At 47.5% G+C, this 127,137-nt stretch overlaps 1 protein-coding gene across 1 annotated transcript; it reads left to right on the top strand.

Moving 5' to 3' along the window:
• The first annotated feature begins 15,319 nt into the window (after positions 1–15,319).
• Positions 15,320–116,771, top strand: TET3 (tet methylcytosine dioxygenase 3). Its single transcript, XM_052649277.1, has 11 exons — positions 15,320–15,622; positions 30,496–30,552; positions 64,820–66,941; positions 90,304–90,394; positions 97,365–97,458; positions 104,797–105,005; positions 106,464–106,614; positions 109,123–109,212; positions 109,719–109,856; positions 114,099–114,435; positions 114,985–116,771. Exons 1-11 carry the CDS (start codon positions 15,320–15,322, stop codon positions 116,769–116,771), a joined length of 5,379 nt encoding a protein of 1,792 aa, XP_052505237.1.
• Positions 116,772–127,137: the final 10,366 nt, after the last annotated feature.

Genomic DNA, 127,137 nt, shown 5'->3' with positions numbered 1-127,137 from the left:
TACCAGAGATAAACTTCTGGGCACTGAGTAGCCACTCAAAAAATGGAGCCAGCATGTCTGTGGGTGGAGAGATGGAGAGAGCTGGAAAGTCCTTCACAGTCTGTTTCTGAGCTGAGCCTCAAAGCGTGAGGTGAGGGGTGTGATGGTGGCAGGACCTCAAAGATGTATAGGCAGGTGGGCAGCACAGAGCTAGGAGGGAAGTCACATGATGCCATGGTGAGGAGTGGATACGATGCGATTCCAAACCTGGGCAAGAGAGACAACATGGCCCACCTGTGATGCAGAACAGACGGTAACAAGTGCTGCTTCCAGCTCTGGGGGCTTCATGGGTCACATGGCTTTCCAGCTGGGCATTAAATGATAGTAGGATTTTCAGAGCAAAAGTTGTGATGAGAATGACTTTGGGGTAAACACCAATGGCAAAGGCAGGGAGCTGAGAGAAAATCCTGTGTCTAGGGGAGGGGAGGCCGTGAGGCTGGAGGAGGACAGCAGTGGACGACGAACTCTCTAAGGCTTTCAGGAGAGCGCTGCAAGAGGCCAAGACTCGACCGGCCGGCACCGCGTGGGTGCTCGCGCCTGCTTCTCCCAGCCCTCAGCACGGGCTGTGTCCGCAAGGCCCAAGCCAGGTGGCCGGGGTCTAGAAGGAGGCTCCGAGGCTCCCGAGGCGCCCTGGCCAAGGGGCTGGCACGAGACTCCGTGTTCAGAAGGCGAAGGGCTGGGAGAGCAGGCGGGCACTCACTGCAGCTTCCTTCCCGCCTGGCGGCTGGCTGCGTTCCCTGAACTTGACCTCAGATGACCTGTGTATTCCCTTCTTGGAAACAGTTGCATTGCCAGGAGCAGTTGAGCTCTGTCTGGCTTGCTTTCTCCTCCAGAGCAGGGACTTGGTCTCAGCAGTCTGCTCTTCTGCTCGTTCGGCAGCACCCAGCTTTCCCTCCACTGCCCTGCCAGCAGGGTGCCTGCTGTTAGCAACCTGCCCTCCTTGCTTCCTGTCCTCCTCCATTGTTCTTAGGATTGATGGCTTTTAGAGTGTGAGATCACTGATGGATAAAGACCAAGGAGGGGAGGTGTGAAGCCCCCTCCGCTCCCCAGGCCACACAGCTAGTTACCCACTGAGCAAAACCAACTCAGGAGTTCTGACTCACAGGCAATGCTCTCAGTCCTGGCTGTGAGCTGCTTAATTCTGTACTTCTCAAATTCATTAGTGTGTCACGGTGTGGACCTCGGCTTATCTGCAAGTCTTAATCTGGATTCATGTCAGTGTCTTGAAATTCTTTTGTGACAAAGTATTTTGGGTATTGTCCTTATTGACAATACCACGTTTGTGTGTTTTGTGGATTGGGTTGGCACGAAAAATAATTCCAAAACTGCCTGGATTTGCCCAGTGTTGCTGATTAGTGTTGTCTTAGGAGACTAAATCCAGTATTAGCCCCAATAAGGGGAAGGAACTGCACCATTTTCTCCTTAATCAAATGCGTAAGGTATACCCACAGCATACTTATCAAAAGAAAGGGACAGATTTCTAATCAGCATACAATCTAGAAATTAATCCCAAACAGGCGGCTTTGTTCAAAACCTTTTTCAGACTTACCTATTGAGTCAGTTTCTGGGTCCCGGTAGAGAACCAGGCTCTATTCACCACTCAGAAGACTCTGCGCCGTAGAGGGTGCTGGGAATAACACTGGAGAGCAAGACAGACACACACTTACAAGTGACGGCTTCACTTAAAGAATAAACTGTCTTCACTCTTTCTTCAAAAGCTGAACCTCGTTTCTACAGTTGAGTGACCTCCAAGCTCCCAGTCACTCCCTCTCATTCACTGAAGTCTTGGCACTGCTCATCTTTCTCTTCAACCCTACTCATCATTTTTGTCCAAATCGTCTCCTATCTAACACCTCGGTTTCTCTAACCCACTGACCCCACTACTTTTTAAAAAATTCTCTATAATGTTTTTCTTGCCTTTATTCTCCCCTTGTCTACTTTTGATTCCTTGACCCATCATTATGAAAAGCAGCTCTGTGTGTGCCCAGTCACTCAGTCGTGTCTGACTCTTTGTAATCGTGTGGTATTTTTCAGGCAAGAAGACTGAAATGGGTTGCCATTTCCTCCTTCAGGGGATCTTCCTGATCCAGGGAGTGAACCCACATCTCCTGAGTCTCCTGCCTTGCAGGTGGATTCTTTATCACTGTACCACCCAGGAAAGCTATGAAAAGCAACTCTAGTTCTTTTGTGTTCACTTACCCTCCTGGGTATAACTCCAGACCCTCTCCAGGCCTACAGCCAACTAGCTGAACACGGAAACAGTGCCTTAAATTTATGACAACATAATACTCCTGGATACAAGCAGCCAAATCCAGAATGTAACATTCTATAGGGAGAATGAGTTGATTTCATTAACAAATAAATGGTGATTGCTGCTGCTGCTAAGTCACATCAGTTGTGTCCAGACTCTGTGTGACCTCATAGACGGTAGCCCACCAGGCTCCCCCATCCCTGGGATTCTCCAGGCAAGAACACTGGAGTGGGTTGCCATTTCCTTCTCCAATGCATGAAAGTGAAAAGTGAAAGCGAAGTAGCTCAGTCGTGTCTGACTCCTCCTGCAGCCTACCAAGCTCTTCCGTCCATGGGATTTTCCAGGCAAGAGTACTGGAGTGGGTCAACAGTGAACCTGCAAATTAAAAGAAATTTAAGAGTCATAAAAATAGTCTTACCTAGGCTTGAAAACCTTCTTACTTGTCAGGTTTGGTTCTGAACTATGTTTCTGGCTGCTTTCTCAAAAGAGGAATTACTAAGACATTTAAGCAATAGCCACATAATCTCCCAAGGAGATGGTTTAGATAAGAACATTTATTTTGAGGTGACAGTCTGGGGTGTTTGTGTAAAAGGTGCAGGCACATTTTCATGAGAACAAAATTTTAGCTTCCAGAGGCCAGCCACCTTTCAAAGCAAGATGACCAAATGGTCTGAACCAACTCAAATCTATTGGCTACTGTCCACAGCCCATGAGCCCTCAGGCTAGGACTGCCCCAGGCATCCACATTTGAAAACACCTCTCTATAGCATCTCTGAATCAAATCAAATTACAAGACTGATATAGCTTAGAAAAAAACCTGTCTATTTGCATGAGCTCCCGAGTTGCCAAGGATATTTCATTGATCAAAGATAATTGCTATCATCTGAGTTTCCAGGTTCTCACAAAGAGCACATTCTAACATGCTTTCTATTTCACACAGCACTTTCTCATTTATTCCTTCCTTGAAGCCAGACTTCAAATATTGCATTAAATATTCCCATTTTACAGACAGACTAAGATGCAGTTAAATGACTCAGCTAACGCACACAGCTAGCGAGGCTACATGGGTCTTCCTGAGGAGGACCGGCAGCTCCTCCTCCACCAGACCACAGTGGCCTAACTCTTGAGGAAACTTGTGATGACTTATGCAAGTGCATCCCAGCCTGGCTGCACATTATACGCCCACCCAAGAGTGACTAGATATTGCCAAGGGCATAAAGCCCAGACCTGGCTCAGCCCATCCCACTGGAATCTCTGGGAGTAGGGCCCAGGCAACGGCTTCCTTAAGATCTCTAGGGCAACTCCAGTGTGAAAGTCAAAACCATTCTGTTAATTGTCATTATTTGCATCCTGCTCTCTCAACAACCTGCTTTCAGGCAGCTTCACTTGTCCTTTTACAGAAATAGTTTTCTATCAATATTTCTCAATTACAGGATTAATATCCATTTGTTGTAGAAATTTTAGAAGTATGAACAAAAATCATCCAGAGACCCATTGTTAATATTTTTATGTATTCCCTTCCAATCTTTATGCATATTTACTTACAAATTCTTAATAGTTCAATATATACTGATTATTTTGTTTTGACTTCATATGGTAAATATTTTCCAATGTTCCCAAATATTTTTCAAAACACTATTTTAATATTAAGATATAAAAATTTTTTAAAGAGATAGTCCACATTGTTAATGGTGATTAATATTGGACTAATGCAGGTTCTTCTTAGATTTTTCTTTTTGCTCATTTGCGTATTCTTATTCTATAATTAACTTGTGTTTAATTTTAATTTTTAAGTTAATGAAATTATAATAGCTGCATCATGTTATACTGTGCTTATATCTTATGAATTAATCATTCTGTAATGTTGGTCATTTAGGTTGTTCTTAATTTTGTTGTTATAAATAAGCCTTCCATGAAGACTCTTGTATCTTGATTTTTCTGCCCCATTTTCCTAGAAGTGGGATTATTGAGAGGGTGTAAACATTTTGAAGATTATTGATAAGCATGCTAAATTGTTTCCCAAAGGGCATGTGAGTTTATGATCCCATCAGTGGCATATCTTGGGGATGAAACTGTTAACAATATTTGCAAAATTGAGTACAGTTGACCTTTGAATTACACGGGCTGGGGGGGAGGTTAGGGTACTGACACCCTGGTAAGAAGTCCAAAATCACAATATAGTGTAGTCAACCCTCTGTATCCTTGGTTCTGCATCCTCAGATTCAACCTACCACTGCTGCTGCTAAGTCGCTTCAGTCGTGTCCGACTCTGCAACCCCAGAGACGGCAGCCCACCAGGCTCCCCTGTCCCTGGGATTCTCCAGGCAAGAACACTGGAGTGGGTTGCCATTTCCTTCTCCAATGCATGCAAGTGAAAAGCGAAAGTGAAGTCGCTCAGTCGTGTCCAACTCTTAGCGACCCCATGGACTGCAGCCCACCAGGCTCCTCCGTCCATGGGATTTTCCAGGCAAGAGTACTGGAGTGGGTTGCCATTGCCTTCTCCGCAACCTACCACAGATGGCGCTATACTATAGTACTGCGTGTGTGTGTGTGTGTGTGTGTGTGTGTGTGTGTGTGTGTGTGTGTGTGTGTGTGTGTATGCGCTCAGTTGCTCAGTCGTGTCCAACTCTTTGTGCCCCCATGGACTGTAACCCGCCAGGCTCCTCTATCCATGGGATTCTCTTGGCAAGACTACTGGTGTGGGTTGGTATTTCCTCCTGCAGGGGGTCTTCCTGACCCAGGGATTGAACCTGGGTCTCCTGTATCTCCTGCATTGCAAGCAGATTCTTTACTGCTAAACCACTAGGGAAGCCCAAAACTATAGTACTTACTACTGAAAAAAATGTAGGTTAAGTAGACTTGCTTCATTCAAACCTCCTGTATTTTCAAGGGTCAAATGCATTTTCATTTTGTGATCTGTCAGTTTGCTATAATTAATGATGCTGGACTTTTTATATCTTTATTGGTCATTTGCATTTCTTCTTTTGTGAGTGTTGCCTTCTCCCCATCCTTGTGGGTGTCTTTTTTATTATATATCAACACTATAACACTTTTTCTTTTCATTTGTTTTGTAAGTATTTTCCCTGAGTTTATAATTTAACTTGGGTTGTTGACATGCAGAAGGAGTCACTGATTTTATGCTTAGAAATACTTTTTGATTGCTTGATCAGGTAAATAGTTCCATTTTTCTGCTACAGGTCTCAATGAATAAATGCCTGCTTAAGTAAGAGCAATTTTTCTGGTTAAGCAGGGTTTTATCGGTCTAGACTAAGAAGCAGCCCAGGATTCCTTGGTGGCTCAGACAGTAAAGAATCTGCCTCCAATTCAGGAGACCTGGGTTCGATCCCTGGGTGGAGAAGATCCCCTGGAGAAGAGAATGGCTACCTACTCAATATCCTTGCCTCGAGAATTCCATGGACAGAGGAGCCTGGTGGGCTACAGTTCACGGGGGTGACTCGCAACTAACACTTTCACACAAGAAACAGTCCCTCTCCTATAGGAACCAGACTTGGAAGTATCAAAACTACTTTAATGGTATACATTCCTTGAACCACCTCACCAATACATGTAAAAAAACATGTTGGTAGCTCCTACTTTGTAGGAAAAAACTTTTAAAAAGCAAACTAAGACTGCCCCACCCCAAAACTAACAAAAGCCCATTTCCACTCTGTATTAAAAAACAGGGTGGGTCTTAGGATAGAAACTGGGCCTCAGGTAGAAACTTTCTTTCAGGCCAACCCCTATACCTCTACCCTGCCCACTCCCCTGGCCCCATGCCTTGAGTACAGACTCTAATCCTGGGCAGAGTTGCTCGGGCATGTAATATGTGGGGCATACATACACTAATAACTTACTTGTTGTTTCTGACTTTTGAATTTAACTGGATGCTCTGTATTTTTATTTGCTAAATCTGGCAACCCTAATCCTGAGGTTTCCTTTTGGTGTTGATATTGGAGCCCAACTCCCAGGAGAGCCCACAGAAAACAGTAGATAAACCTGGCATCTCTGGCATACACATGAAGGAATTTACCTGCCTGTGTCCAAAGAGGGCTCTCACAGCCAAGAGGCACCAGAGATGTTCTCCAGAAACCCTGCTCATTGACTTTTCTACAGAGATCAGCATCTGCTTGTAAATCTGCACTCTAAGCCAGGCCTCTGGGGTGGGGATGGGGGGTGTGTCCACACTTCCCGTACTGAATTGTTCTTCCTCCTTTTCGCAGCAGCTCTGAGGCTCCTCTTGGGCCTGTGGTTCTGGGCAGGCCCTGTTGAGTGCCCACCACTGCCTCACTCAGGTGCCCTTCACCCGCTGCACATCCCTGTTTGAATGGGCAATCTGTTTGTTCCCTGTGGCTTCTTTTGCCTTAATGTTCGTTTTCTCTCTTATAGGCTTTTGAGTCACTATAAATAATTTGATTGCTTTCCAAAGGCTGGATATTCAAATTCAAGTTTTATTGTGGTTTGAGATGGCTGAATATCATCAGGTGGATGTAGGCGGTGACCTAGTCATGCCACCATTAAGACCATCCTAGAGATTGGCAAGAAGACTGAGACATAAGCTGATAACCCCCTGCCTGGTTTAGCAGATAAATAGTGCAATGTTGGGAACACAGAATAGCTCCCCAGGAACGAGGTTAGAGTGACCTGGAATGACTCGATCCATTAGCACAGGTGTTTCAAAGAATGCCTCGCCCAGCTTGAGGGACACCTTTGTCCTTTTTCTCTCTAACCTTCTTATCCCTAGTCCTTGCAGACTTCTATTAATAAGGTAGAGCTTCTCAATCTTTACCTATGAATCACAATGGCTGAGTGGGAAGAATGTGGTCTCTGGTAGGGGTTTGAGGATTTGTCCCCCTGCATTGCACAGTTCGAGCAAATGGGGCTTGACCTTCACCCATAAGAGGATTTGGGGAAGGGGTGTCTCAAGAACAAAAGGAGTTGATATCAAGTTCACGTCTCAAATGGGACAAGTAGGCCCCTGCTCAGCAGGAAGTGGGATGGGAGGAACATACAGAAATAGTTAATGAGACAAACTGGTGGAAGTTGAGCCAGCTCAGCTCCTTCTGTGAAACCTTTGCTCTTCTCTAACTAGATTCTCAGGATCTGTAGTTCAGGAATTTCATGATTTCTATACCACACATATATTCTGTGGCTTCCTCCCCTGTTCGAGGATTCGATGCTGACATTTAACCAAGAGGTAGATCTAGGAGCTGGGTGCAGCCACTCGCTACTCCTGAACCCTGGCCCCTGTGTGCACTGCTTCCAGGTCTCTCTGCAGACTAGTCCCACAGAGGCCCCAAATGCAACATGTCCTTGCTGACCTGATGTAGCAACCTACTCCTCCTCTGGGCCCCTTGATGCTACCGTCTACCCTGCTACTCTTCCAGAAACTTCCTTGCCACCTCTCCTCCAATCAGTCCCTTCCTGTTATTTGATTCCCTAAATGTCTCCTACACATAATTCTCTTTACCCCACTCCCACTAACCTAAGGGAGACCATTGTTTTTTTGTCACCTGGGATCCTGCAACAGCCTTCCAGCTCATTTCTCTGCCTCCGTTCCAAGACCCCAGGCTGCAGCTGGCACTGGGCAAGATATGGTCCCTGTCCAGTGCACTGCGGATGGGACTCATGATGTGATCGGTGGGCTCAATCTTGAAAGATCAAAGGCTTCCTGGAGTGCCACCTGAGTTTAGCCAGGGAGGATGAGGGGGAATGAATGGCAAGAAGCAGGGAATGCTTCTGCTGAAGCTATGCTGTCTTAGTAGTTTTATGAGGCAGATCTTTAATGACACATATATCATGAATCTCTTCCTTTCCTGGATTCTTTTTCTATTTATGCACTAATTTCTACTGAGTTTGCCCCACTGTCTCTTACCTCTCCCACCATGCTTCCCTCAACTCAGGTTTCTTTCACCCTAGCCTAAATCTCTGAACATGCATAGGGGGAGGAATGACAAACCATTAGAGTGGAAATCTCAAATATATGTTCCTAGGAGGCAGAAATGCTCTAGAAATGGGCAGCACTCATTGCATTAACACATACCTCAAAGGCACACACATCTAGCCCACACGTCGCACACATACTTTCCCCCATATATTAGCTATTAGTGTTATTAACCAAGTATTTCTGCTTCTCCTTCTAGGCACATGAAAGCATTGCACCTATGGCGTTCCCCTGCCCCCTTGTGACTTGCTTTGGCCAATGAAATCAGAGCAGAAGTGACCTATGTTCCTTCCAGGTAAGTGCTTTAAGAGCTCACGCTCAGTTTGCCCCACCCTCATTCCCTGCCTTCTGAGTTGAGGAGGCAGCGCGTCGAGCTGCAGCAGCCGGGGCCCCTCAGTGGCTATGGAAAACAGAGCTCCTGTTGATCTCCAGAAGACATGTTTCATGATGGAGACAGAAACCTGTGTCAGACCAGGGAGACCTGGGGATTGCTTGTTACCCTACCACAACCTAACTGATCCTGATTGATACACGCAGTCAAACCAAGGTTTGGGGGCACCAAGGCCTTTATTCCTGTTGGGTATTCAGCATCTTGAGTCTCTGAGTCAATCAAAGTTCCCATTCTCCTGCCCAGTTCCCTTAGGTTGGAATATTTTTAGGTTATTTAATCTCTTTTCCGTCATGAAGGGGACCCTTTCGTGTTCCTTGTAATAGTAGAACAAGGAGTCTCTTTGACTGAACCTAAATTCAAAATGAAGTCTCAGAAATAGCTGTAAAATACAAAAGCAGGGTTTCCCTGGTGACACAGTGGATAAGAGCTCGCCTGCCAATGCAGGGAACACGGGTTCGAGTCTTGGTCCAGGAAGATTCTACCTGTCGTGTGGCAGCTAAGCCCATGCACCACTGAGCCCACGCTCTAGAGCCTGAACTCTGCAACAAGAGACGCCATGCAATGAGGATCCCATGCACGGAAACCCAGAGTAGGCCCCGCAACTGGAGAAAGCATGCACAAAGCAGTGAAGACCCAGTGCGGCCATTAGTTAATTTAAAAAACACGAAGGCATTTGCTGTTATCCAAAAGCACAGTCTAGACACCCTGCGTATGTCACACTAACTAGTGCACATCTAAAAGCAACCCACTGACACATCTCCCTTTCACCAAGAGCAAAATGCCAGTTTCTTCCCCCGGAAGAGCCCTAGCACTAGTAGGCGAATTTCAAAGGTCCCAGACTGTAGGCCTAATTCTGCCATTTAGCAGTGGATGACCTTGGAAAAATTACCTCTTTGAGGCCTAGTTCCCTTATCTGAAAATGGTTATAGTAACAACCGGCTTCTCTGGTAGCTCAGATAGTAAACTATCTGCCTGCAGTTTAGGAGACTAGGGTTGGATCCCTGGGTCGGGAAGATCCTCTGGTGAAAGGAATGGCTGTCCACTCCAGTATTTTTGCCTGGAGAATTCCATGGACAGAGGAGCCTGGAGGGCTACAGTCTATAGGGTTGCAAAGGGTCAGATAAGACTGAGTGACTAAAACACACACATAACAATAATAACCATGTCATAGAAAGAGAAGGCAAGTTACATTTACACAGTTGGTATACTCTTCAAACAGACTGAGAAAGGGTATGGAAAGGGAAGCTCTATGCAAATGTAAGTTGATAACGTTTTTAACCAACACATGACCAAAGAAGAAACATAAAATGAACTCCCCAGTGCCTTCAGTTTTTAAAACCAAGCTAAAGTGTGGACATTGGAGTGTATTTACATTTCTGTAAAAGGGCCCATAATACAAAGCTCATTCTTCAAATAGGACAGATTGCTTATTACCTAAAAGGGAACGAGTGGTGTCAAATGCCTCAGAGGAGGTCAGTCACATTCAATCATTTGCTGGTTGGGCAAACACCCAGCGGTGGCGCTTCCACGCAGTGACTTCCGGAAGAACCGCGCGCGCACATCCAATTATACCTCTTGTGCCCTTTGCTCAGTGCTGAATTAAGTTCAGTTCATCAATGGAAGCCCTACTTTTTCCCCAGCCCCACCTCCATCCTTCTCCAGCGAAACGCCCCCTGCCAATTATGTAGTGCCAGAACCTTTAGGCTTTTCCCTCGCCAGACGGTATTTCCCTTTCTAGTCCTCGGGCCAGCGGCGCAACCAGGTCCTGACCATACCTGAGCGATTGCCTAAAAGGCGCAGCCCTCGGCCCCTAGGGGTAGGGCCCGCCAAGCCGGTTTATAAATGGAGCCTCCGTGGGTCCGCCTCCTCTAAGCGCCTCCGGCGTGATCTTGGCCGGCGCCTAGGTGCTGAAGTAGCTTCTCGTCCGCTTCGCAAAGTTGAGGGTGCAACACCTGAAGGGCTTGTTAAAACAGAGCGCTGCGCCCCACCCCCAGAGTTTCTGCCTGAGTAGGTTTAGGGTGGGGTCCAAGAGCCGGCATTTCTAACAAGTGCCCAACTGTTGGTGACGCTGCGCGTCAGGGACCGCACTTAGCTTCTAGGCTGCCTGGAGACGGAGAGGCTCGCCGGCCACCTCCACGCTGGTCCCAGCTGCGCTGCTGCCCTGAGCGCTGGTCTAGTAGGAATAACCCGGCAGCACAGGAGGCTGCAGCCCTGGGTAGGCAGGGCCTGAGGAATTTGGATTTTATCTTAGGGGCCCCTGAAGGGTTCCTGCAGGTAGGAAAGCAAGCAGGAATAAACCTCGGAAGCCTGTGGGTGTTCGGTGTTACCAGGATATTTCATTCATCAGGTTCTCCTGACCTCCTTTCTGCACGGAACACATATTGATTACCTAGGTTTAGGGTCACAACGGTGAAAAAGACAGGGTCCCAACCCGCCAAGGGCTCGTAGTAACTAGGAGGGAAACGTGCAAATGATTACAATACAGGTAAGATAACTGTTTCTAGGGAGGCAGCGTCAAACTTCTGGGGAGGGAGAGTGGGTTGGACTCAGAGTCTGAGGAGCCGGAAGAACTGGCATTTATGCAGAGACTTGCAGAATGAATGGGAATTTGGCAGGTAGAAGCAGAAACTGGGAATGGGTTAGAGTGGAAAGGGTTAGACAAGACTGCTCAAATAGAAGATTCCAGAGGGAGACTGGGAGCTTGTCTGGTGGGCCCGGTTTCCCTCCCACCTCTCTGGTTGCACTTCTGTCTCCTTTCTTTGCTGGCCTCTCGTCGGCTGCTGTCCCTCACGAGCTGGTGTTTGCCAGGGCTCTGGCCTGGCTGCCTTTCCCTCTCACTCTCCATGTCCACTCCTGCGAACGTGAAGCCTCCTGAGCTGCTCCCTGTTGGGGCCCACGTGTGTCTCCAGCCCAGGCCTAGCCTCCTCAGCACCACACAGATGTCCTCGGTGCCTTCTGTACTCTATCTTGGTGAGTGGGGCCCTCACCCACCTTGTTACCTAAGCCAGAGGATTTTGTGAAATGCCTCTTCCATATATAGCTGGTGAAGAGTGAACTGGCACAGTGAATTGCTGGTGCCATTCATCAAGACAGAAAACAAGAGGAAAGATGCCGGGCTCAAATTCTGTCTACAATTCACTAGCTGAGTGACCTTGGGCAAATTAATCTATTTCCTTACCTGTAAAGTGGGTTTCAAGATAGGACCTACCTCACAAGGTTGTTATACGGATTTAACAATAATTGCTATTTATTAAGCACTGTTAAGTATTTTATATGGATTCCTTCAGAGTTGATGAGTCCAAGGTCACTCTGCTATTACGTGCCACCTGAGTTTAGCCAGAGCCAGGTCTGGAACCCACAGTTTGCTCCCTTCTTCATTGTCACACTATCTGGAGATTGTCTATCAAATAGGGAAATACTTACAATATAATGTTAAGTAAAAAGTGGACCACAAATTGCATAACCAGTGTGAGTGCAGCCATTTTTTAAAAAAAGGAAATACTCTCAAAACTAGAAAATGCTAGAAGGAAATATAGCAAACGGTTAAATGTTGTATTGAGGTTATTTTTGTCTTCTAGTTTTCTATTTCCTGTGTTTTCTTCAATATATATAATTTTTACTAAAAATAAAATATTTAAAACATTAAACATTCATTACATTAAAAACAAGTACAAGTCCACAAACTGTTGACTGGAAATTACACTCCACTGGTATCTCTTCTCAGTTCCAGTCTTAACTTCCCTGAACAGAAATTTTTTCCTACTCTCAAAGGCCAGAGTAGGAAGTAGGTATTGCAGCCGTGTTCACCACCCTCCCCACAGCTGACAACCTGGCCCCTCCAGGAGGCTGTCAAAATCAGGTCTGTGGGGAGGGAAGTTCCAGACAGAACGCGGGCTTCTCCTACCGCCTAGGGCTTTCTGGACAGCGCTGCTTGAGATCAATTACTTTTTTCTTCTTCTAAATAAGCGGCCGAATGCTCTTTTTCCAGTTCTGGCTGAGTTGTTAGCTTCAGCCCAGTGGTGACGCCTGCCAGGTACCTGGCTCGGTGAACACCGCCCAGACTGGTCAGGCCAGTCCTCCCGTGGATGTTTCTGCCAGGACTTGCCTGTGTTTGTGTGTGTGTGTGTGTGTGTGTTGTGTTAGAGACCCACCCTTCTCCCCAGCAACCTAGGTAGGTGGAAGGTAGCTTCGGGGACCGGCCTGGCAGTGTGGCCAGATGGGTGGAGCTGAATTAATCTAACCTGGAATTTCAACTTGGCCTGCACAACAGGTGAGAGGAAAAAAGCAGCAGAGAGAACGGGCAGTTCGGCAACTTAGAAATACTCTTATGCCTTGCCCCTTGCCCCCTGGCTGGAAAACAGCCCGGGGTGACTTTTCAAAGTCTTTGCGATGCGTTAATCCCTCGGAGGCTGTCCGAGCCCCTCCTGAACGCTGTCCTCCTCGGTTACCCTCCGCGACGCGCCCGTTCCCCCTCCTCTGGGAGGCAGGGCGGGGGTATCGGATTAGTCTTTGTTTTCGACGCGAAAGAGCCGAGAGCGGCGCAGGGGAGGCTCGCGATGGCAGGGCCCCGGGGTCCGCCTGGGTAGGGCGCTGGGCTGCGATCCCGGCGAAGGTTCCTGCCGGCTGGCCCTTGGCCTCTGCTCGCGGGGTATCCCCTCCTTGCCCGCTAGGCTGACTCGGTACGCAAACGCGCGATGTCCCCCATTGTCCTGCCTCGGAATGAGCGAGCGGCGGCCAAGAGAGGGGGGTCAGTGGGGCCCGGAGTTCAGGACTCCCAGGGGCACCGGGGCCGTCCCAGGCCGCTCGGCCCGCAGGGAGTGGCAGGAAGTGGGGACACCGAGGCCGGCTCGGCCGAGGGCCTAGGCTGGGAGCTCCGCGTGCCCCACCCCGCGCCGCCCGCCGCGCCCGCTCGGCTGCAGAAGCGCCGGAGGGCGGGGGCGGCCAACCCGAGGAGGGCGGCCGGGTCCCGGGAGGACCGACCGCGGGGGAGGGGAGGTACTGCAGGTGCAAAGGCGCGGCGTCCGGGCCGGGCCCTGCCCCCATCCGCTTCAGGACCGCCCGCGCCGTCCCCTCCCCCTCCACGGAACGCCCCCCCTCGCGCAGCCCCGAGCCCGGCGGAGGGGGCGGCGGCGGGGCCGGCGGGGCTCGGCGGGGCCGCACGTGCGCGCCCTCCCGGGCGGGGGAGTCCCCGGGCGAGCACGTGCCGCGGCGCGCGGGGGGCGGGGAGTCCCGCGGACGCCTTCATTGCTGCTGCTGCTGCCGCCGCGGCCGCCGCTGCCTCTTCCTTCCTCCTGCGCCGTCCCCTCATCGGCCCGGGCGGGGGGCTCCGTGCGCCGAGCTCGGTCGGGCCAGGCGCTCCAGGAGGCGGGCGCCCCAGGCGGCGGCGGCGGCGGCCGCGACGGTGGTGGCGGCGGCGCGGGCCGGGAAACTTTGCCCCTTTGTGCGCTCCGCCCCGGAGGCGGCGGGCAGGTCGGTGCAGTCGGTGCCTTTCCGGCTCCGGGGTGGGGGAGGGGAGGCCTGGGGGGGGGGCCCCGCAGGGGAGGGGATGGTCCGGGGGGGGGCGCCCCGCTACTTTGTTGCGGGAGACGAGGCGGGGGTGCTGCGGGTCACGGTGTAGCTGAGCCGGGCGGGGGCGGCGGGGCGGGGCGGGGGCTGCGGAGCCGCCGAAGCCGAGCGGCCGAGGCCCCAGAACAAAGGAGCCCGAGCGGCTGCGCGCGCGCGGCCGGGCCTGAGCCGGAGCGCGCCCCCCTCCCCGCGCCCCCTCGTTGGAGCGGGCCGCCCTCCAGGGTCCGGCCCGCTGGCTAGGCGGCCGGCGCGGGCTACCCCGGGCGCGCCCCACTCCAGGCCGCCTCAGTGCCCGGGGCGCCCGGGCAGCCCCGCCGAGTGAAGCTCTCGGCAAACTTTATTTTGAAAGCTGTGCTCCCTTGGGGAAGGCCCAGCGACCTCCAGTGAGGGGCGTGTGGGAATTTAGGCAAAACTCTCCCAAGCCCGTGGGGGTGGGGAAAAGGACAACTTTCTTAGACATCTCACCGTGACCGCCCCCTTAAATTCGCCGTCCAGGTTTCCTTAACACCTCGGCAGGCCCTCGTCCTGCTCCATCAGGGAGCGGGTGCCAGTGTGTCCTGCCAGAGGTTCTGGACAGAATTTCATGAGAGCAAGCCCGTTCTCTTCCCCCAACTTCTCTTTTCCCAGAAGCAGGAAGAGGTAACAGAAAGAGTGAAAGTTGTCCCCCAGCCCCGAGTGATGCGCTTCCCCTTTCTGTCTCTTTTCCAGGCTGCGCGCTGCCTTCTCCATCATTCTGACCTGGGAAAGGAAAAGCCAGGAGGAGAACCACCTCACCCTACCCTGCCCCCGTCACACATCCACCTGCTCACCTCATGCCTGGGTCCAGGGTGGGTGAGGGTGAAGAGCCCACCCAGCCAAGATGATCCCTTCTCTGGGGACTGCCGCTGATGTCCTCCCCCAGATCCCGGGCCCCGGCAGGTGGGAGAGTGGCCCCCAACTGAGTCCTGTCAGACTGCTGCAGAGGAGGTGAAGAGGGGTTGAGAAGAGGTGCCCGACCCGCGGCCTGGAGCTACTTGCCTTCGCTCTGTAGATTTTGACTGCGTTAGGAAGAAGGACTTGTTGGTGGCCTTTGCAGGCAGGAAGCTGGACTGTGGCTCTGCCCCAGCACCTATGCCCCCACCTCTGGCAACGTCATGAGTCAGTTTCAGGTGCCCCTGGCAGTCCAGCCGGACCTGCCAGGCCTTTATGACTTCCCTCAGGGCCAGGTGATGGTAGCGGGCTACCCGGGGCCTGGGCTTCCAGTGGCCGGGAGTGAACCCCAACTCCGAGGGGGTGGAGATGGGCGGAAGAAGCGGAAACGGTGTGGTACTTGTGAGCCCTGCCGGCGGCTGGAAAACTGTGGGGCTTGCACCAGCTGTACCAACCGCCGCACACACCAAATCTGCAAACTGCGCAAGTGTGAGGTGCTGAAGAAGAAAGTGGGGCTTCTCAAGGAGGTAAGCTGGGTCTTGCTTGACAGCCCTGTTCCTTCCTTGAGGGTGCTGCATTCACAGGAGTCTTGCTGAAGACCGTTAAGCCCATTATCCCGTTTTGATCCTCCTGGTCCAACTTTGAGTGGGGCTGCAAATAGGAACATAGCTGTCTTTAGAAGCTGGTTCGAGCTAGTTTGCTGCGCTTACAATTGGTGGGAGGGTAACCAGGTTGCACAGGGCTTTGAGCTAGCCCTCTCATCCCGGATGTTTGCATTTGACATGGGACAATGGTATCCAGCTTTATCTTTAGAAGTTTTTTGTCTGCTTGAAGCCTCAGATATATTTCAAGGTCATGCTAATGCTTGGGTGATATGGGAGTGATGGTGTCAGGTAAGGGTTGGAGGCTGATGGGTTTGGAAGGAAAAATTTGGAGTGACAGGATGGTCTTATGCTGCCCTGATGGAGTGGGATGTTTCTTTCCCTAAATCTCTTTTTGAGCGCCATCCTTTTGGGGATGGTACCTAAACATGTTTGGGAATTTAATGAGAAACCCATGGTTTGAGTTCCCATGCTAGACAGTACTTGAGGTCAAGGACTTTTTATGCCTTGTGTTCTTAGGACCTGGCTCAGTTCTTTGGAGTGTAGGAAGCCCTCAGATGCTAATTGAATGAATGAATGAATGATGTGTGTTTGAGACGCTGTCAACCCCAGGAAGGAGTACTCCCTTAATTGGGAGTTGGGAGGGCAAGGGAGGGGAGGAGGAGTTGGAATGAGAACAGAGGGGGGAAAGGAGAGGCAGTGGCACTGCACCGGCCGTCTTTCCTTTGCATGCCGGTGGTGGGTTGCCGGCCGTGAGGCTGGTGGCAGCCGTCACAGCGGAGAGTTGGCAGAAGTAGGGACGAGTGAAGTGAAGCAGCTTGGGAGGAGCGCTGTAGCGGCCGAGGTCGCTTCAGGCAGCGGGACTCGCGCTGGACAGAGACCGAGGCCTGCGCTGTCCGTGGGGCTTCCCCGCTTTGCCCCTGATTTGTCCAAGGGCTCGGACGACTCGGGTCCTCTCTCTGAGTCTGTCTTCTCCCTGGGGATGTGGAGGGGCTGTGCTTCTTGGCCTTTGAAGCCCTTTCCAGCTGGGCTGGAAACCGCTGTGCTTCTGGGAGCCGGGGCACCTGTGGCTTCGATGGGCTGGCGCCTTGCACTTGGGATTTCCCTGACCGCTGAGTGTCGGAGCTGTGCCGCCAGTTTGGTGGGGCTGTGGTCTTGTGGCTGGGAAGACAGATCCAAGTGTTTTGGTCAGGAAAGTGGCCGTTGCTGGGACGTTTCTGCCCCTTCTCTCCTCTTGTCTGCTCCCTGCGGAATCTGCGTATCACGGGCCAGGGACAGCGATGGGTGCCCTGTTTCCCCAGTCTAAGGTTAAAGCGGACATCTGGATCACATCTGTAGCTCCCCACCCCAGCCTGGGAGGCTGTGTGCAGCCCCTTTATGTTGCTGCTGTTTACGGGGGAGTTGGTATCCTGCTGGCCCAGTGCCCTGTGTGTCGTTTCTGAAAGGGGGGTTGGACCAAGGGTAGGCTTCAGTCCGGGGCATGAGAGCTTTTGTTTCGGTATAAGGAGGACATGCCCCGTCTACTTTGGTTCCTTTGCTTGCTTCCTTCTAGGGTTTATCTCCTTCTTTGCTGCCTTCCTCTCACTTCATTCCTCTCAAACCCTGGGGGATGAGCTTTCTGGGCTGGATGTTCCTAGAGTGCGTGGCTCTTGTGAACCGTGTTTAAGTTCTTCTTTTGGCAGCAAGGAGGTGCACCTGAGTGAAAGGGGCTGGGAGTGTAGCCAGGGGCCTGTCATCCTTGTGTGTAAGCTGCTGCCCTGGGTTGCCAGTGGTCGCAGTTAAGAGAGGAGGAATCTGGCTTGGCTGAGGCTTAGAGTCAAGCCCCTGGATGTTTACATCCCTGTGGACCTTGCCATGGCCGGCTGGCTCTCAAGGCCTGCAGGATTGGGGAAAACGCAGCTGGTGTCCAGTGGTTCCCCCAGACAGAGGGTCCACATGCTGATCTGTGGACCAGTGCGGCCCCATGACAAGTTCTCTGGGTTTCTGCAGAAATGGGAAGGGGATAATGGAGTGAGCTTTGTCTTGAAGTTAGCTTTGTTTGACTTAAAGAGCAGAACTTTGTTTTAGGGATAGGTACTTTCTACTTTTTGATGATTGAAAATATACTTTCTTTTATGGAATGGAAATGTTGATAGAAAGTAGATCTATTTTTTTTTTTTCTAAAAAAGAGTCTTTACTTGGCAAAATACAGAATAGTAACTAGTGTCTCTCACCATAATTTTTTTTTTTTAATTGGTCTGTGAAGGCTAAGAGCGTGGGAACCACTGTCCAGGCAACACTGCATTAGACAAATGTATTGCTGGCAGAGCTGACAGGCCCTCTAGGCTGTTCCTGAGTGAGAGCCCAGGGAACCACCCGGCATTTACAGCCCCTAGGGGACTGCTGGGACCTTCACCACCAGGTCTGAGCAGCCATGTAAAAGAGGGGACATGTCCCAGTATTTGGGAGGTTGGGAAAGGAGGAGACCTGACTGTTGGAAACAGAACTTTAGATCTTAGTCCCTGCTCTTCAGGTGGGACAAGAAGAGCATCCCAGGAGCCTCCTGGGGATCAGGCCCTCTCCTTGCATCCGTGCTTCTCAGCGTCTCCTCTTTGGGCATCCTTTCTTCATGTCCAGCCTGTCTCCACCTCCTCCAGCTTCCTTTGGGATTTCTGCAGAGCTGTCTGCTGGCAGCTGCTTTGTGTCCTCCTGTAAGAGGGGGAACATTATCTTGATTTTCTTGTCTCCTTCCCTGCTCCTCACTTTTTTACCCAGTGTGGGTAGGTGGTGCTACAGAGCCCCCCTAGTCAGAGACATTCCATATTTTAATACTAGAGGCGACTCCCGGGCCTGTTCCTGTCCACCACAGAGGTAAGTGACTACTTACTCCTCTGGGCCCTAAAGAGAGGGAACACACCTGAAGGAGTTCGTTTCTGCGGCTGTGGTCTTCCTCCCTAGTTCCAGGAAGGATTTAGATCCTAGGCTGATGTCAGAGGCTGTTTGACTTCCACATCCTTTTTCACCTGCGTGGTGGCTTGCAGCACAGTGGAGATGGCTGACTAGAAAAGTAGGCTTTGGTGAGTGTGGAGATGCAGAGCCCAAAGGAAGTGCTTGCTGCTTATTTTTTGGAGCATTGGTTTTGTTTTGTTTTGTTTTCCCCCTCACATGTCAGATAGGGTAACCCTTCTTTGTGAGGATTAATTGAGATAAAATATGCAGAATCTCTAGGACATGGTAGGTAATCAGTGCATGGTGACAAAACGTTCCTAGAACATCTAGAAGAGAATTACTCTTTATGCATAAAAATTATATATGTTCGTCTCTGAGCTGTAACTGTTTATTAAATGTTTATTTCAAGACATCCCAGCTTACTCATAGAACTGTGGGGCAGGCAACAGGAGGGAGGAGTTTGCCAGCCTCTTTCCTTGGACATCCAGGAACAAGGAGCTGGTGTGGCCCAGGGCCTGACTGAAAAGTTGCCCATGGGTGAGGGAAATGAAGGTTTGATAAAGAGGGTAGGAGAGAAACTCCTTGTAAAAAAAACTTCCTGGAAGTATGTATACATGAGGTTAGAAGCATGAGTGAGAAATAGAAATATATATGGTGTGTCTAGCCCTCAGCCAGGTAGATTTCGTGGATGAAACAAAGCTCCATGCCTGTGTTGAGAAAAGATACTTTGGAATTTGGGATCTTTCAACAGTATCGGAACACCTGACCAATTCTTGCCTCACCTGCTCCTGGTTCTGTCTTCCTGAAGATGGGCTGTGGGTGGGGTGGGATGGCGTGGCGGATGCTATCAGGAGGGTAGCGGTTTCCACCAGCGAAGGGAGAATTGATTGGTAAAGTAGAAATGATGAGACTTTAGAGATAGGGAGCCCATCTCAGCATTTGTGAATCCAGGGAGACGCCTGGGCAAGGAGAGGTGTTGACCATAGACCTCAGAAGATTGTTTTTCAGATGTAAACAGTTTTAAACCCCATGGCTACAGACTCTAAAAGGGAAGTTAGCTGGAGGGATAGGATTGCTTTTTAAAAAGAAAATGCTGACTCAGCAGTTCTAAATGGGGCGGGGGGGGGGGGCCCTAAGGAGGAAGGTGGTGGGGGCTAAGAGCTGGACCATCTGTGTGGCTGCTTGGGCAGCTGTCTAGGGAGTGCAGATGGTGAAAGGTCATGCTTTTTACATGGAAAGGGGGTGCGAGTCAAGGGTAGTCTGACCCTTTAAGAAGAATATTAGAGAGTCCAGTGGCCAGAATCTGCTGAGGTGGTGGAAGATGCTCAAGACACTAATAGTGTTTTACATGTTCCCAGTAAGAACATAGAAGGAAAGGGTGGTCTTACAGCTTTGGAGCAGAACTGGTGACCGAGAGAAGCCTCTAGGTCCCTGTTTTGCCATGGAGTATAAACTGGGGAAAGGATAAACCATGGCGTGTGTGGTTAGGGAGGGAGAGCCAGCTACCCTACGTGAATCTGAGTTCCTACTACACACCTTCAGGTATGCCCATGGAATGGCGTCGTTGTGGAATTAGATGATGATTGGGAGAGAGCCAGAAGACCAGAGACAGGTAGAAGGTTCAATTTTTCAAAGATACGCTGGAAATTGTAAACCAGTGTCTGTTTTTGCCCATCCTAGAGCAGACTTCTAAATTAGTTATCTTTCATTTCTGCCTGTGCTGGGCCTTTGCTGCTGCACGCGGGCTGTTCTCCAGTGGTGGGCGGGGGCTGCCCTCCAGTCGCGATGCATGGATTTCTGACTGCAGTGGCTTGCTTTGTTGTGCAGCACGGGCTCCAGGGCCCGTGGGCTCAGTAGTTGTGTCGCATGGGCTTAGTTGCTCTGTGGAATACGGAATCTTCCCAGATCAGGGATCAAACCCCTGTCCCCTGCATTGGCAGGCAGACTCTTAACCACTGGACCACCAGGTCCTAGAGCAGATTTTTAAAAAGGTGGTTCATGAGATTTAGAAAGACAAACGGTGGGCTCGGGAATACCTGTGTTTCTCTACAAAGCAACTCAAGTCAAACCAGTGGGCCTGGATTTCTGCAAATAAATGATAGTGCTTCCTTCCAGCATCATAGATCAGAGGGCCAGTTTTTTTATTTAAAGTCATTCTGAAGAAGCGGAGAAGGCAACGGCACCCCACTCCAGTACTCTTGCCTGGAAAATCCCATGGACAGAGGAGCCTGGTGGGCTGCAGTCCATGGGGTCACAAAGAGTCGGACACAACTGAGTGACTTCACTTTCACTTTTCACGTTCATGCATTGGAGAAGGAAATGGCAACCCACTCCAGTGTTCTTGCCTGGAAAATCCCAGAGACGGCAGAGCCTGGTGGGCTGCCGTCTCTGGGGTCTCACAGAGTCGGACACGACTGAAGCAACTTAGCAGCAACAGCAGCATTCTGAAGAGGACACAGGTATAATTACCCTGTTCAGAACTTTTACCAGCCAATGTGGATCAGGGATTCCATGTTGGGATCACCTGGATCCCACTCCCAGGGATTCTGTCAGTAGTTTGATTGTTCTGGGGAGGACTCCAATTGGGCTGGCGCTCCCCAGGTATATCTAATGTGTAGTTAGAGTGGAACTCCTCTGATACAGATGAAAGCTGATTTGATGGGCACTCACTTGGACTGCACATTGCTCACCTGAATCTTAGGGGACCTGAATGGATTACAACCACATTTCCACCTTGCTGATCAGTGGACTGGCAAAATCAGCATCACCTGGGAGCTTGTTAGAAACACAGAATCTCAGACCTTACATCAGACTTACTGAATGAGAGCCTGCACTTGAACCACATTCCCAGGTGATTTGTATGTCCTTGAGAGTTTGAGAAGCCAGTCTGCGGCACTTCTGTGAGTGGAGAAGGGGGTGAGGCATGGAAAAGGGGACAGAAATAAGTCTTGATGAACACAGGTAAGGTATTCCCATTGCCAACAAGAGTAAGGAGGGTGACCCAACCTATTTTTTACCCTGTAGGCCAGGGAGACAAGAACATCTTGAGATTTACTCCATGTTTATTCTTGTTTTTCTGGAGTCCATTTCAGTCTAGTCTTACGAGCTATCAGTAACCCCTTTAAGAACGCGTGTGTGTGTGTGTGTATGAGTGTGTATATCTGTGTGTTCTGAGAACAGCTGGGAAAGGGCTCTCAGAAGATGTTGGCTGCTCAGCAGCCTGACTTGGGACGTGGGAGCCCTATGAGGGAGTGGTAGCTGGTGGTAGTTGTGAATAGCAGGAGCACATCCATAGAACTCTGGGTTTCATGGAAGGGCCTGGAGGGTTAGGAGCAGAAGAGATGTGTGCCCTCTCCCTCGGATGTAGGTGGGAGCAGGTATGATCCGTGGGTAGGTGTGTGGCAGTCGCAGGAGTAGTGGTGATGCGATATTGAAGTTGAATGGTGAAACATGGGTAAAGGAGATGGGGGCAGTCTGGAACAGTGGGATTCAGCAAAACTCAATGGAATTGAATCGGGGTAAATCCAAAGTCCTCCACATATTTTTAAAAAAGAAAGAAATGTACAAGTAAGGATTCCTGGCTTCCCAGCAGGTAGGAAGAGCTGAAACTCTAAAAGGTGTGTTGAAAGCCTGTCTCTAGGAGCTCTGTCAAAGTGGTCACATGGAAGGCAACTGAAAAAGATGGTTGTTCAGCTTGGAAACGAGTAAGTAGGGGAACTCAGGCTAAGATGAATCCTGTGTGGAAGAGGGAGTTAGTTCCTTCGTGTCGGGGAATGTGCAGGACTTTTATTCAGTTCAGTTTAGTCTCTCAGTCGTGTCCGACTCTTTGCGACCCCATGAATCGCAGCACCCCAAGCCTCCCTGTCCATCACCAACTCCCGGAGTTCACTCAGACTCACGTCCATCGAGTCAGTGATGCCATCCAGCCATCTCATCCTCGGTCGTCCCCTTCTCCTTCTGCCCCCAATCCCTCCCAGCATCAGTCTTTTCCAATGAGTCAACTCTTCGCATGAGGTGTCCGAAGTACTGGAGCTTCAGCTTTAGCATCATTCCTTCCAAAGAACACCCAGGACTGATCTTTAGAATGGACTGGTTGGATCTCCTTGCAGTCCAAGGGACTCTCAAGAGTCTTCTCCAACACCACAGTTCAGAAGCATCAATTCTTTGGCACTCAGCTTTCTTCACAGTCCAACTTTCACATCCATACATGACCATTGGAAAAACCATAGCCTTGACTAGACGGACCTTAGTCAGCAAAGTAATGTCTCTGCTTTTGAATATGCTGTCTAGGTTGGTCATAACTTTCCTTCCAAGGAGTAAGTGTCTTTATTTCATGGCTGTAATCACCATCTGCAGTGATTTTGGAGCCCAAAAAGATAAACTCTGACACTGTTTCCACTGTTTCCGCATCTATTTCCCATGAAGTGATGGGACCGGATGCCATGATCTTCGTTTTCTGAATGTTGAGCTTTAAGCCAACTTTTTCACTCTTCTCTTTCACTTTTATCAAGAGGCTTTTTAGCTCCTCTTCACTTTCTGCCATAAGGGTGGTGTCATCTGCATATCTGAGGTTATTGATATTTCTCCCGGCAGTCTTGATTGCATCTTGTGCTTCATCCAGCCCAGCGTTTCTCATGGTGTCCTCTGCATAGCAGTTAGATAAGCAGGTGACAGTATTAGAGCATAGCAATTATAAGCAGGCAGACTGAGTCCATGTGTGAGAAAAAGAGTTGTCTGACATTTATAGCTGTTCCAAGGCTGAAGACCCGGTCTTGCACCTGCATGGGTCTTTGTAGAGGCTGGGATGTTACGAAGACGTCCTCTATCAGGTGTTGTCCTCCATGGTCTCTAAACCCTCACTGAAGCCTGTTTCTGGGTTGGGGAAGTAGCTGTCCTGGTTGGCTATTCTTGGGAGGAATTTTTTGGGTTAGGGTCCTTGTTCCCCACCAAGGTAAGTGGTGAGAGGGATAGGGAAGTTGGGTTAGGGTCCCTGTTCCCAGGGGCAGCGCTTTTTTTGGGGGGAGGTTCTAATCCAAAGCAAAGCTTATTGCTTCTCATTGAAGGCTTGAGCCATGTTTAAATTATCTGCTGTGGGGAAAAACAGTAGGAATGAGAGGTGGCTTCCTATTCAAAGACACTTTCTGAAACTCCCTGGGGGGATGACTCTCCCACCCTCACTCGTGCCCAGCAGCCCTGGTGAACCTTGTCTGAGTGTTCTTGCCCTGGCGCGGACCCCACCCTGAGTCAGCCTCTCTGCTTTGGGCCTCTTGTACTGGAGGAGGCAGTGTGGGGACTGGGTGAGCTGAAAGACCACTCTGGGGGGCGGGGGTCTCAGGAGTTGTCACTGATTCCCCTCCCCCATCCCTTCTTTACAGCTCCCTTGTGGATTGAGGGCAGCATGCTCAGCAGGACAGAAGGTGTTGGAGGGAATAGGACTCCTTTATGTGCCTTGAGCTCTGCCACACTTTGGCTGGGAGAGTCCTTTAGGGTGGCTCTAGGCCTCAGCCTGAGTGTGTCCGTGCAGGGCCCCGCCTGCTGGCACACCTGGGGTGGACGCACCCCCCTGTGGCCTCGTCTCCTGTCATTTGCCTAAGAGACCTGATAACCTGGGTTTTTATTAGTCACTGAGGGAGGGGAAAGTAAAAGTTGGCACTCAGTGTGGGGTAACTGGCCAGGCCTCTGGTGACCACTGGGGGGTTGCTTGCTTGCTTCAGGGCGTGCGAGCTCTGTTCCTGAACTGCTGGTTCTGACCTGTACGCATTCCAACTCCATTGTGCCCACCTCTCCACAGCCGGCCAGGGCGTCTGTGGACAGAATGGTGCGCCTCCCACTACTGGTACAGAGCAAATCTTGATGCTCCACATGAAAAGAGAGTTGCATGAGGTAGACTCATTTGGGCCCGTTTGTCAGAGTGCATGTACCCCCTAGGCCCCCACCCCATTTAATTACTGCCAGAGGAATCCTCAGGAAGGGGTGTGGAGATGCTGGGTCAGGAATAAGTGACAGTGTACCAGACTAGAGTCTGTCCCCTTCTGAGTCTTTCTTGTGGGAAGGACACTGAGTGGCTTTCTCTGGTCTCATTTTGTTTTTTTTTTTATTGTTTTTATTTTATTTTATTCTTTTGGCTGTGCTGCATGGCATGTGGGATCTTAGTTCCCAGACCAGGGGTGGAACCCTGTACCCCTTTCATTGGAAGCACAGAGTCTTAATTGCTGGACTGCTGGGGGAGTCTCAATCTTTTGACTGACTGCTCTGCTTTTTAAGGGTAAGCTCTGGGTGTCCTGGTTCCCTGGTTGATGCTGGGAATGACCCTGGAGCCCTGGAGAAGAGATAGAATGGCATCTTCTCATGGGGAGGCTGGGTCCAGTCCGGATGGTTGACAGTGCAGGATGGGGTGGGGTGCTGAGAGCCAGTGAGAGGAGAGCTGCTGCTAGAGGGATATGGAGGAGAGGTGGCTTCCTGGACTGTCTCCTCGGTCCCTGGACCTCCTGTGTCCCCTGTGCCGGGGGAGGGCACTGGCGTCACTTCAGTTTCTGGAGGCAGGATGTCACCTGCTTTGACTGCTAGACCTGCAAGTTGCCTTCCCAGCCGCCTCCTGCACATCTCGCTTGGGACCGGCTGTGTTTGAGGCGCTGCGCTAAGCCCGAGTTGGCGGTAAAGGGGAGGCAGCATTTACTCTGTCCTTAATGAGCTCACAGTCTGGGCAGGGAGACAAGCGTGGCAACAAATAATTACAGAGCAGTCTGGTAGGGCTACAAGGGAGGGATGCCTTGAGGGCAGAGACCAGTCTTAGTCACTGTTAGGCCAAGAGAGCCCATCATGGAAGGAAAGGGACCTGTTTTGAGAGTTTCAGCAGAGTGATATGTGAAGGATGAGGTGGGGCTTCCGGGAGGAGGGAGGCATCTCCCCTGAAGCTGAGTTGTACAGATATGCTACTCAAATGCTCGAGACTGGTGGCAGGGGTGTGAAAGGACATAGACCGCAGGGCACCAGCTGAGGGTGTTCATGAATCTTCAAGGTGGAAGGTAAGACGCTTTGTGTTAATTACTCTTAGAAGGCTTCCCCTGGGGCTGTCCCCAGGTTTCTAAACCACTCAGTATTCCGGTCTCACCTTCTCAATAACCAATTAAGTTTCTGTTATTCTGTCATTCCAATTATTTGCTTGGATCCTGGGACATTTGATGGTCCAAAACTGTTGAATATGGATTGGGGAGACCCTGACGAAGTTCACAGAATGTAAGATCTTCTTAGAAGCATTTAGCGCAGCATGGGGGGTTGTGGGCAGAGGCACGGCTGCTGCCTGCCAGCCTGGGGGGGTCTGGGTGTGTCCTGTTTGTTGGCATGGAAGTGTGCAGGTGGAGTTGCTGGCTGGCTGTGCTTTCCCCTCTGACATCACCAGGTGCCCGAGTTCAGTCTGGTTCTCCTGCATCTCCAAGGAGGAACACCTTTTCTTCCCTTGCTGCTGTTCTTCCACCTCCTCGGCTTTCTCCTCCCCGCGATTGCCGTTGACACAGACTTCCGCTGCCAAAGCTAATTGTGAGGCCTGATCAGTGAATGAAGGCAAAGGCAGTTCCCATGACAACCGCAAAGAGTTTCAAATATAGGGGATGATGTGTGTGTGATGGGCTGCAATTACTTGGGTGGAAATTGATGCGTGGACACCAGTGACTTCAAACATAGGCTCCGAAGGTGGAGGGGGTGTTGGGTTTCTTTGGCAGGATCCTTTGTGCGGTGGAGAGGGAAGGGAAGGTCACAGACTTCCCCCACGTTGGATTCCAAGTGCCTTCAGTGTGTGGAATGCTGGGCAAAGAAAAAAAACCCCAGGGCTTTGAAGAGGCACAACTCTAGCCATTCTGGTTGGAGAAGCAGGATACACAGACAAATAGCAGTACCAAGTGTCAAATGAGAAACACTGGAAGTGTTGTCAGCTGGCAGAGGACTCGGGTAACCTGAGAAGGCTTCCTGGAGGAAGTGGGGCTTGAACTGAGCTTTGAAGTAAAGCCCTGTGGCGAGTGACCTTGTTCAGGACACAGCCATGGCAAGGGAAGAGAAGTCGCCCGTCTACCCCCTGCCAACTCTAGAAGAGGAGGTAGGTTGATAAAATCATAGAGCTACACAGAGCAGCACCACCTGTATTGCTGCCAGTGAGGGAGTGAAGAGGGCCCTACTCAGTCTCCCAATTTCTCTATCTGTAAAATGGGCATTAATAATTCCTATGTCATTGGTTTGTTCTGAGGGGTAAATAAGATACGGTACATCATGCTTCAGTTATGGGGCTTGGCATGGGGTTGCTGCTTGGTTGATCCTCCTTTAAAGCCCCCCAAATCTGTGTCTGGATGCATCCCCACTTCTTAGTCTTCATATATCTATGTGAGTTCTGGCCTGTGAGGATCTGTATTTCTGAGGTTCTCTGTGTTGGGGTATTTAGTGGGTTCTGCGAGTGAGTTAATCCATTCACCTCTTGCCTAGTGGAGAGGGCTGTGACCCCATTTCTCCTGCTGGGAGTGCAGTGGGGTCTAGGGGTCATGATGGAAAGTGCGGAGAGACCTTCAGCCCCTATGAGAGGGGTCCCAGTGACCTTTGGGTTGGTCACTGTGAAGCCCCAAATACAGAAAGAGGGCCTGATAGAGAGGAGAGGGGGTCAGGTGTGAAGTGTGGGGAGTGTCCCTGCTGGAGGCAGGGTGGTCCCGGTATGTGCCTCTGTGAGTCCTTGGAGCCCTAGCATTCCGGGTGCTTCAGAACAGGGCAGGAGGCCAGCGTGGGGTGGAGGTGGTTGCAGGTGCGCTGCCTTAGGGACCATGGGCTCTGCTAGTGTGTCTGCAGGCTGCCAGGGGGTGGGCTGGGACCTGCAGTTGGTGTGGGATTTAGTTAGCACTGGGAGAGGGATGGTTCAAGCAGAAAGTCAGGGTGGCTTGCAGCCTTGTGAGGAAAACACGTGCTGGCTGAACAAGGCTGGGTCTTGGCTATAGTTCAGGTGGCAGGTCCTCTCCCAGGAGAGCAAGTGTTCCTCTGATCTCTGGGGACCTCAGCGAACAGACCGACCTGGAGAGTGGCTTCTGCATCTCAGTGCCCAGCCCCCTGCCCTTCCACCCTCCTTGTATAGAAACTCAGCTCAGCACATTCCAGCTCTGTGCAGAGCCTAGTGAGTGGGGAAGATGGGGCCCCTGCCCACGTGGGAGAGACGGCCGTGTAAATAAATAACTGTACTTGGTGTGACTGCTCTAGAAGAGGCCCCGGGAGGAGTGGGGTGAAGCTCATGGGGGCTAGATGAGCTGGGAAGGCAGCAGTGGGAGGTGACGTTTGGATTAAGCCTTGTACTGTATTAGCTTGCCAGGTGGGGGAGAGGCAGGGGAACCTAGGCAAGGAGCAGCATTGCCAAGTCTCTGAGGCATGAAAATATTACTATTCTCAGACCCATAGCTTAAAGGGAAGTAGTGTGGTTCAAGTGACCCTATCCCTCTTTGCATTTCCCTGAGGTAGGCTGGGAGAGAGGGCTTAAAGAACTGGAATGAGACATGCCTGGCTTGGAATTCTAGCTAACCACTCACCAGCTGTGTGTTGACGGGCAAGTCACTTAACATCTCTAAGCCCATTTCCCCATAAGGTCGTGTGTGGAGTAAGTCAGATGAGATGCTCCCACAGTGTGCTGGCACAGGGCCTGGTACGTAGCAGGGGCTTGATAAACTGTGGCAGCCGGAGCAGCAACAGTATTGATCGTTATTATCCAAGCAGTGTTAGTTGCTCTTATCCAGCAGCAGACTGTGTTTGCGGTGGGTGGGTGGGGCAGGGGTTTTGGGGACCAGGATAAAGGAGGGGACCTCGCTTGGCCTGGCCAAGGTCAGAGCTAAGGGGAGCAGAAGCACACGGCTCAGGACAGTGCCCCTTGGCCTGCTTTGTCACCTGCCTCCCTCCCTGCCCTAGGGAGGAGCCCAGCAGGGCTGCCCTTTGTCCCCAGAGGTGAGGCAGGTGTGGTCCCTGGTGCCTCCTGGAGTCTCACCAGAGACCAGCTTTGCTGTCTCTCCTAGGACAGCTTGTCCCATTCCGAGTGCCCCCTTGGAGCTTCAGGGACGGGCGTAATTGGGCGACGCGGTGGAGTTGGTAGCAGAGCACAACGCTGAACGCTCTCACACGTCCTGGCTAGTCCCGCAAGCCACATCTGCGAGACAGAAGTAGCACACCACGAGCGCTGAGAAACAAAGCGTGGTAGTGGGGCACCTTCAGTGTGGCAGGGACTGTGAGGCATTTTTTCATTCTCCTCATAACTGTGTAATGAGGTAGCTGCTATTGCTCACGAGCAATACTAATCTATAAAATAGAACTACAAATAGGCTGAGAGAGAGAAGGTACCACCACCAAGGTCCTGCAGCTGGATAGCAGAGCCAGGAACTGACCCAGATGCATGAGTACCAGAGTCCATATGACGGTTCCCCTCCTAGAAGGTGGAAACTGTGGGGTGTTGGCTACAGGGAGGGCTTGGGGTGAAGCAGGATGTCTCTTGGGTTGCCTAGGAACTGCAGGGCTTTCCTGTCCCCATTCTGTTCTCCTTCAGTCTCCTGGGCGTTGCAGCCTTCAAAGGCTCAGAGTCTGGGCTGCCTCCTCTCCTCATGGGGAGTCCTGAAGTCTGGGTGTGCCACCTCCCATGGCCTTTCTGAAAGAGGAGGAAACATTGCGAATGGTGGTGGAGGCAATACTGCCTGGAGGGGGTGGCCTATGTTCAAGTTGCAGGGATGAGCGATAGTAGGGTGAGGTGTGGGTGTTTGTGAGCAAAGGAGGGCAAGTCTGACTTGGTGAGGCTTTGAGCCACAGGCAGTGTTGGCTTCAAGAGGAAATCTGTTGATGGGAGGTGGGGAGGAGACGACTGCATAATGGTTGAGAGTCTGGTCTTCGGTGCGGGACAACCTGGCTTGGAGTCCCAGAGCTGCTGTTTTCTAGCTGTGTCACCTTGGGTGAGTTACTTCACTTATCCGGCCTTATTTCCTCATCTGCAAAACGGGGTAAAAGGTTCATACTCCAAGGCTTTTCTTTTCCTTGGAGGATTTCAGGGGCTGTTGCTTTTATCATAGTGCCTGGCACTGTCCTAGCTGCTGCTAGGATGAGGCAGTTTGCTGGGCCAGAGAGCGGCCTGAAGGGGAATCCCGCCAGCGTCTGCTCGACCCCGAGCGCAGTCAGTCTTTGACCCTGGAGATGGCAGAGGATGCCTGTGGGTATTACCTTCGGATCCTCGACTCGGAAGGAGACGGGGGTGCCCCGGGATCCCCAGCCTGCCGGGGAGCGGCGGAGGGCCTGGGCCGCAGCCAGCCCGGCTCCGCGGCACCGTTGGCGGTGCCCCCGCCTCCCGGCCGGGCAGGTCCAGCCCCCGGCGGCCCTGCCCCCGCCCGGCCGGCCGCGGGGATTGGCTGGCGAGCGCGCCGCCCCCTCCACACCAGCCTCGCCGGCGGCGGGGAGGGGAGCCAGGCCGGCAGCTGGCCGCCGCCGCCTCTGCAGTGCCTCCCTCCGTGCGCTCCGGCGGGGATAATGGGAGGCCCGCCGGCCGATGCACCAGAGGAGGCCGGCCGAGGTAGAGCGGGCAGGGCGGGGAGGGACGAGGCCAGACCGGACACAGGAGGAGGGGCCGAGCCCTCCTGGATCTTGGGAGGGTGGATAGGGGAGAGATGAAAACAAAAACACTCTTGAAGGCGAGTGAGTCCATCCACCGCGCGTCTGGGTGGCAGCTGGAGGCAGGAAGATGGTCCCTGCTATCCTTTCTTTCAGAGGCCCCCCTGCCTTCCCTTCTCCCCCTTCCCCTGCAGCGTGCTGGGAGCGCAGCAGAAGGACTTTGCTGCTTTCCCGGTGGTGGCCTGGCTTATCCGTCTCTCCGGCTTCTTTTGCAGGTGGAAATAAAGGCTGGTGAAGGAGCCGGGCCGTGGGGACAAGGAGCTGCTGTCAAGGTACCTTGTGTGTGTGTGTGTGTGTGTGTGTGTGTGGTAGAGGTGAAGTGTTTGACTGGATTGGATAAAAATAAAGGGTCTCCTCTGGTGATCCCTTAATCTCCCACTGTGTGTGTAGCAGCAGCTGAGGGGGAGGGGCGGCGGGGGTGTAGGCGGCCAATGAATTCTCAGGCCTGTGTGGGTTTTGTTTGGATTCTTTTTGCTTTCTCAGCTGGATGGTTTGGGTGCAGTTGGGATTGGGTTGGTTGAACTGTTTTTTTTTTTTTTAAGACACACAACCCACTCCCCACCCTTGCCTCTGGAAATCTCTCGAGAATGTCCCTGGCACTGTTGGTTTGCATCCAATCTGCAGAAATCCCCGGGGTGGGGTGGGGGGGGTGCTGCGGAGGGCGGGGGGGAGTTGCGCTCCTGAGTCTGAAGCTGATAGGGTGTCATTAGTCATGCTGCTGTCACCATGGAGATGGCTGGAGAGGAGAGGAGGTGGTGGGGGTGAGGATATTTTGGGTAGGGTGGGGGCTGATGCAACATCATGACTGGGAATCCTGCAGGCGGTGGGCTGCTGTTACTCTGTGCAGATGGGTGTCTGGGGGACTCGGAAGGGAATGTTACCAGGTGCGTGGGAAGTGGAGAAGGGGACACTGAGCTTCTCCATGTGGTTGTCTTCAGGCCAGGGCTGGGGTATTTGGGGCAGGGCAGAGTCTGTGGAATATAAGCCATTATAAGGAAACACAGATGTTCTTCCCCGGTTGGCAAAGGCCAGGATCAGTAGGTTTCCTTGGGCTTTGCCCTGTTTTCAGGGCTGAGGATCTGCTGTGAGTTTGGGATTACTCAGCAGTATCTTCTGCTGGCCCAGAGTGAAGAAAACAGAGCAAGAGGCAGCTCAGAGTGGCTGCCTCTCAGGTCAAGAGCGGAGAGAGGCTGGGGAAAGAGAGTAGGCACAGGTGGGAGGCAGGACTGGATGGGACTTCTCCTAGGAGAGTGGGGCCCTTTCCTGCCCCTGCCTCAGCTCTGTCTTCCCCTTCAGCCCCTGGAGCCTGTGAGGAGCTGGCGGAGTCTGGTTGCTTGGGTAGCAGGTGGGCAAGCTGCTCATGTCCCCAGATGCTCTTAGATTTTCCTCCTGGGAAATCCTCCTCTGACTTCCTGGGAAAACTATGGGAAGCTCCCTGGAGGTGCTGAAAGTGCCGCCGTCACTGCCTGGCCGGGATGCTGGCCGGGAGGGCCTCCACTTTCCCAGGGGGTTTGGGGGTTCCTAGGTGAGGTCGTGGGGTGGATCAGGAACCAGGGTGGTTCCCTGGCCTCCTCCCAGAGGAACTTACAGCAGGAAGTGCCTGAGGGAGGGCAAGAAATTTACTTCTTGGGGAAGGAGAAGAGCCAGGTGGCATTGGCTGCCCTGGAGAGTTGGGCGAGCCTTGGTGGGGCTGCAAGTAGTGGGCGACTGCCTGGGACTAGACCGTGGCAGGCCCCTGAGGCAAGCAGAGGTGGCTGATACTGGCTTTGCTGTGGGTGGGGAGGAGAGAGGTGTGAGCTCACTCCATGCCCTTTATCCAGAGCAGAACCCCCAGGTTCCACCTCCACTTGTGCCCCTGACTGCCCACTGTTATAGACACCGGTGTGCTTTGAGGGCTGTGGACACAGAGATTGTGCGCCTGTTCTGCCCCCCACTCTAGAGAAAGCAGGACAAGGGGATGAGGACAGATGGGCCCAAGGAGCAGGCAGCTCCCTCCCTTCTCTGTGTCTTTGGCCTTGTCTGCCAGAGCTTCCCTTTCTGCTGAGAAGAGGGACTGCTGGCAGGTTTGTTTACTCCGGAAAGCACCCCCTCCTGCCTAGCGATGGCTTCTCTTCAGCTTTCTCCAAGTGTGTTCTCCATTCCTCCCTGCCTGCATTGTGCCGGCCCTGCCACCCTGCTGGGATCTCCCAGCCTAATATCTCCATCCTTAGTGTTGTGGGCATGGGGCAGGGCTGCCTGGGAAAGTAGAGAATGCCCTTCACCCGTGTCTTCCTCCTTCCCGCTTCTCAGCGTGGGGCCTGAACTGGTGGTGTTTTTAAAGCTCTGAGGTGTCTGTGCTTGTTTTTATTGTTGAGTTGTCTCTTGGAAAGTCCTAGGTTGCTCTTGGCCCAGCTTGGGCACTGCCAGCAAGCACTCGGATCTGAGCCCTCTGTTCCTGGTGCCACCTCCCCCCCCACCATGCAGTTCTCTCGCATAGTTCAGTGTGGAGTTTCACATATACCCTCGGAGAGCGGTTTTGTGAGATCCTCTTCTGTCAGAAGGTGGTGCTTTAGGAAGATGTGTGTGGTGTGTGGACTCGTTCAGAACAGTCAGAGACTCTGGGACACAGGGCAAAGGGGGTCTCCCGGGTTGGGGGTTCCCATGGGAGGGTCCCAGGGTGGGTAAGCTCGCCGGGTGAAGAATATCCAGCAGCCAGTGGGCTTGTGCACGTCTCGCAGGTGCCGAGTCCTGACGGGGTTTCAAGAATATCCGTGACACAGAGTGTGTGTCATGCCCAGCACAGGCATAAAGTTGAGCTTGATGAATGCAGCTGGTCACTGTGCTGTCTGGGCGTGTTGCGTGTCTACCTATGATATCCCAAGGAACATGCCGTAGCACAAGCTGTTGTCACCTCCTGCCTCTTGGCAGCCTGGACAAGAGTGAGTGCCCAGAGCCGCAAGCACCAGGCTCTTGGGCTTCCCACGCTGCTCCCACGCTCTGCCCCATGGGAACCCTCCATTGGCTGAGGATGTGTGGAAACTATTTTGGGACTGTGCCCAGGATCTCTGCCTTCTGTCTCTCCTTTGGACCACTGCTCCTTTTGTCAAGGATCTGTGATCCTCAACTTTCCACACACCGTGGGGAACTCCTCCTAGTTCTTTCTTGCCTGCTCTTCCCACTCTCCAGCCCTTTGTGAGGGTCCAGCGGGAACTCTTTTATCTCTGAGGTATTGTTTACAAGCGGTAGTGAAGTTGGGCAGATACGGAAGCAGGTGGGCATATCAAGCTAGGCTAGGAAAGGAACCAACCAAGGGGATTTCAGAGTTGAGTTTGAGGATGGAAAGAGAGGGCTTCCCCATGCATAATAAGTACAGTATTAGAGTCCCAGAGCTCAGATCCACCTCCTTTGTGACCCCAGCCATTTTTGAATGTTGTGGGAGATGGGGGAAACTTTGCAGTACAGATGGGTGAGTGAGTCCAAAGGAGAGCCTTCCTGCCCCTGAGCAGCCTGACGGCCACTGTGATGGCTCCTTAGGCCCCTGGCTGGGCTGGCTGAGGAGGGGCCTAGGTGCTGGGCTCCCTTCACCTGCAGATGGACATTTCTGCTAGAAATGGTTGTTGTGGTGTTGCCAAGTCCCCTCCCATGCCCCTGAGGCTGTAGCAAATGGTTTGGCTGGCTGGGGATGGGGGCAGGCAGTATAGGGAGGGGCCTTGTTTTGGCTTAGTTTTGGGGCCTCTTGTCTTTCCCATCCTGACCTCCTAGGTTTTAGGCCTCATTTTCTCTTGTCCTCAGGCATCTGGCAGTCAGCTGAGGACTCCCCTTGTTACAAGGCTGTCTGTAGCTTCTAAGGAGGAGGTAGCTTCCTTACAGATTAGTTGAGGAAGCCTTTGGGCAAATAGAGATGGGGGTGGCTGAGACAATTAAAATCTACAGATTATCATGCTATCCAGAACTGTGACCCTGTCCCCATTCACCTTACCTCTGTTTCTTTCTCCCTTTGTCTTTCTGCATTTACTGTTTGCCGTGTTCTGTGTATAACACTAGGTCCTGAAAAATAGGAGACATCATTATGATGTGATAGTCACAATATCACTGGAAGCAGGAGACATTGACTAAATTGCCTAAAACTGTAACACTGAATGGGAAAACCAGCTCTGGCAGTTTTTTTTTTTTTTTTTCCCTAATGCAGTGAATGCTTTTGATCTTTGTATTTGGGGTTGTGAACTTGCCCAAGAGAGAGGAAGCCTCTCGCCCCCCACCAGCCCTAGCTCTTTACATCTACTTTCACTACAAACTCAGTGGACCTCAGGGGACTTTGAAGGAACAATCAACATACCAACTGTGTTTTCAATAAGTTGGCGTTTCTGGGATCTGGCGATTACAGATTAGGGTGGTGGGGTCAAGAAATGGACCAGCTGGGACAATAGCTTAATTCTGAAAGGAAGATGTTGGCTTTAGCTGCGTTGGGTTTGAGATTCAAGAAAAGCTGGAAGGAAATTCTGTGCTGGGGCCATTTACCTTGAACCCCAAATTGTCTTCTACTCATCCGAAGCAGTAAGCAGCCCTCACTGGTTTGGGGGCTCCCGTGAGACCGCTGACCGGGAAGAGGAGGGTGAGACGTGCAGTCGTGCAGTGACTTTTCCTGGCTGATCCCACCTCTCCTGTTCTTGGGTTCTGTCTTTAGCCATTTGGCAGTCCCTGGACTTTAGTTTCCCTGTAAACTGAGGGGGTTGTTCTCAAACTAATGGGTTTGAGGGTCAGTTTTCCTAATTTCCAAAATATTGCGGACCAAAACAGCTCCTTCTGTATGTAGAGCTGGCAGCTCTCGCCATGCATAGCTCCCTTCAGGGGTTCAGCACCGTCCAGACCGATCTGTGAGCCATTGAACGAGGCGGTCTGGCAAATGCATTCCAGGATGGAGCAGGAAGTTCACCTCACTGTGCTAGTTTCTAAAGGCTTCCTCTTGGTTCCTGTGTTTATGTTGTGATGAACTGGTGAGAACGTTTATGGGTCATTCCTTGAACAGCATTACTTTAGAACTTTGCTTCTGGAAGAGCAGAGGGTCTTTGTTTTGACCCCTCTCTTCCGTACTGTCCATCTTGGGGACAGAGCCACTACTTGGAAGAGGAGAGATCTTGCTACCCCAGAATTCTCTTGGAGTACCTCAGAAGATTTTACTTGCATCATAGCCTCTGTAGATAAGGTTGCCTCCTGTCTGTCCTTTTATCTCTGTAAGTCTCAGTTCTGATGGTAGATTGGCGGGACTCTGTGTCTGTGTCTGAGTGTGTGTGTGAGCGCGTGTGCACGTACAGTTAAGGTTGAGGCCAGGCCCCTGTAGTTGCCAGAATAGACTTGGGCCCTGCCAGACTCTAAGGCTCTATTGCCCTGGCGGGGTTCCTTGACTTCTGAGCTTCTTCCATTTGGTAGCTCTTGATAACATAGGGAGGTTCAGCCCGTTTCCCCTGAGGGCTGATCACAACCTCTGCCCTGATTTCTCTAAGGATGAGTCTCCTAATATTTCTGATAGTTTTGAGTTCAGGAAGCTCCCTCCTACTTTATGTCACCCCCTTAGCCCCCCACACTCTGCAAAGTTTTTTTTTTTTTCTTCTGCTTAAGATCTTTGACCTTTTCATTTAAGATGCTGAAGATTACAGAAAAAAGTTAAAATATTAATTGCCTTCTATGCCAGCTGCCTCATCCTGGAGGAGGGTGGGCAGAGGGTCTAAGGTGTAATATTGTCATGCCGCAGAAATATTCCTTAGGAGGCAGACATTCCAAGGACAGTGAGATTAGGGTCTGAGCAAATCCTGGTTACCTCTATGACCTGAAACTCTTGTGCCCTTGGTGCTTAAGTAATTGGATTTCTCAGTCCCACCTCCAAGCATTTTCCATGTGTAATCCGAACCTCACGGACCTTGCAAGGGAAACAAAGACACTGAAAGGGTTTTCAGCTTGTCCCTGACAGTGAGCTGCTGAGCTCGCGGCCCACTTGACTGAGTTTTCCTGCTTTGCCTCTGCAGCCTCCACACCACTCCCAGGGTCCTCCTCCCCGGGAGTCTGCTCTTAGCTTGCGCGTCTTGGTTCCCAGCCCTGCCAAACAGATGGAGTTTCCAGCAGGAGCTGTTTCCTGCAGTCCACCTTCCCATGCATTAGGGGGAAGGTTCTACCTCTGATTACTGCTGGCCACTCTACAGAAGGCGGAAGAACCCGGGAGGCTAGTAACTGCGGACAGGCAGAAACCCTGGAAGGGATTCAGGCTGATGGCCTCATCTGAATCCCCAGACAGACTCCCTTTGCTGCACCTTCCCCCTGGAGCGCGACCCTGGGTTCACTCGTTTCTCTGTTGGCTTGAACAAGTTCAGGCTGGGTGAAGAGGATGCTGCCTGACTGTCCAGGCCCTGCTGGACCCAGAGAGGGGAGACTGTGCCTTCCCAGTTGGGATCATTGTTGCCGTGCCCCCGAACTCCAGTGGGGGAATACAGAAATGGATTTTCATTGGAGTGCTGGAGGCTGTGCCTGAGAGATCTGCACCCTGTTTGCTGGCACTGCCCATGCCTTTCTCTTCTCCCTCTGTGCTCTCCATCCTGGCATGCTCTTCATGGTCTCAGCCCATCCTCACTCTCACCCCTCGTCCTGTGAGCTTAGCCCTGTAGACTAACAGAGGGCCTCCGAGAATGCTGCTTTTCAGAATATGGGCAAAGGGCTCCTTGTGTTGAAATTATCTAGGCGCTTGTAAAAATGCTCTGGGACTGCCAGGCCAAGAGAGCCATCTGTTGGAGTCACACCTTAGGTTCCTGTCACATAATTAGGTGGAGTGGATGCAGGATGGGTGGGAGTGGGGCCCCTGGAGGTGCGTGTGTGAGCCTCGCAGCAGGTGTGTCTCGTAGCATCCTCTTTACTGCCCCTACCGCTTGTCCCTGAGCCGGGTCCTACCCGATGACTGGGCTGTGCCCTGACCTCTGCCCTGTGGCCCTTTTCCCCGCTGTTACCTCTCCTCGGTTTCCTGTTTTCCAGCTGTGGGTTCCCAGTGGTGTCATTTGGACCCTGGGTAGTAGTTAGGGCTTGGTTCTGGGGTTGTGTGGTTGGAGTGGTATATGTCTTGGGACGGTATTGACAAGTGGTCCGGAACAGTCTGAACACCCAGCAGGGAGCCAGAGCCCAGGATTCTGTGTCCAATCCCTGGGAAGCCCCTCCCTCTTACTTTCCAGAGGCTGCTTCCTTCATGTGGGGGGCATCCCTCCTCACTGGAGCTCTGCTGAGGTCTAGGGAAGCCGGATATGGAAGAAGACCTGGGTGGATCAGGGCACCTCAGCCCTATACACTTGCTCCCTCTCCCACAGCCTCCACCAGGATGGGCAGGGGCCAGGCTTCAACTTGCCTCAGTGGCTGGGCCCTCTGGTCCAGCTAGTTTATTGCATACTAGAACCTCTGTGGAGCGTTTAAAAAAGAAATTGTTGGTGTCTAGGCCTCAGCCCCTGAGAATCTGAAGTAACTGGTCTGGGGTGGAGCCCAGGCACCAGCGTTTTTCAGAGCTGTCCAGGTGATTTAGATGTGCGCTCAGGCTTGAGAGCTGCGGCCCTCATTTGATTTGGCTTTCCCTGTGTCTCCTATTTCCTTGGGTTGCCCTGGAATTTTTTTTTCTCATCTATTGATAATTTTAGTGAGACTATTTGCAGACTCTATTAAGACAGTGAGACATGTCAGACAAAATACTGGGTGGAATATTCCTTTCCATGAAACTGACCCATAAGTTCATATTAAAGCCAGAACTTTAGAAGGTAGTTCTGTAGCTGATAACAGAAACTAAGTGTTCTCCTCTCAACTTTAAATTTGAAAAAACTTTTTATTGAAGTATAGCATACGCAAAAGCACATACTGTGTAGAGCTGGTGAGTTTTTACAAAGTAAGTACAGCTGTGTGACCAGCGCCTGAACCGAGAAATGAGTACCCTCACCTCCCTGCCATTGTTCAGTATTTCTGTGGTATTTGAGCAAAGCAGGTGAGGCTGTGCTTAGTACGAGACTGTATACTGGCTTTGGACAGGCTTCAGCTTGTCCTCTGCCAGGAGCACCTTTCCACACCTGTGTGGGCGTTCCTGAATGGGAGCGGGTTTTGTGGCGATAGGGTGCAGGGCAGAGGAGTCCTGCAAGCTCCTCCCTGATGTTCCTTTTTACTCTGTCTCCCTTCTACTTCCTTTTCCACCTTGGCCTTTAGGCTTGCCAGTCCTCAATCTTGGCTAAATCCAATAGTCTATAACATTTTGGGGCTTTTATTCGCTTTTTTGCTTATACAGATGCTACATGTTCTTTGGAAACATTAGAAAATAGAAATAAATAGAAGGGAAGGAATTGTCCATAATTCACAACCTGGTTAATCACTGTAAACTGGAGTATCCCTCTACCCTTGACTGTATGCACACTAGACGCTTGTTCTGTGTCGTTTACAAAGAGTCATGCTGTATTAGAACCTATTTCCCCCCACATGATAACTAACTGCAGTTTACCTGTTGAGCAGTTACTGTGTGTGTGTCATGGGGTGAAGTTTTCATAGTTCTCTGTCTCTTGCAATTCTCATTACAGCTCCAAGGCACGTGGTAGCTCCACCTTTCAGATAAGAAAACTGCAGTTCGGAACAGTAGTATGACCAAGGGCCGATGTTTTATAATGGGGTGGAACTGGAATCAAGGTCAGGGATATTCCCCATCCCCCGCCTCCCCGCCCCAGGGATATATTTTCAACATGGTTTGAAGATAAAAGATATTTCTCCCTCACCTACTGATAAAGTGAATTTTGTTAATACAGTTCTTAATACTGAACTGTCTTTGCATTCCTTGAATATACCATAATTGGAAATGGGGAATTTTTAAAAACATGCTGTTTTGACTTGTTAATGTGGGAGTTTGGAATCTATATTTGTGAATGAGATCATCCTATAATTTTCATTTTGTGTTTTCATTGTCAGATATTGGTAGTAGAGTAATGATAACTTCATATAATACAGAGTGAAACTTTTATTCTTTCTTTATGCTCTGAAATAGTTGAAACAGTTAACTATTCCATCTGTTCCAAAAAAACAGATTTTTTTTTGGAAAAAAAATCTGATGAAACTGCCTGAGCCTGGTACCTTTTTGAAGGCTGGGTCTTTGCAGCTTCCAGAGTTCTTTCCCTTTGTGGCTGTTGGTACATTTACTTTGTCTTTCCATGAGGTCTATTTTTCAGGTTTATTCCTAAGATGCATATATAGTTATTGCTTTTCAGTTTCCTCAGTAGCTGTGACTTTTTTCATTTTCTTAATTTCTGATGTTGCGTATTCATCTTTTCTCTTTTCCTTCTCAGTTTTGCCAGTTTTCTGTATAAAAGAAGGTAGATTTGTCAGTTGTGCCTTCTGTTTTCTGAAGTGTTAATTTCTACTTTAGTCTTTATTAATTGTCTTTTTCTTAGGTTTATTTGGTATGTGCTTTTTCTAGATTCTCAGTTGGAGCCTTAGGACACTATTTTTTCTGTCTTTTTCTGCTTTTTTCTTCTTTGATCACAAACACATATAAAAATATGACCTTTTCTCTAAGTTGCACTGTGGCCTCATTCTCCTGGTTTTGCTGTTTTACGTCTGCTGGCGTTCTTGGGGAGGTGCTGATGGCTTACCCTGTGGGAAAATAGCAAGTCCCAATGTAGCCTGACTACCTTCCTCCTAACATGGGCCTAGCAAAGAATCCCTGTATGTGGAAAATGGCAAGACCAGACAATGCAGCGCTTGCTTACTTGTCTCCAAACCCCTGGGAAGGGAACGAGTAATAGTTTATCAGCTTATTAGACAGAACCTGTTGAAAACTTTGTTTTTAAACCTAATAAGCAGTACCGGTTTGAATTACTAGGACCAAAGCATATCCTAAACCCAAATGGAAGCTTCAGTAGTATTTAGAAAAGCCTCACACATTAGCACCAGAGAAAGTTAGAAGCTGAGAGGAGCAAGAGAGAAATGTTTGACCCAGAGCTCACAGCCTAGCTGAGCTGGCTTAGGCTGCAGCTTCAAGCCTTGCTCCTGCTTCTTTCATGCACCTTAAGAAACTATGGCCCAGCTGGTGTCCCTGAGGCTGTGAATATCGTCCTCAGATGGAGAGGACAGTGGAAGACAAGTGAAGCATCCACAGTGCTAGGAGAAACAGGGTGGGCATCTGTCTCCAGCGGTGGTCCACTGAAAATCCATCTGAAGGGTGCTGATGACAATGGTCCCCGCTGGGACAGTGGATCCTCCGCTCTCTGAGACCAGCAGGGTGTGAGGCAGGAAGGCCTCTGTACCCAGCCTAGACTTGTTCAAGCCAGCAGAGAAGGGCCGGGCCTGGGGCTTACGCTAAAGGGAGACAGTGCAGTACCTTGGTCCATAGAGTTTCTCACCCTTTATCTTCACTCCCTAGAGAACAGTCAAGGCCAGGGGGAGGGTTTGGGCAGGGGACAGAGAAGGGATGAACTTCAAGTTCAACCTAGAAACCAGTGGCAATATTACTACTTTTTGCTTTTTTTCCAAATGGAAAAGAAATTTTTGAACTTTAAATAAAACAATACATGCCCATTTAAAGAAATAAAATAATGTCAAAGTATGTAAATCAGAAAATGAAAATCCCTACATCTTTTCCATCCCAGTATAACCTCTATTTGCAACTGAAAATGAGTACATGACTCCAAAATGAGCACATGAACTTATTGCCTTTCCTGCAATAACGTGTTTGTACCATGCCTGTTTTGGGGGTTGTGTTTTCTTTTTTAAATGGAAAATGATTTAAAAATCAAATGTTTAAAACAAATGTTTTAAATAAAGTTTATAACAAACATTATGTTTTGTTTTAAAATTTTTATTAGAGTATGCTGCTGCTGCTGCTGCTGCTAAGTCGCTTCAGTTGTGTCCAACTCTGTGCGACCCCATAGATGGCAGCCCACCAGGCTCCCCTGTCCCTGGGATTCTCCAGGCAAGAACACTGGAGTGGGTTGCCAGTTCCTTCTCCAATGCACGAAAGTGAAAAGTGAAAGGGAAGTCGCTCAGTCGTGCCCGACTCTTAGCGACCCCATGGACTGCAGCCTACCAGGCTCCTCCTCCATGGGATTTTCCAGGCAGGAGTACTGGAGTGGGGTGCCATTGCCTTCTCCGTTATTAGAGTATAGTTGATTTAAAATGTGATGTTAATTTCTGATGTACAGCAAAGTGAATCAGTTATACATATGGGGTCATTTTTTATTTGCTCATAATATGCTGAGGCCATCTTTCCATGTTAGTACACTTATCTTAACCTTTTAAATGGCTGTGGAATCTTTGATTTTAATGGTATGAATTATTTCCTTTTGGTGGACATTTGTAGTTCCAATTTCTTGCAATTATAAATAATGTTAGTAGTTTACATATTTGTACATATATTTTGGGGTTATTTGTTCAAGTATTTCTATAGGACAGTATCATATAAATGAAGTTTTAAGTGACATCACCAAATTACCCTCCAACAGGTAATTTGATAATATCTATCAAATATACTCTCCTACTAACACTGAATAAAAAATGATCAGTTTTTAATTGTTAGCAAATTAGTAAGTGAAAAAAGGATCTAACATATTAGTTTATTAGTGAACTTGAAAATGTTCTATTTATTTATTTAGGCTGCAATGTATGGCTTATGGGATCTTAGTTCCCTGACTGGGATTTGAACCCAGGCCACCGCAATGAAAAGTACTGAGACCTAACCATTGGACTGCCAGGGAATTCCTGAGAATGTTTTAAATGTTAACCATTTTGTATTTATTCTGTGAATTACCTGTTATATACAGGTACCCGCTTTTACTTTAGAATTTTTTTTAAATTAACTCATTCATTTTTATTTATGTATTTACATGGCTGTGCTGGGTCTTAGTTGTGGCAGTGGGATCTAATTCCCTGTTGGGAGCCAGAGTCCTAGCCACTGGACCACCAGGAAAGTCCCTAGATTGTCTTTTTATTGATCCTTTATTCATATATTATCAGTATTAGCCTCTTATATTTTGAAAACAGTTTGGCCTCTGAGTTTTCTTTCACTGTGTCTGTCAAATGGAATTTGATTTTTGTACAGTCGGAATTCATCAGTATTTTGGCATCCAAGTTTGTATAGTTTTATTTTACATATTTAGATCTCTTTAAGCTGAGATTTATTTTTGTATATGATATAAGATAGAGATTGAATTTTCCCCAATAGAAAGTCTGTTATCTCCAATCTGTTTATTAAATATTTATAGTTTTCCAAATGATTTGTAATTCTACCACAAGCACTTTATAAATATGCATATATTCATGGGCAAACATTTTAGGGCCTCCCTTCCGATTCCATGTTGATATTTCATTGTTTTAATTATTGGAGTTTTTATACAACGATTTGGTTTAAACAAGAACAGAAATTCATTTTTTCCCCAAATGTTTCTTTGGCTTTTCTTTTGACAAATAATTTCCTTTTCCAAATAGGCTTATAAGCAATTTGTCAAGCTCCGTGGAAAACGTTGGGATTTTTCATTTGGGAATGCATGAACTTTATAGATTATTTGGGGGAGAACGGACAGCTTTATATTGAGCCTTCCCATCCAGGGAATAGGAAGTGTATCTATTTATTGTAGTCTTTTTGTGTGTCAGTCAAAGTTCTTTTTAACATTTTCTTCAGATAGGTCTTACATGTTTCTTATTAAGCTGCTTCTTTGGATACTGTAGCTTCTGCTGTTGTTGTTGCCATTACACTTTCTAGCCTGTTACCACAGGTTTACTAGAAATGCTCCGGTTTTTGTCAGCTGCTCTGTGATGGCCAAACATCCCCTTGTTTCCTCACTCCCTGTGTGCGCTGGCTGTACCAGGGCAGCGATGCTTCAGTGCCTGGTGTGAGTGGCTAGTGATGAGGTGCTCATCTCACTCAATTTTGTTCCCCAGTACCTGGCACAGAGCCTGGCACGCAGTAAATCCTTTTAGTAAATGCTGTGAAATCAAATTGATGACAGAGACAATGAGCTTCACCTCCTCAAAGTGTGACAACCTGGGCCAGCGTGAGGAGCAGAATCTAAAGCAGGCCTGCAAGCTGTGAGGTGGATAGCAAGAAATGGGGTACATGCTCTGTCCCCACATAAAAAGAAGGTCCTGGGCCATTTTCCCACAGGCTGATATCAGGGAGGAACCCTCTGAACCCACACCTCATAATTAACCGTTGACTGACAGCCCACTGCCCATTAATCCTCATTAGCACTAAAGAATAGAGAGAGCTGCCTTCGTGGTTCCCAGATACCTGAAGACAGCGTAGAACAAACTTAACTGCTTACTGGGGGTGAGGATTCATCAAGGCTGAACACAGAGCTTGTAAGACCACTCACTGGAGATACTGGCTCTGCATCTGTGTGGCTGGTCTCCTTTCTCAAATGTGGTGTCTGTCTGCTATTTCTCCAGAGTCTGTGACACTCTCCTCCCCGTCCACCCCCAGGATTTCTAGGTGAAGTTTATTCCCATCAGTGTGCTACTCCTCCTTACCATGTTTTCATTTTCAGCTTTTACTTATGATTGGGAAATGGAAGTCGCCTTTTCTTGGTGGAGCTGTCCAGTGCAAGCCACTCTGCCTCACTCCCTTGCCAGTCTTCCCATAACCATAGGTCCCTGATCGCTGCTGCCTGGGAAGGCTGGATCCACCAGGGCCCATGAATGAGGCACCCCCCCCCCGCCATCCCTGGGGTATGGTGCTACAGACCTAAAGACAGAGAGTCCCTGCTGCTTTTAAGCAGAAGTTGAGAGTTCTCCCTCTTAGCAGAAAAAAGAAACTGGGAGAGGGAATCAACTTGGCTCGTGCACGTAAAAGAAATGGCAATTAGAGGTGGGCTCTGAGCCGCTTCCCAACCACTCTGTGCTGGCACGCATCTGGTTCAGTGTGTCACGGAGTTGCATTGACTACAGCAGTGAATGGTTCTCATTCAGCCTGTGGTCTGTGCTCACCCTCCCCTTCGATGCCCAGGTCGCAGAGGAGATAGAAACCCTTTCTCTGGCTCTTCTTTCTGCTAATTCATTTAAATCCCCCAGAAACAGTGGACCCCAGGGTACACCCATGAGGTTGAGAAGAAGGCAGGAGCACTGCTCTGCACGCCTGCCCCAGCTGAGTCTTACTCCTGCTTCCAGTGTCCACCCAGGCAGGAGGAGGTTGCCATGGGCCCTACCTGGGCCATGCTGAGTCCTCAGGCTTCTTGGGGCAGCCACGGCTGCATTTCTCCCAGCTCTGAAGGAGCTGCCCTCTCTGGGTCCTGAGCAGGAACTCTTGACAGATGGGCCTCTGTGAACCCATGGAGTTGTTCCAAGTGCCTTCTCCCAGAGCAGAGTGCATTCTGGCAGTTCAGCTGCAAAGTGGGGCTGCTTAGGGCTTCAGCTCACCTGTTGGAGAAAGCCTTTTCCTAGCCCTGCCCCCATCTACTTGTCGCCCTCTTCCAGAAGTAGAGGCACAGACTGCCAATGGGTGGAGCTGGGTGTGCGCCTGGTGGGTGGAAAGAAACTGTTGTTCTCTGTCAACCAGTTAAAGACCCTCAGTTTACCCAGGTTCTGAACTAGCTAGGACTTCCCATTTTCTACACTCACCCTCACTCCCATAAGCTTATTGGAGGGTGATTCTCAAAGAGTAGTTTGAGGGTCACTGTGTGTGAATCCCCTCCATAGACACACAGGGTTGCTATCTGTGGGTGGGCCCTGGGAATCTGCATCAGAGGCCAGCTTCCTGCAGGCAATTCCTCTGCCCACAGGAGTTTGAGAAACTGCTGGTCTGTGGAGTAATGTAAAAGGGGCTCTGCTTTTTTGGGGCTCCCAGTGCTTGATGATAACTGAAAAGATATGCCTTTAAATGCTGTGATGGTTTGTGAAAAGGCCAAGTGTTATGCAAACACTTGTGAAAAACCAAGAAATACTTAAGTGTAAAAGCTATTAAATTTCAGACAGGATCAAACTCTAGGGAGTAGATAACTTTTTTGTTGTTGATTATAAAGAATGCAAATTCACTATAGAAAAATCAGAAAGTTCAGGTATGCAAATAGAGAAAACGTCTGTAATTTTACCACTCAGAACTCCTGTTAATGTTGTTATAGCTTTTAAAATTTTACAGTCTTTATAAGTCATATTTTAAAAAATTTAAATATCTTTAGTGATTTTTACCCTGATTATAAAAGTAGTATGTTTACTATAACTATTTTTAATTGGTATAAAAACTGGTATAAAATACTTTGATTTGCAAAATTTTTATTGCTGTATTTAGGTGTGATCTGCACTTCTTTGTGAATATATTTTGATTTGCTTTGCCTATTATTCTTGTGTGTGATTTTTCTTATGAGTTCATAAGAGAACTTTATATGTTAATGGTATTAATGCTTCATTGTACCTTGGCAAATACTACAGATGTCTTAATTTTTTAATGTTTTTATTTTAGTTTGCCATACCTTTTTTTTTTACATGTTTATATAACTAAATCTAATTCTAATAGTTTAACAGTTGGTTTTTTGTTTTGTTTTGTGTTTTTCCTAAGAGAACAAGCACTGCTTTTGCATATTTTAAGAGAAATTTAAGATCAAACTGATAGAGACCATTCCTGTGCTTCTCATTTTTTAATGTCCATTCAGATCACCTGGATGTTTCTGTACAATACATTCTCTAACTCAGCAGGTCTGGTGTGATGCCTGAGAGTCTGCATTTCTGACAAGCTCTCTGGAGATGCTACTGGACCATGCTTTATTTTGGCCCTGCTTTGAGTTTTACAGAATCTTAGTTCCTGACCAGGGATTGAACCTGAACCCTCGGCAGCGAAAGCACACAATCCTAACCACTGGATCACCAGGGAATTCCCTGGACCACACTTCAAGTGTGGTCAGAAGCAAGGGCCAGAACGTTCCAAGCCTGGCTTATCACAGAGGTACTTAAGGAACATTTTAAGACACTGGGTTTTCTGGGCCTTCTCCTGGAGATGTCAGGCTGTGAGCATGTCTGGCTGGGTTCCTTAGAGACAGCCCTTCTGAGCCCTTGGATTTCTTGTCTATAAAAATAGAGAGGTAGTGCTTACCTCACAGGGATCTGGGATAATTAATGAATAAGAAAGATCATCATTTTTTATGACCTAGGAAAATAATGTAATAAACAACTAGTGGGCCTGGTACCTTTTTTCAAGGGTAGCTCTCTGACAAATTTCTACTTGTTTCCTGATTGCTGTGCTGTGTTGCTCAGTCGTGTCCAGCTCTTTGCAACCCGATGGACCGTAGCCCGCCAGGCTCTTCTGTTCATGGGGATTCTCCAGGCAAGAATACTGGAGTGGGTTACCGTGCCCCCCTCCAGAGGATCTTCCCAACCCAGGGATCAAGCCCAGGTCTCCCGCATTGCAGGCAGATTCTTTACCATCTGAGCCACCAGGGCAGCCTGTTTCATGATTAGTATTTTCATATTTCCACATCTTGAAAATCATCCTTTCATCCCATGTTTTCCAAGTTTTTAGTAAAGCAATTCTTAATCACTGATTTTGGTTATATTCTTTTTACATTTCTAATGTACATTTTTATGTTTTCTGTTAAAAATGACCAAGCTTGCCAGAAGTTTGCTTATTTTATTGGCCTTTTGATTTCCCATCTCTTAGATTTATTTATAGATACCACTACTTTTTGTTTTCTGATCAACTGTTTTGGTCGTTATCTTTACCAATTTCTCTTTCTTGCCTTTTATTTAGTGTTTATTTTCTAGCTTCTTGGATTGAAATCTTTGTTTTCTTCTGACTTAACAAAGGTATTATAGAAGCATACTTTTTTTCTGTTAATATTATTGTTTTCATTGGTCTAATTCACCTTAAAAAAACAAAACAAAACTCTTGCCACTCTTTTTTTGTGCTGGGTCTTCATTGATGTGCAAGGGCTTTCTCTAGTTTGGCAAGCAGGGGGCTGCGATTCTGTACTCTGGGGGGGCCTGTGTATTCTGTTGGTGCTTGTGTGTGTTGTACGTGTTGCTGAAGCTTCAGGCTAGCCCTTTGGGGTATGCTTTGTATGTGGGCAAGGAGAGGGTCTAGATAGTGGGGAGGGCAGTGGTCTACATCCTGAGACTCTCTAAATCTCCTGACAGCCAGCCCGAAACTGCCCAAGAATCCTCTTCTTTACTGGACTTCTGCCCTGCCGTTCTCATCCAGTGCCCAGGGTGATGTCTGTCAGTGGCTGGGAGAGCTTGGGCTCTGGTGCGGAGCAAGGACTTGAGTCAGACACCCTGAGTTCTAAAGCCCCTCTTCTGCTACCAAGGAGCCTTACTTAACTGTTTCCTGTTCCTTGTCTGTGAAACGTGGGTAATGTTACCTTTTCACAGAAACTGGAAGAGTTTTAGAGATCTTCTAGTAATATAACTCTTTTAACAAGTAGTTTGATTTTGGCGCAATTTCAGTAAAGTTGCAAGAATAGTACAAAGAATTCTTCTCACTCAGATGCCCAAATGTTAACATTTTGCTACATTCGCCATATTCCTTTTCTGTCTCTTTATAATGTTTTGAAAGTAAGTAGCAAATGTGACACCCCTTTCTTCTAAATACTGAATGTGGATTTTCTAAAATCACATAAATAACCACAGTGCAATGATCAAAATCAGGAAATTAACAGACACAACACCAATACAGACTTAATCTACAGACCTCATGAGCACTAGTAACACTGATCTGTCCGACCTTATTCGAATTTTGCCAGTTGTCACAATTTATCTTGCAGGGGGTAGATAGCCCAGATCACGCATATTCATTGGTCAGGTCTTTTACGATTTGTCCAAAACTTAACAGCCAAACCATCTTAGGAGAGCTGGGGGCTGGGAGTCTGGTCCCTCTGCTCATGTGCTCACGCACGGTCCAGCTCAGGTGAACACTTAACTCCTTTCTCATTTGCCAAGTCCCCAGGCAGAGAGGTGGGGCAGGGCCCAGTTCTCCAGGGAACAGCCTTCTTCTGCATTTCCCTTTGCCCCTCTGTCTGCACTGCCTGCCCATAGCACCCCTCCCTCCCCTTCCCTAGATGGTTTGGTGTTGGCCAGGGATCACTGCCAGAGGTGGTGAAAGAGAGAGCCTTTAAAACTGGTCCAGCCAGCATTACCTCAGGGCAAGTTAGTTACTTAACTTCGTATGCTTCAGTTTTCTCTTGTGAGGATGAAAAATGTAAAACTCTTAGAACATACCTGGAAAGTACTGGTTGATCAAAAAGTTTGTTCGGGGTTTTTCCATAGTTATGGAGCAAATCCATAGAAAGTTATTTATATGTGTGTGTATATGTGTGTGTGTGTGTGTGTGTATATATGTGTATGTGTATTTCTCCAGCCTCCGAGTCAAGTAGGAAAAAATGAGTAATTCATACTAAAACATTCTGATAGCTGAAGCCAAATAAAAATATACTTCTAATTTTAAACAAACAGAAAAACTGGTTCGGCCACTGCCACTCCCTTTTGAGAACAGGGTTGAAGAGCAAGTATCTCAGCCTTGGGCAGGGTGTGGCCCTCTTCTGAGGAGTGAAGCCTCAGCTGGGAATGTGGGATTAACCCCCCGTGGCAATGTTGTGGTAGCACCCAGACAGTCAGAAGTGGGAGCCCCGGGTATGTCCCAAGGCTGGGGCAGAGCTAGCAGGCCACCTGCCCACCTGCCCCAGGTCCTTCTGTGGAGGTTCTGGAGTGGTCGTGTGTGTGGAACAGATAGTTGAGAGTAAGGTTATCTTGCAGTGGCAGCACCCTCTTGTATAATGGGCATTAAAAACATGATTCATTTTTTCAACAACGTGTAGCTTTTTAAGGCCATGCCTATTGCTTAATACATATTCTTTGTCTCACTTGTTAGAATTTTACTGAATCTCTTGCAAACTTCTCCCCTCCCCCCTTTAAATAATAGGGACCTTTTGAACCATCCTACATTTCATGTCTGTGACTATGTTCAACTGTTCAGCAGGATTTATGTCCATGATTCTTGGTTTTGGGGACCTTGGTGTACGTACTTTCAGAGTTCATGTCTTTCTTCCTCAACCCAGAACTCATGGCCACACAATCTTGCTCGCATCTCCTCTCAGAAGTTACAGCCCTGCTCTCCTCAGGGGTCCGTCCCTTCAATACTTGGCAGGGGGGTGGGAGATGGTCTCCCCATCTTGATCACCGCTTTCCCTGAGCTAAGTAAGGGACATGTTATTATCACTTTCACTCGCAGCCCAGTGAGGAACTAAGAGGCGTGATAAATGCTTCTGTGAAGGAGTTACTGAGAAGAGGTTTTAAATGATTCTCCTGTTGTTCCTCCATCCTTTCCTTCTGCCTTTGGGCCGGGCTCAGCAGCTCAGCCTGCCCCTCCTGGAGCAAGTGTTCTGCTTCTTTAAAACTTCTCGTCGTTGTCTAGTCACGAAGTCGTGTCTGACTCTCTTGCGACTGCACGGACTCTAGCCTGCCAGCTCCTCGGTCCATGGGATTTCCCAGGCAAGATTACTGCAGTGGGTTGCCGTTTCTTTCTCCAGCTTCTTAGGGAGATAGAAATGAGGATTTTCTCTAAAGGTTTTTTAAAATTAAATTTGAATTTATTGAGATGTAATTTGTATAACATATAATTTCTCCATTTAAAGTGTACAGTTCAGTGGCTTTAGTATATTCAGAGAGTTGTGCAACTATCAACGCTATCTAAGAACATTTCTACCATCCCAAGGGCTTCCCTGGCGGCTCAGACAGTAAGAATTTGGCTGCAGTGTAGGAGACCAGGTTTGATCCCTAGGTCAGGAAGATCCCCTGGATGAAGGGAATGGCTACCCACTCCAGTATTTTCCCTGGGAGAAACCCATGGACAGAGGAGCCTGGTGGGCTACGGTCCATGGGTTCACAAAGAGTCAGAGATGACTGAAGTGACTTAGCATGCATGCCTTTGATATTCTCAGTAATTACACAAAGGGCAGCTTCACTCAGAGATAAACTTATAGTTAATAGCAGTTCTTAATGGTTTCATCACATACTCAAAGTCACAGAGTACATCACAGGTTTCTGCTGCCACACACATTGTAGAGATAGTGGTACCTGTCTGCTCTCAAGGAACTTACCTTTGAATGGGGCCCAGGACAGATCCAACATCTATAACGTCTGTCCATGAGGCTGGGACTGCTCAGTCACTGCTGTATGCCCAGTGCCTGAAACTGACGCTCAGATAGTAAATGCTCTGTATATATTTGTTGAAGGGATAGGTAAATAAATACTTAATTATATATATTGATATATGAAAGGTATGATTGTTAAAATGTGTTGATAGTATCCACAGGTGAGATTTCATAATTCTTTGGGGCTACTACAGCTATTTTCACTTAAAAAACTCTTACTTTTCCTCTTTTATCACTTGCATGCATCGTTTTACATAGTTCATTCAGTATGGTATTCATTTCCCACTTTACCCAGTATATTTCCTTGGTGTTCATAATTTATGGGTTTTAATGACTCTGTAATATTCCACTGAGTTATATCATAATTTACTAAACTGTTATCCTTATCTTGAGTTTGCAGTTTTCACTAATATATATAATATATTTTTTGAAGTTCATATTTATAAAGCTAAGTTCCTTGAAGCAGCATGACAAGATGGAAAGTTCTTTATTGCCCTCAATACATTTATCTATCTATTTGCTTACGTATTCATTTATTTCTGTCATTTATGTCAAGAGAGAAGACTGAAGTAGTGAATTAGAGAGCACCCTAGCCTGGGAGTTGGGGGATGTGGGTTTGAGGCTTAGTGGATTGAACATAATTCTGAAGCTAGTGCGCTTGGGCAAAAGCAGAGGTGGGTTGTCTGGTCAAGGAGCCTCCTGCATTTGTCCCTGTGAGAGAGAAGTAAGGAGAGAATTGAAAGAAGGCAGATCTGGAATACTGTCAAGAGGAGCAGTTGACAGGACTATGGTCTGATTGCATATGGAAACATCAAGAGGAGGGACATCAAAGGTGACTGGACATCAAAGGTTTGAGCCAGGATCCCTAAGATAGTGACTCTTTACACGAATTGTAATAAAGGAATGTTCAGAGGAAGAGTTGCTGGAAAAAGGGAACAGGTGCTGAGTTAGGTTTTGAATGTGCTGGAGTTAAGTTGTACCGAGGTGGAAATATGTGCTGGTTGGAGAACAGGCCGGGAGCTTGAGGAACAACAGTCCAGGAGAAAGAATGCTTTTAGGTTATTGGTGCAGGCTGAGCAGTGCAGCCTTGGGTGTAGGTGAGGTTTCCAGGAGGGCAGGGAGCACCTCTGTGGAGGGAGTGAAGGAGGACCGGAATCCAGCAACGTCACGAAAATCTAGGGAGGGAGGTATGGGGGTGGGGGGTGGGGGTCTGCCACAGAGCGGTGGGAGGACTCCTGCTGACTTCCCTGTCACCCCTAACCTCATGGAGGAGAAAATGGATAACAGGGGGCTGAGGTTTCTATTGCCCTTTTTTCCAACAATGAAGACAGAACTTTGAGAGAAACGTGTACAGGACCCCAGATTACTGGCATCTTTCAGTTATCTGGGCTAACAGACCTGCAGTGACTGCAGAGAATGAGACTTTACACTGAGATGTGCTGTGTGATTCCTGGCCTCCCCCCACCCCCCCCGCCCCGCCCCCAACACCCAGGGCTTTAGAATAAATAAAACTTGTTTGTACTCCCCAGTTTCCCCCTTTTCCATTTCCTAACCCACTGTGTGAAGTCTGTCTTAGGACTGGCGTCCGCCAGGCTCCTCTGCCAAAAGTTACTTTTCCTATAGGTTTTTGAGTGGTGGCTTAAGAATTCTTTTTTTGAATTAAACAAACAAACAAACATGGAAATCCTCTCAAGTCTTTGAGAAAGGAATGGATGAGGGCAAACTCACTCAACAGGGGTTCAAGTAGGAGGCTGAAATCCATAGTTGTTAGACTCTTCTGCAAATGTGGGCATGCCTTCTCCAAAAGACTAGAACCCTGGTGGTTAGGAGGCCATGGGCATCCACTGTCATCCTGATGTTAGATTTGGGCTTTGCCACTCACCAATTTCGAGGCTTCGGAGCACGTGCCTCCATTGCTTATCCGCTAAAATGGGGGTTGGGTTGTTGGAAGACTTCAAAAGGTTGTGTTTAAACATGAAATAAGTAAGTGTTACTGAGTAACTGTTATTGCTCAGTTGTGTCTGACTCTTTGCAACCCCATAGACTTGTAGCCCACCAGGCTCCTCTGTTTATGGAATTCTCCAGGCAAGAATAATGGAGTGGGTAGCCATTCCATTTTCCAGAGGATCTTCCCAACCCGGGGTTGGAACCTGGGTCTCCCACATTGCAGGTGGATTCTTTACCATCTGAGACACCAGGGAAAGTGCTTTTTTAATCCAGAGGTTAGCACCTAGAACTCAGAACTATTATTAGCTGCTCTCTCGTCGTCATTGTCCCCTAGTGCTGGTCCTTTTGACACGCTGGAACTGTCATTATGTTTTGTGGGGTTTGGGACACTTTTAGGGAGAGTGCATGGGGCTACTAGTTAAGGATTGGCTCTCTGTCAATGGACTGTGATGTTGGCAAAGTTTCTCATTTCCTTCGCTTTTTAGACTTTGGGGGTAGGAGGTGGGTGGTGAGAACTGCTTATGAACAGCTGGGTGGGTGGAGCTGTGGCTTGCCTAGCCTGGCTGGGGACTCATGGGGGCTTTTCTGGCTGTGGGACGTGCACTGCGTGGCTTGGGCCATGGCCCCGGCGGCTGTGGCGCTGTGTGTGGGTTGTGCGAGGTGTGTGTGTGTGTGGTGTGTGTGTCAGCGAAGACGCGCTCTCTCGCTGTCTGGCTGAGGAGCCGCCTCTGCGTCCTGACCTGGTTCTTGTGTGCTGGCGGCCTCCGAGGCAGCTGTTGCTCCTTTCGCCAGGCCTCAGATGTGGTCGGCTCCATTTCCTCCCGCTGGCCTCGGCTGGCCGCCGCTTGAGGCAGGGGCTTCCGTCTGGAGAACCGGCGAAGCTGGCTCCATCCCGCCCCTGCCGCGGTCATCGTCATGGGGGAGGAGCGAGCTGCTGCAGGGTCAGCGTGGTAGGGCTGTACTGGGCACAGCGACTTACAGAGGATTTCTGATGGGTGGGGAATCTCAGGCTTGGCACCTTGCCTCAGCCAGACCCAGTCTCCCTCCCAGAGGGCCGCTTGTGTGTGTGTGAGTGTGTGCGTGTGTGTGGGTAGCAACAGAAATAGCAAGAAGAAAACGCACGCACGAATTCCTCTCCCTGAGACTCCCCTGTAGTGCTTGTTCAGAGGTCTGCATAGTTTATGCAGAGTTTCAGGTGTGTTGTAGCTACTCTATTCTTAAGCTTCCCCCCCCCCAATAAAAATATAACACCTATAATAAATTCTGGAGCCTGTGAACAAGAGAATGCACCCATTCTCTACTAGCCCGCGATGAGCACTGTTTGCGTTCCTGCAGATTTCCCTTTGCTGTTTTGTGTGTGCACAGATGTGCATTGTTAATAGAATTGGATTCTTAAATTGAGCAGTAATTCCAATCCTATTTTTTTCCACTTCAAATAGTGTAAACACATCCCCTGTCATTAAAAACCCTCAGAAAGCATCCATTTATAAGTACATTCTTCAGTTTCATTGAAGACATTTCCCAGTGGTTTTATTAATAATATGTTTTTATTCTTTATCACTTTAAGTAGGCATATCTGCTGATGGAATATTATATGTTAGTTTTTCTCATGTATTATTTGAAACGCACTTAGTGTTTTGTATATGTTAAACATATAAAGCATAATAACAAACGCATGTAAACTCCCTACCTGCATTAAGAGCTAGGATGTTGCTAACACCACTGAGACTACCTGGGTATTTTCCTGACCACCCCCCCTTCACCTCCAGAGGCAACCACTACCTTGACTTTTGTGTTGATCATTCCCTTGCTTTTTAAAAAAGTTCTGGTTACATATGTTTGTATTCTTACACAATACATTTACATATCCTTTTTTTCTTTAAGCTTTTTGGAGTTGATAGACTATATATAGTCTTTCGAGGCTTGCTTTTTTTTTTTTTACCTTACTCAGTGTAGTCTCTGAGAGTCATTCATGTTCCTGTGATTCATTCATTTGCACTGCTGTGTAATATTCCATTGTCCATTCTGTGATTTGCACTGCTGTGTAATATTCCATTGTCCATTCTGTGGTTGGTGAGCCCTTAGACTATTACCATAATTATGAGTAATGCTGCGGTGAACATTTGTGTACACATTTCCTGAGGCACGTGTGCAGTGTTTCTCTAGGAGTATAGAATCATAGGGTACATGCATGTTTATTTAACATTAATAGATGGTACCACAGACCTTTCCAAAATGGTTGTTTTGCCCTCTAACAGTGGATCATAAGAAAAAAGTTTCTGCTAAATCTCACCAGCACTTGGTATCAAACTAAAATACCCTTTGCTAGTGTTTACTTGGAGAAGGCAATGGCACCCCACTCCAGTACTCTTGCCTGGAAAATCCCATGGACAGAGGAGCCTGGTGGGCTGCAGTCCATGGGGTCGCTAAGAGTCGGACGTGACTGAGCGACTTCACTTTCACTTTTCACTTTCATGCATTGGAGAAGGAAATGGCAGCCCACTCCAGTGTTCTTGCCTGGAGAATCCCAGGGACGGGGGAGCCTGGTGGGCCTCTATTTGTGGGGTTGCAGAGTCGGACACGACTGAAACGACTCAGTAGCAGCAGTGCTTACTATGTACCTGGTGCTGTTGTAAGTGTTCTTCATATGTTAGTTTCAGGTGACCACCCTGTGAAGTTAGGTACTGTTATTAATCCAGGCATAGGGAGGTCAACTTTTAACCTCAGGTAGACAGAGTGAAGTGAAGTGAAGTGAAAGTGGCTCAGTCGTATCTGACTCTTTGTGACCCCATGGACTGTTGAGTCCATGGAATTCTCCAGGCCAGAATACTGGAGTGGATAGCCTTTCTCTTTTCCAGGGAATCTTCCCAACCCAGGGATCGAACCCAAGTCTCCCGCATTGCAGGCAGATTCTTTACCAGCTGAGCCACCAGGGAAGCCCAGGAATACTGGAGTCGGTAGCCTATCCCTTCTCCATTGGATCTTCCCGACTTAGGAATCGAACTGGGGTCTCTTGCATCACAGGTGAACTGAGCTATCAGGGAAGCCCAGATTAAAAAATGAGAAACAGAGAGGTTAATTAATGTATTCAGGACCACACAACTAGTAAGCAGTGGGGGTAAGATTTTAACTGAACATTCTTGCTCTTAAATTCTTCAACATGGTTATAAAATAGACTCTCACAGCAGTCTTATATTTTTGTTTACTATTGAAGTTGGATGTTTTTTACTTATGTTCATTCCCCATTTGCTTCATAAAAAGAAACATTTAAAAATCATCCCCTTATTGTTGGGGCACTTACGTTATTTGTAACTTTTTACTATTAATGCTTCCGGGAAAATCTTTGTAATTTTAAAATTTAAAACGTAATTTAAGCATTTCTTCTGCTGTTTTATTCATTTTGTTTGCATTTCCTTAATATGAGTTTGCTAGTGCTCATGCTGAGTCACTCAGTCCTGTCCGACTCTGCGACCTCGTGGACTGTGGCCCACCAGGCTCCTCTGTCCATGGGATTCTCCAGGCAAGAATACTGGAGTGGGTTGCTATTTCCTCCTCCAGGGGATCTTCCTGACCTAGGGATTGAAGCCGAGTCTCCGGCATTTACAGGTAGATTCTTTACCATGGAACCACCTGGGAAACCCTTAAGTGAGTTTGTTGTTGTTGTTCAGCCACTAAATTGTGTCTGATTCTTTGTGACCCCACGATCTGCAGCACACCAGGCCTCCCGATCCCTCACTATTTCCCAAGTCTGCGCAAACTCTTGTCCATTGAATCAGTGATGCCGTCCACCCATTTTGCCCTCTGTTGCCCCGTTCTCTTTCTTCCCTCAGTCTTTACCAGCATCAGGGTCTTTTCCAGTGAGTCAGTTCTTCGCATCAGGTGGCCAAAAAGTATTGGAGCTTCAGCTTTTTCATCAGTCCTTCTAATGCATATTCAGGGTTGATTTCCTTAAGGATTAACTGGTTAGATCTTGCTAAGAGACTCTCAAGAGTCTTCTCCAACACCACAGTTCGAAAACATCAGTTCTTCAGCACTCTGCCTTCTTTATGGTCCATCTCTCGTATCCGTACGTGACTACCGGAAAGACCGTAGCCTTGACTACACGGACCTTTGTCAGCCAAGTGATTTCTTTGCTTTTTAATACACTGTCTAGGTTTGTCATAGCTTTCCTTTTAAAAAGCAATCGTCTTTTCATTTCATGGCTGCAGTCACCATCTGCAGTGGTTTTAGAGCCTGAGAAGAGAAAATCTGTCACTGCTTCTGCCCTTTCCTCTTCTGTATTAGAGTTTAAGAGTTGTTTAAAATGTCTGTGCTCTTTTGGGTTGCTGTGTGGTACCGTGCCCTCATCTGTGCAGGCAAGCCTCTACCTTCTAGGAGTTTATGATGATTGGAGGAGGCTAATGAGTGTGCAGTGATGAGCATGGTACTCGGCCTGTCGTAAGAATATTCCATCATTATTACGTAGAGACTTCTCCTAGTCACTCTTCTTTTTCTTTCTTCCCCCAAACCACAGTAATTACTGTTCGATCAGGAGGCATGAACAATCAAGGTCCCGTGCTTCTGCCAGATACGATGACCTCAAGGGATTAGGCCTTGTTTCAGCTTCTTCTCTGAGCATCACCCCAACCATTGAGAGATTTGCTGTTCATTTCATAGTAGGAAAAAAGTTAGACTTTAAACTATATTATTGGTATGTACATAGTGACCACAAGAAACAGTACCTCCCAGCGCCTCACACAGGGACACTCATTTTTACACTGTCCAGTGAGTTTCTGGAAGTTAGGTATAACCCTCTGAGATTTGCTGTCTACAAAGAGAACTTGGATGTGGAGCGTGAAGTCAAGGGACTGGGTTAGCCAGTGTACCCACATACACACACCATTCACTCCTACAAAAAGAGGCAAATGTGTACGTCCTCTGAAAGGGTTTCCCTGAAAGTCTCTTTCCCTACTTATAAATTTGTGTCATCAATAGATCCCCGGAGGGGAGAATTCTCTAGAGAGGTGACCAGCCGATCAACTCTAGACGGAACATGCCATGAATGCGACCCCTGTGGTACCAGAGGCAGTGGGGCCGTCCATATGGGGGAGGGAAGGAGAGAATTGGTTTTGCTTGGAGGTGGCTGCTGAACCCTAGGACTGGGGAAAAGGATGCAGCTAGAAAGCCGCTGTCGAATAGCTGCTGGAAGAGTAGAGGAGCTGAGTTGGTAGTGTAGGCAGCTGGGAAAGTGCGGGGTTAGGACTTGCTGGCCTTTGTGGAACCTGCCTACAGGCTTATCCATCCTGGCTTGAAACACCTTCTTGGACATGTTTCTTCCGACATGGTGTATAACTGCTGGGCAACACGACAGCCCCCGGGACTCTTGGCTCTTCTAATGTCTCCTTTCCCAGAGGCCCTGAGAAAGATAGCCAGTGAGGACTTCGATCTCTCACAGTAACAGTTTTTATCTTCCAGCCTTCCTTCCATTTCCTTTTAATGGAGGATTGCTGATCTGCTTTCACGTGTTAATATTCTGAGTGTCAGGAAAGCCTTGGAAAACCTGATGCCATTTCCACGCCTTTCATTGTGTTATGGATAAAAAGAGATGTCTGGGGGTGGCGTTGCATGTTTCTGCAGCCTTGCCTGGTATCCGGGGGGCTCTGGAGCCGCTGTGGTGGGGTTGGGGGTCAGGCTGTTGTTGGATGCCTGACGTCTGAGGGACGTCTGAGGGAGGGAGAAAGGCGAAGGCTGTAGGGGAGGAGGGGCGTTGGGCCTCGGGAGTCCTGAGCAAGCAGGGCACAGGGCCGAATTCTGACCGGGCTTCCTGGGCCCCTGGAGTCTTCTGCAGATGAGCGTGGCAACTGCAGGAGACGATGCTATACATACATACCAGCCCTTCCTGAAGTAGGTGGCGGGTTAGGTCTCTCTGCTCTGAGAAGGGCACTTACTCTGCCTGTCTTTCAGTAACAGCGCCCTGCTGCCCACCGCCTGGTGAGGGGAGCACGTACCCCTGGCCTATCCAGGCCAAGTGGGATGGGCCAGAGTTTTTCTAGTGAAAGCAGGAAGGAGACCTGGTTAGACTAGGTGTGTGGGTCCCCGTGAGGGCAGGGCTGTGTTCCATGCTTGGAAGGTGGCTCTGGGAAGGGCAGCACCAAGACCTTCGGGGGCCCCCCCGTGGAAGCAGATGGAGGGGCGCGCCAGGCTGTTCAGGAGCCGATGGCTTTGGCGGCTTTGCGGACCTCTGTGTGCGTGCACTGTGACAGGTGTCGTAACAGAGGAGGGTCCCAGAGTGCCCAGAGACCCCGCAGGCCGCCTGCAAGTCGAGGCTGAAGAGGCTTGCACCAGCCAGGTCCTGGGAGGAAGGAGGAAGCAGCTGACTATTTGAACACATACTGAGCACTCTGTCAGATCCTGAAGCTGTCGTGGAAGCTGTGTCCCCTTGGAGTTTTTATGGGGTAATCGGTCCCCGTCTCTTAGAAAAAGGTCTGCAGTAGCAGGTGGCCGTGTGTACGATCTGGCTCCGACCTGTGGCGGGCAGGACTGGTCCAGGAAGACTATCACGAGGGGCTGATTCTGTTCCTTGTCTCCGCCTTTATCTAATCACTTGCTTCCATAATCACACTTCATTCCCATCTCTCTGCTGTTGCCTTAGTTCAGGCCCTCATCATCCCTGATCTGGACAGCAGCGTGTCTCCTAACTGGCCTTCGGGTCACCAGCCTTCAGCTCCGTCTGCAGTCAGTGCTCTGTGGGATCGTCTGAATGCCCCTCCCAGAATGTAAACCTGCTCCTGTGTGTCCATGATGTGTGCCCTCCCTATGCCTCACGCTCAGGATGTGCCCAGCTGCTCACCTGCCAGGCCTTCTCATGGTTCTGTGCCTTTGCACAGAGAGTCCCTCCATCTTCCTCCTTCCCCTCCTTGAAAATACCTGCCCATCTTCTGAGTCTCGGCCCAAAGGTCTCTTCAAGAGGAAGCCTTTCTTGATAGACACGTCTGCCTTCCCAGAGAGAAGTGGCTCCCGTGCCCCAGGCCCTGGAGAGACTGTTCTCGTGGCACCAGTGCTCTCAAGGGCATTTGTTTGTTTGTGGGCCTGTCTCCTGCCTTTTGCCTTGTAAACTTCTTGATGCTCCTGAAATATATAGTTCAGTCCATTGTAGGGTAAGAAACCACCCCAGAATTAAGTGGCATGAAGCAGGAATCGTTTTATTAATATTATGCTCATGGAGTCTTGGATCTGGAAGTCAGGAAGGTAACAGCGTGGGTAGGTAGCTGGTCTCTGCTCTTTGACGTTGGGGCCTCAGCTGGGAGGTCTCAAAAGCTAGAGGTGACTCGATACAGGGCTGGAATTCTCGCAGGGCTCCTTCACTCACTGACTTGGCACGTTGATGCCCACTCTTGGCTGGAACCTCAGCCAGAAAAGTCCAGAACACCCTCATGCGGCCTTTCCAGACAGGCTGTGTCTCCTCGCAGCCCGGTAGCGGGTGCCAAGCGTGGGTGTCCGGGAGAGCCAGGAGGAAGCTGCATTGTCTTTTATGACAGATTTGAAAACCACGACAATGGGGCTTCCACCACTATCAGAGGCTCACCCCATTTCAAGGGGAGGGAAAGAGACCCCACTTCTCCATGGGAGAAGTGTGTATGGGTGGAGGGCTTGTGATGGCCATCTTTGGAGAATAAAATCTGCCCCCCTGTGAAGCACTGGATTCTGAAGGTTGAGCAAGGGTGGTGTGTGAGGAAGAGTCTTGAGGGAGGGGTATGAGCAACAGCAGATTGTAGAGTGGAGAAAAGGTGGGGGGCAGAGGCGGGGACTAGGGAGCTGCTCTCAAGTTGGACAGTTAAAACGTGTGTACACGCAAGACCCCAACTAGGAGGGGAGGAAGGAGATTAGAGAGACATTTGTGTTTAGAATTGTGCGGACCTGGTGGCTGGGCACATTGGAAGAACATGGGTGATGTCTGGGTTGGGACCACTTGCGAGAATAGGGGTTGGGGACAGAGCTTTTGGAGGTGGGACAGGGAGTTTGGTCCTTTTGAGAGAGGCTGCTCTCTGTGGGCCTGTAGCATGTTCCAGGGGCTGGAAGCAGCTGGAGGCCAAACTTTAAGGAGCATCCTCAGAGCAGTGCTTGCCACAGCCCAGAGGGGAATGAGAAATGAGGGAGAAAGTGTGGAGGGCTTTAGGGTTAGGGCATGTCTAGCTGGGACTTTGAAAGGGCCTCCATCCTCCTCCCACATTGTCCTGTGTCTTGCTAGTAATCGTCAAGTAATAGCTTGGTTTCCTTTTCAATATCCCCTGCTTGTTCGGAGGACAGGATTCGGTGCATTTTTTATTGAAGTGTTAAAACTTTTTCCTAAATTGAGCTGAAGCTGCCTTTCTCAAGCTTTCCCCATTTTCTGATTCCACCTCTTAGGGCCACTCGAAACAAGTTAAATTTTATTCCCAAATGATAGGCCCTCGGATGTTTAAAGATCTTCTTGAGTTTCGTCTCCTTCAGAACCAGAAGGGACCTGTTTCTCATGTGGTTTTGAGCTGTTCTGCTTGCCCTTCCTCTGTGCCCCCTCACTGCCCAGGCACAGCTGGGCTGTTGCTCTCTGTGCTGAAGGTCCTGTTCCAGGCAGGTCCCATGTGCGTGTCCACCTGCAGATAGGCTAGTGGACTGTGAAATCAACCTGCAAGGAAGAGGGAGGGAGGGATTTGGGTATCTAGCGAGGCGAAATCCTGGTTTGTAAACTGGTCATATGTATACAAGAATCTAATGGATCACAGTGTAAAATGTGTTTCTTACTGTCGGCTGCATCAACAGTGAAGAAGTTTGGAGACACCTTGAGTAATAAGACCTGTTGAAGCTGTCAAACCGCGTCACATTGAGTATGCGGAATCAGTAAACCTTTCCCCCTCCTGATCACTAAGATGGTTTCACGTGCGCTCCTGCTCTGTGCTGCTTCCATCTTTGACTTGCACAGATGTGTTGCAGGACCTTGTTTACCCTGTTAGATCTTTTCCTCTCCTGCCTGATGACCTTCTGGCCTGGTCCTGTCACTTGTCTATTTAATAAGTGTGCCTTCACTATCATTATTAATAAATATGTTGGCCAGGGCAGACCACTGAAGACACCTCCCCGCCCGCCCCCGCAGCCCCGACTTGTACTCTGGGTATGGTTATTCAGCTGTTAGTGAGCCAGCCCATCCAGCCCATCATTTCCCGAAGCTGGCCCTCAGAGGGATCACAGCCAACCTCGTGGAACGTGGATGTCTGCAGCCTGATTTGCAAACCCAGGGCCCTGGCAAATAACACAAATGAATGAAGTGCTAATTAATTTGAGCAGTTAATAAATAACCCCTGACTCCTGGCCTTGGTTTAAAGGAGGCAATGTGAATAATGTGGCTGGGCGTGAGCTGGAGAAGTAGTCTGTGCTCAGTTGTAGACAAAGTTGCCAGACAGGAGTGTGGGTCTTCCCAGAATATCTGGGCTTCTTGTGAAATTTGATTTTTTTTTTTTTTCCCCAAACAAAACCCAAACAAAACAGATCCATGGCAGATTTGGCCTGCAGCCCTTGCGTTTGTGACCTGTGACCTCCTCATCTCCTGGTCCAGTGACCACATAAAATAAGGCACTGATTACTTGGGTGTAGATGGGTTGATAGCTGTTCTTGAACCTGACTCCTTGAGGTCCCTTCAGTTACCCACTCAGGACTCTGACCTGGACTGATCTCACCCAGTGTACTGCAAGTTGGGGATGATGCTTGCTCTTTGCTCACCTGTTGGCACCTTCTCCTGATGGCAAGCTTCTTCTAGGATCACTGGCAGGTGTCAAGAGTGTGTCAGTGGGCTCCCTTGGCTGGGAAAACTGAAATTTAGAGGTTCTTAAAGTCTCCCACCTATCTTTGCTTCACTTTACTCTTATCTATATCTAATCTTCCTTTGCTTTTTGGTCCAAAGAGTATTTTCCTTTCCTGGGAATTCATAGGCACGAGAGTGGGCCTAACTCTTCCTTGTTCTTCTTATTCACACACCCAGAGTAACTTTTTAAAATCCTTTTAGTTGTTTTGACTATTTTGGAGAAGCCTCTGCTCATACAGCGTTAGTCTTCCTGCCACTGTTTCTGTAAATCCATGCTAATCTCTCATGTTTCTCCTTGATTGTACATACTTCTTCTGTCTTTTATAGGTAAACATGTAAAATTTGACCACCTCAAATTCTGTAGCCTTTGCAGCCACATGAGTGTAGGGTTTAAAGTAGGAAGGAGGGGCAAATAGGGTGTTCAGCCCCATTTCTAGAGGAAAGGTATTTGTTCCTAGTTCCTAGTTCTGAAAGACTGTCTTCCACCAGCGTCAGGGAGAGGCTGATGTGTTCCATGGCCTGTGGGCGTGTATAGGGGACTAGGCGGGAGACACAGAAGTTATTAAGATTTGGCTCTTGGCTTGAAGGAACTACCATCTAGCGGGGGGAGGCAGCTACTTGGTGTGTGGTAAGTGCTGACAGAAGCATGTGTAAGTTACTGTGGGAGCCTCAGGAAGGGAGCACTGGTCAGTCTGCCAGCCAGGTCAAAGAGGAGGTGACACTGAGCTGATGCTGGAAGAAGAAGCCGGAGACCCCAGAGAGGCTGGGAATTAGAGCTGCATGTGCAAAGCTCAGAAAAGCATATTAGAAAAGCAGGAAGGGCTTTTGTGGCCAGAATTGGGCAAGTGACAAGAATGAGGTGGGAACCATTAGGCTGGGTCTTCTCTCTGCTCACCTCCCAAAGTGAGCTGTCCCAGTCCCAGCTTCCCAGCACTGCTTTGGAGCCCATGATGGCTCTGCTTGACCATCTAAGGACTCGTATCACTTAACGTCTGCTCAATATACTTTATGTTCTACCTGAGGGACTAATTTGTTTAACTTTTTATTTTGATTGAATTTTAAAACTTACAGAAAAGATTAAAGAAGAGTACCTGGGGCTCCCATGTACCCAAATTGTTCACATTTTACCTTATTTTTTTAATCATTTTGTGTGATATTTTAATATATGCATGGATTTTTTTCTGAGCCATTTGAGATTAAGTTGGAGATACCGCTTATCCCTAAATACTTCAGTGTGTATGTGTTCTAAGGACAAGGACATTCTTTTATACAATCATAGAATAATCATCATGTCAGGAACACAGAGATTGCTATGGTATGTTCTTATCCACATCCATATTCAGATTTCATCCGTTGTCTCAGTCATGTACTTCATAGCTGTTTTCCCCCAGTCCGTGATCATGCATTTTGCTGTCCTGTCTTTTAGTCTCACGTCAGCTGAGAGAGGTGTTTGCTTTTCTTGTCTTTGAAACTTTTTGGAGAGAACAACCCAGATGCTTTCTAGCCCGGCCTTTAGTCTCAATTCATCTGATGTTTCCGCATGATTAAGTTTAGCTTATATGTTCTGGTTGAAGGTCTGTGTATTATATCCTTCTCCTCAATTAGTGTATCAAGAGGCACATGATGTTGGTTTGTCCCAGTATGGTGATAACTTTGATCATTTGGTAAAAGTGGTGTCTGCCAGATTTCTAAGTTGCTGTTGTAACTAAGTCATTTTTAGAGAGATGTTTCGCCAAGCCTTCATCTGCTATTCGTAGCCTCCACTGATGAGTTTCTATATCCTTTTCTAGCCTTTTCTATGTTTTATTCACATTCTACTGTAAGGCAGAGCTTTCCTTTCCAGTGGGATGAATTCATGCAAACTCGCTTCTGCCTCTTTGCCTTACTTTTAACTTTCTGGACTGGAGCCCCAGCCCACTTCCTCTTGTGTTCTCCCCCTTCGGTGTCCTTCGGGTGGACATCAGCTGAATAATGGTGGTTCCGGGGATTGGGAAGCAGCTTGGATCTTCTTCCCAGCAAGAACTCGCTTTTCATAGGCATGAATGGCTCGGTGCAGGGCTAAACACGGGCTGTATGGGATGATCAGAGCTTCCTCAGGCCTGGGGCTGGGCTAGGAAGGTCGTCCTGTCTGCCACCTGCGCTCAGCCTGGGCTCGAGTGAGGACAGTAATAGGCCAAGAAAAGAACCATGGATTCCTTCCCACGAGAAGCCGTGCTGGGCCCTTGTGCAGCCTGAATTTGTTAGTCAGAGGTGCTCGTCCCCTGCCCGTCACACACACTTGGCCCTGCTGGCGCGTTGCCGCGTGGCTGCTTAGTTAGCTTTCTCCTCCTCCTGGCGGAAGGCAAAGGTTCTGGCATCACTTTGGTCGTCGTTGAAGACCTTTACGTGTATCCTCAACAGATGCTTGGTTTCAAGGGCCTCTCATCGGTGTAATCAGTATGAGACCCAGCAAGGATCTGAGCAGCATTCAGACGTCCACGTTAGGCTCTCTTAGAGATCCGCTTCTGTTGGTGCAGCCCGCTGGGAGAGGAGGTGTGGGGCGACGCGCTGAGGCTCAGGCTGTGTCAGAGACAGGGAGAGCAGGGCTAGGTGTGCCTCTCACTGGTGTGGCACAGGACAGTGTGTTTCATGTATCGTGGCTCATCTTTTTCCCTCTTCTTCCTCCTCCCCTCTCTCTCTCTTCAGACAGGCTCAGAGCTCAGCCCAGTTGATGGACCTGTTCCAGGTCAGATGGACTCAGGGCCAGTGTACCATGGGGACTCACGGCAGCTAAGCGCCTCAGGGGCGCCAGTCAATGGTGCTAGAGAACCTGCTGGACCCAGTCTGCTGGGCGCCGGGAGTCCTTGGCAAGCAGACCAGAAGCCCAACTGGGACACGGCCCCAGGACCAGCTCACACCGCTCGCCTGGAAGATGCCCACGATCTGGTGGCCTTTTCGGCTGTGGCCGAAGCTGTGTCCTCTTATGGAGCCCTTAGCACCCGGCTCTATGAAACCTTCAACCGTGAGATGAGTCGTGAGGCTGGGAACAACAGCAGGGGACCCAGGTCAGGGCCCGAGAGCTGCTCTGCCAGCAGTGAAGACCTTGACACGCTGCAGACGGCCCTGGCCCTCGCTCGGCATGGCATGAAACCGCCCAACTGCAACTGCGATGGCCCAGAGTGCCCCGACTACCTCGAGTGGCTGGAGGGCAAGATCAAGTCTGTGGTCGTGGAGGGAGGGGAGGAGCGGCCTAGGCTCCCAGGGACTCTGCCTTCTGGTGACGCTGGCCTCCCGGCGCCAGTCACCGGGCCACTCCTCAACTCCGAGGTCCCCCAGATGCCTCCTCTGGAGGGCCTGCCCCTGTCCCAGAGCGCCCTGAGCATCGCCAAGGAGAAGAACATCAGCCTGCAGACTGCCATTGCCATTGAGGCCCTCACACAGCTCTCCTCTGCGCTCCCCCAACCTTCTCACGCCACCTCCCAGGCTTCTTGCCCCCTTCCCGAGGCCTTGTCCCCTCCTGCCCCTTTCAGATCTCCCCAGTCCTACCTCCGGGCTCCCTCATGGCCTGTGGTCCCTCCTGAAGAGCACCCATCCTTTGCTCCTGACGGCCCTGCCTTCCCTGCAGCAACTCCAAGAACAGAGTTTCCTGAAGCCTGGGGCACCGACACGCCACCGGCAACTCCCCAGAGCTCGTGGCCCATGCCTCGCCCAAGCCCTGACCCCATGGCTGAACTGGAGCAGTTGTTGGGCAGTGCCAGCGATTACATCCAGTCAGTATTCAAGCGGCCCGAGGCCCTGCCCACCAAGCCCAAGGTCAAGGTCGAGGTGCCCTCGTCCTCCCCGTCCCCCATTCTCCAGAGGGAGGCGCCCACACCATCCTCGGAGCCCGACACCCATCAGAAGGCCCAGACGGCCCTGCAGCAGCACCTCCACCATAAGCGCAGTCTCTTCCTGGAACAGGCCCACGACGCCTCCCGCCCGCCGCCCCCGGAGCTTCCTGCTCCTGGCTGGTGGGCGCCACCCAGCTCACCTGCCCCTCGGCCTTCCGACAGACCACCCAAGGAGAAGAAGAAGAAGCCCCTGGCACTAGCTGGAGGTCCTGTGGGAGCTGACAGAGCTGGCCCTGGGATCAAGCCCAGTGTCCGGAAGCCCATTCACATCAAGAAGTCCAGGCCACGAGAAGCGCAGCCCCTCTTCCCGCCTCTGCGGCAGATCGTCCTGGAAGGGCTGAGGCCCCCAGCCTCTGAGGATGTGCAGGCTCACCCACCTGCCCCTGTCCCCACCTCACAGGGCTCTGTCATCCCCCTGCCCCCAGAACCTTCTCTTGCGCTATTTGCACCTAGTCCCTCCGGGGACAGCCTGCTGGCCCCTACTCAGGAAATGAGGTCTCCCAGCCCCGTGGCAGCCCTGCAGCCAGGCTCCACTGGCCCTCTTCCCCCTGCTGATGACAAGCTGGAAGAGCTCATCCGGCAGTTTGAGGCTGAATTTGGGGATAGCTTTGGGCTTCCTGGCCCCCCGTCTGTGCCCATTCAGGACCCTGAGAACCAGCCAACTTGTCTCCCAGCCCCCGAGAGCCCTTTTGCTACCCGCTCTCCCAAGCAAATCAAGATCGAATCTTCAGGGGCTGTGACTGTGCTCTCAACCACCTGCTTCCATTCAGAGGAGGGAGGCCAGGAGGCCACACCCACCAAGGCCGAGAACCCACTCACACCCACCCTGAGTGGCTTCCTGGAGTCGCCTCTTAAGTACCTGGACACACCCACCAAGAGTCTGCTGGACACACCCGCCAAGAGAGCCCAGGCCGAGTTCCCTACCTGTGATTGTGTGGGTAAGTCTTTCTGGCTGGCAGGGAAGGGCAAGGGGATGAGGCCCGGTGGGCTTGGATTTCTAGGCTCTGACTTTGATTTGGGAAACATTTGCTGTGTGCCGGCCACCACACTGGGGCCTGTGGACACAGAAGTGAGCACGCAGGCTAGTGGAGAAGACATTGAAGGAAACTGATGGTGATGCTGTGTGGTATATCGTGTGTCAGTGGTGGTGCTTTGTCGTACAGATTGAGGCGAAGGCGTCGTGGAAGCCTTCCTGTGGGAGGTGGTGCTTGTGCTGAGGCCTGCAGGGCTGTCCGGTGGAAGGAAGATGTGCTGAGAAGAGGGAACAGCTTGGGCAACAGCTTGGTGCCCGTGACAGGGTAGGGCCTATTTCGATGGCTCTTGGCCCGAGAAAGCAAAAGGGGAGGAGTCTGTGTGGGGATGAACGAAAGGCGGCTAGAGAAGCAGGCAGGGACCAGGTCTCGCATGCAGGGCCCAGGGAGCCCCGCTTGGGAGTTTGGCTTAATCTTACTGGTAATATGTAATGAGCTCCTGAGGGTTTTAAAGCACCAATCATCAGCTTGTGCTTCTGAAAGACTGTTCCGGCTTGTGGGGAGAAAAGACAGTGGTTGGGGGGCCTGTAGGAAAGGTGTTCTTGTGAGCCAGGCCTGGACTGAAACAGTAGGTGGGGAGAGGCCGCAGAGTTAGTAGCCTCTGAGGAGGGGGCTGTGGGGGCGTGGACAGCTCAGGTCTCTGGCTTGGTGGCAGTGAGCACTGAGAACGCATGTTTGGAGAAGTGGCGAGTTCTGTTTGGACAGCCTGAGTTGAAGGGCACAGAGACTGTAGATCGGGCCCTGAGTTATGCATTTGGACATAGTTAATTTCAGGTGATGGTTGAAGCCCTGGTGTGGATGAGAGCACTGAGGAATTGGGTCTGTTTCTGAGCCTTGCCTTCTGGAAGAGAAGCAGGGCACCGGGCCTCTGGAAGGCTGCTCTGGGGGACTTCGCTGTCTCGGGGGAGGTCATGGATGCCTCAGGAAACTCCAGGTCCACTATAGAAGGTGGATATCTGCTACTTACTGAGCATTCCGTAAGAGATGTGCACGTTTCAGATGTTGGCCAAAAAACACATTGAGACCGATGATGAGCATGTTGAATTGCTGCGATCTTATGATACACTGATAGATCTTATGAGAAGGCTGTCTGCTCTGCTTGTTTAAATACACTGTAATGTTTGGTCAGTTGTGTGATTTGTTTGGCTATTGTATCTCAGTTGATAAGGAGAAGCTGGGCTGTCCTGCCTGCTCCAGCTATCCCAGACTCCTGGGGTACAAGACAGTGAGTGGGGCTGGCGACAAAGAATCTCTTGGAGAACAAGGAAAAGTTGGCCTCAGTGCTTCCATCCAGGGGTGCACAGATGTGCAGCGTCCTGCCAAAGGCTCACAGACGTGCCCTGAGATTGTGGTTTCCACTGAGGGCCGACCCTCCTCATTATTGGGTCTAATAATGATGTGACTTTGAGGGCCCCTTATTTCCCAGCATTTGGGGGACACTTGTTCTGATCATAGGACGTGGGGGGCCCCCTTTCGCTCTTCATGTTTGTAGATGTCTGGCCTGTCTTCCTTTTGTTTAGGGCTTCATTTGCTGTTTCTCCTCCTCCATGGAAGGAAATATTCTTATATAGGGCTGAGGACATAGTTGATCCATGATAAATATTTAATTGTGGAATTCAATGATGCAGATATTGGGATGAAATACTATGTTTGGTCAAACTAATTTTTTTTAAACTTGAATTTTAATCCCATCACTTCCCCATGCCTAAAATGAAGGGGATAGTAGTACCCGGTCACCAGGGTTTATCTGAGCATTAAATTAGTTAATACAGGTAAAGCACTTAGGACTGTGTCTAGCATGTAAGAAGCACTGTAAGAGTACTTAGCTATTATCAAGCCTAACAAGTGCAAAAAAGCAAGAGAAGGATGTAAAAACATAAATATTACGAAGGAAAAAAAGTGTTGGCTGTTACTTTATTGATCTGTCATTTATTGTTTACCTAACCCAGTCCTAGTGACCAGTGTGATAAAATTTAAGAGAAATGGTTTAAGGACATCGTGGTCTGCTTAAAGAGACAACGTAAACAATGAAATACCCAGCGGCCCAGTCAGCAGGTATCTGCCAGGTGCCTGTGCTGTTATGTGGAAGTGGTTGAACTGCCATCGTGCTCTGAAACACTAGGCTTGGTTGTCATTTTGGAGGGCAGTGCTTTGCTTAGGAAGCTACTTTTCGGAGCTGGGTTTTGAAGACTGTAGTGAACATAGGTGGGGCGACGTGAGAAGGTAGCCACCCTAGCCCGAGGAATTCGTGAGCGTGGTTAAGGAGCAAGCCGCTGGCACATGGTAGACCTGAGCCCTCAGGGTGCGCCTGCATTTCTTAGGCCAGAGGAGCCCCCCAGTGGATAGGACAAGATTCAGCTTGAAGCTCCTGAGCGAAAGCAGGGGCAGCAGAGAGTCGGTGTCAGAGAAATCCAGCGTGGCAATGGTGGCAGCCTGTTGCCGGGCAGGGTTAGGGGGGTGGCAAGGGCAGTGGGCAAGAGGTAAGGGGAGCACCACCACTAGTTCTTTATTACTCCAATTTGTATTTTATTTACATGTAATACGGATAAAATATTTGTATGCTATCTATTGCTAAACAATTAGAACCAAACCCACCTTGTGTTGTTAAATGTTAAATTGTGGAAAAATGCTGACAATGAAAACAGCAGATACAAAGAATATTTAAATGATCAGCTCACCTAGGGTTAAAACAAGAATAGAGAGGGGACTTCCCTGGTGGTCCAATGGCTAAGATTCCATGTTCCCAATGCAAGGGGCCTGGGTTCAATTCCTGGTCAGGAAACTAGATCCCATGTGCTGCTACTAAAGATCCTGCATGCCACAGCTAAGACCTGGCACAGCAAATAAATCAACATTTTTTTAAAAATAGAAAAAAGTCTAGGAAGAACTACATCAACAGTGGGATTAAAATTCAAGTTTAAAAAAATTAGTTTGACCAAACATGATATCTCATCCCAATATCTGTATCATTGAATTCCACAATTAAAATATTTATTATGGATCAACTATATCCTCAGCCCCACAGAAGAATATTTCCTTCCCTGGAGGAGGAGAAACAGCAAATGAGGTCCTAAACACAAGGAAGACAGGTCAGATGTCTACAAACATGGAGAAAGGGAGGGGGCCCCAATTCCTATGATCAGAATAAGTATCCCCCAGCTGCTGGGAAATAAGGGGCCCACAAAGTCACTTCTGGTCAGACTGTGAGGGACTTTCCTCTCATTATGTTTTCTGACTTTTCTGTAATGAAATACGTATTTTATAACCAAGAAATATTTTTGAAAATGCCTCCTCCTAGAAGTGGCCCAGAAGATGGATTGGTGAAGAGTGGCAACCCTGTAGCAGGAGACCAGTTAGGAAGCTGCTGAGAACAACGATAAGAACTACAAGAGCAGTAATGAAGTGGCAGAGGGGAAGCTTGCTCTATTCTAGGCACTGTGCCAAGTGCTGCTTTGCAGGCACTGCCTCGTTTAATCCTCTGTAGCATCTATATGAGATAGATACTATCAGTAGTTCCATCATAATGATGTTTTTTCATTTCTTGCTTTCTTGCAAAATTAGATTCAGTGACTTTGCCAAGTCAAAGAGCTAGCATGGTGGAAGTAAGATTTGAACCTAGGCAGCTGGACCACTGTGATTACTGTGATTTACTGTGATTAAAATTGTGTCACTGAGAAATAAGTCCAACTAAAATAGTGGTGTTAGAAATGGAGAGGGCCGAAGAAGGAAGGATTCACTTGGAAGCAGTTTCTGGAGGTGCTGAGGTTTTTGTTAAAGCCTGGACAGGTGGTTTGGCAGAATTCAGCTGGTGTGGTGGAATTTATCTCTGTGAACTCAAGCTTGGGACAAGGGCTAGGAATGAAGCTTGTTCAGTCTGGAATTAATGTCAGGTGGGAACCATCTCATATTCCAGAAGCTCAGCCTCTCAACAGTGGTATGTAGAAAGGTGCAGATGGCAGGAAGCATTTTCTGTAGAAGTGCCAGTGAAATTTGGGGATGCCATTAAGCTCTCATAACAGATGATTTACATATGGGAACGACTTTATAAAAACATGAAAAGGTCTTAGAGCATAGCAAAAGAAACCCAGTGTTCAAGCTCCGTGGTGATTTTTGCTAAATAAGCAACTTTGGCCAATATGGGCACCACTAGGTAACCAGTAAGCCAAGCACCAAGAGCATCGTTTTGCACTTGTATGGAGATTACAGGTTTTCTGAAGGTATGGCTGGGGTTCATCTCTACTTGTTCTCTGAATCTTGAAATACTGCAATTAAAGGTACCTTTTGGGGCTTCAAAAAAGTAAATTTAAAAGACCTGAAAGGAGATGCTTTACTCCAAAAGGTACTATGATATGTACAGACTTGGGAAAACATGGCCCAAATTGAAGTTCTATATTGAAATACCGGGAGAAGAGAGTATTGATGCATTTGTAGTATTTGGAAGCACACACTGGATCCTCTTCTAACCACAGCTTAACCTTCCTGTGACACTCCTGTCAGAGGCAGGATGGCTCACTGCTGTGCCTGTTGGCTAGGCCCTTTATGTATTTTATCTCTTCTCAGAAATGGGGACATTCACAGGACAGGGAATGCGTCCAGACGATGTTTTTGTGGGGAAAGCATCCTTGGAGGTTATCTGCCCGTCGTTTCATAGGTAAGGAGACAGGTCCGTACCAGCTCTCACATCTTGCCCTGCTGTCTGTGAGGAGCAGCCCACAGGTCGCTGGAGACATATAATGACAGTGAAAGCAGGGAGTTGAGACAGATTTTAGAGGCTGTTTTCCTAGGAATGCTGTGTTCTGTTCCGTTGATCATCTTGCCCTAAAGTAATGGCCAAAGATCAATACAAGAGAAACATCTCCTTGGCTTCCCTGGTGGCTCAGTGGTGATGCAGGAGGTAGGCCAGGGAGATCGCACGTGCCCCAGAGCAGCTAAGCCCATGTGCCCCAACTCGGGAGCCTGGGAACCCTAGCACCTGTGCCCTGCAGCCAGAGGAACCACCTCAGGGACACGTGCGCACGCCGCCGCTGCAGAGCAGCCCCTGCTCGCAGCCACTGGAGAAAAGCCTGCAAGGCAGCCACAAATAAATAAATAGAATTATAAAAAGGAAAGCTGCGGCTTTGCCTGGAACGTGGTGAAAGTTTGGATGAGGGGTGAATGTTGTCCAGCAGATGTGGCTGATCGCAGTATCCACGGGGTGACTTCAGTGTGAGCCGCAGTTTTGAATGGGAGACGTATCTCTGTCTACAGTGAAGTCTATTTCCTGTAAGTTTTTTGCTGCGTCAGGTCTCAGCTGCGGCATGGGGGAATCTTCGTTGCTCCGTGTGGGAGCTTTCCTTGCGGCACACAGACGCTAGAGCTGTGGCGCACGCGCTCGGCAGTGGAATGTGAGGTCTTAGTTGCTCTGCAGCGTGTGGCATCTTGGATCGCTTCGTGTGGGAGCTTCCCTTGCGGCACACAGCCGCTAGAGCTGTGGCGCACGCGCTCAGCAGTGCAGTGTGAGGTCTTGGTTGCTCTGCAGCCTGTGGCATCTTGGATCCCCGACCAGGGGGTGAACTCGTGTCTCCTGCATTGCAAGGCAGATTCCCAACCACTGGACTACTAGGGAAGTCCCCATTACCTACGGTTTTTATGAGAATATAGTTCCCTTCTTTGTATGAAGTTTGATATGAAAAAGAACTTCATCTCTTTTAAAAGTCTTCCTGGTGGTTCAGATAGTAAAGAATCTGCCTGCAGTGTGGGAAACCGGGGTTCAATCGCTGGGTAAGGAAGACCCCCTGGAGAAGGAAATGGCAACCCCTTCCAGTATTCTTGCTTGGAGAATTCCATGGACAGAAGAGCCTGGCAGGCTACAGTCCATGGGGTCTTTTACTGTTTTGTTTTTTTTTGGCAATAGAATATTTGTATACCAGTATATGGTGGGGAATCTGACTGTATAGTGGGTTGGAGGGACTCAGAAAGAACTTCTGGATGAAGTTTTGTCTTACCTTTTAAAGGATACGTAGAAGTTTAGTAGATTAATAGGGAGAAGGTAGAGTATTCTGGGCCAAGGGACATAAAGATTATAGAGATGAAAAACCACATGAAGATGTGGAGATGAGAAAGCATGGAGAAATACAAGTAGTTCTGGTATGACTGGTGTGTTAGGTGAAAGATTGGGAGTGGCTGGAGAGGAGAGTTTCAGGGGAAGAGGGGATGATACCAAAGGCAGAGAAACCAGTTTGCAAGCCCAGGCAAGAAATAATGTGTGCCTAAAGTAAGAATGGGACTTCCCTGATGGCTCAGATAGTAAAGCATCTGCCTACAATGTGGGAGACCCAGGTTCGATCCCTGGGTTGGGAAGATCCTCTGGAGAAGGAAATGGCACTCCACTCCAGTATTCTTGCCTGGAAAATCCCATGGACGGAGGAGCGTTGTAGGCTGCAGTCCATGGGGTCGCAGAGTCGGATATGACTGAGCAACTTCACTTTCATTTTCAAAGTAAGAATGACATGGAGTAGGAGGGAGGAAGAGGAGGGGTGGATAAAAGAATAAGGAGAATTAACTGATTCAGTGACCTGTTGAATGCAGAAGTAAAGAAGCAGTCACAGATGACTCCTGAGGTTCCAGGTGGATGACTGGGTGATGGTGGTGCCGTTCTCCAGGATCTGACATACAGCAGGGAAGCAGGCTTGGGCATTTGCCTTTGAGATGTCTGTAGGATCAGCAGGGGTGCACTTAGTTGGATCTGTGAATTGGAAGTTCTTCAGCTTCCAGTGATGGTAGTTGGAGTCGCAATTATAGACATTTCACAAGGCTGACTATGTAGATCAAGAACAGAGGATACTAACTTTTATGGCAGAGACTCTCACACAGGAGGCCCTGAGGGAAGTGTGGAAGAGATGTGGGAAGTATAATTGAGGAGAGATTAGGTTAGAACAAACAGATAGTTCTGGAGAGCTAACAGCATCACTGCTGAAGATGGGTCAAGATTTCATGCCAGGTTCTTCTTTGTCTTACATGATTTCTTGTTAAATACGCGTGCTCGTCTTTTCAGTTAAATCGCAGGGTCCTTAAGAACCAGAACTGAATGTTGTATTTCTAAAGCATCTAGACTGCTGCTGATTTTATGGTGGTGCTCCACATATTTTGTGCTCAACTGATTGGCCTTATTTTACCTCTATATTAAGTTCTACAAAGATATCAGATAGATTTGGGCATAATCTCCTTACCTTTAATCTTTATCATCAGTGAGTGTGCCCATTGTTATGGAAGCATTTCTGTCTGCTACCAGCAGGCCTAGTTTGCTACTCATGAATTCACAGGCAGATGATGGAGGTTTTAATTTTAAAAATGTTCATCTGGCACACCTGATCCAGGATGGGGCCCAACCATCTGCCTGTGAGAATTTGTAATTACCAGGAGGCAACATTCTAGCAGTTATTGATTTTCAAGCAAATGGAATTAGTTACATAAACTTAAGGTATTTGGCTTTATGTCTACTAAAATTACATCAGGAAGCTGAAGTGTTGCATAGGATTGCTTGGGAAAGATGGGTACAATAAAACCTTTGTGTGATCTTGACACCTATGCATTAGTTATCAACCGTCAGTGTTGTAAAGAAAAGAAACACCTGTGCCTGTATCTCTACATGGCTATGAGGTTCCCCAGTGGAAAAGTGTGGGTGCCCTGATCTCTGTGTAGAATGGGGTAGAGAAGGTAGAAGGTTCTTTTAGAATTTAAGGACTCCTCTTTCTGTTAGGCAGTAATGAGTAGTTTGTTGTGTTTAATCTCTCTTCCTGATAGCGCAAAGGATACATTACATTCTTTCCCCAGCCTAGTGCAAAAGTGGAACAGAGCATATTTTTCTATTTTGAGAATAAAATTAAGTGCACAGGGCAGAAAAAAAAAAAAGCGCACCTAGAGCCACGTAACTAGCATATTCTCGAAAATTGGATTTTGCTCTCCTGAGCTCTACCCCAGAGCTTTCCACTGTGTATTTTAGGAAAAAACATCATTTCTCTCACTGCTCAAAGTGAGACATAAGAGATTTTACTTAAAGAAGAATTGAGCCGTTTCCTTGCCCCGTCACTTTACCTCTGTGAAGAAGGAAGAAATACTACGCTGGGCACTAAAAGGAAAAGTGATGACTTAATAGCAAGGTGGTAAAATATTCCTTTTCTGAAATGTGGCGAAAGGAACCAAGACAAACAAAACTAGAAGAGAAAATTTTATCAACTGAAATCTGAAAATGGCCCCAGTCTTAAACTATGAATTCCAAGGGCTATCTGCCAGCTGACAATCAATTTGAATGGAAATAATGATGACACGAGGTGTATACAACTCCCAGTGTCGGGGGGGGGGGGGGGGGAAGAGTGGAGGTCAGAAGGAGTCCGCAGCTTGGAAGGGTGGGCTTAAGACCACCCATGTAGAAGGCAAGCACTTAGGGAGGTCGGAATGCTGATAGGCTCTGTTTCCTAGTCTATTCCAGTTTCTGATGGGGTTAAGGTCTGGGGTGAGGATGGTTGGCTGGAGAGTCGAGGAACCATATGTTAGGAGCCAGCCTTGTAGCCCAGGACCAGCAGCACCAAACAAAGGCCATTGTGCAGAGAAAAATATTTGCTGAACCACCTAACCGACCATAGGACTTTATCTTGATCAGAGTGACCAGTCCAGTCCTATATGAGAAAATAAACCAGAATCTTAGCATCAGACCAGAGCACAGCCCATACAGATTGAGAGGCATTGGCCCAGTGAACAGAGTGCATAAAGGTGAAATTTCCCAGTTGCAGCTGTTCACAACCAGATCCAGATCCTCCTGGGCTGCTGAACTTTTGAGCTAATAATTGAAACCTCTGCAACATCTAATTCTCCAAGCTTAGTTTCTAAGGGAAGAATTTGAGTTAGTGTCCAGGTAAATACACAAGAATAAGGAGATTCTACCCATTCTGCTTTTAGGCAAATGAGTCTAGACTGGTGACTTTCAACCGAGTGCTGTTTACCTCCTTTTTACCCCAGGGGACACCTGGCAATGTCTGAGGACAGTTTTGGTTATCACAACCAGAGAGGTTCTACTGGCCTCTAGTGGACAGAGGCCAGGGATGCTGTTACACATTCTACAATGCACAGAACAGCCACCCCCACCTCCTGCCCCTCAATGAAGAATTATCTAGTCCAAAGTGTCAGTAGTACCAAGGGTGAGAACGCCAGGAGGTAAACTTCCTCCATTGAATGATTAATTAATAAGTAAAAAATCCAATATGTAACCCATTCAGATTCTGTAGGGGAAAGTGGAAAGATTAAATATAATATTCAAATGAAGACTTGCATTAGGAAATAAGAGTTTGAAGAACTGAATTATACCTTCAGGGAAGTTCATTGTGAAACCAGAAATGAAAGATGAGCTTCTAGATTAAAATTACAAGGAAGTCACAAGAGGAATGGATTAAACTGTGCAAGAAGCATAACTTTTCACAAAGCACTTAGAATATCCTGGAAGTGGCAAAAAGCAGAATCAGAGTTAAAAAGCAAATCAGTGAGGAAGAGGGACAGGCTTGAAAGATCACTCAAAGTGAGAACAGAAAATAGAAACGAACAGAATCAGAGTGGAGATAAGGGATACAGAAGAGAGACAGAAGGGATCCTCTACACAGACTAGTTCTGTCAGGAATATTGGGAACATTTGCTGCTGTTCCCAATGAAATCATGGAACAAATTGAACAAAGGCAGGAGTCAAAGATAAAATAGAAAATGTTTTTGAAATGAAAGAAAATAAATAAAAATCAACAAGTAATTATCTAGATGAGTTTCAAGATGCATTTCAGGGATGATGGATTTCTTACTAATAAAGTAACCAAAAATTAAGTTGGTTATACATACTTGGTTTTTTAAACGTTTTTTTTTTTTAAGATATCCTTTTTAAATGACCCTGTAATCCCACTCATGGACATGTATCCAGAGAAAAACATGATCCAAAAGGATACATGCCCCCCAGTGTTCATTGCAGCACTGTTTACAACAGCCAAGACATGGAAGCAAACTAAGTGTCTGTTGACAGAGGAATGGATAAAGAAGATGTGGGCCATATATACAGTGGAATATTACTCAGCCACTAAAAGGATGAAATGCCATTCAAAAAAACATGGGTGGACCTAAAGACTGCCATATTCAGTGAAGTAAGTCAGAGAGAGAGGGAGGAATACCTCTTCTATACCTTTTAGAGAAATACCCTGTGGAATCTAAAAAGAAATAATACAAATGAACTTACAAAACAGAGACTCACAGACTTAGAGAATGAGCTTAACGGTTGTCAGGGTTGGAGGGGAGGGATAGTTAGGAAGTTGTAGATGGACATGTACACATTACTAGTAATATATGTAAAGTGGATAACCAACAAGGATCTACTATATAGCATGTGGAACTCTGCTCGATGTTATGTGCAGCCTGGATGGGAGGGGAGTTTGGGGGAGAAAACATTCTCTTAATTGAAACATATATAGGAAGATATATAAATCTCAAGCATATCTCCGAGATACTGCAGATTTGGTTCCAGACCACTGGAATAAAGTGAGTATCACGTTAAAGTGAGTCCCATGGAATCTTTGGTTTCCCAGGGCATATAAAAGTTATGTTTGCACTACACTGTAGTCTGTTAGGGGTGTAATAGCATTATATATATATATATAATATATACACATACCTTAATTAAAAATACTTTATTGATGAAAATGCTAAACATCATCTGAGCCTTCAGTGAGTTGTCATCTTTTTGAAACAGTAGCATTAAAGATCACAGATGACTGTAACATATAAAATAATGAAAAAGTTTGACCTATTGTGAGAATTACCAAAATTCAAAGGAAAGCAAATGCTGTTGGAAAAATTGCACTGATGGACTTGCTCATCTTACGTTTGCAAGGAAGTTTTAGTTTGTTAAAAAAAAAACAAACCAGTATCTGTGAAGCACAATAAAATGAGGAATGCCTATACAGCTTTACAAAAAGCATGTATTTGTGTAACCACATCAAGATCAAGAAACAGAACTTTATTATCTCCCTGGTGGCACAGTGGACGATAATCTGCCTGCCAGTGGAGGAGACATGGATTCAGTTCCTTGTCTGGGGAGATTCCACGTGCACAGGGCAGCTGAGCCCGTGAGCCACGACTCCTGAGCTCATGCGCCACAACTGCTGAAGTCCACACACCCTAGAGCCAGCAGGCTGCAGCTGCTGAAGCCTGTGTGCCTAGAGCCTGTGCTCCAGGAGAAACTGCTGCAGTGAGAAGCCTGCACACTACCACACAGAGTAGCCCCCACTCATGCAACTAGAGAAAACTTGTGTGTAGCAGCTGAGACCCAGTGCAGCCAAAACTATAAATGTTTTTTAAAAAGTGGAGTAATCTCAGCGAGGTTTTCTTTTTTAAAATAATTGTGTTTATTTGGGGCTGTGCTGGGTCTTGGTTGCTGAACACGGGCTTTTCTCTAGTTGCAGTGAGCGGGGGCTGCTGTCCAGTTGCAACGCACAGGCTTCTCTTGGTGGCGGCTTCTCGTTGCAGAGCATGGGCTCTAGGGTGCTCAGGCTTCAGTAGTTGCTGCATGCAGGCTCAATAGTTGCGACTCACGGGCTCCAGAGTGCAGGCTCAGTAGTTGTGGTACACAGGCTTAGTTGCCCCGAGATGTGGGAGATCCTCCCGGATCAAGGATAGAACTCATATCTTCTCTATTGGTAGCCAGATTCTTTTTTAAAAAATACTGTTAAGGGCTTCCCTGGTGGCTCAGTAATAAAGAATCCGCCTGCCAGTGCAGGGAACACAGGTTCGATCCCAGGTCCGGGAAGACCCCACATGCCTTGGAGCAGCTAAGCCTGTGCACCACACTGCAGAGCCTGTGCGCTGCAGCTTCTGAAACCCAAGTGTATAGAGCTTGTGCTGCACAACAGGAGAAGCCACCACAATGAGAAGCCCATGCGCCGCAACGAAGAGTAGCCCCTGCTCGCCGCAGCTAGAGAAAGCCCACGCAAAGCAGTGAAGACCGGTGCAGCCAAAAATAAAATTTTTTTTTTTTTTTAAGAAACAGAACTTTACCATCACATCAGAAACCTCTGTATACCCCTCCCTAGTCACTTAACACCTGACTCCCTGAATCAAACTGTGGCCTGCAGACCAATTCTGGCTTACAGCTGTGAGCTAAAAACAGAATGTTTTTAAATGTTTTTATATTGCTTTTTAAAATCAAAAGAAGAATAGTATTTCATGACTCATGAACATTATATGATCAGATTTCAGTGTCCGTGAAGTCTTCATGAGACACAGTCATGCTCATTTGCTTATGTTCTCTCTGTGGCTGCTTTTGCACTGCTGCTAAGTCGCTTCAGTTGTGTCCGACTCTGTGCGACCCCATAGATGGCAGCCCACCAGGCTCCTCCAACCCTGGGATTCTCCAGGCAAGAATACTGGAGTGGGTTGCCATTTCTTTCTCCAGTCTATGTATGCATGCTAACTCGCTTCAGTTGTGTCCGACTCTGTGCAACCCTGTGGACAGCAGCCCACTAGACTCCTCTGTCCACAGGATTCTGTAGGCAAGAACACTGGAGTGGGTTGCCGTTTCCTTCTCCAGCTTTTGCACTACATTAGCAAAAATGAATAGTTGCTGTAGAGACTGCATGCCCTGCAAAAGCCTTGAATATTTGCCATCTGGCCCTTAACATAAAAAGTCTGCTGACTCTGTCCTAAGGTAGCTACTGTTCTAACCACATTGATCAGCTTTGCCTGCTCTTAAACTTCGTATGTGTGTATGGTTTTATATTCTGGCTTGTTTGGTTCAGTGTTTGTGAGGTTCATCTGTTTGTGTGTAGCAATAGCTCATTGCTATTCCGTTTATTAGTATTATAGTATACATTTAAATGTTATAGTATTTATTTATTATAGTATTAGTATTATAGTATTCCATTTTATGAATATACTGCCCTTAATCCATTAGATTGTTGATAGTCTTTTGGGTTGTTTCCAGTTGGGGGTTATTATGAGTCATGCTGCTGTAAGACATTCCTATGTACATCCCTTGGTACATGCATGTACACACTTATATGCTACTGTTGGGTGTATATCTAGGACTGAAATTGTATGTGTTCAGCTTTAGTAGGTACTGTCTGTTTTCCAAAGTGGTTGTAGTAGTTTAAACTCCCACCAGTAGTACTTCACATCTAAACCAGCAAATGGTATCGATGGGCTTTCTGCCACTGTGGTAGGTGTATAATCATATCTCGTTGTGCCCTTAATTTGCATTTCCCTCATGATTAATGTATGTCTTCTTTTGTAAAGTTCAAGCCATTTGCCCGTTTCTCTGTTGTATTTCTTTTTCTTATTGATCAGTAAGGGTTCTTTTTTCTGGATATGAGTTCTTTGTTGGATGTTTGAATTCCATTTCTTGGGATATTGAGATTAAATGTTTGACTTAAGAATTCTGTGCCCAGTAGAGTTGCCATTCATGTGTAAAGGCTTCATAAAAACATTTCCAAACATGTTAGAACTCAAAATTTTTTGGAGGTGAATCAAATAAGTAGCAGATCAGGAAAGTGTGGTCTGTGGTGTGAAGGGGCTGGCACTAAACCTAAATGTATTGTTTTTCTGAAACAAAAGGTAATGTATTTATTTACACTATACTTGAACTTTGTTTTATATTAAATATCTCTTATAATAGAGGGGAAAAACATGTTTACAACGATACCAACAAAAACCAGGGGGTAAACTGAAGGAAGAAGTATGAGAAATTGTGTAAGGGTGCTGACTCCTTTTTTTCCCAAAGTACTGTTAGCATTACTGAAAGCATACTGTAGATCGGTGGGGCAGGGGGAAGTAAAGGAAAACACAAAATCCATTTTAAAAGATAGGAAAGAAAACCAGGAAACGTGGAAAACATAAAATGACAGAAGACCATGCGTATGTTACAGTAATAAATGGAATCAGCTCACTGCTGGATTTGATTAATAGCATTAGACAACACCAAGAATACTAACAGACCTTATTTCGCTATGGGAAAACAGAAGCATCCATTTGCCACTGATTCAAAGCATATACTATATTCTATAAACCTTGTGAAATCTTGTCACCCGTCTGGCACTGTAACTAAGTGAAAGCCCATTGCCACACAAAAGACGCACATATATAATGGTAGATATCCTTATGTATGTAAATATGTATGCAAACTAGAAGAATTAAATTCGAGACTATATCCTAGTTTTATGGGGCTTCCCAGGTGGCGCTAGTGGTAAAGAACCCACCTGCCAATGCAAGCAGGAGATGTAAGAGACGAGGGTTTGATCCCTGGATCAGGAAGCTCCCCTGGAGGAGGACACAGCAACCAACTCTAGCATTCTTGGCTGGAGAATCCCTGTGGACAGAGGAGCCTGGCGGGCTACAGTCCATGGGGCCGCAAAGAGTCGGACGCGACGGAAGCGACTTAGCACAGCACAGCACTAGTTTATAACTAAGCATATAACTGCCTCTAAGTCCAGTTTCTTCCCACAGAGTATCTTCTCCCCCATAAGGCATCGAATCAAAGGAAAGATCTATATGTATTTATCGGTTCAGTTCGGTTCAGTCGCTCGGTCGTGTCCGACTCTTTGTGACCGCGTGAATCGCAGCACGCCAGGCCTCCCTGTCCATCACCAACTCCCGGAGTTCACTCAGACTCGCGTCCATCGAGTCCGTGATGCCATCCAGCCATCTCATCCTCTGTCGTCCCCTTCCTCTCCTGCCCCCAATCCCGTATTATACATATTGGACTTCCCTGGTGGCTCAGACGGTGAAGCGTCTGTCTACAGTGTCTTCTTTGTATACATTATATTGTATACATAGTATACATAGTATGTGTGTATTATACATACATACGTTTTTAATATGTATGTATTGTATGTTTCTAATATATATGTATTAATATATTTTAAATATATATACATAAAATCGGGGAAAGGGATGTAATTAAGAGAAATAAGACTTCTAAAGGACTACTTGGATGCCTTGTAAACTGCAAGGCATCCGTATAGGAAAAGGGAGAGAATTTTCCTTATAGGAAAGGAAGAGAATGCCTTTGGTTTTGCTTGGCACTTGGAGCTGTGTCTGCCTTTGTGTGTTAGTGGCCTTCCCAGAGGATCCTGACCATCTAATTTCCAGGTTAACTTGGTCTCTTCCCTCCCCCACTCCATATATACATCCTTCTTTAATCCTCTCTGTCTTATGGTTCAAAATTGTGTCTGTTTGGAGCAAGTCAGTTTTAATCCTTTCATTGTTTTAATATATTTAAACATTGATAGGTTATGGACTGTGCCAGGTACCTTCCATCTCACGTAATCCGCAACAATTCTAAAATAAAGAAACATTACTTTCACTGCCTAAAGCTCCCAAGTATTGTGTGACTTGGGCACAGTCATACAGTTTGTTTGGCAGAGCCTAGACAGCAGCTGTGTATTGAGTTCATATTATACTCCAAATACTGCACTTGGCCCTTTATGTATTTTACACAAGAAGGTGTGAGGATTAGAGAGGCTAGGAAGATAATTTATCACAGTTGCCCAGGTCTCTGTAAAATCTGTGTTCATTCTGCTGTGACATGGTAACAATAAAAATGTGATCCCTGCTTTGATACTTTTGTTGTATGCAAGGTGCTCTGGGAGTCCAGAGGGAAAGAAGAAGTCTAAAAAGGCTTCACAGAAAAGGTGGCATTTAAACTAGGCCTTAAGAGATGAGTTTTCCAAAGAAAGAAAGAAATGAAGGCACTGTTGCCAATGGGAAAAGGTGTTTCAAGACACAGGAGTTTTGCATGGTTGTGTAAAAAGGAGATGCAAGGCTGAGAGGTATGCAGGGATGACTCCTTGGGAGCCTTGTGGACTGTGCTCTGGAATTGGGTTCTGTCTTCTGTCTGGCATGGAACTGGTCTGATCACATTTCTGTTTTGAGTCTAACTGGTATTGGGTAGGATGGTCTTTGGAGGACTGAGACCAGTTAGGAGACCATGACACTAATTCAGAGTGGGAGGAAGCGTCTCCATGAGCAGAAACCGTAAGCAGCAAACATCTTCTGTCAGTTAATTCCTCTACTGATGGACACACCATGGCCAGCCATTTGTTTGTTTGTTTTCAACCACAAATACAACTGAACTCATTTTCACAAACCTAGTCTTATCCTTAGTGTGGGTAATGACATAAACACCTTTATGTGTGCATATATACTGATGTATGTGTGATTGTGTGTGCATACTAACACATTATACACGCTATACTGAAATTTGCTTGTTTTCCCATTTGAAATATCTTGAAGGTCATTTTTTGGTCCGTAAATCTGGAGCTGTTTATTCCTTTTGGTAGATACTTAGTATTTCATTATATGGATGTGCTATAATGTATTTATTACACATAATGTATTCTGGACATTTAGCTTTCTGATATTTTGCCATTACAAATAATGCAGTGAGCATTCTTTTATATACATATCACTTTGTACATATGTACATATATCTGAGTTCCTAGAAATAAATTCTTAGAAGAATTTGACATTCTTTGAAATTACTGAGGCAAGCAGATTGGGCATTTGTAATTTTAATATATTGCTAAATTACTTCCCATACTGCCTGTTTTCCTGTACTCTAACCAACATGAGGAGTTACCAGACTTTGATGGTGACCCATCTGAAAGGTAAAACTGGTAGTTTACTGTACCCTTACATATGTTTGACCCATTTTCATTCCCTTTCAAAGAACCAGTTTTATCCTTTTTTCTTTTACCTCTTGTATTATTGACCTTACTTCGCTGGAGGAGCACTTGATAATGTTAAAGAAAGCAACCATTTGTCTGGTGTGAGATCCAAGTATTGCTCCCCAGTGTGGTGTTTTGTCTTTTGACTTGACTTTTGGTAGTTATTACTTAAATTTTTCTTTAGTTATATTTATCAGAGTTTGGGGAGTATCTGTGTGTATTTGCTTCAGAATTTCATCTTATACTTAAAGAAGACCTTCCCATTTCCATGATTATTTTTTTATAACTCATCCATTTTTTTTTTTTCTTCTAGAACTTGTATAGTTTAACTTTTTGTATTTAAATCTTTCAACCATTTGGAATGCATTTTGGGGTAAGGTATTCAGTACGGATCAGATTTTTCCCCAGTTCCAACACTATGCATTAAAAAATAAATCCTTCCCTGATCTTCTTATATGTGGGTCTTATCTTACCCAGCTAGACCATAAACTTTTTAAAGGCCCAATTAGTTATTGTTCTGTCTTGCTTTCCCCCTGAAACTGAGCATAATGTTCTACCTAGAATAGGTGCAACATTAATTTTTTACCTTTTAAAAGTTGTGAATTCCATATATTGGCAAGTACACAAAAGATTCATGTACAGTTTAATGAACATTTATGAAATGAACACCTGTGAACCACTGTCTGAATCAAGTAGCAGGCCATTTCCAGTTCCCAGAAAACCCCTGTATGCCTTTCCCAGTCACATTTCTCTCCCATCCCTCAGAGGCAACCACTCGCTTGACTTGTGACAATGATTTCATAGTTTTTCTTTATATTAAGATTGAGCTATATGAAATTGCCAGTTTTTTGTAGGCAAAAAAATCATTGAATAATTTAGACCTGTGTATGGATCTCTGTTGGTTGAACCTGGTTTTGAATATTATTTAAATATAGTTTTACTGTATGTATTATGTGCTGTGCTTCTGTCACTAACTGTGGTGGTGTGGTACTCAACAATGTTGCTGCAGTTTGTCAGTTCTCATTGCAGGATGTATGCTGTTACATGACTCTACTGTGTTTTCTGTGTCTATTTCATTGTTACTGGATTATGGGTTGCTTCCAACTTTGACTGCTGTGAATAATGTTGCTGTGAAAATCCTTGTGCGTGTTTTGATGCATGTGGCCAAGAATTCCTCTAGGACAAGCAAATTAGGGTCCCCTGTATAGTGTGTGGTTTGTTTTATTAAAAAAATAAAAAAATAAAAAATAAAACATTTTTCCTTGGAGAAATTCTTTTCCTTTTTAAAGGAGTTTACCTCATTCATCGGATGTGCTGCGTCTTCATTGCTGCTCGGGCTTTTGTGGTTGTGGCAAGCGGGGGCTACTCAACGTGCAGGCATTGCCGTGGCCTCTCTCATGCAGAGCGCCGGCTCAGGGGCACATGGGGCTCAGCGGTTGCAGCTCCCGGGCTCTAGAGCGCAGGCTCGATAGCGGTGGTGCCCGGGCTTAGCTGTTCTGTGGCGTGTGGGGTCTTCCTGGGTCAGGGATCAAACCTGTGTCTCCTGCATTGGCAGGCAGATTCTTTACCACTGAGCCACCAGGGGAGCTCTGTTTTTAAAAGTTTTTGTTATGAAATAATTTTAGATTTATAGAAGAGCTGCAAAGTTGATGCAGAGTTCCTGTATGCCCTTTACCCAGTATACCCTAACTATAAATGTCTCACATAATTATGGTACATTTAAAACCAATACTTTAATGTTGGTACAGTACTATTAACTATAGACTCTGGATTTTGTCAGTTTTTCCACTAATGTCCTGTTTCTGTTGTAGGAACCATCGCAGAATGCCACACTGTTTAGTTGTGTGTCTCCCTAGACGTGACACAAAGTTATCGGCCGTAGTACAGTATTTTACAGTATTTGTGTAAAGTTCTTTTGTTTATAGCGTTACAGTATCCAGTCAATATAGCATTTTCTAGAGTTACTATTACACAGTCTTTTTTTCTTTCTCTTAGAAAAATTCATATAAAACTTAGCCATGTTGTTGTATGGATCAGTTTTTTTTAATTGTGGTGAACTTCATATAACATAAAACTAAGCGTTTTAAAGTAAGCAGTTCAGTGACATTCAGCACATTCAGTGTTGTGAAATCATCACCTCTGTCTAATTCCAAAACACTTTCATCACTCCAAAATAAAATCCTGCGCCTATTAAGTTGTAACTCTCCATTCCTCCCCGCTCCCAGCCTCTGGCAACTGTGATTCCTGTTTCTGTTTCTCTGGATTTACCTACTCAGGATATTTCATTTGAATGGAATCATGCAATATATGTGATATCTTGTGTCTTGACTTTTCCACTTAGCATAATGTTTTTGAAGGTGTCTCCACATTGTAGCTTGTATCAGTAATTTATTCCTTTCTTTTTTTAAAATTGTGTTAAAATATATTTAATATAAATTTTGCCATTTTAATCATTGTTTAGTGCACAGCTTAGTGTCATTAATTACATTCACAATATTATGCAATCATCACCACTATCTGTTTCTAAAACTGTTTCAACCCTCTAAACAAACTCCATACCCATTAAGCAATAACTCCTCATTCCTCAGTCCTCCCAGCTGCTTGGTAACCTCTAATCTAACTTTTTCCTTAATGAATTTGCCTATTCTAGGTATTTCATATAAGTGGGATCATACAGTATTTGTCCTTCTGTGTTTGGCTTATTTCACATCAGGAAGCTTGCACAAGCCTCTTATCCTCATCCATCAGAGGGCAGACAGAAGGAGCAAGAACAGAAAACTAACCAAAATGATCACATGGATCACAGCCTTGTGTAGCTCAATGAAACCATGAGCCATACTGTGCAGCGCCACCCAAGATGGACGGGTCATGATGGGGAATTCTGAGAAAACATGGTCCACCATAGAAAGGAATGGCAAACCACTTCAGCATTCTTGCCTTGAGAACCCCTTGAACAGTATGAAAAGGCAAAAGATATGACACTGAAAGATGAGCCCCCCCGCCCCGGCCAGATCAGTAGGTGTCCATATGTTATTAGAGAAGAGCAGATAAATAGCTCCAGAAAGAATGAAGAGTCTGAGTCAAAGCAGAAACAACGCCCAGTTGTGGATGTGTCTGGATGGTGAAAGTAAAATCTGATGCTGTAAAGAGTATTGTTGCATAGCAACCTGGACTGTTAGGCCCATGAATCAAGGTAAATTGGTAGTGTTCAGACAGGAGATGGCAAGAGTAAACATTGACATTTTAGGAATCAGTGAACTAAAATGGACGGGAATGGATGAACTTAATTCAGATGACTGTTGTATCTACTACTGTGGGCAAGAACCCCTTAGAAGAAAGGGGGTAGCCCTCATAGTCAACAAGAGAGTCTGAAATGCAGTTCTTGGGTATAATCTCAAAAACTACCAAATGATCTCAATTCCAAGGCAAACCATTCATCATCACAGTAATCCAAGTCTGTGCCCCAGCCACTAATGCCAAAGAAGCTGAAGTTGAACAGTTCTGTGAAGACCTGCAAGACCTTCTAGAACTAACACCAAAAAAAGATGTCCTTTTCATCATAGGGGATTGGAATGCAGAAGTAGGAAGTCAAGAGATACCTGGAATAACCGGCAAATTTGGCCTTGGAGTACAAAATGAAGAAGGGTAAAGGCTAACAGAATTTCGTCAAGAGAATGCACTGGTCATAGCAGACACCTTCTTCTAGCAGCACAAGCGATGACTCTCTGCACATGGACTTCACCAAATGGTCAATACCAAAATCAGATGATTATATTCTTAGCAGCAGAAGATAGAGAAGCTCTATACAGTAAGCAAAAATAAGATCAGGAGCTGAGTGTGGCTCAGATCATGAGCTCCTGATTGCAAAATTCAGACTTAAATTGAAGAACATAGGGAAAATCGCTTGGCCATTCAGGTATGACTTAAATCAAATCCCTTATGACTATATAAGTGACAAATAGATTCAAGGGATTAGATCTGGTAGACGGAGTGCTTGAAGAAGTATGGATGGAGGTTCATAACATTGTACAAGAGGTGGAGACCAAAACCATCCCCAAGAAAAGGAAATGGAAGAAGGCAAAATGGTTGTCTGAGGAGGCCTTACAGATAGCTGAGAAAAGAAGAGAAGTGAAAGGCCAAGGAGAAAGGGAAAGATATACCCAACTGAATGCAGAGATTAGCAAGAAGAGATAAGCAAGCCTTCTTAAGTAAACAGTGCAGTGAAATAGAGGAAGACAATAGAATGGGAAAGACTAGAGTTCTCTTCAAGAAAATTAGAGGTCACAAGGGAGTGTTTGATGCAAACACGAGGACAGTAAAGGACAGAAGCAGTAAGTGCCTAACAGAAACAGGAGAGATTAAGAAGAGGTGGCAAGAATACACAGAAAAACTGTACAAAAAAAATGTCTTAATGACCTGGATGACCACGATGGTGTGGTCACTCACCTAGAACCAGACATCCTGGAGTGTGAAGTCAAGTGGGCCTTAGGAAGCATTACTACAAACAAAGTTAGTGAAGATGATGGAATTTCAGCTGAGCTTTTAAAAATCTTAAAAGATGCTCTTAAAGTGCTGCATTCAATATGTCAGCAAATTTGGAAAACTCAGCAGCGGCCAAATGAAAAGATCTGTTTTCATTCCAATCCCAAAGAAGGGTAATGCCAAAGAATTTTCATTCCAATCCCAAAGAAGGGTAATGCCAAAGAATTTTCAAGCTACTGCACAATTGTGCTCATTTCACATGCTAGCAAGGTAATACTCAAAATCCTTCAAGCTAGCCTTCAACAGTACATGAACCGAGAACTTTCAGATGTACAGGCTGGATTTAGAAAAGACAGAGGAATCAGTGATCAAATTGCCAACATCTATTGAATCAGAGAAAAAGCAAGAGAATTCCAGAAAAACATCTGCTTCATTGACTACACTAAAGCCTTTGACTATGTGGATCACAACAAACTGGGAAATTCTTAAAGAGATCGGAATACCAGATCACATTACCTGCCTCCTGAGAAACTTGTATGCAGGCCAAGAAACAACAGTTAGAACCAGACATGAAACAACAGACTGGTTCAAAGTTGGGAAAGGAGTACGTCAAGGCTGTATATTGTCACTCTGCTTATTTAACTTCTATGCAGAGTACATCATGCAAAATGCCAGGCCGGATGAATCACAAGGTGGAATCAAGATTGCTCAGAGAAATATCAGTAACCTCAGAAATGCAGATGACACCAACCTAATGACAGAAAAAGAAGAGTAACTAAGGAGCCTCTTGATGAAGGTGAAAGAGGAGAGTGAAAAAGCTGGCTTAAAACTTGACATTCAAAAACTAGGACTGTGGCATCCGGTTCCATCACTTCGTGACAAATAGATGGGAAGAGAATGGAAATAGTGAGAGACTTTATTTTCCTGGGCTCCAAAATCACTGCAGATGGTGACTGCAGCCATGAAATTAAGACACTTGCTCCTTAGAAGAAAAGCTATGACAAATCTAGATAGCATATTAAAAAGCAGGAACACCACTTTGTTGACAAAGGTGTGTACAGTCAAAGCTGTGGCTTTTCCAGGAGGCATGGATGGATCTGAGTTGGATCATAAAGAAGTCTGAGTGCCCATGAATTTATGCTTTCGAACTGTGGTGTTGGAGAAGACTCTTGAGAATCCCTGGGACTGCAAGGAGATGAAATCAATCAATCCTAAAGGAAATCAGTCCTGAGTATTCATTGGAAGGACAGATGCTGAAGCTGCAATATTTTGGCCACCTGATGTGAATAGTTGACTCATTGGAAAAGACCTTGATGCTGGGAGAGACTGAGGGAAAGAGGAGAAGAGGGTGACAGGGGATCAGATGATTGGATGGCAGTATGGACTCAATGGACAAGTTTGAGCAAACTCAGGGAGATAGTGAAGGAAAGGAAAGCCTGGCGTGCTGCAGTGCATAGGGTCACAAAGATGGGACATGACTGAGCAACTGGACAAGAACAGCAGAATGTTTTCCAGGTTCATCCATGTTGTAGCATGTATCAGAATAAATCCTTTTTATGGTCAAATAATATTCCACTGTATGGATATATATCTTCATCTGTGTTGATGGACACATCTGCTAGTTTTCACCTTTGGCTCTCGTGAATATGCTGCAGTGAACACTGCATACAGGTCCTGTTGGAGTCCTTGTTTTCAGTTTGTTTGGGATCCGTACCTTAAAATGGAGTGCTTTGCTAACCTCTGGTTCAGATTATATGTAGTGATAAACTAAATGCCAAAGTGGTTAGACCTCAGTCTTGATAGTATGTAGTTTTATGAGACTTTAAGATTTTTGCCAACCTGGTCTATGTATAACGGTGTTTCATTGTGATTTTAATTTGTAGTTCCTGAGTTCTATTTTAATTTGTATCCTGATTTCCTGAGTTTGAATGTATTTTCACATGTTTGTAAGCCATTTGAATTTCCTGTTTTATAATGTGCCATTCATTTTCCTATTGGTGGTTTGCCTTCCTAAATTTCTGTTGGTGAATTGATGTCTCCAAATGATGTTTACTCTGTTTCTGCAGAACAAATAGTGGAGAAAGATGAAGGTCCATATTATACTCATCTGGGATCTGGCCCCACAGTAGCCTCCATCCGGGAGCTCATGGAGGAGCGGTGAGTGACGCACAGATGTCCAAGGAGAAATGGGCAAGTTGTCAATAGAACGTGCATTTTTAAGCACCTCTCATTTTCATTGCCTTATCCTAGACAGCCTACAGAAAGGAATCCCTGATACCCAGACTGTGGAAAGTTGAACGTGGGATTTTCCCCCGCTCGAGGTCTGGGTTCCTGTCTGTCTGTAGGTCTGCCCTTCGTATATCCCTCTGTCCCCGCTTTCTCTCTCATAATTGACAGTTTTCCTTTAAGAAATGGGGTTGAGTGGCTGTCTGTCCCGTGGAGTCCCCAGGGCTGAATTTTGCACTACCTTTCCTGTGGCATTGTTCAGCAGGCTCTTCTGCCCTGTGTCCTGTAAATCGGCAGTTACGTCTAAAGGCTTGATCAGAATCTGATTGTTTCTTTCTTTTAAAACTACTTCCTAGGTGATGTTTTGTACCACCACTGGGAAGAATGTATGCCTCATATTTGGCCAGTGGCACCTGTTTAGATCATCTCCTGAGTCTTTTTGACATGATCCTAGGAATTCTTGATTTCTTGTATTTTTATGGGGGAGAAATTATTTAGAAAAGAGACTCCAGGTGCTGGGAGTGCTCATTTCTGTAGGCCATTTCAAGTAGAAAGAGCTAAGATATATGTGTAGGTGTTTTATTTTTGTTATTGTTCAGTGATTAAATACATTTGAGTTCATGTACATTTACAATTCAATACAAGACTGTAGGGCTTTTACTTAGCAGCTCTGTTCTGCTTTTTTACCAGTGAAAGTAGTTTTATATAAATAGAAACTTTTAAATCCATGTGTGTCCATAGTAGATACTAAAAATACTGTGAGTTCCAGAGTGTAGACAGGTAAAATAGCTTGGTGCTTGAGAACATTGGGACCCTGGAGCTGGACTAAGGTCCAGTCCTGGCGCTTCCACTACTGCTGAGTTCTTTGGTAAGTTGCTTTACTTCTGTGTGGCTCGGTTTTCTTATCTACAGAATAGGGATGATAAAAGTATGTACACTGAAGGAGAATTATGAGCATAAATGGAATTGATGTCTGGAAAGCATCTGGTGCTTACTAGTAAATATTACATACGGGGGGTCTACATCATATCCACATGGACTGTGGTTTTTTTATAACTAATGTTTATTAATATTTTAATAGTAAAGTCACAGATTATGTAAGACATAAACATGTTGGCTCATACATATGCATACAGATGTGGAAGGCCAAGGGCTGAGTGGCTTAGAATTTCCAGAAATTTGGGGACCAGATTTTATCTGACCAGTGTAGCTAAACTGATAAATCAGTAGAAAACATGATTTTGAACTGCATAACTATAGTGATGTCCTCGAATGAATAAAAAGTAAGATGGACGGAGGACAGTGATCTACTGTAAACACTCTTAATTATCCTGTAGCATCTGGAAGCATTTATATTCATAGTAGCCCATCAGAAAAGCATTTGATTAAAGACCCAGTCTGTAAATTCAAGCCTGATTGAAAGAGCACCTCTGAGTCCATGAAAATCATCAAAAAGTCTACAGATTACAAATGCTGGCAAGGATGTGGAGAAAAGGGAACACTTAAAACAGTCTGTGGGCTTCCCTGATAGCTCAGTTGGTAAAGAATCTGCCTGCAATACAGGAGACCCCAGTTCAGTTCCTGGGTTGGGAACATCCACTGGAGAAGGGATAGGCTCACCCACTCCAGTATTCTTGGGCTTCCCTTGTGGCTCAGCTGGTAAAGAATCCGCCTGCAATGCAGGAGACCTGGGTTCGATCCCTCGGTTGGGAAGATCCCCTGGAGAAGGGAAAGGCTACTCACTCTAGTATTCTGGCGTGGAGAATTCCATGGATTGTGTAGTACATGAGGTCACAAAGAAACGGACACGGCTGAGCGACTTTCACTTTCAAAACAGTATGTGGGATTGCTGAGAAAAACAGATATCATATTAACACAAATGATGTGGAATCTAGAAAAACAGTTCTGGTGAACCTGTGTGCAGGTCAGGAATCGAGATGCAGACATAAGGAGTGGATGTATGGACAGGGGTTGTGGAGGAGATGGGGAGAGGAGGGTTGGAGGAATTGGGAGAGTAGTGTTGACATATATATATATACACACACTACCATGTGTAAACTAGAGAGCTCATGGGAACCTTCTCTGTAGCACACGGAGCTCAGCTCCCTGCTCTGTGATGACCTAGAGGGCTGGGATGCGGGGGTGGGGTAGGAGAGAGGTCCAGAAGGGAGGGGATGTGTGTATACTTACAGCTGATTCACTTCATTGTACAGCAGAAACTAACACAACCTTGTAAAGCATTTATACTAAAAAAAGACCAGTGTGTGTGGTTTTACATGCACCCCTGCATGTGCCCACATGTATATGTGTTGCAGCTTTGAGGCTGGAGTGGGCATTATTTTGGCCAGCGATTTTTGTGAGGAATTTTGACACCATTGTTTACAGGTTGAGGGCTGCAGTGGAGTCAGATATACAAGTTTGATCTGAGATAGTTTTTACATTTGTTCGTTTCTTGGTAACAATTTTATAAGATTTCTAGACACTTCTCTAAATAACTTTTAGTTATAGAAAAGTATGCTTTGAAAGAAGGATTAAGAGATAATGATACAGTTGAGATTTGTCCTTTCCTTTTTTCTCATTGCTTTAAAAATAACAGCCAAGTGTAGATTCTTCAGAAACTGATCCAAGGGAGGAATTCCTCTCAAGACCAGGAATACTTGTGTTTTTCCTCAGCAACTGGTTTATTTTTATCTTAAGGACCTTGTAAATCATGGAACAGATTGTGTTTCCATCTTTATGTTGGCTGTTAGTAAGCTTAGCACCAGATTTGTGTATCCTCATTAAGAGGAACGTAATTTCTCATCTTTGGCCCATGGAAATCTATGCAGGTTCACCCCTGAGTCCTTCATACGTAACCCTAAGGAGCCTTTATTAGCTTCCTTGATTTCTTATGCGATGAAATGTTCTAGACTCATCTCTTTAAAATATGCATAAGATCCCACTGTTTGCATTTTGCATACAAATGTCATGTCTGTCTGTTTCCCCCTTTACTCTGATTTTATCACCTGTTATTTTTATCACATAGACATCTTCTTAAGCTTCTTCTGCAACAAGGAGGGGAATGAATGATTGCTGAAACACACCTCGATGGGAGTCTAGTTTGTGAATGATCTGAGCTATCTCTTTCTCTAGACTCCCCCCACCACCCCACCCTTTCTCTGCAGGACCACTCTACAGCCAGGAGTTGGCCAAGACGAGGAGGGAAGAAAACTGAAATCCAGGGGATGTTGGTGCTTTTAGCTTATCTGGTAAAGACTTTGGAAGGAGGGGGAGGTTCAAAGCAAGTCCTGAAATATTATACAATTTATTAATGGGTTCCATACCTCCAGGTACCCAAGTCCTTGTCATCATAGGTGATTGGAGTCAGGTGTTTAAACCCATGTCTGAGAAGGGCCTGCTGCACAGGGACACGTGTCCTGTAACTGGGAAGGGGATTCTCTGCAGCCTAGCAGTTCATTGCATGTTCATTCTAGGAATGAAGCACCAACACCCTGCTAGCAAATCCTCTGAGTTTGGGGGGAACTGGTCTCATTAATGTGTGATGGAGGTGACCCCAAAGAATCACAACTTTAGATCAGCGGTTATCAAGCTTGAGCATACTTCAGGTTTCCAAAGAACTTGTGAAAGCACAGATGGCTGGACCCCAGCCCAGGGTTTCTGAAACAGCAGGCCTGGGATGGGATTTGAGAGTCTGTAAGCTCGTCCCAGCACCACCTTTGAGAATCACTGGCTAAGATGATCAAGTTACCCTTTAGAATAAAGTTTCAGCCTATCCTTGCAGACTTGACTTTATGGTCTAGGAGTTCACCTCTATCCTAACCTCTTAATGATAGGCCAGAAACTAAGACATTTAAGAAAAAAAGAGTTAAATCCAGAGTTGTTGGTTGTCTTTAAACACAGAGACAGTCCTGGTTAAAAAAAATTCTGCCTGATCAGACAGTGCTTGGCTCTTTTATTTGCTCTCAAGTACAAAGTTCACTGCAAGAAGCATTTCTCATGAGGATAGCACAGTGGGGGAGGTCTTGGTCAGAAAGCCCGAGTCTGTGTCCTCAACTCACCGTTCTGTGGGGAACGATATCCTGTGGGTTTCAGTGAGAGCAGTATGGTTGCTTTGGGTCATTCTTCCCACAGCAGCCCCAGGACACACTGAATGCCCAGGCTCAGGCTCTGCGCGCATGGGCCTCTTCCGGATAAATGCTTGTGGGGTTGAAAGTTTTCCAGGAGTCAGACAAGAGCAGGACTATCTGGTCTTTTCCTCTTGAGCCAGACCACGCTATATATAAACTCCCTGGCTCCTGTCTGCAAACACATTCTATAGCATAGCCTGAAAACTTTAATGTAGCAGTTATCAGCTTTTTACTTCATTCCCGAGATCTTGAGTGAAATAGAAAACATGGAACTCAGAGAAACCTTAGATCAATCAGCATTTTCAAAAGTACTTGTTTTCTTTTCCAGTTACAAAAATAAACATGTCTATAAAAGGCCATTTTTAAAAAGCTTATAGTGAATAAAGCTAATTATCCTCCGAGAAGAAAAAATTTTTTCAAGTTTAATTTTTTTCTAAGCATTTACAAAGATACATGTATGTGATTAGAGAAATTTTGAACAAAATGGGACCAAGAATACTATACCCATGTTGATGGATACGTTCTTCTCCACTTGATTTTTTTCACGTCAGTACATATAATCCTGTTGAATCCTTTTTGATAGCTATATGGTTTTCCATTACATGGCCATTTATTTAATTACGTTTTATTTAGTCAGTCCTATACTAGACATTTGGGCTTCCCTGGTGGCTCAGTGGTAAAGAATCTGCCTGCCAACACAGGAGATGCAGGTTCGATCCCTGGGTCAGGAAGATCCCCTGGAGAAGGAAATGACAACACACTCCAGTATTCTTGCCTGGGAAATACTGTGGACAGAGGAGCCTGGCGGGGTTTTGTGACAATCCATGGGGTCACAAAAGAGTCGAACACAACTCAGCAACTAAACAACAACGATACTGGATATTTTCATTGTTTCTAAATTTTCTTGTTGATGCAACAATATCTTGTTCCTAAATGTTGGTGTATTTGTACAAGTTATGTCAGAGATAGAGAGTCCTAGAAGTGAAGTGGATAAGATAATTACGTATATGTATGTGTATAAAGAATATGTAAAACAGTAGTGGTTATGATAGTTATGATACAAATGCCTAGTAGTTATGATAACATTACCCTCTATTAAATAATATACTGAAATAATATGCCATGACCAAATTGGATTTATTACAGAAATATAACAATTGTTGGATTTAGACAGTCTGTTAAAATAACATACCTTGTTAATTGACCAAAGGAGAGAAACCATTCTTCTATGTCCTTAGTTGTTAAAAATGTCTTTGATAAAATTGATCAATTCTCTTTTTAAAGTTTTTTAAAAATTTATTTATGGCTGTGTTGGGTCTCATTACTACCTGGGGCTTTCTCTAGTTGTGTGACTAGGGGCTGCTCCCTAATTGCCATGCATGGGCTTCCCATTGCAGTGGCTTCTCTTGTTGCAGAGCATGGGCTATAGGGCGCACGGACTTAGTTGCCACTCAGCATGTGAAGTCCTCCTGGAACAGGGATCAAACCCATGTCCCTGCATTGACAGGTGAATTCTTAACCACTGGACCACCAAAATTGATCAATTCTTGATTAAAAATTCTTAGAACAGGAAACCGTTAATAGAGCTCTTCAAAATAAGGGAGTCTCTGTCTGTAGCCCAAAGTTAGCAAGCTGCATGCTCAGGGGAAAGTAGTTGGAAACATTTCCAGGAAAGTCAGGAAATAAGCAAAGATGCCTGCAGGAGCTCTGGAAGCGCTAGCCGGTACAGACAGACAGGAGCCTGAAGTAGAGCCATGGAAAGTGGAAAGGAGAAGCTGGCAAATAACTGTTATTCTCAGATGATACAATATTGTATTAAAAACTAGAAGCTATTAAAAATAAGACAGTTTAGTAAGATGGATGTTTGCAGTTTTATGGGCTCTTCCTTTGTGCCAGAAACTTTGACAGATTGGCCAGGAAGTTCATTCAGGTTTGCCAGCCCCTATTCCTGTATGGACTTTTTGGCAGTGCTTTAAGGCACTGCCAAGCGTAGGAGACAGGAACCATTTTTATGTCCATTTTACAGATGAGGAAACTGAGGCTTAGAGAAGTTCAGCTGTTTGGCCATAGTCTTGTAACAGAAGGGCTGCGTGGGCTCTCAGGCCGAAGCTCTCTGACCCCGTGGCTGCACTGTAGCCAGCATTGCCCCCGGGGTAGTTGTGTGCCCTTGGGCAAGTCAGTTCGGCTCTGAGGGCCACAGTTTCTTCACCTCTGAACGTGGCAAATCCCTGAGTGTATGCACACGTGTGTGAGCCAGGGCACGGGTGTGTTCAGGAACCAGACGTGTTTACTGTAAGTCCAAGGGGATCTCGGAGCCAGTTTGTACTGGGAGGCCACTTCCCCCTGGCCTCAGCTATCTTTCCTCATCTGTTCAAATGTCATTTGGGGATTGTTGAAAGAGAGTAATAAGGATTTCCCCGTTTGTTTTCTTTTGTCTATTGAATTTTATTGACTTCATAAGTAGCTAAGACTGCTAACAGGGCTGATACAAATGCCTGTGTTGAGCCTTTGGTTTGAGTGCTCAGAGAGAATCATCAGAGAACTTGTGCCCTGGGGCAGGATGGAGCCAGGTAGGCCAGAGGCCTTGAGGTCTGTAAGTGGAGTTGTGTTCTCAGAGGCTCGAACACAGAATAAACGTTTAAATCTTTCTCTCCCTTCTCTGTTGCCCCCATAGTAACTAGAAACCCAAGTGGAAAAACCCTGAGACTTGCCTTCTTACCAGGACTCCTTTGGGATTCAGTTGTGCTAATGGTGGCTTCTGTCTTGCTCTCCAGGTACGGAGAGAAGGGGAAAGCCATCCGGATCGAGAAGGTCATCTACACGGGGAAGGAAGGGAAGAGCTCACGTGGCTGCCCCATCGCAAAGTGGGTACGTGTCAAAGCTCCACAGCCCAAACTGGACTGGGGAGTGGGGGGCAGACGTGTGCACTACCCAGGGAGCTATGAGCCAGCATCTGGAGCTGTCAGGGTCATCTTCCCCCAGCCTCAGCTGCTGGTCCTCACTTTGTTTAAATGTCAGCTCCTGATGTCCAAGGCTGGCCTTGGAGCTTCTCTAGTTGTTATGCTCAACTTGTACTGCCCCTGTGGTTCAGGGCTGCAGGGGAAGGAGATGCTGAAGCTAGCTGGAGACATCATCTTGCTCAAGGCTGGGCCCCACCGTGACTCCTCTGTCCCCTCCGTGTGCCTTGGCGCTGGGTGTCCCTGTCTCTCGTCCATAAGATCTAAGCCTCTGAGCACAATCAGGACAGCATTGCATCTGCTGACTTCTGAGCCACTGTTTCCTGTAGGCAGCCTGCGTTTCATGGCAGAGGGAGCACCAGTAACTCAGACCCCAGTTTCACCCAAAGTTTTCTGACCCATCCTTCCAGCCCTCATAGAGCACTTTAGAACCACTATGGAACCCGTGCCCACAGCAGCAGCAAATTTATCAGGTAGCTGTTTGCTCACTGCTTGATAGGGAGACTATGCATGGAAAATAGAAGGCTCTGTCCCTGTGTTCAAACTGCTTGTGATGTAGAGACAGCAGGAAGTAAGATCGTGGAGACTTGAATAATCAAAGTTTAACATTGAGAGGCAGGCTTAGTGCTGTTGTGTTCAGGGGCAAGGGATGTGAGGGGCAGGAGGAGTTCAGGCTGGGTCTTCCAGAGAAGATGGATAGGCATGGGGCCATATTAAATGGGCAAGGAGAAAGGTGGAAGCATTCCTGGTGAGGAGAGTCGTGTGGGCAAAGGCAGAAAGGTAGGGTGAACATACACTCAGCTCACCGAGTGAAGGATCGTAGTAACATGAGCTTTGTCAGACACTGTTTTTATCTGGTCTATATCCCATCCCTTTGCACCTTTACGTTTAATGAAAGTAACAGGTATCTAAACCTGAACTTTGGAGAAAGAAATGGCAACCCACCCCAGTGTTCTTGCCTGGAGAATCCCAGGGATGGCAGAGCCTGGTGGGCTGCCATCTATGGGGTCGCACTGAGTCAGACACGACTGAAGCTACTTAGCAGCAGCAACAGCAGCAAACCTGAACTACCATGTATCTATTTGTAGCAATTTTCAGACAGCACAGAATGATCTGGAAAAATCTGAAATACATAAGAGTATTCACAGGAAGAATGTTTTCCCCACCCTTGTGAAAGATGGTCATTACAGTAGGAGGTTAGTTATTTCTCTGGCTGATCAGGGTGGGGTGTTATCCCTCCCAGAGAACCCATCAGGGAAGTAGTCTCTTTCCCTTCCTCTTGCTAATTTATGTAGTAATTTATGAGGAATTCCAAAGTATCCGGCAAGAAACTAAAGATCCCTGGGGCATTGGCAGACTTTTCAGCTTCAGAAACAGTTGCCACCTTAAAGAAAACAGTTGGCTCTGTGGACAGTGTTGAGGATAAGAATATGCATCTTAGTCCTCAGACACCCATGGTGAAACTGTAGCTCTTGACCAGCGCTCATGTGTCTCTGCTGAGGGCTGGGGAGGAAGGTGCCCAGGTAAAGCATGAGATCCATTTCTGGGGCTGTGAGAGGAAAGCAGAATGAAGGCAGGAAGAACGTGGTCCTCAGAACTCTGGTCCCTCCAGGCTCTGCGGACAAATGCCCAGAGCTGGGCACATGAACGCAGTGCTTTGTCCAAAGGTTGGAATAGCTTGTGGATATCACCAAGCCTGGTGGAGTGCCCATTACCAGCGCCCATCTTCTTTCTTTTTGAAAGAAAAGCTCATATAGAAGGGAATACATAGTGATGGAGAGGTGAGGAAATTCCACATCTGATGAGTGAGAATGAAATGAGAGAGGAGGGAAATTTTGTTAATGAGTAGAGTGGTAGATCGTAGAACTCTTACAGTGGCAAGAACATGGCACTGCTGTGTCGTTTTTTGGTTTCTAACCAAATCCCATAGTGTGGTGAATTTCCCTTAATTTTTGCCTACACAGCCACCAAATACCCTGTGTATTACGGTTGTAGGGCTCATCTAGATTCCACCTCCTTGGAAGCTGGAGAAGGGACAGAGGTTCCCTTTCTGTACCCCCGTGTGGAAATGGCCCACAAATGCTAAGGACAGCTTACTCTTCGTGGCAGCACGGCCGTGGTCCGTCACCGTGGGGGTGGCAGCGTCCACCTCCCTGGGCTGGGCAGTGCTTCCTGTGCTCTCCCTGCTGCCCCAGCCCAGGTCTAGGTCCTGGGTTTTCTTTCCAGCCAGGGTTCGTGTCTGTGTTTGCAGCCATTACCTTCAGCTACAAGCAGTGTGCCCAACAAGCTTTAGATTTAACCAGCTGGGATCTTGGGTGACAAAGCTGAGGTGCATCATGGATGCCCAGCAGATGTGTGTTCAGAGAATGATCTAAGAAACCAGTGGCGACCGCCCCCCCGCCCCCCGCCCCCGCCCCAGAGAGCCTGCTGGTAATGTCAGATTTTAAGGTGGCCTGTACAAAGTGTGGAAGTCAGCAAGCGTGGAGATGAGGGAGCGATGCAGGTAGCATTCCAAAGGCTCAGAATAAATGGAGGCACACCAGACGCAAACGCTGCAGACACGTAAATGGGCTTTTGGTAGAAGAGCCATGGAGATGCTGCTCGGGCCAGCCTGTAATGGTAACAAGTCAGAAGGCAGATACTTGAAGGCCCACTGGCAGCATGGTGGAGCAGACTTAACTGGGGAACCCCAGTGCTGGAGCTAGGACCGAGGGTGAGTCATGGGGGCACAGGCTGGGGTTTCTGCCCGGTGCTCTGTAGGCTCAGTGCTCAGGGAGTCCCTGCCCCAAGTCCAGGTGATTTGTTTATGATCCTGTGATGGCGCGTGAGCCGTCTATGTTGCTGTGCTCTGGGTGTTGGTATGTTCGCACCTTACGTTGGCCTTTGACTTCTGCACTTTGTGTATTCCTTCCTGCTGGGTCCCTCCATAGAGTATGGGAGCTCCGCTTTGTCGCAGCTTTTTTGAGTGTATCCAAAGGCCTGTGAGGGTGTGGCCACAGGACTGTCTGCTCGTGCCTCAGTACATTTATGTGTGACTCGGAGAAGGCGATGGCACCCCACTCCAGTACTCTTGCCTGGAAAATCCCATGGATGGAGGGGCCTGGGAGGCTGCAGTCCATGGGGTCGCTAGAGTCGGGCACGACTGAGCGACTTCACTTTCGCTTTTCACTTTCATGCATTGGAGAAGGAAATGACAACCCACTCAGTACTCTTGCCTGGAGAATCCTGGGGACGGGGGAGCCTGGAGAGCTGCCATCTCTGGGGTCGCACAGAGTCGGACACGACTGAGGCGACTTAGCAGCAGCAGCAGCAGAAGCAGCAGAGACATTTAGGGCTTCCTAGGTGGCTGAGATAAAGATCTGCCTGCTGGTGCAGGAGATGCAGGAGACCCAGGCTTGGTCCCTGGGTCGGGAAGATCCCCTGGAGGAGGAAGTGGCACCCCAGTCTAGCATTCTTACCTGGAGAGTCCCATGGACAGAGGAGCCTGGCGGGCCGCGTCCATGGGGTCGAAAGCAGTCTGACACGACTGAGTACGCACGCGCCGGCAAGCGCGGACGGGAAACCCCTAGGGCACAGCCGCAGTCCGAGCTGTGACAGTGCAGCTGTCTCTGTGCTCTCCAGACGTGTGTCACACGTGAGCGTAATTAGCCAGCGCTCTTCTGAGGCAAACCCTAGTGCCTACTATGTGTGCAGACGCCCGTGAAATGCCCGGCTCAGTCTGCAGAACGCCAGCCGCACAGGGATATGATGATTGTCATTTCATATATTTACTGATCCACAAAAACAGTTTTACAAATAATGTTGCAGTCAATGCTTCCACCAAGGGTGGAGGTGGTGGGCACCATTACTGCTATGGCTCAAAGCAGGAACTCTTGGCCCAGATACGTTTTGTTTAGTATACAAGATGTCCTTTAAATTTTGAAGGAAATTCTGGTACATGCTGTCTTATGGATGAAACTTGAGGATGTCATGCTAAGTGAAATTAAGCTGCTCACTGAAGGACAATTGTACAATTCCACTTATGTGAGGTACCTGGCATAGTCAAATTAATAGACTCAGAAAGCAAAATGATTGTCACCATTGACTGGGCTCAGGGGAGAATGGAGGGTTAGTATTAAATGGGTGGAGAGTTTTGTTTAGGTAAATTAAAAGTTCTGGAGATGAAAGAAATTCTGGTGATAGTTTATATAACAACGTCAGTGTGCTTAATGCTAATGAATTGTATACTTAAAATGCTCAATTTTACATTATACATATATTTCCCACCATTTAAAAAATGAATTTTTCTTATCTTTAAAAGGAGAGATTTCATATGAAAATCTGGATTTCTGTTTTCTTCTTCCCAAGCTGGAAGGGGTAGGTGCACTTGGCTAGAATTCTCACCAGGCAGTGACCCAGGGAGAGAGGTCTGGCTTCCCATGTACCCTCAACTCCTTAGTTGCACCTCTGGCCTGCTTTCCTTACTGATAGTGCCTGCCTGGTGGCTCCCTCAGCATCAGCCTGCACTGATGTACTCATGACCAAGCCTGCCTCCAGCCCAGATACCTCCTGACCTCCAGACCCGTTCTGTTGATTCTGCTCAGAATAGCCACCCCAGTGTTCCAAAGTGCCTCCACCTCGGGGTGCTCCCTGCTACCCTACCAGGAAACACTGCCCACACTCACCCACTTGTCTGCACCACGGAATGTCATTTAAGACTTGTGCCTGGCCCTCAGCTCCTATAGTGAGGTGGTGCCAAAGTCCCCTTTCTCCTGAAAGTCTCTAGAGTCCGTGTCTTTTCCTGTTCATTCCCCATTGTTCTAGTTCAGACTTTATCCGTTTTGCTTGTCTTATGTCAGTGGCCTCCCCATTTCACCCCTCTCCCAACCATCTGCTCCCCCTTCTAAAGCATGTAACTATGAATGTAAGGGAGCCCCCTGCTTACTTTGTAGAAGCCCTGTCTCAAGTCCTTGTCCCTCCGCTTGCCACTCAGAGCCCTTCCCAGTCTTCCCTCTTCGCAGGCCCCCACATCTGATCTAGTCACAGAATTCCCTGGGATTTTTGGAGGGGAGATTCAGCCACCTCACCCCCCACTCCTGGACCCTTTGCGCTTTGTGTGAGCCAGGACAGTGTTTAGGATATGAGTGAAGAGTGAGGTGAGAGCCTGGGTGACTGGACAGCTGGACCCTGAGGAGCAGAGCAGCACCCCATGGCCTATGCTTTTTTTTTAGCAGTCTTATTGAGATGTAATTCACATACCATAAAATTCACTCATTTAAAGTACACAATTCAGTGGTATTGCAAATTGTTAAAACATACCTAACATAAAATTTTCATTTTAATCGTTTTAAATGTGCAATCGAGTGACATCAATTACATTCACATTGTTATGCAACCCATCACCACTACCTAGTTCCAAAAATTTCTCATCATCCCATCCTGAAACTCTGGTTGTATTTTTAGGTGTGCCTGGTCATATAGGTTTAACTTTCTAAGAAACTACCAAAAACTGTATTCCATAGCATCCAGGCCCTTGCTTTTTAACAAAAACCATGCAGATATGCACCATTTTCTCTGCAAACGTTTTAGGACAATGTAAAAATTTATGAAATTTTGGCTTATAATTTTATCTATAGATTTTATTCCTTTTGTTCAGTAGTTCAGTTGTGTCTGACTCTTTGTGACCCCATGGACTGCAGCACATCAGGCTTCCCTGTCCTTCATTATCTTCCAGAGTTTACTCAAACTCATGTTCATTGAGTTAATGATGCCACCCAACCATCTCATCCTCTGTTGCCCTCTTCTCCTGCCCTCAATCTTCCCCAGCATCAGGGTCTTTTCCAGTGAGTCAGCTCTTCACATCAGGTAATTAGAATATTGGAGTTTCAGCTTCAGCATCAGTCCTTCTGATGAATATTCGGGGCTGATTTTCTTTTAAGATTGACTGGTTTAATCTCTTTGCTGTCTGAGGGACTCTCAAGAGTCTTTTCCAGCACCACAGTTTGAAAGCATCATTTCTTTGGTGCTCAGCCTTCTTTATGGTCCAACTCTCACATCCATACATGACTACTGGACAAACCGTAGCTTTGACTCTACAGACCTTTGTTGGCAGAGTGATGTCTCTGCTTTTTAATAGGCTGTTTGGGTTTGTCATAGCTTTTCTTCCAAGGAGCAAGTGTCTTTTAATTTCATGGCTACAGTCACTGTCTGCAGTGTGTTTGGAGCCCAAGAAAATAAAGTCTATCACTGTTTCCATTGTTTCTCTATATATTTGCCATGAAGCGTTGGGACCAATGCCAAGGTCTTCATTTTTTGAATGTTGAGTTCTAAGCCAGCTCTTTCACTCTCCTTTTTCACCTTCATCAAGAAGCTCTTTAGTTCCTCTTTGCTTTCTGCCATTAGGGTGGTATCATTTGTATATCTGAGGTTGTTGATATTTTTCCTGGCAATCTTGATTCCACCTTGTGATTCATCCAGCCTGGCATTTCGCATGATGTACTCTGCATGTAAGTTAAATAAGCAGAGTGACAATATGCAGCCTTGATGAACTGCTTTCCCAGTTTTGAACCAGTCCATTGTCCCATGTCTGGTTCTAACTGATGCTTTTTAACCTGCATACAGATTTCTCAGGAGGCAGGTATTCCCATCTCTTTTAAGAATTGTCCACAGTTTGTTGTGATCCACACAGTCAAAGGCTTTAGTGTCGTCAGTGAAGCAGAAGTAGATGTTTTTTGGAATTCCCTTGCTTAATCTGTGATCTGACGGCCATTGGCAATTTGAGCTCTGGTTCCTCTGCCTCTACTAAACCCACCTTGTACATCTGGAAATTCTTGGTTCATGTACTGTTGAAGCCTGGCTTGAAGGATTTAAGCATTATCTTGCTAGCATGTGAAATGACTGTGATTGTGCAGTAGTTTGAACATTCTTTGGCATTGCCCTTTTTTGAGGTTGGAATGAAAACTGACCTTTTCCAGTCCTGTGGCTACTGCTGAGTTTTATTTTTATTCCTAAGTCTATGTAAATCACCAATTACTTAGGTTTTATAGTAGTAATTTTTCATTTTGCAGTTTAATGTTTTTCTTTTCTGAATTACAATGCTCCTTTAGTCTGTGTAGTTGCTGTCACCAGGGTGTGACACCCCTGGGACCCTGCCCGGAAGAGCTGCACCCTGGGTCTGTTGGGCAGAGGGGAGGGGGGTGTGGCATTCGCTGTGGCCAAGCACAGCCGCTGGCTCCTGTGGTTCCCAGCGCCCCGCCCCGCCTCCCCACAGGTGATCCGCAGGCACACGCTAGAAGAGAAGCTGCTCTGCCTGGTGCGGCACAGGGCGGGCCACCACTGCCAGAATGCCGTGATTGTCATCCTCATCCTGGCCTGGGAGGGCATCCCCCGCAGCCTCGGAGACACCCTCTACCAGGAGCTCACCGACACCCTCCGGAAGTACGGGAACCCCACCAGCCGGAGATGTGGCCTCAACGATGAGTATGTGGATGGTCCCAGTGGCGGGGGTGGGACACGGGGTCAGCACCCTGTGTGTTCCGCAGAGTTAGGACTGGGGTGGAAAGAGTGCTCACCCACAGAGCTGGCCTGAGGTCTGACCCTGGCTGGGGAGGGTCTCTTGACTCAGCTTAGCTCTACTTTCTGCCCCAAATGGGCTCTGAGGCTCTAATAACGATGACAAGTGTGGAAACGTGTGTGAGTGCCCCACTAATATAGGGCATCAGAGATAGTCATAAGACCTATCTTTACAGGATCCTCCCCATTTTTTAAATTAAGGTATTTTTACTTACAATAAAATTCATCCTTTGAGGTATACAGTTTGAGGAATTTGACAGATGTTTATAGCCGTGTAGCCACGACCATGGAGAAGGCAATGGCACCCCACTCCAGTACTCTTGCCTGGAAAATCCCATGGACGGAGGAGCCTGGTAGGCTGCAGTCTGTGGGGTCGCTAAGAGTCGGACACGACTGAGCAACTTCACTTTCACTTTTCATTTTCATGCATTGGAGAAGAAAATGGCAACCCGCTCCAGTATTCTTGCCTGGAGAATCCCAGAGATGAGGGAGCCCGGTGGGCTGCCGTCTATGGGGTCGCACAGAGTCAGACACGACTGAAGCGACTTAGCAGCAGCAGCAGCAGCTACCACCACAATCAAGACATAGAACAGCTCCTTCAGCCCCAAACTCCACCATGCCCTCTATAGCCTGGGGCTCCCCTACACCCCTGGCAACCACACACCTCGTTTCCTGTCTATGTAGGGTTGCCTTTATAAGAATGTCACATGAAGGGAACCGTGCAGTGGGTAGCCTCCTGAGTCCGGCTTCTTTTCCTGAGCACAGTGTTTCTCAGTTTCATCTATGGATGTGTGTATCAGGAGCTCATTCCTTTTCACCACTGAGTAGTATTCCACCATGTGGATGCATCACAGTTTGCTTATTCATTCCCCAGTTGAGGGGTATTTAGATTATTTCTGGATTTTATTAAGTGTTGAATGGTAATGTCAGTGTTAATGTCTTTAAAGGCCTGTCAGCACCTGGGCCTGCAGGAAACAGGCATGTTCAAACTCTGTGGTTCGCATTATTCTCCGCTTTGAGTGGTCTGTTTTGAAGCTGGTCAAGATATTAAAGTCATGGCAAAGTGTAAACCTGAGTGGGTTTTTGATTAGGTCCTTTCAGCCATCTCACACAACCCAGATGCTTCTCCCAGCAGCAGACTCTCAGACCTTCAGACTCAGGAGTGGGAGCCCAAGAGGCTACTCAGAACTGGTCCTCTGCCCACAAGGGTAGAGACTTGGGAAAGGAGTTGAGGGGAGGGAATGATGTCATCCCAATAGTGGGAGGCTGGCGGATGCCAGGCAACAGCAGGGCCTCCCCCTCAGGGAGGGGAAAATTCCAGAACAAAAAATGTGCTTTGGATGCCTAACGTGTTGTATGTTGCAGCCGGACCTGCGCTTGCCAAGGCAAAGACCCAAACACCTGTGGTGCCTCCTTCTCCTTCGGTTGTTCCTGGAGCATGTACTTCAATGGCTGCAAATATGCTCGGAGCAAGACTCCTCGCAAGTTCCGCCTCGCAGGGGACAACCCCAAAGAGGTGAGCAGAGCCCCATAGGGAGCCCAGGACCTTCCCACTCACCCTGTTCCACCTGCTGCCTCCAACAGTCCAGATGGCACACAGGATTAGTGCACTGAGGCTCAGATGTGCAGAAAATGGAACTTCCTTTTTTTTTTTAACTGACCTTATCTTGTAGTGAAATAAGTTATGTGATGTGATATGGAAGGATATAACAAATGAAAAATTAGACTTACCAATTACAGGTACCTCAGGCTCTTGCAGTTAGAAAAGTCTCCTTAAGGTAAATGTTCTGATTCCTCATTAGAATGTGGCCCTCTTAAGGGTTATCACTTCCGTCCATTCTTTGCAAGATATCTTCCTGGGTGTGAGGTGTGGCAGGAAGAGGGGCCTCAGGCCACCTTTCGGCTGTTGCTAGACTTCCCTCATCCTGCCTGGCCGCTGGGGACACGTCTCTGTGCAGTTGTCCAGTTGTCCAGGTCGTTGCTCTCCCCTACTGGACACGTGGTGTGGTCCTTGGGCACTGGACTGGCAGCCACATGATGTTGCCTCTAGGCCTGAGGCCTCCTTCTGCCCTCCGGAGCTTTTTCTCAACCAGGACAAGGGTCTCAGGGTCTCCTCCGCAGGCTGAGCATAGGCTGGGAGCCAGGAGTGTCCAGCCAGGCTGCCTCCCCCTCTGCCACTTCCCCTCTGTTGCCTTGGTTGGGCAGGTCATCCCGAGGGACTCTCCCCTAGAAGTCCAGAGGCAAAGCCAGGCACAGGCTGCAGTGGGCTCCCCATCCTGCCTCCCTGCCGAGCCTCCCTCCCTCCTTGCCTCTGCTACTGCAAGGACGGGGGTACTGGATCTGGGCAGTACCTTGATCCCACTTTCTACCTTCCAATTCTCTCCAAGCTCTTTGTACCAGAAGGGCTTCCCCCCTTTTCAGGGGGCAAGGACTCCTGGGGTACATTTTTTTTCCTAAACCACATATAAATTTCTGTGCTCAAACTTCCAAGCTCTGCTTTTCAGAAATAAAAGGAAGCAGCACGTCCAAATTTAGAAGCTCTTTTTTCTTCTTTCAAAGGCAGCTTTTTTGACTGTTACATAACCTAGTCTGAGTCTAATTTGATGCTAGACTTTTATTTATGGCAGCACCCTGCCTCCCTCAGAAGCAGCAAATGCAGTTGCTTCAATGAATGAGGGAGTCTCAGAGCCACCAGGAACTAGGAATTATCATGAATGAAAGCGGTACATGGAAAACAAATATTTCCTCTGTTCCATCAGCTACCATTTCCTGTGCGCCTACTAAGTGCTGGGTACTCTGCCCAGAAGCTCACGAGTATCGCAGTTAATCTTACGGCACCTGAGACTCTAGGCACTGTTACTGCTCCCTTTACAGGTGAGGCAGATGGCTTGCCTGAGGCTGTGTGGCAGTGATGGTGAAGTCAGCGTTTAACCCTGGCCTGTGTTTCCCCAGAGCTCACAGTCCTCACCCCTATGTTGAGCTGGCTTCAGGCCCCCTGTGCTCGTGGAAGCATCTGGAAGGTAGCCAGGGAGGTGCAGTGAGGCTGGCTGGTAGCTCTGCTGCCCCACTGGACAGACAGCTGAGCCATTGGTCTCACCCTTCTATTTCTAATTCTATGAGTTTGACTTTTTCCTTCCCTCTTCCTCCTCGTTCTTCTCTGTAAACTCTTCATCCTGTGCTCAAGGCTGGCTCGGAGCCCCTGTAGCCCTACTTGGTACCCTCAGTGGGCTAGAGAAAGGCTGTGAATACCTTAAACTCTCTGTTTGGGGGCTGCTTCATTGAGGTCAGCACTGTCTGGTGGAACTTTCTGTGATAATGGAAATGTTCTCTGTAGAGAACAGCCAGCCACAAGAACCACTTGTAGTCACTGAGCATTTGAAATGTAGCTAATACAGTGGAGGGGCTGAATTTTTTATTTTATTTAATTTTAATTAAAATTAACTTATGCTTCAGTAGCCGCACGTGGCTTGTGAACTAAACACCTGACATGGTGCGCATCCTAAAGGATAGAACGTTGAGCCTGTCTGTGTACTTGGCTCATGACGGGCGCTGGGCCTGGCTGGCTGTGGGACTCCTAGCGCAGGCCTCAGCCGCCCCTCCCTGCCTCTGTTTACCTGTCTGGACCACTGCAGGAAGGATCCACACTTGCTGCTCATGCCCGTACACTTCTGCCATCCCCTCCTCTGACCGGGGGTGTTGAGCGAGTGCTTAGTAAGAGCAGGAACCTGTTCTAGGTGTTCTGAGCGGCACTGGGCTGGAGCCTGGAGAGCAGGTGCTTGGTAGTCAAGGCGACCAGACTCTCAGGAGTGTCTTCTCTGGTGAGCTTCAGCATCTCCAGCTTTAAATCAGACCTGGCCCCATACCCTTCCCGGAGGAAACACTGTTAAGATACCTGACGGCCCCTTACTTCTTACCTTGCCACCGGGAGCCCAGCAGAGGTTCTAGAATGGAGGTGAATTTCCAGGGTGCAGAATTTACCAGGCGGAGCTGCTCTGGGGGTGTGTGACTATTCTTATCTCCACAGGAAGAAGTGCTCCGGAAGAGTTTCCAGGACCTGGCCACTGAAGTTGCTCCCCTGTATAAGCGGCTGGCGCCCCAGGCCTATCAGAACCAGGTACTGGGTCTTGGGCTGTTCTCTGCCCACGTGGCACCCCATCTCTGCCCAGCTCCCTGCTGTGTGGCAGTGGCAGAGTGGGCTCCTGACGGGAAAAGCCCAGCCAGTGCTACAGCAGCGATGTAGGTCTTTGTTAAGACCTCTTGTTTACACCAGGCTCACCACCCCCCAGACTGTCTTTCCTCTATCCTTAGTCTTTATCTTGGTCCCCTTCATAATCCGCCATGTCCTCTGCTCTGGTTTCTACTGAGGAGGCTTGAGTTTCTCTCACCAGTCACCTCTGCACTCCGTAGATGAGGCAAGGGGGACTTGAGATAACCCAGAAGGAAGTAACCCCTGCAGGGGCTTCAGCCATAAAACCTCCCTCCTGCAGCCCACGTACAAGACAGCTGTGTTCCTTAACCTCCTCCCTCCGTCCTTCCCTCTGTGCCCCTGGCCTCCCCCATGCCAAGTCAGGGCCGTTCATCTCAGGTCGCTTGAGCAGCTCTCCTTGGCAATCTACACAGGTGACCAATGAGGAAATAGCGATTGATTGCCGTCTGGGGCTGAAGGAAGGGCGGCCCTTCTCAGGGGTCACAGCCTGCATGGACTTCTGTGCCCACGCCCACAAGGACCAGCATAACCTCTACAACGGGTGCACAGTGGTAAGAAAGCCTGTGAGCTGTCACAGCCCCACCTATGAGATGATCCTGGGAGGGGGCACACACCTGCTCTGTGTGGATAGGTGGGCTCAAGGCTGGGAGCGACCCTGCCACACTGCCTGCTTCTGCCAACTTCTTTGGGAAATGCAGGGACAGGGCTGGTTTGGGTGGATGCTGCAGAATGCAGCCTCTTGGGCACCTAGTGTGCCCCAGTTAGCTGAAGTGTGTGGTTCCAGGTCTCTCTGAACACTTGGATTTAAGTCCAAACAGTCTCTTGACTCATTCATTGGGCAAATGTTTATTGTGCCCCAGATACTGCTCTAGATGCTGGGGAATAAAATGGACAGTGTGCTGCCCAAGTATGTGATATAATGTCCAGTAGCAGTGAAGGCTGTGAGGAGAAGATACGGCAGGGTAAGGGATGAGATGAGCACAGACGCTATTTTAGATGAAGTGGAGGGAGCCTTGTCTGGGAATGGGCACCTGAGCAGAGATGTGGACGTAAGGGACCGAATGGGTGGGGGTGGGGGTGGGGAGCTCCAGGACCAGCACAGGCGAAGGCTCAGAGGAGTGAGATTAGAGGGGCAGGCAGGGCTGGGGTCGCAGGGAGCATGGGGGGATGGGAGGGCTCTCGGTTGTGCTCTGAGTGTGATAGGAAGCCCTGGAAGGCCTTTCAGCTGGGAATGCTAAGATCTCACTTATAAAGTCAGAAGCACTCTCTTGCTCCTGCAGATGGAGAATAAAACATGTTGCAGTAGGGGTGGGTGGGGGAGAACCAGAGCAAGCAGGCCAGGTAGAGGCCGGGACAGTTGTCCAGAGGTGACAGACAGAGCTTGGGCAGAAGTGAGAATTGGGGTGGGGAGTAATTGGACAGGTTTGAGATGATTTTGAAGGCATAGCTGAGGGTATTTTTTGCTCATGGCCTGGACATGGGCTGTGTGAATTGCTTGAGCAACTAGGCAAGTGTTAGTGTTATTTACTGAGATGTAGAATATCAGGAGAAGACCAGTTTAGGGTGAAAATCAAGAATTCTATTTTGACAGACACAGACTCACAGACTTGGAAAACAAACTTACGGTTGCTGGGGAGTAAGGATGGGAGAAAGGAATAGTCGGGGGGTTTGGGGTGGACAGGTACACACTGCTGTATTTAAAGTGGGTAACCAACAGGGACCTACCATATAGGAGAGGAAACTTTACTCAATGTTACGGCAGCCTGGGTGGGAAGGGAGCTTGGGGGAGACTGGATACGTGTATGTGTATGGCTGAGTCCCTTTGCTGTCCACCTGAAACTATCACAACGTAGTTAATTGGCTGTACTCCAATATAAAACTAGAAAGTTCTTTTAAACATGAAGAAAATTCTGTTTTGAGACGCCTGCTAGATGTCCAGGCGGAAATGTAGAGTAGGCTGGGAAAAAGAAGGGTCTAGAGAAATGGAGGTGAGACTAGAGAGCACTCAGTGCATAATTAGGGCCATGAGCCTGGATGCAGGTCCCAGAAGAGTGAGTACAAGATGGAGAAGGGAGGAGGTTTGGGCTTGGGTGGGGGCACCCTGGAAGGAGTGATGTGGCTCTCTTCTCTGCTTTTTACCTAGGCTCTGGGAGACAGGGCCCCCAGGGGGCTGTGGAAGAGACAAGGGCACTGGCATGTTCAACTAAAGAGGAACTCCTAGGATCAGAACCCCATGGGATGAACGGCCCAACCCTAGGATTTCACTTCCCCATCTTGTCCCCCTTCCCCATGTTCAAGACCAAAAAGCAAGATGAGGCAGGCTTCTGTCTACACTGCACTGTGAGGATTTTGTAGCTGAAATACAGAGAAGGAGGGGGCCCTTCAGGGTTAGGAAAGGAGCAGGGAAGGAGGACAGACCACTGGGAGATAAGAGCACAGTCAGGTTATTTGGATCCCATCTCTTCCAGAATGAAGTGAAAAATAAGTTTTTTCCAAAATGAATAGTGGGTTTTTTTCCTACCTGAACAATTATTATAAAAAGAATTTAATAATATGAGAAAGCATGAAGTAAAAATTGCCTGGCGTCTGATAGATAACCTGTGTTAGCAGTGTGATGGCCATCCATTCAGATACCTGGATATGTGTGTATGTGTGCACAGCTGTATACATTTTACACAGGTGGATGTGCTGTTCCATGACCTTGCTTCCCTGAACTCAGGAGCAGGCGGTGGATAGCTTTCTGGGCTGGTGGATATCAGTTTACTTCAGCATGTTGTAAGGCTCTGTGTGTGGCCCTGTCACCGTTTACTTGCCAGTCCCCTGCGGATGGACAGTACTTTCAGACTCCTTTCCATAAACCACAGGGAGGGTGTCCTCAATACAGCTTTGTGCAGTGGCTCCAGGATAAGGACACTTACAGCCTTTGGCGTGCTAATTTGGCAGCTTACTGGGCAGCAGTAGGGTTGGTCAGGAGGCAGAGAGGGGAGAGAATGGCCCACAGCTTTATTGGGGATTTCATAAAGCGGAATGAGCAAAGCAGGATAAATAAGCTGAGTAAGTTTAGGGTGGATAGTTTGAATAATTTCTTCAGGCTCTGGGCTTTAGAGGTGGTCTCTGTGGGGTGATTTAAGACAGGGAGAGTATTTGGTGTGTGAGAGTTTGATAAAGGAGATGGTTGGGGTGGGATAGATTGGTTTATGTATCAAAGTTGCATTGGCAGGGGGTCATTTGCTGCCTATAGGAATTAGCTAGGCTTCCCAGGTGTCACTAGAGGTAAAGAACCCACCTGCCAACGCAGGAGACGTAAGAGATGCAGGTCAGTCCCTGAGTTGGGAAGATCCCCTGGAGGAGAGCATGGCAACCCTCACCAGTATTTTTGCCTGGAGAATCCAATGGACAGGCGGGCTGCGTCCATAGGGTCGCCAAGAGTCGGACACAACTAAAGCAACTGAGCGTGCAGTCTTAGGGAGGGTCAGTCCCTTCAAGATCAAGGCCCCAAATGTTAGAACATCAAAAATTCAGAAAATAAAATACAGTCAATACAAGAGTAAAAAGAGTAAACAGAAAGAAATCAGACCGCCTTAGTAATCAGAGAAGCATATTCCAGTGGCGAGATACATTTTGATAACAAGTGAAAAGTTTTAAATGAATGGCAAAAATGTCAACAAAAGTGTAGGAAATTTGAAAATTCTGCCAGTGTGAGTGAAGCATTGATGCTAAATCGTTTTGGAGCACAGTTTGGTAGTATGTGGCAGTTGGGTTCTTCATAGTGTTTATCCCAGGGAATTAAGTATCTTAGAAAATTCAGTGAAAGAATAGAAGTATTACTTACGATAGGAAAAAATGAGAAACAGGTTTAAATAGTCGTGAGGGATTAGTTAAGGAGATTAACACATTGATATAATGGAATAATATAGTGTGGCTCTTAAATCGTATTGGGAAAGAATATCTAACATGTAAGAAGATATACTGTGTAAGAAAAGGTTATTCTAAAACTGTGCATAATATGGGCTTCCCTGGGGGCTCAGTCAGTAAAGAATCCGCCTGCAATGCGGGAGACCTGGATTCGATCCCTGGGTTGGGAAGATCCCCTGGAGGAGGGCATGGTAACCCACTCTAGTATTCTTGCCTGGAGAATCCCGTGGACAGAGGAGCCTTGTGGGCTACATTCCATGGGGTTGCAAAAAGTCAGACACAACTGAGTGACGAAGCACACAGCACGTACATAGCATAAATGATCCTATTTAATTATTAAACAGTGAACATGTCTATGACCAAGTATATGTATGGGTTATTTCTAGTGGGTGGGATTATGGAGCTAATTTTCATGTCCTTTGTGTTGCTGTAAATTTTCTACCACCAGCACGTACAATTTTCAATTTTAAGAAGAAAAGGAGATGAGTGTTGAGGGCAAGAAGGACAGTGGTTGAAGCTCCAAGGTCTGGGTAATAACATGTCCTGGCAGTGATGACAGTGGAGGGCAGAGCATGTCTCCCTGTCCTGACCTGGTCCCTTTCTGGCTGTTTGACCCAGAGCCAGTCATCTCATCCCCTCTCAGCCTTGTTAGGCAAAGTGAATGGATGTGCGTTGAAAACTGTCAAGCAAACTCTAAATGTTGGTGATACCGTTACTGTATAAACCAAGACAAGTGTGCTTTTTAGATACTCTGAAAAGTGATAATGGATAGCTGGGGTTGGGACTGTCTGGGGAAGGGGACAGCCTTGTATGTGGGCTGCTCAGCCCCTCCCTCTCAGTGTCGGGCTCCCCCAAGCCCTTCTCTCTGCTTGAGGCAGGTCTGCACTCTGACCAAGGAAGACAATCGCTGCGTGGGCAAGATCCCTGAGGACGAGCAGCTGCACGTGCTCCCCCTGTACAAGATGGCCAGCACAGACGAGTTCGGCAGTGAGGAGAACCAGAACGCCAAGGTGGGCAGTGGGGCCATCCAGGTGCTCACCGCCTTCCCCCGTGAGGTCCGGCGCCTGCCCGAGCCTGCCAAGTCCTGCCGCCAGCGGCAGCTTGAAGCCAGGAAGGCGGCAGCCGAGAAGAAGAAGGTTCAGAAGGAGAAGCTGAGCACTCCTGAGAAGATCAAGCAGGAGGCCCTGGAGCTGGCTGGCATCACCACTGACCCAGGTGTGTGGGGAGAGGGTGCCCAGCAGGGGTGGCACAGCGCCGTCGGGTCAGGGGCCCCTTACCACCCCTCTTCCTGCTTTGAGATAGAATTCCAGACAGAAAAGTACTGGAATCTCTCAGCCATCTGAACCATCAGTTTTGTCAGTCAGCAACAGAGGACCCCAGACCTGATGGGAGGCACCTGGGAGACAAGTGCACAGAGGTCCCCCATCTTCCCAGAGGGCAGCTGAGTGTCCCCCAGCCCGCCCTCTCCCCTCGCAGCGGGGCAGCAGGGCCTTCGGTGTGGGGCAGCCCTGATCTCTGCAGCAGCTGGCACAGGGGCGCTTCAGTGAGGACAGGTGGGGGTCTGCTTGGGCTGGGGGGCCGAGAACTCTGCCAGCCGCTCTCCCAGGGCTTCCTCGGGGCCAGGCCAAGCTGAGCGGTGCCAGGAGCAAGCCCAGCCTCACACGTCTTGCCTGCCTGGCTGAGGAAATCTCTCAGGAGAAGAGGAAGCTTCTGTGGCGGTGGTTCTCTGTGCTCCTTCTCTGTCTCACCTCCTGTCTTCCTCAGGCCTTTCTCTGAAGGGTGGATTGTCCCAGCAAAGCCTGAAACCCTCCCTCAAGGTGGAGCCGCAGAGCCCCTTCAGCTCCTTCAAGTACAGCGGCAACACGGTGGTGGAGAGCTACTCGGTGCTGGGCAGCTGCCGGCCCTCCGACCCGTACAGCGTGAACAGCGTGTACTCCTGCCACTCCCACTATGCACAGCCTGGCCTGGCTGCCGTCAACGGCTTCCACTCCAAGTACGCGCTTCCGGCGTTCAGCTACTACGGCTTCCCATCCAGTAACCCGGTCTTCCCCTCTCAGTTCCTGGGTGCTGGTGCCTGGGGGCACAGTGGCAGCAGCAGCAGTTTTGAGAAGAAGCCAGACCTCCACGCTCTGCACAACAGCCTGAGCCCGGCCTACGGTGGTGCTGAGTTTGCCGAGCTGCCCGGTCAGGCTGTTCCCACAGATACCCACCACCCCGCTTCTCACCACCAGCAGCCTGCTTATCCAGGCCCCAAGGAGTATCTGCTTCCGAAGGCCCCCCAGATCCACCCAGTGTCCAGGGACCCGTCTCCCTTTGCACAGAGCTCCAATTGCTACAACAGATCCATCAAGCAAGAGCCAGTAGACCCTCTGCTCCACACTGAATCTGTATCCAGAGAGCCTGGCAAGATGGGCAAAACACCTTTGCCTGAGGCATCTCAGAACGGGGGTCCCAGTCATCTATGGGCACAGTACTCAGGAGGCCCAAGCATGTCCCCCAAGAGGACTAACGGCGTGGGTGGCAGCTGGGGCGTGTTCCCTCCTGTGGAGAGCTCTGCTGTTATCCCTGATAAGCTCGGTTCTTTTGGGGGTGCCTGCCTGACCCCTTCCCACTTCCCTGATGGCCAGCATCAGTGGGGGTTGTTTCCTGGCGAGGGACAGCAGCCAGCCCCCCAGCCTGGGGGACGGCTGCGAGGCAAGCCGTGGAGCCCCTGCAAGTTTGGAAGCAACGCCTCGGCCTTGGCTGGGCCCGGCCTGACTGAGAAGCCGTGGGGGGTACGGGCAGGGGATTTCAGCTCCGCCCTGAAAGGTGGTCCTGGATTCCAAGACAAGCTGTGGAGCCCCTTGAAAGGGGAGGAGGGGCGGATTCCAACCCCGGGGGCGAGCCAGCTGGACAAAGCCTGGCAGTCCTTCGGCATGCCCCTGGGCCCCAGTGAGAAGCTGTTTGGGGCCCTGAAGTCCGAGGAGAAGCTGTGGGATCCCTTCAGCCTGGAGGAGGGGACGACAGAGGGGTCCCCGAACAAGGGGATGGTGAAGGAGGAGAAGGGCGCCGGTGGGGCGGAGGAGGAGGAGGAGCTGTGGTCGGACAGCGAGCACAACTTCCTGGACGAGAACATCGGCGGCGTGGCCGTGGCCCCCGCCCACGGCTCCATCCTCATCGAGTGTGCCCGGCGGGAGCTGCACGCCACCACGCCCCTCAAGAAGCCCAACCGCTGCCACCCCACCCGCATCTCGCTGGTCTTCTACCAGCACAAGAACCTCAACCAGCCCAACCACGGGCTGGCGCTCTGGGAGGCCAAGATGAAGCAGCTGGCGGAGAGGGCGCGGGCACGACAGGAGGAGGCTGCCCGGCTGGGCCTGGGCCATCAGGAGGCCAAGCTCTACGGGAAGAAGCGCAAGTGGGGGGGCGCCATGGTCCCTGAGTCCCAGCATAAGGAGAAGAAGGGGATGGTCCCCACCCGGCAGGCGCTGGCCGTGCCCACGGACTCAGCAGTCACCGTGTCCTCCTACGCCTACACGAAGGTCACCGGCCCCTACAGCCGCTGGATCTAGGTGCCAGGGTGCCAGGGAGCCAGCGTACCTCAGCGTCGGGCCCGGCCCGAGCTGCCTCTGTGGTGCTTTCGCCCTCACGCCTGGGGGCGGGTTGGGGGTGCAGAAGTCTTTTTATCTATATATACATATATAGATACGCATATATATGTATTTATGGTCCAAACCTCAGAACTGACCCGCCCCACCCTTACCCACCCCCCCCCCCCCAACTTCCCCAGCACTTTGAAGAAGAAACTACGGCTGTCGGGTGATTTTTTTCGTGATCTTAATATTTATATCTCCACATTGGTTTTTTTTTTTTCCTCCCTTGTTTGGGGGGCTTTTATTTTCTCTTGTTTTTAAAACTCTATCCTTGTATATCACAATAATGGAAAGAAAGTTTATAGTGTCCTTTCACAAAGGAGTAGTTTTAAATTCCATTTAAAATGTGTATTTATTGGATTTTTTTTAAGTGACAATTGTAATGGTAAACGATCGGCAGGAAAGGCCAGAAGCACTCATTCCTGCCCAGTTGTGCTGGGCCCGGTGAGCCTGGCCCTCTTGGGAGATGACGAGGTTCTCTCAGCCATCGGCCCCTCATGAGCCAAGTGCAGGCTGTAGCCACCCACTGCGTCCCCCTGACAGACACCCTTCCCTTCGGGGAGGGAGCCCTCAGGACAGCTTCCATCCTCTTCAGTAGGATGGGAGTATCTGTAGAGGAACACCTGGGGTCCCTTTTCCAGTCACCGGCTTGGAGTCGGGTATGGGGGGCAGGCGCACCCCAGGCCAGGCACCTGAGATGCTGGCATAGATTTCCCCCGAAACCAGGTTGGAAGTAGATAGCTTCAAGCTTGCTAGTCTCCACACTGAATCCTCTCTGTCCGTTAGCTATCAAGTCACGTGGTACCGTGGTCCCCTCGGCAGCACCTCGGGACGGAGCTGGAATCGAGAGGTTCTCAGGAGCCTTTTTCCACCAAGCTGACTAGCCAATGAATACTGGCTGAAGGAATTTGTCTTAGTGGCAGGTTTTAAAACAAACAAACAAATGCCTCCAAAGTCGATGCTGATACTGAAAAGGGCTACTGTATCTTTAAGAACAAGAAGTCGAACCCAAGCTGTGAAAAGCCGGCAGAGCCTGGTGCTGTAGTGCTGTGCTGGGACTTCCTTGGTCGGGCAGGCTGCACCCGCGGGAACTCCGCACAGCAGTGTGACAGCAGGAACGCATCTCCTTATCCCTGGATTTCACATTGGACAATGGTGCATGCCTCACACCTGAGCCCACCCCCTCCATGCTATCATTTGAGGAGTGGGCCTACCCTTAACAAGTTTTAAATGCAAGAGTCAAACATTTTCAGCAGGTAGCTATGATTTTCCTCCCTATTTGGTGCCATTTCTCTATTTGGTCATTTTCTCCTTTCCTTCCTCCCCTCTCCACCCACTTGAACATGCCCATTCTAAAATTCTGGTGCATTCGTTCAGTTCTTTGAAATGAGAATGTGGTGCTTAATTTTTTTGACATTTGTTAAGAGAGGTTGGGCCTGACAGGTAGGAAGCAACATCCGTCGACAGCAAGTCAGACTTCTTGGAGTGTCTGTTCTTCCTGTGGTATTAGCAGAAATGATGTCCAGCTACCCATGTGGATGTATGTGGTGCGTGAGAGGCTTCATAAGGACACAGAGGGGAATATGGCCACACAGTGATTGACAGCCAAACCCTGAGATAAACATCAGATATTTATTGAGCAGTTTTATTCAGATGTGGGTCTTCATAAAATGAGTTTAACAATCAGATGACGATGCTAAAGGCAAGTTCCTGAGCTTCCAGGTGCCTTGTGTAAGAGCTGAGAATTGACCCGCTGGGTGTTTACTGTAACTGTTCCAGAAGCACTGGCGGAGAGTCGCTGTGAGATATCCTAAGCATTTATGTGGTCTGGTTTTAATTGTAAATAGTGAAAAAAAATTTTTTAAGCACTTTTGCCTAGATTTAAACAGCAACTTGAAAAAAGTATGTTTTAACATGTAATTGTGGGAGAAATTGTAAATAGTAGCTGAATATTTAACGTGCTTTGTCTAGCCTTCACTTTTACCATATTCTGTAAAGTTGCATTTATTTTACAGGACAAAAATGAAATATTATTGCTTTTGAAATAAATACCCAAGAGCTTATCAGGATTTCGAATTATTCAGAACTCAGATTTATAGGAAAACCTCTGACCTTCAGTTTGACAAGCTAAAGGAAGCAGAGTCTTTAATGAGCATGCTGATTTTCTAGTTTTGAGGAAAAGTTGGGTCCTTTAAATGCTATTTTGCTTAACGCATCAGTACTCTTATGCAGGTCTCATTTGACTCCGTGCTTAGGTAGATGCGGGGGTGCCTTGAAAACTTCATTTTAAATTATCTTAAACAAGAAATACAATATTTTACAAAACATTTGGAGAATGTGACCGTCTGTATGACCCGGGAAAGCCCCAGGTTGGCTGTTGGTTTGGAAGGTCCCGAGTGTAACCCAGGTGATTCTGATACTTGGCATGTATGAATCTCCTTGATGTGTGCTCAGTAGACTCTTCCCCTCATCACCCTTTGGTAGCAAAGCCATTAGATGAAAGGAGAAACCAATACAATCTAAAAGCATGTGATGTCTGTCCCCACCCCAGCCCAAACAGCCTTTGGTTCATAAATTCTAGATTAGCAAATAGGCTGCTGAGAAGTGAGTCAAGAGGCAGTCTCCATTGGACGTCCCCATGCCCTCCAGAATGGTGTTTCAGAGATTAGGTGGTGCTGTTGCCATGCTCAAGCCCATGCTGATTTTTACACACTACATGTATAACCTACCTCAAATCTCAGTCATTAAATTAGCATGCTTTAGACGTATGTTTAAAAAGTAACTATGCACAGCTCTTTATCCCCTCCCCCTTGCTGCTGAAGGTTTCTTAAAGAGAAAAATTGAATTTTTATTTTTTACTGGCACTATCATTTTTTAAGTCTGAAAGATGATTAACAGACATTTTTATCATGAGAAGAAAAATAAAGCCATTGCAACTAAAGAACCTAACAGCATGACCAAGTTTTAGGAATAATAGTACAGCAACAGAAATGATGGAGTCCTAGAGTCATCTCCCCCAGTGTGCCCTGTCCACAGATGCCATCCACATGCAGTGCAGACAGTTGGTTCTTCTTTTGTTTTCCCTGCCTTTTTCGCGTGCAAGGAAAGTACTTGCAAAGTTTTGTGCTAAGAAGTTTTTAAAATTAAAAAATCGCTTTGCGGCAGGTTCTCGCAAAATAACTGGTGCTAGCTCAAGAAACCGTTATCTAACCATCAGAAATCTTGACTGAAGTGTTTCATGGCTTTTGAGGTTTCTTGTTTTTGTTGTTGTTTGGTGTGTTTTCTGGCAGGGCCTAGGTTTCCCACACTCTGGCTTCATGGGTACTGCTTTGCCGTCTCACTAAGATGACAGGTGCGCATGGAAAGAGATCATACCCGCCCCTCTTGGTCCTTTCACCAGCCTCTTTTGGAAACAGTAGTTTGCAGAGCAAGGGACTTTAAAAGTGCTGAAGCAAGGAAAGAAAGAGCAGATCTTAATTGCTTTGTACCCGACAGCACTGGGTATGTGAGGACGGGTGACAGTGAGTAGATGGTAACCTGATTCCATTGAGAGAACCCAGCCAGGCTTCATGAAGTTGACCACCGCCAGATCTCACACCAGGGCAGTGCTGCGGAAAATTAAAATGATAGCCCCGACGTGCCTCAACCAATCTCTCTCCTTTTGTTACTGAAGTGTGTTTTATGGACTAGGAAGCATTTTTATGAATTGAAATAGTCTAAATAAAATGGTGCTATGGTGTTTTAATGTGACTGTCCCTGATCCTGTCCTGCTGAGGTGCTATCAAGGTTCTGAAACCACAACCAACCAAAAACAAGGTGGGCTCCAGTCTCTCTTGGCTTCTTCCCCCGCCCCCCTTTTGGTGCTGTCTCCTTAGACTTCTGTTTACGTGCTAGAACCTGCTCTGAGCAGTTTTTATGTTTTGTTTTATTCTTCCCTTGCTGGCCAGACAGAAAGGCAAGTCTCGAAGGCAGCCAGCCCTCTTACTGGGGTGGGGAGTGGGCCTGCCTGGCTTGGAGGTGACGGGCACGCTGATTTCACATGTGTCCTCTTGGGTCTATCAAGAAAGGAAACGTGAAGGGGTCTTGGGGGGTTCTTTGGAGGAAGAGGAGTCGGGTGCTCCTGCGTCTTCTAACATGGCAGGCATTCTCATAGCCGACACGGTTTTCTTCCGCTGTCCAGGGTGCTGACTAGATGTCTCTGAGAGTTCCAAAGGTGCTCTGCAGGCCAGGGTGGGCCGGATGGGCCTCCTTCCTCCCCAGCACTGGCCAGGACCGTGGTGGGCAGGGGGCTCATTCCCTTGCTCCTCACAGCCTTTGCCCCAGCATTGCTTCTGCCTCTCATTGGTATCCCCTCGTGTTCAAACTAAAGGAAGGAGCTTTGCTCACTCGGTGCCACTGAGGCTGTTTTTAGTTGGTGCTATTCTAAATTTCTTCTTGGGTCCACAAAAGTTGATATTTTAAAAATTCAACAGGAAGCTCCATTTTGTGTCATCCACTGTCACAATAATTTTTTTTTAAATACCTCAAAAACAGGACATCATGACAACTTTGGTAAAGTAGATTCCAGGAGGGTCTGATACATACAGGTTGTCCATTTGATGACCTACTTGACCTTGAAGAATCTGGGGTCATTTTATTTTTCATTCTTCAGTTAAAATGGCAGAATGCTTAGAGGAAGGACTGTGGTTGACTTTTATTTTGTTTCCTTTTACGTTTTGCTTTTGAATAAAATGTGAATTTCCTATGCCCATCTCATTGAGCTTTTTCAGTCATTGTTGCTGTCATTTGAAATGACTCCCTCACAACCTATTTTTATTAACCAGCTGCATCTGCTGTAGTACATGGCCAACTTCAACATACCCTGGACCAACCTGCATATTTTTCGAGTTTCGTACCCCCAGCATAGGTTATACAGTCCCACACGCACTCACACGCACAAGGAGAGTTTTCCATGTGCGAGGCCCCGTCTTGGCACTCCCAGCCCTTCCTTCAGCAGAGCTGCCAACAAGAGACAAGCAATAGGCTTCTTCCCTGAGCAGAGATTGCAGCACAGAAATGCAAGGTCTACAGTCGCTTTTTGCCTAAGAATCGGTGAGAATTGGCCTACTTCCTCGTTTGCTCCTCTTCTGATATCAGGGATGCTTTTCGTAGTGGTGGTGTTCGCTCTCTCTTCTCATTTTGACTGCCTGTCATTCAGGGATAACTCATCATTATCACATGAGGATTTTAAAAAGTCTATTTGGCTCATTGAATATCCAAATTTTCTTGGTTCCAGTACTTTTATTCTTTTCTTTTGAGGGGAAAAAAGGAGGAGAAAAACAGGAGTGATGTAATTTCTTTTTCATCTGTTCTAATTAAAGAAACAAGGGCAGGTCATATTGTGGCATATTAATGCATTAGGCTTAATCTAGAACCCCTGTAGCTTTTTGATGTGTTTTATTTCTTCTCTCTTTAAATTCCTGTTTGGTTACTTGGCTTCCAATGGAGGTGAACTTAACAACCATACTTGAATATTCCGTCTTGACTTTGTAACTGTGGCTACTTGAAATGAAGTTTATCTGGGGTTGATGGATGAATGGTAGATTTTTGCAATGTCTCAAGGCAATAGGATGTGTATTATTAAACTGTAGATATTCTTAGTACAGTAAATTTATGCTGATAATTTTATTTTGTATAATTTTTACTTTTTTGTTAATATTTTTTCCTCCCACTTTATTGGTTTGCCTCCTGAGCTACCCTCCTTGCCCTCCCTTCTCCCCCAGTGTTTCAGCAGATTTAATTTAGGGTGCCTAGAAATTGCAAGTATGTATCCTTTTTTGATTTGTATTTTATTATAATTTACACAAACAACTGGGTTTGTGAACTGTATTACTCCTGGTATCTTTAAAATATTGTGGGTGTTTTAATAAATTTTATATTTATTTTTTGCACTCAAATTCTGTGTGGCTTCTTCTTCCCCACCTAGAATTGGGCCCAGATTGTGGTATTTAAGGTTCCCTATAATCCCACTGTGGTCCAACTCCCAGATCCATACATAACTACTGGAAAAGCCACAGCTTGAAATCCCACTGCAAGAGAATCACATATTATTGATCACGAACATTTTCAGAGTACTTAAATATAACCAGATGTGTGTATAACTTTTAAAATGGAATAAAACAATAATACTATCCTCTTCATGGATCATAGCCTTATAGTAAAGAGACTTGTGTAACTCAATGAAGCTGTGAAGCATGACGTGCAGGGCCACCCAAGACAGGTCACAGTGAAGAGTTCTGACAAACGTGGTCCACTGGAGAAGGAAATGGCAACCCACTCCAGTATTCTTGCCTGGAGAACCCCATGTACAGTATGAAAAGGCAAAAAGATATCACACCAGAAGATGAGCCCCCAAGTCGGTAGGTGTTCAGTATGCTACTGGGGAAGAGCAGAGGGCAGTTGCTAATAGCTCCAGAAAGAATGATGTGGCTGGGCCAAAGCAGGAACGGCACTCTGTAGTGGGTGTATCTGGTGGTGAAAGTAAAGTCCAGTGTTGTAAAGAACAATACTGCAGAACAACCTGGAATGTTAGGTCCATGAACCAAGGTAAACTGGCTGTGGTCAAGCAGGAGATGGCAAGAGTGAACATCGACATCTTAGGGAATCAGTGAACTAAAATGGATGAGAATGGGAGAATTTAATTCAGATGACCACTATACCTACTACTGTAGGAAAATCCCGTAGAAGAAATGGAATAGCCCTCACAGTCAAAAAGAGGCTCCAAGATGCAGTACTTGGGTGCAGTCTCAAAAACGACAGAATGATCTTGGTTCGTTTCCAAGGCAAATCATTCAACATCACAGTAATCCAGGTCTATGCCCCAACCACTGATGCCGAAGAAGCTGAGGTTGACTGGTTCTATGAAAACCTACAAGACCTTCTAGAATTAACACCAAAAAAAGATGTCCTTTTCATTATAGGGGATAGGAATGCAAAAGTAAGAAGTCAAGAGATACCTGAAATAACAGGTAAGTTTGGTCTTGGAGTACAAAATGAAGAAGGGCAAAGGCTAACAGAGTTTTGTCAAGAAAGTGTGCTGGTCATAGCAAACACTCTTTTCCAACAACCCAAGAGAAAGCTCCACACATGGACATCACCAGATGGTCAATACCAAAATTGGATTATGTTCTTTGCAGCCAAAGATGGAGAAGCTCTATAGAGTGAGTAAAAACGAGGCTTGGAGCTAAGTGGCTCAGATCATGAGCTCCTTGTTGCAAAATTTAGGCTTAAAGTGAAGAAAGTAAGCAAAATCACTAGGCCATTCAGGTATGACCTAAATCAAACCCCTTATGATTATGCAGTGAAAGTGATAGATATATTCAAGGGATTAGACAGAGTTCATAGTTCTTGTACAGGAGATGGTGACCAAAACCATCTCCAAGAAAAAGAAATGCAAAAAAACTAAGTGGTTGTCTCAGGAGACTATGAACAGCTGAGGCAAGAAGAGAAGTGAAAAGCCAGGGAGAAAGGAAAAGAAATATCCAAGAGAATGCAGAGTTCCAGAGGATAACAAGGAGAGCTAAGGCCTTCCCTGATGAACAGTGCAAAGAAATAGAGGAAAACAATAGAATAGGAAAAACTAGAGATCTCATTAAAAAAATTGGAGGTATTAAGGGAACATTTCATGTGAGGATGGGCATTATAAAGGACAGAAATGGTCGGACCTAACAGAAGAGATTAAGAAGAGATGGTAGGAATACACAGAACTATACAGGAAAGGGCTTAATGACTCGGATATTCACCATGGCGTGGTGACTCACCTACAGCCAGACATCCTGGAATGTGAAATCAAGTGGGCCTGAGGAAGCATTACTACGAACAAAGCTAGTGGAGGTGATGGAATTCCAGCTGAGCTATTTAAAATCATAAAAGATGATGCTTTGAAAGTGCTACACTCAATATGTCAGCAAATTTGGAAAACTCAGCAGTGGCCACAGGACTAGAAAAGGTTAGTATTCATTCCAATCCCAAGGAAGAGTTATGTCAAAGAATGTTCAAACTACCATAAAATTTATTTCATTTCACATGCTAGCAAGGTTATGCTCAGAATCTTTCAAGCTAGGCTCCAGCAGTGGTTGAACCAAGAACTTCCAGATGTACAAACTGAGTTTAGAAATGTCAGAGGAACCAGAGATCAAATTACTAACATTTGTTGGATTATGAAGAAAGCAAGGAAGTGCCAGAAAAACATCTGTTTCATTGACTAAGCTAAAGCCTTTGACTGGGTGGATCACAACAAACTGTGGAAAATTCTTAAAAGAGACGGAAATACCAGACCATCTTACTTGTTTCCTGAGAAACCTGTATGCAGGTAAGAAGGAACAGTTAGAACTGGACATGGAACAATGGACTGGTTCCAAACTTGGAAAGGAGTACATCAAGGCTGTATGTTGTCACCCTGCTTACTTATGGGCAGAGTACATCATGCGAAATGCTGGGCTGGATGAATCACAAGTTCGAATCAATATTGCTGGGAGAAATATAAACAGCCTCAGATGTGCAGATGATACCACTACAATGGCAGAAGGTGAGAAGCAAATAAATAGCCTCTTGATGAGGGTGAAAGAGAATGAAAAAACTGGCTTGAAACTCAGCATTCAAAAAACCAAGATCTTAGCATCTGGTCCCATCACTTCATGGCAAATAGATGGGAAAACAATGGAAACAGTGATAGACTTTATTTTCTTGGGCTCCAAAATCACTGCAGACAGTGATTGCAGCTGAAATTAAGATGCTTGCTCCTTGGAAGAAAAGCTATGATGAACCTAGACAGGATGTTAAAAAGCAGAGACATTACTTGGCTGACAAAGGTCTGTATAGTCAAAGCTATGGAATTTCCAGTTCAGTTCAGTTCAGTCACTCAGTCATGTCCGACTCTTTGCGACCCCATGAATCGCAGCACCCCAGGCCTCCCTGTCCATCACCAACTCCCAGAGTTCACTCAGATTCATGTCCATCGAGTCAGTGATGCCATCCAGCCATCTCATCCTCTGTCATCCCCTTCTCCTCCTGCCCCCAATCCCTCCCAGCATCAAAGTCTTTTCCAATAAGTCAACTCTTTGCATGAGGTGGCCAAAGTACTGGAGTTTCAGCTTTAGCATCATTCCTTCCAAAGAAATCCCAGGGCTGATCTCCTTCAGAATGGACTGGTTGGATCTCCTTGCAGTCCAAGGGACTCTCAAGAGTCTTCTCCAACACCACACTTCAAAAGCATCAATTCTTCAGCGCTCAGCCTTCTTCACAGTCCGACTCTCACATCCATACATGACTACTGGAAAAACCATAGCCTTGACTAGACGGAACTTAGTCGGCAAAGTAATGTCTCTGCTTTTAAATATGCTATCTAGGTTGGTCGTAAGTTTTCTTCCAAGGAGTAAGCGTCTTTTAATTTCATGGCTGCAATCACCATCTGCAGTGATTTTGGAGCCCCCAAAAATAAAGTCTGACGCTGTTTCCACTGTTTCCCCATCTATTCCCATGAAGTGATGGGACCAAATGCCATGATCTTCGTTTTCTGAATGTTGAGCTTTAAGCCAACTTTTTCACTCTCCTCTTTCACTTTCATCAAGAGGCTTTTGAGTTCCTCTTCACTTTCTGCCATAAGGGTGGTGTCATCTGCATATCTGAGGTTATTGATATTTCTCCCGGCAGTGTTGATTCCAGCTTGTGCTTCTTCCAGTCCAGCGTTTCTCATGATGTACTCTGCATACAAGTTAAATAAGCAGGGTGACAATATACAGCCTTGACGTACTCCTTTTCCTCTTTGGAACCAGTCTGTTGTTCCATGTCAAGTTCTAACTGTTGCTTCCTGACCTGCATACGGATTTCTCAAGAGGCAGGTAAGGTGGTCTGGTATTCCCATCTCTTTCAGAATTTTCCACAGTTTATTGTGAGCCACACAGTCAAAGGCTTTGGTATAGTTAATAAAGCAGAAATAGATGTTTTTTCTGGAACTCTCTTCCTTTTTCGATGATCCAGCGGATGTTGGCAATTTGATCTCTGGTTCCTCTGCCTTTTCTAAATCCAGCTTGAACATCTGGAAGTTCATGGTTCATGTATTGCTGAAGCCTGGCTTGGAGAATTTTGAGCATTACTTTACTAGCGTGTGAGATGAGTGCAATTGTGCGGTAGTTTGAACATTCTTTGGCATTGCCTTTCTTTGGGATTGGAATGAAAACACTTTTTCCAGTCCTGTGGCCACTGCTGAGTTTTCCAGGTTTGCTGGCATATTGAGTGCAGCACTTTC

This window comes from Budorcas taxicolor, chromosome 11, assembly GCF_023091745.1.
Source record: "Budorcas taxicolor isolate Tak-1 chromosome 11, Takin1.1, whole genome shotgun sequence".
Classification (NCBI taxonomy): domain Eukaryota; kingdom Metazoa; phylum Chordata; class Mammalia; order Artiodactyla; family Bovidae; genus Budorcas; species Budorcas taxicolor.
This window is presented reverse-complemented; position numbering and strand designations above follow the sequence as displayed.

What these genes read in the sequence shown, in the direction of transcription:
- TET3 (XM_052649277.1), top strand. Translation starts at nt 15,320, where the DNA reads ATGAGTCAGTTTCAGGTGCCCCTGGCAGTCCAGCCGGACCTGCCAGGC. An exon ending in CGGGAGCTCATGGAGGAGCG is followed by an intron (nt 90,395 to 97,364) that starts GTGAGTGACGCA and finishes CTTGCTCTCCAG; the next exon opens with GTACGGAGAGAAGGGGAAAG. An exon ending in CCCAGGCCTATCAGAACCAG is followed by an intron (nt 109,213 to 109,718) that starts GTACTGGGTCTT and finishes CAATCTACACAG; the next exon opens with GTGACCAATGAGGAAATAGC.